Below are 110,164 nucleotides of genomic sequence, written 5' to 3'. Positions count from 1 at the left end.
CCAATCTCCAATTGATGGGAATCCACGTAGTTTCCAGTTTCTGGTCACTACAAAGAGGGCTGTCACAAACATTCTTGCACATACAGCTCCCTTTCCCTTCTTTAAGATTTCTTTGGGATACAAACCCAGTAGCAATGCTGCTGGATCAAAGGGTATGCACAGTTTGATAACTTTTTGAGCATAGTTCCAAATTGCTCTCCAGAATGGCTGGATGTATTCACAATTCCACCAACAATGTATCAGTGCCCCTGTTTTCCCACATTCCCTCCAACATTCTGCATTACCTTTCCCTGTCATTCTAGCCAATCTGACAGGTGTGTAGTGGTATCTCAGAGTTGTCTTATTTTGCATTTCTCTGATTATTAATGATTTGGAGCATCTTTTCATATGACTAGAAATAGTTTCAGTTTCTTTATCTGAGAATTGTCTGTTCATATCCTTTGACCATTTATCAATTGGAGATTGGCTTGATTTCTTATATAGTAGAGTCAATTCTCTATATATTTTAGAAATGAGGCCTTTATTTGAATCCTTGACTGTAAAAATGTTTTCCCAGTTTGTTTCCCTTCTAATCTTATCTGCATTGATTTTGTTTATACAAAAACTTTTCAATTTGATATAATCAAAGCTTTCTATTTTGTGATCAGTAATGGATCTCTAGTTCTTCTTTAGTCATGAATTCATTCCTCTTCCACAGGTCTGAGAGGTAAACTATCCTATGTTCCTCTAATTTATTTATAATTTCATTCTTTATTCCTAGGTCATAAACCCATTTTGACCTGACCTTGGTGTACAGTGTTAAGTGTGGATCAATGCCTAGTTTCTGCCATATTAATTTCTAATTTTCCCAGCAATTTTTGTCAAACATTGAGTTCTTATCCCAAAGGCTGGGGTCCTTGGGTTTGTCAAACACTCAATTGTTAGAGTTATTAATTATTTAAATTATTGACTTTTAATAGTGCTTTTTTCCCCACAGAGAATTCATTGTTAAATATTTATCAGGATGCGCCATATGATGTGTTGTTATTGTTACATTGGTAAAGAGAAAGGCAATGCAAGTTTACACAACTACACAGTGGCAGAGTCAACTCTCTAAAGAAAGGTCTTAAGACTCTAATGTAGAATAAAAAGTCTACAGACTTTATTGGGTATGCAGAGGCATCTCCAAATAGCTGTTTCTATCGTTTCTGTTTCAGAGATATAATTATATCAGATGGGCATTGAAAAAGATTTCTCACCTATTGCCTCTGCCCATATTATAAAAACTTGCAACCCTATTTACATTCTAGCTTTTAAACTAGACTTGCTTGTGACTGCTTCTGTACCAGATAAAAGAAAGCAATTTCAGTAGGTGCTAATTTAATCAGTTTGTGTTCACATTCACACTTCCTGAGCTTCATTTGAAAATTCCATCATGCAATTTGTCTGCCAAAGGCATTGCTAATGGTGACTGTATTTTTTAAAACCAAAAGTAGGGATAAGAATATAGGGATTGCAAAGGATTTTTCTGATTTGTGAATTTATTCCTATTAAAAGCCTTATAAATATCAAAAATTATATTTTTATGTTTATAGATTTCAGATTTAATAAATTTTAGTGGAAAGATAATCATGTGAAAAGAAATTCAAAGTCTGACAAAAATATCAATCATAGTATTAATGTTTTAATTTTTGTCATTCACCTACCGTTGAAATTTATTATATTATTTAATTGTGTAGTAATTTGAAAAATTCAATTCAGCAAACATTTATTAAAAACCTACTATGTGCTAGGCATTGTGCTAGGGAAATAAAAGACAAAAATAAAGTATTTTTATCAAAGAGCTTATATTCTGAGGGGGTAAAATGACATGTAGTGAATAACATGTAGTAAATTATGTCTATGTCAATACAAAGTATATATAAAGTAATTTGTACTTGGGGATGGGGTGGGAAGGAATACTAACAGCTACAAGTATTAAGAAATAGCTTGTGTGGGAGGTGGCACTTGAGCTTTGTCTTGGAGAGATAGGGACTCCCCAGAGGCAGAGTGAGGAGGGAAGAGCATTCTTAGCATAGGAATACTCTATGCAAAGTAACAGAAGTGGGAGATGGAACATGTTTATAATGAACAGCTAGCAAGTTGGTCAATTTGGTTGGAATGTAGCATATGAGGAGTAATGTGAAATCAGTTTGGAAAAATGGGTTTGGAACCAGATTGGGAAGAGCTTTAAATACCAGAGAGGTTAATATTAAAAAAACAATGAAACTTCTTTAGTTGGGAAGTGATGTAGTTAGGTTTGTGCTTTAGGAATATTAATTTTGAAACTCTTGAAGATGGTTTGGAGAGGTAGGGTTTGGAAGCAGATCCACTCAGGATACTATTGCAATAGTATAGACAAAAGATGATAAGGGCCTGAACTAATATGGTAGTCATATGAATTGAGAGAAGGGGAAAAATGTGACATATGACATATGACAGAGAAAATCTACTAGACTTGGTTAATTTTTTCATATGTAGTCATAAGGTGGCAGAATCATAGATTGTTGCTGTCAGAACCCTCAGAGATTATTTTAGCCCAATCCAGGCATTTTGCAGATGAGGAAATTTAGGCCAATGGAGGGTTAAATGACTTTTCTAAGGTCATACAGAGATAAGATTTGAACCCAGATTCTCTCATCTGTTATACCATTCCAAGTGAATATGGGGTCATTTTGATGAGGGAGAGAGTCCAGAAAGAATTCAAGGTTCTGAACCTAGGTGGCTAGAAAATTGATGATGCCATTGACAAAAATTAGGGAGTCAGAAAGAGGAAGTGGATTCAGGAAAGGTAATGACTTCAATTTTGGACATGCTAGGTTTGAACACCTTGAGTCACAAAGGTGGAGATGTTTAATAGGCAGATTGTGATTAGGATTTAGATGAGAGAAATAAGTGTAAGATATGTAGATTTTAGGGGGAATGGATTTCAGATCCTTATCTGTGATCCTAGGAGAACCCCTATAGTTTGAGGGAAAGACATGGATGATGCTCTAACAAAAGCAATTTAGGAACTATCAAACAGATGGGAGGGAAGCCAGGAGAAAGCAAGAAAACTCAGGGAAGAGAAGACTATCCATAGTGAGGGAGTGATCAAGTCTGATGGGGCAAATAATTTGATGGTAGAAAGTAATATAAAGATGAACTGGGTTAATTACAGGCTCAAAAGGAGGAAAGATGAGAACTTAAAATAGGAAAAGATGGGAATGAAGGAAATAGTAATTATAGACTTCAAATGTGCTATAAAGCAATAAAGAGCCATCAAAACTATTTGATATTGGTTTAAGAAATAAAAATATAGATCAAGCTAGATAAGAGTCACAAACAACTCATCTAGTACTTAGTGCTTAAACTAAAGAAAATAAAAGTGAAGAACTCCTATTTGACAAAAATTGCTAGGAAAACTAGAAAACAGTTTGACAGAAATTAGATTTAGACTAACATTTATACCATATACCACAATGATTCATCTGAATATTAAAAGTCATATTGATGAGAATTAGGTAAGGGGTACCTAGATGAAATTAGGGTTAATTGAGGTCTAGTGGCAGGTTCAGGAGTCAAATAGAGCTCTCCTGCAACTCCTTTGGATTTGGCGCAAGGATACAGAGTTAAATGAGATCTAATAGTGGCATAAGAGTCCCCTGTAAAGGAATTTACAGACGTGAAAACCTAGATTAATAAAAGAGGTTTATTTTGGGGTTTGGAAGTCAGATTAAATGTAGACGCCAGGGCGCCGGATGGACAGGAACCCTTGGCATAGCCAGCGAATGCTATGTTTGGGGCTCCTGCAAAGAGTCAGCTCCAGGCTTCCCCTTTTTATAATGGGGGCTTTTGGTAATCTTGAAGGTGGGTAGAGTCCCAGGTTGGCTCCTGGAGGGTTTTGGCCAGGGTTAGATTGAATAGAATTCAATGGGTTTTTAGATAAGGAACTGTTTGTGGTGAAGGTTGGAGTTGGGGAAACCTAAGCAGATCATTAGAGTGGGGGCGGGGACAGTCCAAGTTAGCTCAGATCCAGTGGGGGCTGGGAAAGCCGGGATATCTCCCATTGGGATTCATGGGGGTTGGGAATTAGAAAGGAATCTTAACCCATATCAATATGATTTAAAAAGAGGTTCAGAATAAATATTTCATAACTATTATGTGAATTTTTAATACTGGAATATAATTTTGATCATATAAACTTGAAATGATTTTTCATATGCAAAATTAGTGCAACTTGAAAAAAAATAGTTCACTTTCCTTTATATTAATTATGTATGCTGAGTATAATATGCAAGATATATAGAGAGAACACACACATACAAGAGCCATTCCCCAATATATAAGTGATCAAAGGTGATGTGAAGAAACATTTCTTCAAAAACTTCAAGCTATATGAAAGAATGCTCCAAATTATTATTATTTGGGATGAGGCAACTGGGGTTAAGTAACTTGCCCAGGTCACACAGCTAATAAATATTGTCTGAGGCCAGATTTGAACTCAGGTTCTTCTGACTCCAAGACTGGCGCTCTTATCTGTTGAGGGCGGTAGCCCCTTGGTATTCTTTGTTTGATCTCCAACTTCCTTTGGGACTTGGACCTTTGATACAAGATCTGGTCAAACTAGTTTGGGCTATCTGAGGTGTCCAGGGTTTTACAGCCCCCCATTCTAATCTGCTCAGATAGACCAAATGGCATCAGGAAATTCCTTTTTGGGAAGAGACTTCTGTCTGTCCCCAAAAGATAACAAGAGAATCCTTATCTTAATTTACATCACTCTGAGGAACCTCCTTACATCACTGCATAAAAGAGAGAACCCAAAAATCTTCTCTTTGCAAAAATGGGCCTTGTACCATGCAGCCATTTTGCCCACCGGCTTTCCAGTGTTTCCATTCTAATCAATAAAGACTATGTTTCCATACAGCATTAAGTAGCAAATTCCTTTGCTGACAAACCCGCCATTGGTTACTTTGGGGAAGGAAGGAGAGAGAGAAAAGGAACTGACCCATCTTTGTTTAGACCTCAGTTTACTACTCATCATTTAATCCTCATCATATCCATTGTGCCAAGTAGCTGCCTCCAAATTAGTAATAATAAGATAAATGTAAATCAAAATTACTCTGAGGTTTTACCATCTTAATAAAGATAACAAAAGATGAGAATAATAGTCACATATTGAAAGGGTTGTAGAAAGGTACATTAATGCATTACTAGTAGAGCTCCATGTTAGCCAATGATTTGGCTAAATTTTGATGATTTTGGCCAAATCAATGTGGAAAGAAATTTGTAATTAAAGTGACTAAAATGTCTATAATCTTTGAAATCAATATTTTACTCTAGGCATATAACTCGAAGTCAAAGATAGAATGGTTCCACATAAACCAAAATATTTTAAACATTTTTTTATAGTAGAAAAAAAAGGAAACTAAAAGTATAGATGTTCATTACTGGAAATGGTTGAACAAGTAATATGACTGTAAAAGGAATATTACTACACTATAAAAAACAATGGATGCAGAGCACTGCAAGACTTAATAGATTGATACAAAATTAGGTAAACAAACTTACCTGATTTCCATTTAAGATGACAATGTGAAAGATCTTTGAGGAGCCCAAGTCTCCCACATAAATCCAAGGAAATATTTTTAAAGAGCCCCAGATAGAGCAATGATAAAGAAAACTCAGAAGCTAACAGAATCCTGGAGAGGGCTTGCATCAAGAAAACCAATGCAAACTTTGGTAAACAATTATGAAGCCAGCTGTTACACTGAAGAGGGAGAATTAACAAGCTAGAGAAAACTGTGTAAATCAGAAGCACATATAGCTAGATCTCTGTCTTAATCTATAACAGAAGTGGGTGATATTGTCAGACTTTCATAAATCCCTGCATGGGTTGATGGCCCAGCCAAGTATTCTCTGAATCACTAGAAGCATTTCTTCGAGAAGAAAAATTATAACGACTACAAGCCTCACAGAAAAAAAAATTGACTATAAGAATTACAGAAGTGACTGCAAGAAATGAAGGCAGGAATTTAAAAAAATTCAGTAAAATAGGAGTCCCAGAGGAAAAAATGAAAGAAAAATAAAACAGACGGTATAAAACTTTAGCCAAGTAGTAAACTCTCTGAAAAGCAGAATGAATCAAACAACTTTCATGAGAAAACAAAAACTATTAGGAAATAGTCAAAAGACTGGAAAATAGAAGATAAGGGATGGCATTTATTTTAAAAATACTGAATTAGAAAAAGATCAAGGGAAAATTTAAGAATCATTGCTCTCTGAAAATAACACAAGATTATACAGCATCTTATTGAGAAAAAATCATGGAATACAATATTGTAAAAGGCAAAAGATAAAGGCATAATCAAAAATTACTCATTCTGAAAAACAGTATATAAAATAAAGTATTAAAAAAAATTTCCCCAAACCACCAACCCCAAAACAATTTAGTACAATCCCACAGGGGAAAAGCATAGCTCTTTAATATGAGATCTTTTTTGAAAGTATATGTGATAAAAAGACTGACACTAAGCACAAACTGAAATGCAAACACAAGAATCAAGGGAAATCTAGGAGGGTAAATATATTTAAGCAACTAGAATAGGCTAATGATGAAGTGCTTACATTCTAATGGGAGAAAAAAAAGTCCTTTTGGAATAATCATTAAAACAGACAAGCAAAGAGTCAGAGTGGGCTTTCTTTTTTACAAGAGAATAAAGAAAATGAATATGGGATAAAGAATAAGAATGAAAAAAGGAACTTATTGATGAGGTAATAGGGAACCTCAAAATGATGAGGTAACTTGAACCAAATCATGAGGTAAATACCTAATAATGAGGTACATACCTCAATAGGATTAAGTGTGGTCTAGTGGCGGGATTCAGTGTACAGGAAGTCACATGGAGCTCCCCTGCAACCACTTTAGGATTTGGCGCAAGGATACAAAGTCAAATCAGGTCTAGTGGCGGTGAGAGTCCCCTGTAAATGAATTTACAGGCCGAAAACCTAGATGGGTAAAAGATGTTTATTGCCAGGTTTGGAAGCAAGGTTAAGGTCTGGTTAGTAAAATAGAGGAAGATAAACGCCGAAAGCGGCGGGGACAGAGAATCTCTGATGCATCTTGGCTGGCATCTTTCAAATCTCTGAACCCCAGATGATTCTAGCTTTGCTCTTTTTATCTGCTTGAAGAAGTAATGGGCAGAGCTCAGGTTAATTCCTTGACGACGCCCAATTGGTTTGGGTTTTCAGCCCCCTTTGATATAAGATCTGGTCAGAACTAGTTTGGGCTGTACCCAGCCCCCCACTGGATCTGAGCTGGCTTGGATAAAGCCCTCCAAAAATCTGGTCGTCATTAAGGAAAATTGCCTTGCTATAGAATCTAGGAGTAAAATAGGCATTGAAAGAATCTACCAATCATCTCCTGAAAGAGACCCCAAAATTTAAACTTTTTTTTACAATATATGTGTGTAAATCCAATTTTCTTGTTGCACATTAAGTATTAGATTCCGAAGGTATAAGTAACCTGGGTAGATAGACAGTAGTGCTAACAATTTACATTCACTTCCCAGTGTTCCTTCTCTGGGTGTAGTTGTTTCTGTCCATCATTGATCAACTGGAAGTGAGTTGGATCTTCTTTATGTTGAAGATATCCACTTCTATCAGAATACGTCCTCATACAACATTGAAGTGTACAGAGATCTTCTGGTTCTATTCATTTCACTCAGCATCAGTTGATGTAATTCTCTCCAAGCCTTTCTGTATTCCTCCTGCTGGTCATTTCTTACAGAGCAATAATATTCCATAACCTTCATATACCATAATTTACCCAACCATTCTCCAATTGATGGACATGCATTCATCTTCCAGTTTCTAGCCACTACGAAAAGAGCTGCCACAAACATTTTGGCACATACAGGTCCCTTTCCCCTCCTCAGTATTTCTTTGGGATATAAGCCCAATAGCAGCAATGCTGGATCAAAGGGTATGCACAGTTTGATAATTTTTGGGGCATAGTTCCAAATTACTCTCCAGAATGGCTGGATTCTTTCACAACTCCACCAACAATGTATCAGTGTCCCAGTTTTCCCACATCCCCTCCAACATTCATCATTATTTGTTCCTGTCACCTTAGCCAATCTGACAGGTGTGTAAGTGGTATCTCAGAGTTGTCTTAATTTGTATTTCTCTGATCAGTAGTGATTTGGAACACTCTTTCATATGAGTGGATATAATTTCAATTTCATCATCTGAGAATTGTCTGTTCATATGCTTTGAAACATTATTTTTCATAAATGGAAATTGTATAAACATAAAGGAGTGCTTGAAAGTCTTTTCCGTTGAATAGCCATTTTTCACCAAAAGGATTGTGCTCAGTTTCACTGAGTAGGTGATTCTTGATTGTAATCCTAGTTCCTTTGCTTTCCAAAATACATTCCATACCCTCTGGTCCTTTAATATAGGAGGTGCTAAATCCTTTGTAAACCTTCTTCCATGTTTGAAGTGTTTCCTTCTGGTTTTTTGGAATAGTTTCTCCTTAAAATGGGTGTTCTAGAATTTGAATATGATATTCCTTAAAGTTTAAATTTTGGGGTCTCTTTCAGGAGATGATTGGTAGATTCTTTCAATGCCTATTTTACCCCTAGATTCTATAGCAAGGCAATTTTCCTTAATGATTTCTTGAAATATAATCTCCATATCCTTCTTTCGATCATGGTTTTTAGACAATCCAATTTTTTTTTTCCTGAGGCAATTGGGGTTAAGTGACTTGCCCAGAGTCACACAGCTAGGAAATATTGTGTCTGAGATCACATTTGAACTCAGGTCCTCCTGACTTCAGGGCTGGTACTATATCCACTATACCACCTAGCTGGCACCTATCCAATAATTCTCAACTTATCTCCCAATCAGTTGTTTTTTGAATGAATACCTTCATTCCCCTCCCTATTTTTTCATTCCTTTGATTTAGTTTGATCCTTGATGAGTCATGGAGTCATTAGCTTCCATTTGTTTCAGTTAGCTTTTTTTTTTTTTTTTTTTTTTTTTTTTAACTTTTTCCATTTGGCAAATTTTTCTTAGTAAATGTTTATACTTTTTTTCCTTTTTTTTTTTTTTTTTTTTTTGGTGCTTCCTTTATCAAGGTATTGTGTCTTTTTTATGATTCTCTTGGATCATTCTCATTTCTTTTCTTAATTTTTCTTCCACTTCTCAGATTTTAAAGATCCTTGTGCTTTTTTTCAGGAATTCTTTTTGGGCCTGAGACCAATTCATATTTTTTATTTGAATGTATATAGGTATTCTGACATTGTTTATCCTCTTTTGAGTTTGTGTTTTTAATTTTCCCTCTCACCATAATAACTATGATCAGATTCTTTTTTTTTAATTTTTAAAGCTTTTTATTTGCAAAACATGCATGAATAATTTTTCAACATTGACCCTTGCATAGCCTTGTATTTCAGATTTTCGCCTCCTTTCCCCCACCTCCTCCCCTAGATGGCAAGTAGACCCATACATATTAAATATGTCAAAGAATATGTTAAATATAATATCTGGAAAAACAAAATACATAGTTATTTTGCTGCACAAGAAAAATCGAACTTACAGATGCTCTGTAAGAAATGACCAGCAGGAGGAATACAGAGAGGCTAGAAGAGACTTACATCAACTATGCTGAGTGAAATGAACAGAACCAGAAGATTGCTGTACACTTCAATGCTGTATGAAGAGGTATTCTGATGGAAGTGGATATCTTCAACATAAAGAAGATCCAACTCACTTCCAGTTGATCAATGATGGACAGAAATAACTACACCCAGAGAAGGAACACTGGGAAGTGAATGTAAATTGTTAGCACTACTGTCTATCTACCCAGGTTACTTATACCTTTGGAATCTAATACTTAATGTGCAACAAGAAAATTGGATTTACACACATATATTGTATCTAGGTTATACTGTAACACATTTAACATGTATGGGATTACCTGTCATCGGGGGGAGGGAGTAGAGGGAGGGAGGGGATAATTTGGAAAAATGAATACAAGGGATAATATTATAAAAAAAATAAATAAAAGAAAATAAAAAAAAGGAAAAAAGAAAAGTCGAACTTAGATGTAAAGTAAAAATAACCTGAAATAAAAAATGCAAGTGAACAAACACAGAGGGAGTAGAAATGTTATATTGTGGTTCATACTCATTTCCCATAGTTCTTTCACTGGGTGTAGCAGGCTCTTCATTATTGAACAAATGGAACTGATTTGGTTCATCTCATTGTTGAAGAAAGCCATGTCCATCAGAATTGATCATCATATAGTGTTGTTATTGAAATATATAATGATTTCCTGGTCCTCCTCATTTCACTCAGCATCAGTTCATGTAAGTTTCTCCAGGCCTTTCTGAAATCATCCTGCTGGTCATTTCTTACAGAACAATAATATTCCATAACATTCATATGCCACAATTTATTCAGCCACTCTCCAATTGATGGGCATCTATTCAATTTCCAGTTTATAACCACTACAAAAAGGGCTGCCACAAACATTTTTGCACATACCAGGTCCCTTTCCCTTCTTTAAGATCTCTTTGGGATATTAGCCCAGTAGTGACACTGCTAGATCAAAGGGTATATACAGTTTGATAACTTTTTGAGCATAGTTCCAAATTTCTCTCCAGAATGGTTGGATTCGTTCACAATTCCATCAACAATGCATCAGTGTCCCAATTTTCCCACATCCCGTCCAACATTCAGCATTATCTTTTTCTGTCATCCTAGCTATTCTGAGAGGTGTGTAGTGGTATCTCAGAGTTGTCTTCATTTGCATTTCTCTGATTAATAATGATTTGGAACATCTTTTCCTATGGCTAGAAATAGTTTCAATTTCTCCATCAGAAAATTGTCTGTTCATATCCTTTGACCTTTTATGAATTGGAGAATGGCTTGATTTCTTAGCGTCAATTCTCCATATATTTTGGAAATGAGGCATTTATCAGAATGTTTGTAAAAATGTTTTCCCACTGAACTAGTCTATTTCTCAGCCAATACCAAATGGTTTTGGTGACCACTGCTTACCGTCATTTGATTTTTTTTTAGTTCCCTTGAAAATCTTGACCTTTTGTTCTTCCAGATGAATTTTATTATTTTTTTCTAGGTCATTAAACTAGTTTTTTGGGAGTCTGATTGGTATGGCATTAAATAAATAGATTACTTTAGGTAGTATTGTCATCTTCATTATATTCAATCAGCCTATCCAAGAGCACTTAATATTTTTCCAATTGCTTAGTTCTGACTTTGTGTGGAAAGTGTTTTGCAGTTATTTTAAATGGAATTTCTCTTTGGATCTTTTGCTGTTAGATTTTGTTAGTGATATATAAGAATGCTGATGACTTATGTAGGTTTATTTTGTATCTTGCAACTTTGCTAAAGGTGTGGATTATTTCTAATAGCTTTTTAGTAGAATCTCTGGCATTTTTTTAAGTATACCATCATATCATCTTCAAAGAGTGATAATTTGGTTTCCTCATTACCTACTCTAATTCCTTTAATCTCTTTCTCAACCTTAATGCCAAAGCTAACATTTCTAATATGATATTGAATAGTAATGGTGATAGTGGGCAATCTTGTTTTACTCTTGGGAATGGTTCCAGTTTATCCCCATTATATATGATATATATGATGCTTACTGATGGTTTTAAATAAATGCTACTGACTATTTTAAGGAAAAAGCCCATTTATTCTTATACTCTCAAAATGTGTTTTTTTTTGTTTTTTTTTTTTAATAGGAATGGATGTTGGATTTTACCAAATGCTTTTTCTACATCTATTGAGATGATCATATGGTTTTTGTTAATTTGGTTATTTATATAGTAAATTATGCTAATGGTTTTCCTAATATTGAACCAGCCCTGGATTCCTGATATAAATCCTACTTGGTTGTGGTGTATTATACTGGGGATGATTTTCTGTAATCTTTGGCTAACATTTAAGATTTTTGAATCAATATTCATTGGGGAGATTGGTCTATAATTTTCTTTCTCTATTTTCAACATAATCTGGTTTACATTCTGGAGAGCAATTTGGAACTATGCCCAAAAAGTTATCAAACTGTGCATACCCTTTGATCCAGCAGTGCTACTGCTGGGCTTACATCCCAAAGAAATACTAAAGAGGGGAAAGGGACCTGTATGTGCCAAAATGTTTGTGGCAGTCCTTTTTGTAGTGGCTAGAAACTGGATAATGAATGAATGCCCATCAACTGGAGAATGGTTGGGTAAATTATGGTATATGAATGTTATGGAATATTATTGCTCTGTAAGAAATGACCAGCAGGAGGAATACAGAGAGGCTTCGAGACACTTACATGAACTGATGCTGAGTAAAATGAGCAGAACCAGGATATCATTATACACTTCAACAACGATACTGTATGAAGATGTATTCTAACTGAAGTGGATATCTTCAACATAGAGAAGATCTAATTCAGTTCTAGTTGTTCAATGATGGACAAAATCAGCTACACCCAGATAAGGAACACTGGGAATTGAGTGTAAACTGTTTGCACTATTATCATTCTACCCAGGTTACTTTACCTTCTGAATCCAATTCTTACTGTGCAACAAGAAATTTGGTTTTGAACACATATATTGTATCTAGGATATACTGTAACACATTTAACATGTATGGGATTGCCTATCATCTAGGGGAGGGGGTAGAGGGAGGGAGGGGAAAATTTGGAAAAGAAGTGAGTACAAGGGATAATGTAAAAAAAAATTACCCATGCATATGTACTGTCAAAAATTATAATTATAAAATTAAAAAAAAATCTGCTTTAGGTATCAGTATCATATCTGTGTCATAGAAGGAATTTGGTGGGAGTCCTTCATTCCCTATTTTTAAAAATAGTTTCTATAACATTGTTCTTTAAATGTTTGGTAGAATTCACATGTAAATCCATCTAGTTCTGGAGATATTTTTTTTAGGGAGTTGATTAATAGCTTGTTCTATTTCTTTTTCTGAAATGGGACTATTTAAGCAATTTACTTCTTCCTCTGTTAATCTGGGCAGCCTATTTTTGAAGGTAGTCATCCATTTCACTTAGGTTATCAAATTTATTGGCATAAAGTTGGGCAAAGTAATGCCTAATTATTGCTCTAATTTCCTCTTCATTGGTGGCAAGTTCTCCCTTTTCATTTTTAAGACTAACAATTTAATTTTCCTCTTTCCTTTTTCTAATCAAATTTATCAAAGGTTTACCTATTTTGTTGGGTTTTTTTCATAAAACCAACTCTTCATTTTATTTAATTCAATAGTTTCTTTTAACTTTCAATTTTATTAATTTCTCCTTTTAATTTTAGAAGTTCAAGTTTAGTATTCTTGATTGGGAGGTTTTAATTTGCTCTTTTTCTAGATTTTTAAATTACAAACCCAAATTCATTGATCTTCTCTTTCTCTAGTTTATTCAAGTAAGCCTCTAGAAGTATAAAATTTCCCCTTATTACCGCTTTGGCTGCATCCCACAAATTTTGGTATGTTGTCTCATTGTCATTCTCTTGGGTGAAATTATTGTGTCTATGATTTGCTGTTTCACCCATTCATTCTTTAAGATGAGATTATTTAGTTTCTAGTTACTTTTTGGTCTATTTATCTCTAGTTTTTTGTTGAATGTAATTTTTATTGCATCGTAATCTGAAAAGAATGCATTTATTATTTCTGCCTTTCTACATTCAATTTTGAGGTCTTTATGTCCTAATATATGGTCAGTTTTTGTATAGGTTCCATGAACTGCTGGGAAGAAAGTATACTCCTTTCTGTCTCCATTCAGTTTTCTCCAAAGATCTACCATGCCTTATTTTTCTAATATTCTATTTACCTCTTTAACTTCTTTCTTATTTGTTTTGTGGTTTGATTTATCTAATTCTGAGAGTGCAAGGTTGAGAATCTCCCACTATTATAGTTTTGTTGTCTAGTTCTTCTTGGAACTCTCTTAACTTCTCCTTTAGTAATTTAGATGCTACACCACTTGGTGCATAGATGTGTTTAGTATTGATATTGCTTCACTGTCTATGCTCCCCTTTAGCAACATAAGTTTCCTTCCTCTTTTAATTGGATCAATTTTTGTTTTTGCTTGATCTGAGATAAGGATGGATACCCCTGCTTTTTTTTTTTTTTTTACTTCATCCAAAGCATAATCGATTCTGCTCCAGCCTTTTACCTTTACTCTGTATGTATCTCCCCGCTTTCAATGTGTTTCCTGCAAACAACATATTGTGGGATTCTGGCTTCTATCTGCCTCCATTTTATGGAAGAGTTCATCCCATTCACATTTACGGTTAAAACTACTAATTCTGTATTTTTTGCCATCTTATTATCCCCAGATTATACTTTTCTTTTCCTTTTCCACTTCACTCCTCTCCCCAGTATTAAATTTATGGGCACCACTTGCCTCATGTAGCTCTCCCTCTTTAGAATCCCTCCCACCCCTTTGAGTCCCTCTCCCTTTCTTATAACTTTCCTTTCTTTTTCTGTATTCCCTTCTACTTAGCCTATTCTTTTCCTTTTCCCTTTTCCTCTCCCATTTTTTAATGAGGTGAGAGAAGTTATCTCTGTAAACCAAATATGTCTAACATATTCTCGTTGAGCCAAATCTGATGATAGTAAGATTCACATCATGTTCCTCCCCCTTCCTTAATTCCCTCAGATATGATAGGTTTCCTTTGCCTCTTCGTGGGATGTCATTTCCCTCTTTTTATCTCCCCTTTTCCCTTTTTCTGATAAAATCCCTTTTCCAATTCTATTTCCTTTTTTTAATATTATAACAGTAAAATCAAATCATACACAAGCTCTTTATGAATGCCCAAATATAGTTCTCAAAAGTTCTTTTTATCTTTTATACTTCTCTTGAGTCTTACACTTGGAGGCCAAATTTTTTGTTTAGCTCTGGTTTTTTCATTAGGAATAAATGGAAGTCACCTATTTCATTGAATGTCTATCTTCTTTCCTGGAAGAAAATGCTCATCTTAACTGGGTAATTTATTCTTGGCTGCATTCCAATTTTTTTTGCCTTGTGGAATATCACATTCCAGGCCCTTCAATCCTTTAATGAGGAAGCTTCTAGATCCTGAGTGATCCTTATTGTGGCTCCTCTGTATTTGAATTTTTTTTTTTCTGGCTGCTTGTAATAATTTTTCTTAGTCTGATAGTTCTGAAATTTAGCCACAATATTCTTCAGAGTTTTTATTTTGAGGTCTCTTTCAGAAGGTGTTTGATGAATTCTTTCAATGCCTATTTTACCTTCTGATTCTATTACATCTGGGCAATTCTCTTTAATGATTTCCTGTAAAATAGTGTCTAGGCTCTTTTTTTTAATCATAATTTTCAGGAAATCCAGTAATCTTCAGATTCTCTCTCCTAGATCTATTTTCCAGGTCTATTGTTTTTCCAAGTAGATATTTAACATTTTTTCTATTTTTTTTTATTTTGGGGGGAGTTTTGCTTGACTGATTCTTGATGTCTCAATGAATCATTTATTTTTTTCAGTTCTCATTTTTATTGAGTTATTTTTTTCATTAACTTTTTTTAGTTCTTTTTATAAATGTCCAATTGAGTTTTTAAATGAGTTGTTTTGCTCTATGGAATTTTTTTCCATTTCACTAATTTTAAAAAATGAGTTATTTTCTTTTTCCAATTCACAAATCCTACTTTCCTGGGAGTTCTTTATCTTTTCCAAGTTACAAATTCTGTTTCCCTAAGAGTTCTTTACCTTTTCCATTTCATATTTCAGGAAGTTGTTTTCTTTTTCTACTTTATCAAATCTTTCTTTAATGAGTTATTTGCCTTTCCCATAATCTCTTGCAGAGCTTCTCTTTCCTTTCCCCATTTTTCTTCTAGCTCTCTTTTAAGAACTTTTCTAACTTCTTCTAGAAGAGCTTTGTGTGATGGAGACCAAGTTATATTCCCCCTTTGGGATTTTGTCTGGAGATTGTCTGCTATTAGTCTCCTCAGGGTTAGAAATTTGCTCTCTTTCTGTATGGAAGCTTTCTATAGTTAGAGCTAGCTTGGCTTTTTTACTCATTTTTTAAAAAAAATCCCTTAGGATCTGCCTTCAGGGCAAGGAAGTTCTCAGCTTCCTCAGAACAGGGATATATGGAGAGAAGCTGTCCTGCCAATAGGCTGTGAAGAGCTGCCATACTGCTGTGGAAGTGTTACTGCCCTGGGAAGAGCCCCCACTGTCCTGGAAGTCTGACTGCCCTAGGAAGAGTCCCACACAGCAGCAGTACTACTGCTCTGGGAAGAGCCACACCCAGCAGAAGTACTACTGCCCTGGAAAGAGCCCCAGAACAGAAGTGCTATTACCCTGGGCAGAACCCCGATGTGCAGAACATTGGCTGCCCTAGGAGGAGCAGCTGAGCAGTGGAAGTGTAGCTGCCCTGGGCAAAGCCCCATGCTGCAGTCTGTAGCTGTGCAGCTGCATTGTGATTGTGCTGAGTCACTCCAGGTGCTAAGTAGGTGTGGCCTGGTCCTGTTAAGCTCTGGTGTTTTGGAGTACAGTCTACCTTTGGCTTTTGTGTAACTTCTCTGCTGATCTACTGCTTTTCAACCAAAGTAGAGCAGCCAACCTGTGGTAGAGTCCTCCCTGCAAATTCTCTACCAGCAGAAACCAACCTCCCTTCCCCCCCCCACCTTAATGTGGGCTAGCCTCCCTGTTCTACCTTCCTGCCTACGCTGGCCTGCTCCCACCAATCAGGACAAACCTTTTCTGGCGATCTTCCAAGTTATATTTGGCTGGTAATTTCCAATATTTGTGAATTTCACCAGTCAAGTACTTTTTCTGAGGCTGAATTAAGTAATTGGTAAGTGAGGTTAGAAGGGAGTGAAGCGTATGCCCTCTCCGCCATTTTAGCTCTGCCTCAGAGTCAGAATATTTGGTCACAAAGTAAGCTAGACTTTGTTTTCTAGCAAAATTCTAGAAGATTTTAGTAAAAAGAAGGTAAATGAACATTTAAAGGAAGAAGTCTGTGTCACAATAAGAAACCATAACTTCATTAAGAACCAGTTAACATTACTTTTGACCTAGATACTACATTGTTACGCATATACTCCAAGGAATTTGACAAAAAAGAAAGCTCTATAATCATTAAAACTATAACACCACTTTTTATGGTACCAAAGACTTGGAATTAAAGTGTAAGCACATCAGTTGGAAAATGGCTAGAAAAATTGCAGGAAATGAATATAACAAAATATTCCTATAATGTATGAAAAGAACAATATGATGAATACAGATAAATGTAAAGATTTACATGAACTCGTGCAAAGTTAGTAAACATTGGAAGGAAAACAATATAAACAATTACATTGACAAATTGGAAAGACCCCAGAAAAGAATTGAAATTGAATATTGTAAAATTACAAAGAACAAGCTCCAAAGAAGAGATGATACTTCCATCCCACTCCTTTATAGAGGTGGAATTTACTTGGATATGGAATACCACCTGTAACATCAATTTTTTTTGTTGTTGTTGACTGCTTACTTTTTTTCTCTTTTCCATCTTTTAAAAAAGTAATGAAAATCTATAAGTATAATAGAAGACCATAACAAACTAATACCATTTTTGACAATTATTAATTTTTTACTAATATTTATTATTTTGTTATTATTTTGTTCAGACAATTGGGATTAAGTGACTTGCCCAGGGTCATGCAGCTAGTAAATGTTAAGTGTCTGAGGCCAGATTTGAACTCAGTCCTTCTGACTCCAGAGTCACTGCTCTATTCACTGTGCTATTTATCTGCCTCCAAAATTACTAATCTAGTAGGTCAGAAGAATGCTACATTTAAAGTTTACCTAGATTTACTTTATTTTTGATTTTTTTGATAATTTTTATTGATAATTTTATATCACCTTTATTTATTTATTCATTCATTCATTCATTTATTTATATATTTATCTATCTATCTATTTATTTATTTATTCATATTTATATCACCTTCCTTTCTCTCCATACAAAGAACCACGTATTAATGTAATCCTTGGCTGAAATGGGCATTTGCATATGACGGTAAGGAAAATAGTTTTTACTAGAGAAGGAAATGGCAAACTACTCGAATATCTTTGCAAGAAAACTCCAAACTGGGCTCATGAAGAGTTGAACATGACTGAATAAAAACAACAAAAATAACCCCTATATTCTTTATCACCAGACCTTTGATTTTTTTTTTTCAGGGTAGAGATATTTTGGTGAGGAACTCATTCTACTGCAGAGACAGGTCAACCCCTGCTCTTCAACACTTTTAATATTAGAATTGTAAAGGGATTTTGGGATTAAGTGACTTGCCTAAGGTCAGCAAATAAGTGTTTGAGGCAGAATTTAATCCCAAATTTTTATAACTCTGAAACCAGCTATTTATAGAAGCTAACCCTCAGCTTCCAGTTATCTTTTCCCCCCTCAATATAATTTTATTTTTCCAATTATACATAAGATGATTTTTTAAAATTTAATTTTTTTAGGTCATACATGTATATTCATTTTTTACATATTTTCATATGAGTCGTGTTGGAAGAGAAAAATCGGAACAAAAAGGAAAAACCACAAGAAAAAAAAACAGAAGGAGAAAGGGTGAAAATTGTATGTGTCAATCTACAATCTTCATAGTTCTCTCTCTATATGTGGATGGCTTTTTCCATTCCAAGTCTATTGAATTATTTTGAATCACTGAATTGTTGAAAAAAGCCAAGTTCATCACAATTGATCATCACATAATATTCTTGTTACTATGTATAATGTTCGGGCTTTGTTTACTTCAGTCATCATCAGTTAATGTAAGTCTTTCCAGGATTTTCTGATATCAGCCTACTCATCATTTCTTATAGAACCATGACATTCAATTCTATTTATATATCAGAACTTATTCAGCCATTCCCCAATTGATGGGCATCTACTCCTTTTCCAATTCTTTGCCACCACAAAAAGACTGATACAAACATTTTTACACATGTGGATTCTTTATTCTTTTTTATGATCTCTTTAGGATACAGACCCAGTAGTGACACTGCTGAATCAAAAGGTATGCACAGCTTGATAGCCCTTTGGGCATAGTTCTAAATTGCTCTCCAGAATGGCGGGATCAGAGCCAAGATGACACAGTGAAGCTAGGAAGCTGTTCAAGCTTCCTTAAGTTTCCTTGAAAACCACATGAAACCAGGCCTTTGAACAAAGTTTTATGGAATGAAACCATTCTCCAGCTCAAGATAAGATTGGAAGACTTCAAGAAAGTTCAGTCTCACTTGGGGTGAAAGGACACCATCTTAGATGGTGTGCAGGTAAGCTAGAGAAGAGGATCTTGTTTTTTTTAATTTTAAAAATTATTTTTATAATTATAATATTTTTTGACAGTACATATGCATGGGTAATTTTTTTTTTTTTACAACATTATCCCTTGTATTCACTTCTTTTCCAAATTTTCCCCTCCCTCCCTCTACTCCCTCCCCTAGATGACAGGCCATCCCATACATGTTAAATGTGTTACCGTATATCCTAGATACAATATATGTATGTAAAACCAAATTTCTTGTTGCAAGCAAAGAATTGGATTCCGAAGGTAAAAGTAACCTGAGTAGTTGACAATAGTGCAAACAGTTTACACTCAATTCCCAGTTTTCCTTCTCTGGGTGTAGTTCTTTCTGTCCATCATCAATCAACTGGAACTGAATTAGATCTTCTCTATGTTGAAGATATCTACTTCAGTCAGAATACATCTTCATACAGTATCATTGCTGAAGGTGTATAATGATCTCTTGGTTCTGCTCATTTCATTCAGTATCAGTTCATGTAAGTCTCTCCAAGCCTTAGAGAGAGGGTCTTAATCAAAGCAAATAATCAACTGAGAACTTTGGGACTGGCTTCATAGCAGAGAACAACAGTGGGACAGTCTCCAGTTCAAGTGTATAAGGCAAATTACCAGCCTAGGAAACCAGGATGTTTTCCTGGAAACAGCAGGTAAGGCTACCTCCTTGCTGGTGAGTAAGACATCAAAAACAAAGAGCCCCTGTGCTCAAAGCCAAGGCTCAAAGCTGTACAGGAAGCTTGGGATAGAGCCCCTTTTCCCTAAGAGCAGAGTTCAACCGTAAAAGGCACAAAAGAAATAAAAAAGGAAAGAAAATTAGCAAGAAACAGAACAGAATCATAACCATAGAAAGCTACTATGAAAGACCAAAACACCAACTCAGATGAGGACAAAATACCTTCATGGGAAATCTCAGAGTGTAATATGAATTGGTCTCAAGATCAAAGAGGCATCCTTTGACCACTTATCAATTGGGTAATGACTTGTATTCTTATAAATCTTAAAAATCTCTATATAATGATGATCAATTCTAATGGATATGGCCATTTTCAACAATGAGATGAACCAAATCAGTTCCAATAGAGCAGTAATGAACTGAACCAGCTACACCCAGCAAAAGAACTCTGGGAGATGACTATGAACCACTACATAGAATTCCCAATCCCTCTAATTTTGTCTGCCTGCATTTTGGATTTCCTTCATAGGCTAATTGCATACTATTTCAAAGTCCGATTCTTTTTGTATAGTAAAACAACTATTTGGACATGTATACATATATTGTATTTAATTTATACTTTAGCATATTTAACATGTATTGGTCAACCTGCCATTTTGGGTGGGGGGGAGAAGAAGGGGAAAAACTAGAACAAAAGGTTTGGCAATTGTCAATGTTGTAAAATTACCTATGCATATATCTAGTAAATAAAAACTATTAAAAAAATCTCTATATAAAATGTTCATTGTTGTAAGAGAGAAGGGTAGTTGTGCCTTCATCTGAACCCAAAAATGACATTTTCTCAGGTTTTTATGTAAGGGTGTTAATTAGTTGGATTATCCTTGACTCTGAATAGATTCAAGCATTGTCATTTCTTGTCTTTTTTCTTTCATTAATTTGTATTAAATATCTTTTTAGTTGAGAAAGAGATTAAAGGAATTAGAGAAGGTAATGAGGAATCCCAATTATCACTCTTTGCAGATGATATGATGGTGTACTTAGAGAACCCCAGAGATTCTACTAAAAAGCTATTAGAAATAATTCACACCTTTAGCAAAGTTGCAGGATACAAAATAAATCCACATAAATCCTCAGCATTTTTCCACATCACCAACAAAATCCAACAAGAAGAGATAAAAAGAGAAATTCCATTCAAAATAACTGTCAATAGCATAAAATATTTGGGAATCTATCTACCAAAGGAAAGTTAGGAATTATATGAGCAAAATTACAAAACACTTTCCACACAAATAAAGTCAGATTTAAATAACTGGGAAAATATCAAGTGTTCTTAGATAGGCTAAGGGAATATAATAAAGATGATAATACTACCTAGACTAATACATTTAATGCTATACCAATCAGACTCCCAAGAAACTATTTTAATGACCTAGAAAAAATAACAAAATTCATATGGAAGAACAAAAGGTCAAGAATTTCAAGGGAACTATTGAAAAAAAAATCAAATGAAGGCAGCCTACCTGTACCTGATCTAAAACTATATTATAAAGCAGCAGTCACCAAAACCATTTGATATTGGCTAAAAAAATAGACTAACTGATCAGTGGAATAGGTTAGGTTCATAGGACAAAATAGTCAATAACTATAGCAATCTAGTGTTTGACAAACCCAAAGATCCCAACTTTGGGGATAAGAATTCACTATTTGACAAAAACTGCTGGGAAAACTAGAAATTAGTATGGCAGAAATTAGACATGGACCCACACTTAACACCATACACCAGGATAAGGTCAAAATGGGTCCATGATAAAGAATGAGATTATAAATAAGTTAGAGGAACATAGGATAGTTTATCTCTCAGACTTGTGGAGGAAGGAATTTGTGACCAAAGAAGAACTAGAGATCATTATTGATCACAAAATAGAAAATTTTGATTATATCAAATTAAATTATTATCAAATTATTATTACTAGAGAAGGAAATGGCAAAGTACTCTAGTATCTTTGCAAGGAAACTCCAAACTGGGCTCATGAAGAGTTGAACATAACTGAATAAAAACAACAAAAATAACCCCTATATTCTTTATCACCAGAACTATGATTTTTTTTTCAGGATAGAGATATTTTGGTGAGGAATTCATTCTACTGCAGAGACAGGTCAACATCTGTTTTTCAACACTTTTAATATTAGAATTGTAAGGGGGTCTTGGGATTAAGTGACTTGCCTAAGGTCAGCAAATAAGTGTTTGAGTTATTATATTATTTGAGTTATTATATTATAAAATAAGTGTTTAATTATTATCAAATTAAAGCCTTTGTACAAACAAAACTAATGCAAAGAAAATTAGAAGGGAAGCAATAAACTGGGAAAACATTTTTACAGTTAAACATTCTGATAAAGGCCCCATTTCCAAAATATATAATTGACTCTAATTTATAAGAAACCAAACCATTCTCCAATTGATGAATGGTCAAAGGATATGAACAGAAGGGTGTTCCAAATCACTGTTGATCAGAGAAATGCAAATTAAGACAACTCTGAGATACCACTACACACCTGTCAGATTGCTAAGATGACAGGAAAAAATGATGATGAATGTTGGAGGGGATGCAGGAAAGTGGGACACTGATGCATTGTTGGTGGAATTGTGAACAAATCCAACAATTCTGGAGAGCAATTTAGAATTATGCCCAAAAAGTTATAAAACTCTGCATACTCTTTGATCCAGCAGTGTTTCTACTGGGCTTATATCCCAAAGAAATACTAAAGAAGGAAAAAAGTATGTGCCAAAATGTTTGTGGCAGCCCTTTTTGTAGTGGCTAGAAACTAGAAAATGAATGGATGCCCATCAATTGGAGAATGGTTGGGTAAATTGTGGCATGTGAATGTTATGCAGTATTTTGTTCTGTAAGAAATGACCAGCAGGAGGAATACAGAGAGGCCTGGAGAGACTTATATGAACTGATGCTAAGTGAAATGAATAGAACCAGAAGATTGCTGTACACTTCAATGTTGTATGAAGATGTATTCTGATGGAAGTGGATATCTTCAACATAAAGAAGATCCAACTCACATCCAGTTGATCAATGATGGACAGAGACAACTACACCCAAAGAAGGAACACTGGGAAGTGAATGTAAACTGTTAGCACTACTGTCTATCTACCTAGATTACTTATACCTTCGGAATCTAATACTTAATGTGCAACAAGAAAATGGTATTTACACACATATATTGTATCTAAGTTATATTGTAACACATGTAAAATATATGAGATTGCCTGTCATCAAGGGGAGGGAGTAGAGGGAGGGAGGGGATAATTTGGAAAAATGAATACAAGGGATAATGTCTAAAAAATTACTCATGCATATATACTGTCAAAAAATTATAAAATTAAAAAAAATGACCAGCAGGATGAATACAGAGGCTTGAAAAGACTTACATGAACTGTGTGAACTTACATGATGAGTGAAATGATCAGAACCAGGAGATCATTATACACTTCAACAACAATAGTGTATGAGGATGTATTCTGACAAATCTTCGACAAAGAGAAGATCTAATTCAGTTCCAACTGATCAATGATAGATAGAATCAGCTACACTCAGAGAAAGAGCACTGGAAGTGAATGTGGACTACTTGCATTTTTGTTTTTCTTCCCAGGTTATTTTTACCTTCTGAATCTAATTCTTCTTGTGCAACAAATGCACACATATATTGTATCTAGGATATATTATAACATATTTAACATGTAAAATACTGTCTGCCATCTAGGGGAGGGGGTAGAGGCAGGGAAGGGAAAAGCCAGAACATAAGTGAATGCAAGGGATAATGATGTAAAAATTTACTCATGCTTAAGTTCTGTCAATAAAAAATAATCAAAAAATTAAAATTTATTTAAAAATAGCTTTTTATTGGCATTCTGATTGAGTTCATGTTGAGTTCTTCTAATTTCTCCACTCCAAATTTGGTCACTAAAAAGTATTTGTGCATTTGTGTATTTCCCCTCCTCCCCTACAACCCTTCCAAAATGCAATCAACCTTTGTCAGTTTTGCCGATTTTAGGGAGATGAGTTTTTGGATTTGTATTTATTGCATTAGTGATTGAAAACAATCTTTCATATAATTATAAAGAGTTTGTAGTTCTTTTAAGAACTGTTTGTTCATATCATCTAACCACTTATCTATCAGGAAATATTTTATCTGAATTCAAGAAAAGCAGTTAACAAATTTTATGCTATTCCTATGGACAAAATGGAGTAATATTAACTATATGATGATACATTTTAGGTGATCTAGAATTGAATGGCTGCACAAGACAGTTATAAATAAGTTGATAAAACTCCAGTTCTTTCGTGGAAAATCTAAGGAATCTGTGTTTGACTCTACACTTTTTGATACAGGCATCAAAACATGCTTATCAAGCCATAGATGAAACAGTATTAGTGGGGCCAGCTGATATGTTGGATAATAGACTAAGGAGTCTACACCTTAGTAGATTAGAATGTTGGGCTGAATCCAAAAAGATAAAATGAAATAGGAATAAATACAAGGCTTTTCACCTATTCCATCTGCCAATTGCACTTTGATGTTATCGAGAGGAACGTTCCTTCCAAAGATGTAAATCATATGCCATCTGGACTTTTCATCTTTGGCAATTTTTGTCTATATGCTCCTACACATCCAGCATAGTTAGTCACTCTAGTGTCCTCAGAGTGTTCTTCAAAAGCCTTTCACAATGAAAGAATATCAATGGATTATGCTTTCTATCTTTCACTCAAGTTACTGCTTCATTTTTTACTAGTTATCTCCCTCTATGTGGCTTCTCTGATGCAATTTTCTTATTATGTGTTGCAGTTTGCTTGTGCTCATTCTGAACTTCTCTATTGCCTTTTAGATAAATATGTATTTCAATTATTCAAAGACTTGTCTGTAAAATAGATATTTATTTAAAAAACATATCTTTTATAAATTTCATTAAACACTCCCAATAAATTTGACATTCATTTTTTGGTAAATTTTTTAATTTTAAATTTTGGTACAAAATGAGAAAAAAAATATTACCATGAACACAGATCATAAGAGAAAATTCAATATAAAACAATACATTTCCATTTCAAGAAAACCTATATAATACATTGTTTTGAAAGCTACTCAGCTTTTCTTTGCTTCCTTGTTTTCTTTTTTTCTCTGCTATGTACTTTTTAATTTTATTTTTCCTCCCCTTCTTCTAGCCTAAAAAGCCTACAATTAAGTGTGGAGATACACTAAATATATATATCTATATCTATATAGACATATATACATATATGCACTCACATACATAAAACTTATATCTCCTATCATCTGTATTTCTAAAGATAGTATCTTCACCATTCATTTTTTAAAAATTTTGAATTCCAAATTCTTTCCCTTTCTCCCTCTCAAGAAAGCAAACAATTTGCTATCAAATTGTGCACATGAAGTCATACAAAACATATTTCCATATTAACTATATTCAAAAGAAAGCAGACAAAAACCTCCAAATATAAAGTTTAAAAAATATACTTCAATCTGTATTCAGAGTTTATTAGTTTTGGGTTGGGTTTTTTTTGGATGTAGATAGAATTTTTCATCATAGTCCGTTGGAATTATCTTGGATCATTGTCCTGATCAGAGTAGCTAAATCTTTCACAGAAGATCATCCTTACATCCTTCCAAGTTCTATTCAATTCACTTTGGATTGGTCTTTCCAGATTTTCCTAAATGCAATCCTACTCATCATTTCTCACAGCACAATAGTATTCCATTATAATCATATACTACAACTTGTTCAGCCATTCTGCAATTGATGGGCATCTCCTCGATTTCCAATTCTTTGCTACTACAAAAAAGCTGCTATAAATATTTTTATACATTCTTCTCCCCCCCTACACACATCCTGTTTTTCTCTCCTTGGGATATGGATCTAGTAGTGCTATTGCTGGGTCAAAGGGAGTACAGTTTTATAGCCCATAGGATATGGTGTCAAGTTGCTTTCCAGAATGGTTGCATCAGTTCACAATTCACAATGCATTAGAGTCTCTATTTTTCCACATCCCTTCCAGCATTTGTCATTTTCCTGTCACTTTAGGCAATCTGATGGGTATGAGTTGTTTTAATTTGCTTTCACTCATCAATAGTGACAGTGTTTTTTCATGTGACTATTCCTAGTTTTAGTATCTTTTTTTTCCCCCCCTGAACAATACTTGTTCATTTTTGGCCATTTATCAATTAAGAAATGGCTCTTATTTTTATAAATTTGGCTCAGTTCCCTATATATTTGAGAGGAGATCTTTATCAGAGAAACTTGCTGTAATAATGTATTCCGTTTCCTGTTTTGTTTTGTTTTTTCTTCCTAATTTTGGCTACATTGGCTGTTTGTGTCTTTTAAATTTCACATTATAAAAATTATCTACTTTATTTCACATAATTCTCTATGTTGTTTGGGTGGTTTGAGATGTTAAGTCTATTCCTAGTTTCTGCTAAACTGCTTTCCAATTTTTCTCAAATTGTGAGTTCTTACTCCAAGGTCTTTGGGTTTATCAGACAGTAGATTATGGTTATTCGTTACTATGTACTGTGTCTAATATCACTTGATATCCTAACTAGTATAAAATTATTTTGATGATTACTGTTTTGTAATATAGTTTAAAATGTGGTAGTTGTAAACCACATTTAGTTACCATTTTCTTTTCATTGATTTTCTTGACCTGTTTTTCTTTCAGATGAATTTGTGTTATTTTTTTCTAATTCTATAAAAATAATTCTTTGGATGTTAGAGAATTGATATTCTTTAAATTCAAAGAAAGTTTGGTGACTAATCCAACTAAGCAAAGTCACACCAAACCATAAAACTAGAAAGACAATGATAAAAACACTTCTGCATGTATTCTCCTTCCCTTATATGAAATCCTGATATTCTGCTATCAAATCTTAACTTCCTATCATTATACTTTTCCCTATGTTTTATCCCTCCCATACTTGCTCATCTACCCTCATGGAGATTTCCATTCTCTCCATTTCTTAGTATCTTGTAAGGCCATATCTTTTCTGATCTTAATCTCCTCCCTAACCTCAACCTAATAAGAAATGTTTTTAATTCTGTTCTTCTCATTCTAGAATCCCAGGCCTATCACCACTCTTTCATTGCCAAACCTCAGCTTTAGATTACTTCCACCAGCCACATTCTTTGACGATTTTTGCAACCTGCTGAATGAAATTAAAGGAAATCCTACAACCATGCTGATTTCTAAATCATTCAAAAGTAATGTTAATCCCGCCTTTTAATTGTGCCATCATAAGACAGTTTATTTTTAATTGATTCCCTATATCATTTCCCCTTAGAAACTATTTCAAACTTTCTCTTCTCCAAATCTTACTTTAAGCCGAATTTGTGTCTTACTTTACTGAAAAAACTGATGCTATTAGATGGTAGCTCTTTTATTCCATTTTCTCTATCTCAAAATTCCTTGGTAACATTTTTCACTCATTCTTTACCCACAGTTTCTGGACCTTCCAGCCAAAGCCAATTCTTCTAATATGTACCCTTGATCCTCCCCTCCTGTCTCCTCCAATAGATTTCATCTTCAGTAATTGCCCACTCCCTCACATTTCCAACCTGTATTAAATATTTCCTTCCTCATTGCCTTCAAATGTGCTCAAGGGACACTCATTCTAAAAATCATGCTCCCCCCCTTTAATCTAACTTTATCATCCTTTCAAATAATTATATATCTCACTTCCCTTTTTCATCCAAATGTCTTGAAAAAGTTTTCTACAATTGATTTTTTTTTTCTATTTTCCCTCCTTAATTCTTTGCAATTAGGTTTTTGACCTTATTATTTAAATGCAACTGCTCAAAGTCACTAATGATTCTTTTAATTGATAAATCTTATTCCTTCTGGACTTAGCTGCCACATTTGACATTGACCACTCTCCTGGATACTCTTTTCTCTCTGGGTTTTTGTCAAACTATTCTCTTCTGTTTTACCTTCCTTTTTGAACACTCCTCAGCTTTAATAACTACCTTATTATCCTCCCTCATCATACTCACTGTATTTCCCAAATTGTGTTCTGCCTATTTTTTCCTTTCATCTTATACTCTTGTAATTTTATCAGTTCCAGTTCTATTATCTTTATGTAGCTGACTCCTAGATCTATATATTTACTCCAAGTCTCTACTAACTTCTGTCTCATACTACCAATTGCCTATAGAATATTACAAACTGGATGTTTTAGAGACATTTCAAATGTAACATATCTAAAAATGAACTCATTATTCATCCCCCACTCCTATTCATTCTCTCTTCTTCCAAACTTCCTTATTTTTGTCAAAGGCTACCATCCTTTCAGGTTCTCAGGTTCATAATGTCTAAAGATTCATTAACCTCAAATCCAAATTCTCCTTCATTCTATATATCCAACTAAATCACCCAATCTGACCTTTTAATTTATACAACTACCATCTTAATTCAGGCTTTCTTACCTCTGCCATTTATTGTTGCAACTGTCTCCTTACTAGTCTCCTCTGCTGGAGTTTCTTCCACTGTCCAACCTGTTCTAAACATTTCTGAAAATTTTCCGTAACACAAATCTGACCATATGACATCCCTATTCAACCAATTATGATTTCCTATTATCTTTAGGATAAAATATAAATTCTTTTATTTAACAACATAACACCAAACTACTTTTCCAGATTTTTTGTATATTATTACTTCTCCTGTACTCTGCCAGGTCTGTTTTTATTCTGTTCCTCTCAACAGATTTCTTTTTACTATTCCTTTCCCCTATCCATCAGCCATGTCTTGGAATGCATTTCTTCTTTACTCTGATTCACTGTGTTCCTCTTTCCTTGTAAGATTCAACTCAAGTAACATTAAAAAAAATACATCTTTTCAGTGATAAAATTTGTTTTCCATCCACTTCTTCCTCCTCCCAGAACAAAATATTGTAAAAAATATGCATAGTCAAACAAAAATAATTTCTACATTGGTTATGTCCAATATTACTTTTGTTTTATTTCTCTATATGTGTGTACATAGACAAAAGTAATTCATTTATTGAATACACACACACACACACACACACACACACACACACACACACACACACACACACACACCAATTTGCATCCCAAATCCATTAGGAGCGGATAGCACGTTTCATCATAGGTTATCTTGTTGATCAGATTTCTTAAGTCTTTCAGTTGTTTGTCAGTGCAGTGTTACTGTTATGGCATAAATTGTTCTCCTGGTTTTGTTCACTTCACTCTATCAGTTCACATATGTTTTCTCAAGTTTCCTTGAAACCATCCCTTTTGTTATTTCAAATAGTACATTAGTATTCCATACATATGCCACAGTTTGTCCAATTGTTTTTTAATCGATGGGCATTCTCTTAGTTTCCAGTTCTTTGCCACTATGAAAAGAGCTGCTATCATATTTTTGAGCTTAATTCCTTTTCCTTTGCTCTCTTTGAGGGTATAGATCAAGTAGTTGTATGAATGGGTCAAATGACATACATGGCTTAGTAGTTTTTTGGGTATAGTTCCAAATTGTTTTTGCAATGGCTACATCAATTTACAACTCTATCAACAGGGCACTAGCCCTTTTAAATTTTCTTGTTTTTTTTGGTCAAATTTGCCAATCTGATGAGTGAAGCAAAACCTCAGAGCTCCTTTAATTTGCATTTCTTCAATGATATGGAACTTTAAAAAACTACCTATTTGACCTTTTGGGTTACTCTTCCCTTATGATTCTTCTCTTACTTATCAGAACACTCCTCAGTCTCCTTTGCTGGATTTTCATTTAGGTCATATCACAGGCATATTCTAGGGCATTGTGATGGACTTACTTGGTGATCTCCTTCCTTCTCATGTTTTTGATTATCATCTCTATGCTGCTGATTCTCAAACATATTCACCTTGCTTCAACCTCTCTGCTGACCTACTCTAATCTTACATCTCTAAATGTGTTTCAGAACTCTTTCACTGGATATCCAATAGACAATATCCAAATGCAACATGTCTAATACTGAACATTCATTCTCTTTCCCTCAAAAGCTGCCCACTTCCTAGCTTCCCTATTAGTGTAGAGAGCACCAACAACCTCTTAAATCTTGTAGGCTCTCAAAACTTAGGTATCATTCTCAACTCTTCACCCTCCCTCTCCCATCCAATATCTTTTCAAGGCCTGTCAAGTTCATCTTTGCAACTTTCTCTCAAATATAATCCCTTTTCTCCTTTGATACTGCTGCCATCCTGGTGCCAGGCCTTCATCTCTTCATGCTTGGATTATTGTAATAGCCTGCTGATGGGTGTCTGTCACAAGCCTCTAGACACTGTAGATCATTCTCTATTTGGATGGTCCACTTTGGTGGACTAAAGTGATTTTTCTTAAAATACCAGTCTGATCACCTTACTCCCATACTTAGTAAACTACAGTAGTTCTCCATCACCTCCAGAATAAAATATAAAATCTTCTGTTTTGTATTCAACAGAGCTCTGCTTTATAATCCAAGGACAAATTTTCAAGATATCTGAAAGAGAGCAAGGATTAAGACCAAAGTTGTAAGGGAAAAACTCTTGGATCTTTATTACTGCTTCTCAAAAAAATATGATCAAGAAACTATTAAAATTACCAACTTACACATTTACTTTCCCATCTATCTTTTCTCAAATATGAGAATAATCTACATGGATATCAAGACTGTCCTTTCCTTTGTAAAATTAGGAAATTGGACTAGATTAATGGGTCTCCATGGTTTTTTTTTTTTTTTTTGAGCTCCTTTCAACAACAACAAAATGTATTATGAACCTTCAGAGTAATTTAATATACTACTCATAACATTCTTTAAGTTTATTCATTAAATGTTTAAAATAATCACAATCTTTAAAAAATCTTTAAAGTAATTTGGCAAAAAAATTCTCCAAGTCAAATAAAAATTTAAAATATATAATTATGCAATATGAAAAATTATAAAAAATGAAAATATATGCCATTCTGTTTTACACAATATATCATGTTATATACACTAAGTATACATGTGAAAACATATTTTTAAAATATTTACATAAAACAGGAAACTTTTGACAAAAAAGCTCCAAATTATATAAAAATGTACATTTTTTCTAAAATTTTTTTTATCTTGCCAGTAATTAAAAATTCTAGATATAAATTTAAAAATATGATTTTTTAAAATAGGTAGCATTAAATAGGTAGAATTAAAAGCAACTCAACATTCATATTAAGTATTATTTACAAGATTCAATTTTTTTTTACAAATTTTGTTGACTATTTTAATGAAACAAGTAGAAATTTAGCAGATGTTTTAATGTAATAAAATAATCATAAACTTAATTTTGACATTAGACTTTTTTATGAACATAAGTTTGCAATGTTTGCTCAATATCAAATGAACAATTTTAAATATGATTCTGTATCAAATTTATTTCTGTATTTTAATTTAAAATAATAAAAGGACTGCCTTTCAAAGAAGACCCAGCTGGCATTATATGACTTAAATGTAATGGACCCAGTCAGCAAGAGTTCATGGTTTTCTCCACCTTCATTCAGCAACATATGAATAGGAATGAAAATAGTGAATGGTGGGAATAATCCAAAACTGGAATTTATGAGTACTATTTTTTTGCTAGCAAAAAGATACAAAGGAATCAAGAGGATAGTACAATTGAATTGGTTCATCATGGAAACTAAGTATAGTCAGTGTGGGAGTAACAGTTTAGTTAAGAACTGTGGGATATAGGGATTGGAAGTCTTGGTAATAATTATATGAAGTTGCTAGGTAGAGGAAGAGGTAGAAATGATAACCAATTATGATTAAGGGAATTTCAGAATTCCTGAATATGGATGTGAGACACTTGGCGGGGATAGGTCAAGGAGATCTCTGTGCATGTTGTAGTGGAGTGGAAGAGTAGATCATGAGAAATAAATTGAATTGGGAGGTTATGGTATATGATGTTGTTCAGTCATTTTTTTAGTTGCATCCAATTCTTCGTGACCCCATTTGGGATATTCTTGGCAAAGATAATGGAGTGGTTTGCCACTGGAGTATATTCTCTGTGTGTGTGTGCTATATATAGCTGCATAGAATATATAAGGGAATATATATGAGGGAATAGAGTTGAAATTCTCTTGGACAAGAGAAAGAACAATGAGGAAAGATAGCCCATGAGTTAGAAACTGAATTTGCTTAAGAGGAAGAAGAATATACCGAAGATCTGTAGATAACAGCTACTAGAACCCTGAATGGGTGATAAAAATGAATTAAATGAAGCTCAAATGAGGAAAGATTACTGGGTAATGATGGTACAGGGAAAATGTAATCATAACAGTAGAGATTGAGGAGTATTCCAACTCCCTAAGCACAACCAGTATAATGTTATACTTACACACTATAGTTTAAATCCAGCCAGTCTCTAAGTGATGATGGGCATCCTCTTAGTCTCAGTTTTTTGTAACTATAGATCATGAAGCAATAATACTTGAAAAGCAACTACTTCTCAGGGCTTTTATAAGAATTAAAGAGATAAAACATTAAAGTGCTATATGGACATAAATTTTTATTAGTATCCACAAATGATTCTTTAATATCATCTTCAAAAACCAATTTTATTAGGCATTTACTATGTATATTATTTTAGGTGGTGGGCACAGAAAAATGAATAAAAATATCACGCTTAAGGAATTTATATTTTAATTGATAAGACACAGACATGAAAAGATAACTGTATGTAAGGTAATTTATATTAAAGAGATAATATTTACACAGCATCTTATAAGGTTTGCAAAGAACAATGATTCTTACAATTTTGGAGCTGGGTGCTATCATTATCCCTATTAGACAGGAAATCCACAATACAAAAAAAGGCTAAAGATCCCTGACTCCATCCATTGTGCCACTTAGCTCACACCCTCTCCCTCATCAAACTATCAAGGGGTTGTATTATAAAGTTAGAAAAAATAACGACAGGATTTATGTGGAAGAATACAAGTTCAAAAACTAAAGAGAAATAATGGGGGGGGGGAGAAAGGAAGGAAAGGAGTCTAAAAATACAAGGGATGATCAAAACTATTTGGAACTCATTAAAAAATAGAAAGGACCATTAGTGGTATAAACTATGCCCATACCATAAAGATTCAAATAAAATAGCATAGTTTTTTAAAATAGCTTTTTATTTTCAAAATAAATGCAATGATAGTTTTCAACTTCATCCTTGCAAAATCTTGTGTTCCAATTTTTTCTCCTTTCCTTCCCCCCGGCCCCTGTCAGGAAGTAATCCAATAAATGTTAAATGTACAATTCTTCCATACATATTTCCACATTTATCATAAAAAGCAGTTTAAAAAATATATATGTATGTAATATTTCCCCTCCAATTACATATAAAAACAATTTAACATTTTAAAAAAATTTGAGTTCCAAATTCTCTCCTTTTCTCCTCATCCCTCTCATTGAGAAGGCAACTAATTTGATATAGGTTTTACATGTATAATCATGTAAAACATATTTCCATATTAACCATAGCATAGTTTTTAATAAAGCTGAAGACCCCAACTTCTGGGGCAAGAACTCAGTAGTCAACAAGAACTGGTAAGAAAACTAAAAAGCAGTATGGCAGAAATTGAATTTAGAGTATCCTACAATTAGTTCCAGATACATGACATATCTAAGCAAATGTAAATATGAAAACAAACTGATATATAAACAGATTAGAAAAGGAAAGAAACAGTAAAACTCTGAATAGGAAGGGGTTTATAACCAAGGGATAAAGAGGATCATAGAAGGTAAAATGTACCAATTCTAATTACTTAAAATTAACAAGTTTTTATACAAACAAAATTAAATGTAGTCAAAATTGGAAGGGAAATAGTTAACAGGAAAAAAATCTTTACAGGAAGTTTTCTTTCTTTCTTTTTTTTTTTTTAGGCTGGGGTTAAGTGACTTGCCCAGGGTCACACAGCTAGGAAGTGTTAAGCGTCTGAGACCAGATCTGAACTCGGGTCCTCCTGAATTCAGGGCTGGTGCTCTATCCACTGTGCCACCTAGCTGCCCCCTACAGGAAGTTTTCTTAACAAAGGTTTGACAGTAAGGAACTGGTTCAAACATAGAAGAATAAAAGCCATTTATCAATAAATGGCCAAAGGCAATTTTTAAAGAAGAAACTTAGTTTAGACTATCAGTGGTTTTTTTGTGGTGGCAAAAAATTGGAAATTGAGGGGTTGTTTAGCCATTGGAGGAATGGCTGAACAAATTATGGTATATGATTGTGATGGAAAACCATTATGCTATAAGAAATGATAAGGAAGATGGTTTCAGAAAAACTTGGGAAGACTTATATGATGCAAAGTGAGCACAGCCAGGAGAATACTGTATACTGTAACAGTATTGTTGAAAAGTAATCACTTGTGAAAGACTTGGCTACCTTAATCAAGTCACTGATCCAAGACAATTCCAAAAAACTCAGATGAAAAATGTTATCCACCTTTAGAGAAAGAACTTTAAGAATTCTAAATGTATAGTAAAGCATACATTTTTATTTTCTTTCCTTTAAGAAAAAATCCAACATATTTTGCATGACTTCACATGTATAATGGGTATCATATTGCTTGCTTTCTCAATGGGTAAGGAAGGGGCTGGAGGAAAAGAATTTGAAACTTCAAATTTAAAAAAATGAAAAACATTTTTTAAAAAAGAAAAAAAATCTACTTTATTAATAGTCATGTGAAAAAAAAATTACTTCCAATCTCTGATAAGAAAGGAAAACTAAAATAACTCCAGGGTTCTACTTCACCCTCATCAGAATGGCAAAAAATGACAGGAAAATGAAAACTTTTGGAAAAAACTGTGGGAAACAGGCCCATAAATATACTATTGAGCTATGAATCGGTCTAGCCATTTTGGAAAGCAATTTGAAACTACACACAAAAAGTCACCTAACTGTGCATTCCCTTCGACCTAGCTAATATCATATAAAGGCTATATCCAAAGAGAACATAGAGAGAAAGCATGCACATGTACAAAAACATTTATAATAATTTTTTTAAGTGGCAAGAAACTGGAAACTTTAAAAGGTATCCATCAATTGGGGAATAGCTGAACAAATTATGGTATGTGAATGTAACAGAATATTATTGTATTGTAAGAAATAACTAAGTACACAGTTTTAGAGAAACATGAAAGACATGAACTTATGCAAATGGGAACAATGAGAGAACAATTTATATGATGTAAACATTGTAAAGATAAACTTTGGAAGAACTCTGATTAATGACAATTATGATTCCAGAGAACAAAGGATTGAAAAAAATGCTATGCAAAAGTGCAGAGACACACTTTTTTAAATGTTGTCAGTTGAGAGGGGAGGAAGGAATTTGTTTTGTATGACTATGCATATCTGATAAGATGGTTTTACTTTACTTCAATTTTGTGAATGTATGCAAAAGTTTGGAGGGAAGGAAAGTAAAAGATGAGATTACTAAAATAAAAACAAAAGTCACTGAAGCATTTTTCAAATGTATAGGAGAAAACTAAAAGATCAGTAGGAATAACAAACAGGACAGCTTTAAATTTATTATAAATTTGAAGACTAAGATGTTCATAACGCAGATTCATATCTTTATATATACATTCTTCTTTTTCTGTTAGTAAAATTAATAAAAGATAAAAAGATGCGATATAGAAAATTATCCTGGCAGAATTAGAGAAGCAAAGAACTAGTGAATAAAAACAACTTACAATTTGAATAGATTATATAATTTAAAAACAAAGTCATTAACATGATTTTGTGCCACAACATGAACTAGAGAACAGCAGAATAATCTTTCTAATATCCCCAGTAGTATAGCAGGCTTTTATTATGTTTAGCTTTTATCTAAATCCAATTAATATATACCACTTACCAACTAATGCCTAACACAATTACAGGCCCTGGGTTTTATGAGGGATATATAGAAATTTAAGAGGGTCCAAAGATATATAGCAAAAATAATTAAAGGGATGGGAAATTGGACCAATTAAAGGTATAAGAATTACTTAAGGCAGAGGTTGAAATACAACTGAAAGATTTTTTTCTATTTCCACTAAATGGCAATGAATTGAAATTAGAATACAATTTAAGGTAGAGATAAGGAAAAACAATCTAATAATAAGCATGGATTAAATACTGAAATTAAACTAGAATAAGCTCAAGAAATTTATTCTTAATAGAATTTTAAGATAGATGGGTCTTATTTTCCTTTGATGTTTTGGGTAAAATTCTGACTAGATCATTGGGTCTTTCCCAGCTTTTGAATTCCTTAGCAATCTAGACAAATCTCAAGCACTATTCTAAGGAATGGAAGCACTTAGGAATAGAGAATATAGAAAAATGAAAGCCAGATTCCTAGTTAGAGAATATTGGCTTTTGTGACCATGGTCAAGTAACTTAATTCCCTTGGGTCTCTTTTTCCTCTTCTATAAAATAAGGTTGTTGAAACATGATCTCTTAAGTCCCTTCTAGCTCTAAATTCTATGGTCCTGAAGATAAGTAATTAAAGTCTTTCTTAAGTGGTGTAATTCTAGAGTTCTACAGTATTTTCCCCCTCTTTAAAATTTTTTTAAATTAAATTTTATTTGGATAATTATCAAGTATTTTTTTTTCTTCCTCTGAATTTCCTTCCTTTTCACCCCATCTCCCCAAAAAAGAAAAAAAAAAACAAGACCCATATGATAAATAAAATTTCCATGTGGCTTATGTCTAAAAGTCAGTGTCACATTCTGCGTATTTAGTCCTTCACCTTTGTCATTTTTTATTGTTGGTTCTCTGAAACCATGGTTGATCACTGAACAGGTTCTCAAGTTTTCAATACTGTCATTTCTTATAATTTATACTGGTTTTGCTCAATTCACTCTGCATTGGTTTATAAAAATTTTCTCATGTTTCTCTAAAATTTTCTCTTTCATTTCATATTCTATGATAGTGTTTCATTAGATTTATGTATCATAATTTGTTCAGCCAGTTACAATTGATGAGCACTCCTTAATTTCTAGTTTTTTTTTTTTTTTTTTTAATATTAAAGCTTTTTATTTGCAAAGCATATGCTTGGGTAATTTTTCCAAGACTGACCTTTGCATAATCTTTTGTTGCAAATTTTACCCTTCTTCCCTCCACTCCCTCCCCCAGCTGGCAGGTAGTCCAATAAATGTGGGAATATATGTTGAAATACATGTTAGATCCAATATGTATTATCTAACATATTTATACAGATATCTGGTTGTGCAAGAAAAATCAGATCAAAGAGGAAGAAAAAAGAAAAACTGAGAAAAAAAACAAAACAAAATAACAGAGTGAGAATGCTATGTTGTGTTCCACCCTTCCCACGTTTCTCTCTCTGGGTGTAGATGGTTCTCTTCATCACTGCACAAGTGGAAATGGTTTGAATTATCTCAATATTGAAGAGAGCAATGTCCATCAGAATTGATCATCATATAGTCTTGCTGTTGTGTATAATGATCTCTTGGTTCTGCTCATTTCACTTTGCATCAGTCCATGTAGATCTCTCCAAGCCTCTCTGAAATCATCCTGCTTGGTCGTTTCTTACAGAACAATAGTATTCCATAGCATTCATATACCATAATGTATTCAGCCATTCTCCGATTGATGGGTGTCCACTCAGTTTCCAATCACTTCAAAGAGGGATGCCACAAACATTTTTGCACATGTGGGTCCCTTTCCCTCTTTTAAGATCTCTTTGAAACACTGCTGGATCAAAGGGTATGAACAGTTTGATACTTAGTTTCTAGTTCTTAGCCATTACAAAATGAACTAGTATAATTTTTATACATATAAAACATTTTCTTCTTTGTCCATCTATTTCGTATACCCAGTTTAAGTATTTGTAAAGGGATTCCAAATCTTTGCTTCAAAATATGAAGTTGAGTAATACTTTGTAATAATGTAAGCCATCGATTTTTCTCCACATGTAGCTCTGGATCATTCAGATTCCAAAAGATTCTCAGCAGAGCATGGCTAATTTGTGAGCATCTGGAATTCTGGAATTCCAGAGTAGATAAAGCTATAGTTAACATACACTGAAGAATAAATGATCTTTAGGATAAGAGTCAAAATAATATACTGTGTTATCATTAGGCTCTGGAAATGCCTTCTAAAAGTCTGCTTACTACTTATTTTTATTACTTCAGTGACCATGTTTCATCATGGAGTCCAGGGTATCTTAACTTTACAAATTTAAACTGCACTATGTACATCAAGCAAAACTGAGGTTCCACTATAGTTTCTTTTCACTTTAAATTCCTAAGATTCTCTAATACTTTTGAAAATGGAATTAATTTAAGGATTTAATTCAGTTGAAAAATGAGGTTTAGTCAGCCAGTAAACAAACAATTGGTAAGTGCTAACTGTGCCAGGCACTATGCTAAGCAGTGGGGATATAAAGAACACTGACAGATAGTCCTGGCCATTAAGGAGCTCACAGCACAATAAGGAGACAATATGCAAACAATTATGTATGAATAAGACTGATATAGGAGAAACTGGGGATGGACTCTGAAGAAAGACACTAAGATTGAGGAGAACTAGGAAAGGGTTCTTGTAGAAGGTGGAACTTTATATAAGCCAGGGAATCTAGAAGGCAGGGATGAGGAGAGATAGCATCCCAGAATCGTGGGGGAGGAGAGGGGCAATTAATGAAAACACTTGCAGTCAAGAGATAAGAGTATCTTGTGTAAGAAAAAGCAAAGAGTCTAGTGTCATTGGATTGCAAAATATGTATAAAGACATAAGATTATAAGAAAATTGGCAAAGTAAGAAGAGGATAAATTATGAAAGCTTTAAAAAATAGAGAAAATTTTATATTTAATCTTGGAGGTAATAGGAGGATGTGTGATATGATCAGATCTGTGCTTTAGAAAGATCAGTTTAACAATTAGGTGAAGGATGTTCTGGAGTAGAAAGAGGCTTCAGGCAGAGAGATCCATCAACAGAAGTCCTGGCAACAGGTGGTGAAGGCCTGCAGTAAAGTGCTTGTAGTTGTTTCAAGCAAATTCTTTAAAATTATTGCAAAATATATGTACAATTGAACTTGTAATTCCACATTCATATTATACATTCTTTTATATTTATTTGTATGTGTGTCTAACCATAATACTTCATTCCTCTTGGATTTAATCGTGATGTGGTTGTGACTTGAGCTCTTGAAGTGTATATCTATCACAAACTCTGGCAGGTTCTACAAAATTGTAAAGACTTTTGAGTCTAGACTGTCAGATACCTGAGGTCATTCTAGACGAAGCTGGAGGAGGCTCATCACTATGGGTGATAAAATTTTTAGATCACAGAAAATCAAACGGTACAATGGCCATATGTGCATCTACTGTTTCAGTAATCTTCATGGGTGGAAGGAGTACTAATAATGATAGGATCATTGATTCTTAAAGTAGTGAAGTAAATTATACCTGTTTTACCCATTACTAGACTCTAAGCAACATGGTTTTTGTTTATTCACTGTAGTATCCCCAATACAGTACTTTGTAATGGCTTAGATTTTTAAGTCCCAGTCTTATCTCAATGAAGGATGCTACTGATCCAGTCTTTAAACAAAAGAATCTATGCTAAGGCCAAGAGCTTTAGATAAAAGAGCTTGATAAATACTAGTGGAATAATGCTTCAATACTTAAAAGATCTATGATACTGGCACTGGATTAGAGGCAAAGAGTGTTGGTTTGGATTCTGAGGATACCACTTATTGCCTATGTAAATATGAGCAAGTTATTTGAGTTTTTTAGGTTAATTAGACTAGACAACCTCTAAGTTCTCTTTTAGTTCTGAATTTAAGATCTTAAGCTCCTTTAATGAGGCTCATACTCATTTGATATAGCAGTTTCATGAATTGCTACTGGCAAAAATTCATCACTCAGTGCTTGCTCGCTCAACCTTTTTGGTAAAGAATCTAACCAAATGAATGAATATACTCTAAATTTTTATATATTTTTAGTTTTTTATACCTTTTATTTTTATGTCATCTTTATTGTCCAATACATCTATCTCCTATTCATCTAGGTATCCCTTAAAACAAAGGATTAAAAAAGAAAGAAAGAAAAACAGTAGTTCAGTAAATAGTCTAACATTAATGGCATTTGACTGTATTTGGAATGTTTCATACTCAAGAATCTCCAACTATGTAAAGAAGGGAGGTATGTGCCCTTTCTTTGTTCTCAGGAACATTGGCCATTATAATTATGTAGCATCCAGTTTTGTTTCTTTGTTCTTTCCATTTATATTGTTGTTGTAAGATATATATATGTGTGTATGCATATATATGTATATATAATATACACACACATACATACACATAGTTTTCTGGGATTGTTTACTTCAAAATTAATCCATATATGTATATTCCTCTGTATTCATTATATTGTTTCTTATGTCATAGTAATTTCATTTCCCTAGCACAATTTGTTCAATTATCTTCTAATCTATACTTTATATTTTAAGTACAATTTATCCATTGTACCTAAAATATATTTCAAAGAAATGAAATGTATCAACTCCATATGAGGTAGCAATAGGGTAGTTACTACTTAAACTTTTTAAAGATTAAGAAATTGAAAGTCTCCAACTGATTTGTCTAAGTTTATAATCAGTAACATTTTTTATAACTTTATATTTTAACAACTCAATTAAAACTCAATTAAAATTTCTCTTCTTGAGGGAAAGGAGTGTGAAGGATATAAAGAAATACATTGTCTCACTTGTAGAACTTTTCAGTTTAGTTGAGAGATTTTGTTTATTACAAACTCAAATCTGTTTACACTCCAAGGACTTGAAGGAAAGTACAGTAACCTCAGTGTATAAGGCTCAGTGGCTGATTTCCCCTAGGCAAAGACTACCATCTTGCCAATAGCAAGACAGGACTGTGGTTTTTCATTTAGTCTAAGGCCATTTTAGATGCAACTGTAGGCTTAATTTATTTTTTTCCTTTTTTTTTTTTTTTTTTTTTTTTTAAAGAACTTATTTCCTGCTCTGTTATCGTGCAAATGTGAGTCATTTAGGGAGGAAGCTCTACCCCTTAAGAGTTCAGAGGTAACAACTGTATTTGAAAGGATGTAGGAGGGCTGTATCCTGGACACAGTGGTAACCTGGCACTACTATCTGTAGAAGATGGCCCAAGCAGTGTTTATCCATAAATTTAAAGACTCATAAGTTAGAGATGAATGGTCCTTAGAAATTGGTTATCAAAGCTAGGGCGTTAAAGAATTGTATCCACCTTCATTTTACAGATCGGGACATTGAGGCCTAGGGAGGAAATAGGGAATTCTCAGTGTCCTTCACAATTATCTGCCCATAAAAGGTGCCTAATAACGTCTGGAGAATTGAAAACAAGTTTTCCAGTCCACTTTCGGACCTCCTGGAAAGTGGTTGGGCAGGGAACCTGGCGCCAGTAAAGCTTGTGTTTTTATCCCAGCTCCTTCAGTCCCCCTCCAAGCAGGGGGCCTGTCCCATCCCCCATTCAGGTGAGAGTTATGGAAGGCCCCGCTGTGATGGGGGGAGGGGATGGCGGGAGAGATGGCGCACTGAGGGGGAGGGCACTTCAGCGCCCCTTCCCAGCATTGCCCTCCCAGCATCCTTCAGACCCAACCCGCCCCATAATCTAGTTTCCCAATCTCGCGAGACTCCGCTCAGCTTCTTCTCCAGGTTTACCTCCCCCCTGCCCCCCACTCCTACTTCCGTTCTTTACAACCGGTGTTAGACTGAAGCGGACAGAGTCTGAGCCCTCATTACTGCTGGGGAATGTAGTTCTGGCCATTTAAAATTCGTAGGCTCTTCCGGAGCGAGAATGCCCGACAGGCAGCCAAGGACTACAACTCCCAGCAGCTCTTGAGGTTTGTTTTTGTTCAAAAAACCCCATCCCCCCTCCTGCCCGCCCCCAATTCCTTGCAGAGACACACATATACATAACAGACACATAGACACACACAGACACGCACACACACGCACACACACGCACACACACACACACACACACACACACACACACACACGGTCGCGTTCTCTCTCACACGCACACCTACTTACCAACCCATCTGGAGGAAGGAAAGCCGTTGTCCCATTCCCCCCTCACTTTCTCTCACTTGCCCCCAACGGCGGCGGTTCCGCAAGGAGGCCCAAGGCCTGAACTGGGGAAAGCGGCGCGCGACGGCGGCGGCGGGGCGGGGCGGACGCCAAAGCCGTGACCTCTGACCCCGTTGTTATGTGGGTCCGCCGCATTCCTTAGTGATCGCGGGGCCGCTGCCGCCGCTGTGGTAACGGGCGCATCCGGGGCGCGTGGAACGACCGCCTCCGTCTCCTCTGCCACCACTACCTCCACCCGAACTCTTCCTTCATCCTCTCACATCCCCTGCCCTAGGCTCGGGCCTCGCGCCGCCGCCACGCGCCCCCAGCCGCCGGCCTCAGTCCCGACGCCGCCCGGCCCCTCGTGCCCCGTGCCCACCCGGTCCGCGAGGAGGCCCCGCGTGCCGCCGCCCCCGCCAAGAAAGAGGAGGAGGAGGAGGAGGATGAAGGACAAACAGAAGAGGAAGAAGGAGCGCACGTGGGCTGAGGCCGCCCGCTTGGTAAGGAGGGGGAAGGGAAGGGGCTCTACACGGATCTCGGGGTGAGGGGGGGGCTGGTCTTGCTTTCCTATCTCCCTCAGACTTGCGGGGGCCGGGGTGGGGGGCTTCCACTGCGAGGAAGCGGAGGAGGAGGGGGAGGGGCGGGGCTGCCCCTCCCCCCCTATAACGGAACGTGCCCCACCCCTCCCCCATCTCGGTCTTGCTAGGCGCGGGGGATGGAGGGCGGCCTCTTTCGTTGACTGGAACTTCTCTCTTTTCCCCCCACCTTCTTGAACGGACCCTTCCTCGGAGTAACAGATGAAAGTGGGGAGAAACGGGAAGGTGGTGGGAAATATTTAGGCTTACTCATCCCTGTCCCCCTCCCAAAATTTTTTGGCATGAGTGAACTGTAAGGTTTTTTCCCCCCTCCCCTTTTCATCTTTGGCCATGTTGGAATTCATAGTTAGATTTTCAAGGTTTTCCTGCCACCTCCCGTCATTCTTTGGGGGAGGGTGGTGGTTATGAGAGCATAGTCTCCATTCCCGAGAAAAGATCAGCCCATATGTAGTAAGCGGGGTGGTGGGAAAGAGCTTAGTTTTAAGAAGGCAGATGGAACTCAGCTGGTATGGCAGAGTCGCCCCCAGTTTAACAGGGTGTATGGCAAGGTTTTAGTCCTGAGACTCCCTCCTTTTTGTGTTTCCCAGCCGAGTTCCTTCAAACCCCCCCTACCCTGGTCGTCCCCCTTCCCCCCACTGGATATAATTTCTCCTTCCTCAAATCTCTTTGCATTTATGGAGTTTATGTTCCATTTTGCTTTGTAAATGCTTTCCTTGCTAGATTGTAAACTCCCCGAAGACAAGGAATTATTCAAGTATTATTCTTCTGTGCATTCTTTCGTTGCCAGTTTGGGTACTCCTCTAATGATATTTAACATACATTAAGAATTGAAATGAAATTGAATTGTAGTGAAACCAGTAGGTATTTGGATAAAAAAAAAATACGGAACAGAGATAGGCACTTGGGAAAGTTTGTTTGCCAGTTTTATTCTATATATATATGTCCACTTGTGAATATCTTTATTTTTGTACTCAAGAAGCTTGACAGACCAAAGAAGTGTTTCAGTTAAGAAATCCTTTTATCTAGGATTTAGTAACGTAGGAAGTTTCACTTTAGAATCTAAAGTTTTTTGTTGACTGTTGTACATCTGTTTTTGTTCAGTGAAATATCAGTGCAAATTCCAGGTCTTCAGAGCAAGGTCTAATGAAATATATGATGGAAAAACTTATAAAATTGTTCTGGTTGCAGTAGTAACAGGTGGTTACTCTTATCACAGAACTGTTTCAATAGCTAAATCAAAATTCTTTTTTCACTTTTCCATGTTGACACTGTAGAGTGTAAAGAGGTATAATTTACTTTTAATGATAAATGAATAAATTTCTAACTTTTACTCTTACATTTTATTATGAAGTGAGATTCATACCTCTGAAGTCTTATATAAAAGGCAGGTAATAGATGTGAATGGAGTTGATCTTTGTATATGGGTGTAGGGGGCGTTTTTCTTTTTTATATCCTGGATACTTCAGTGGACTCCTTGATTACTGATTTACAGGAAATTGAATATTTGTTCTTTAGAAATTTCTACTAGCATTTACTGGTCAAGTTTACTGAGGACATTTGTTGGCTAAGAACTGACAGTTGTTATAGCTTTTTATTGCTGTTTTGTCTTGGTTTGAGATTGAGTATACCAGAATGTGAGAAGTAGAAAGATATTAGAGATATTCTAGTCTTTCTCCTCTTCATTCTACACAAGAGAAATCTGAGCTCTACAGAAGTTAATGGTTTTTCCCAAGGCCATTAGGTAGTTTAGTGTCTGAGGCAGAACTGGAACTGCTGTCTCCTGATTCTCTGTGCATTGTTGTTGTTTTTGTTGTTGTTGTTTTTGTTGTTGTTGTTGTTGTTGAGGCCTCTCTGTTATTCTGAAGTTTTTCTCTGATTAAAAAATGAGTATTTATGCCTGTTAGTCAGATCCTCCAGGATAATTCAGATTTCCTCTGTGTTTTAGAATTTCTTCACCTGGGAAAAGATTGGAACTGAGAAAGAGCTGCATTAGAGAATTTATATTACTCATTTTCCCCCCTCCTAGAAGTAAGTAGAGCTTTAGGGTTTTCAACTGAAACACTTTTCTGAAGTTCTTGTGATGATAATGTATTGCCTTGGTATTTATAGGATTTTAGCTATGGTAGCCACCAAAAAAGGATTGATTTGCTTTTATATATTTTAATACTAATTGAAGCTTCCCTGAAATTTGTGTTGATTGTATTTTAATAAAAATTTAAAAATCTGTTGATTTTGGTTCCCTTTGCTTTTTGTTTTTTAAGAATTGAGGATTGACATTTTGTTAGAATTTTGGGGATATTTGAATTTTCAATGATCTGGTCTCTTAACATAAATGTCATTCTGTTTCTGGTTTGACAGCACAACTTCATGTCAGATTGTCTACATAAAGACCAAGTAGGCCCTTACTAATTTTTCTTACAAAGCATTCTTTTCAGTCTCATCTTAAATCCAAGAAAAATGGACTCTTTTTTTGGAAACCTGACTTTTACATATACATTTAGATGTGTTGTAGGGTATAATTTTGTGGTTTTTATGTGTTTTGTGTTTTTAAATTTTCCATCCTTTTTTGATTTTTTTGAGAAGGAAGGGAGCATGGACAGAAGAATTACTTTATATAACATACACAAATATTAAAAGGCATTGCAGCTACTAAAGATTGAAAACTTATTAGATTTTTTTTTTGTTAATGTTATAAATGAATATAGTTCTGAAGGAAGGATAAGACTGATCTAACAAATTTGATTTGAAAGGAGATAGACTAAGATAAGATAACTAGATTAGTTATCTTGATCAGAGTTCTAATACCCTTTTAGCCTGTCTTAAATTGATGTATGCCATCAAATCAGATGTTGTACTAAATCGCCTCACATTATCCCTAATCCTGCTCTCTTGTCAGTTTAGTATTGGTAATCTTTAAGAGAAAAACATTTCTTTTTTGTTGATAAGGGAATAGATGGGAGCAGAGATTCATGTAGTGTCAGCCATAGATTATTATATTTTTAGAGAAAAACTGTTGTAGCATAAGGAATGATACTCTAGTTTAACTCAGTTGTTCCTTAAGTTTGTTACTGAGGAGAAAAGTTTTTCATTCAAATATTGTATACTGTTTTTAGTTGTCAAAACTAGATGTGGATAGGAAATGGGTAGTTAGTGAAGGTGTTAGTTTTGGTACATTTCTAATTCTTTTTTGTTTGAAAGATGAATGCTTTCCAAATTATCTTTAAATGAGTCTTTATCTGAATTGAAAAACTTCATCACATGTACAGTCTTTCACTTTGATTTGTGATTTCTTTCATACTTTCTTCTTGATGTAAAAAAGAAAAAATTTGAATACTTAATTACTAAAATAGAAAACACACCAGGCAAGGTGAAATTAGGAATAGAAAGAATACTGTAGAATTGTCTTAAGGTAAACACTTTAAAAAAAAAAAATTTATAATTATAATTTTTTTTGACAGAATATATGCATGGGTAATTTTTTTTTTTAACATTATCCCTTGTATTCACTTCTTTTCCAAATTTTCCCCTCCCTCCCTCTACTCCCTTCCCTAGATGACAGGCAATCCCATACATGTTAAAGGTGTTACCGCATATCCTAGATACAATATATGTGTGTAAAACCAAATTCCTTGTTGCACGCTGAGAATTGGATTCCGAAAGTAAAATTAATCTGGGTAGAATGACAATAGTGCAAACAGTTTACACTCAATTCCCAGTGTTCCTTCTCTGGGTGTAGCTCTTTCTGTCCATCATCGATCAATTGGAACTGAATTAGATCTTCTCAATCCACTTCAGTCAGAATACATCTTCATACAGTATCGTTGTTGAAGTGTATAATGATATCCTGGTTCTGCTCATTTCACTCAGCATCAGTTCATGTAAGTCTTTCCAAGCCTCTCTGTAGTCATCCTGCTGGTCATTTCTTACAGAACAATAATATTCTATAATATTCAGATACCATAACTTATTTAGCCATTCTCCAATGGATAGGCACCCATTCATTTTCCAGTTTTTAGCCACTACAAAAAGGGCTGCCACAAACATTTTGGCACATACAGGTCCTTTTCCCCTCTTTAGTATTTCTTTGGGATATAAGCCCAGTAGTAGCACTGCTGGATCAAAGGGCATGCACATTTTGATAACTTTTTGGGCATAATTCCAAATTGATCTCCAGAATGGTTGGATTCATTCACAACTCCACCAACTTACCAACTCCACATCAGTGTCCCAGTTTTCCCACATCCCCTCCAACATTCATCATTATTTTTTCCTGTCATTTTAGCCAATTTGACAGGTATGTAGTGGTATCTCAAGAGTTGTCTTAATTTGTATTTCTCTGATCAGTAGTGATTTGGAACACTCTTTCATATGAGTGGAAATAGTTTCAATTTCATCATCTGAAAATTGTTCATATTCTTTGAAGGTCAACATCTTTTAATAAAAGTGAATACTTTATATCTTTTGTAGCAACTTCCTTTCCAAGTTTTTCTTTCTAATGACTTTGGTTCCCAAGCTTATGTTTGTGTAATTGGAAGGTACTTTTTTCAGAAGTCTTTCAAAGAGTCAGTTTTCAAAATTTTCACCTAACTAAATAGGCAGGTTTAGTTCTTAGTTGTAGGGATGAGGGGAGTGAAAAGGAGTGGGGCAAATGGGCCTGAGTTTAAATCTCAGTTTGTTCAACTCAGGGCAAGTTGCTTAATATCTCTGTACCATCCTTTTTCCAATTTGTAAAACAGTTAATTCTTTTTTTTTTGAGGCGGCAATTCATTTTAATGGGTTAAGCTTTGAGAACCTAGTGTCACTTTTCTACCATGATTGAAGCATTCATTGGATTTGGAGAGGGTCATCAACAAGTTGGGTACAGTTGGTTTTAAAGACCAACTTGTATATTGTAAGTGGTTGTGATTTGTCTCAGCAGAAGCATCTACTCCAGTCCAAATGAATGAATATAGGGTATTGTGGTTATATCCTTGTCTTTTAAAAAGTCATAGCCATTAAGGTTGTGATTATTTGCCTTTTTCTTTTTTCTTCCTTTAGAAGAGCAATATTGCTAATATTACTCAACTTCTTAAAGTGAGATAGCAGCTGTAGCTCACTAAGAAAATACTGCAGTGACTCAGTTATAGATGATTCTGACATAAAAGGGATATTCAATTAATTTTATCCTTTTTTTTTTTTGGCACTATTCACACTGAATTGTAGCATCATATTGCCAAATTGTAAAAAAAAAAAAAAAAAAAAAAAAAAAAAAAAGCACTGGATAGCTAAAATCAGAATTTCACAACACACTGACAAAAGGCACAGTTTAAAATGAGGGTCCTAATCAAACTTCCTGAGGAAAGAAAACCTTACATTTTTTCTGTCTTGTAATTTATGTAGTGTAACTGAATGTAATCTTATGGTTTAGCCACATTTAACACCTTCTTTTTATACTAAATAGTAACCAGGGTTTCAAAGACTTTGTGCTGCATAAAAGGCATGCTAAGAAAGATGATTACTCATTTAGGGTTGAAAGTCAGAAATTTAGCTAATTGCCGGTATTCCAGTACTACATATAATTTTTTTTTTTTTGCTTGTAATTTGTCTTAACTAACTTTATTTTAATGTGGAAATATGTTATGATTAGCAACTCTGAGTTGAATCATAATTCATATAGGTTCATCAATGTAAGTGGGAATTGTTGACTGAAATGTGGATATTTTGTATTTCTTTAGGTATTAGAAAACTACTCTGATGCTCCAATGACCCCAAAACAGATTCTGCAAGTCATCGAAGCCGAGGGATTAAAGGAAATGAGGTTTGTATTTACTTTTTTCCCTAAAAGGAACATATGTCCCTCTGTAATGATTGTGTTTTGGTTCTTATGGGAGTATATACATATGTATGTATGGACAGCTAGGTAATGTAATGAATAGAGTTCAGTCCTGGAGGCAGGAAAACCTGAATTTAGACACCAGTTATGTGATCATGCTCATTTCACTTAACCCTGTTTACCTTAGTTTCCTCATCTATAAAATGAGCTGGAGAAGGAAATGGCAAACCACTCTACTATCTTTGTTAAGAAAACCTCAAAAAGGATCAAAAGATTTGGACGTGACTGCAAATGACTAAAAAATAATGTATTTATATATCTATTCATATTCCTGCGTAGTAGTCTGTGTAAAATTTCCTTTTTTTAAATTGGGAAAGGGAGTTTGAACATCCACATTTCCCTTAAGAGATGGCAATGTTCTGGGATTTTTTTTTTTGGTTGTTGTTTGTTTAAACCTGAATTTAAAACAGCTGCAGTTTGGGGCTTGCATATTTATGTAGAGTCAAATTGCATGTTCTCTTATATTTCTTTTTACTTCAGTCATCAAAAAGGTTGTATATCTGGACTGTATAGCATTCTGTTGTGCTTTACTCTTTATACTTCTAAAATTCTTTAGTGACAGAGAACTTTTCAGAGCATATTTGGCAATTTTTATTTACTCTAGTATTAACAGTTAACATCTATAAATTGCTTTGTGGTTCTGATAAAATGTATCTCATTTGATCTTTATGGTTTATCTTTACAGTTATCCTTGATGGTATAGGCAAAGCACATGTCCTTTTCATTTTGTGGATAAGGAAATTGAGATTTAGAAATGAAACAATGTATCCAGAATCTAACAAGCTAATATGTAGAAAATCAGGGACTCTAGCATAGGTCTTTTGTCTACAAATCCATTGTTCTTTCTCACTTAAACTATGTTATCAATAGCAATTCATACTATGAATTCATGATAAGTGTGTTTTGGCATAACTTTTATCATTTATCCTACTATCTTTTTGTATTTTCCAAAAGAACAGAAGCAAAAAGAATTGTGATGATTGGAAAATCAAAAATCAGTGGTTGTCTTTAGTTTTTTTTTTTGTTTTTTTTTTTAATGAAGTATATAGCCTTTTCATGAATCTTAGGACCAAAAACTTGGGACACATTTTAAGATTGAAAAAGTGTTCATCTACATTTCTAGTTCTCTTGGCTGAAGAAATTCAATCCATCCAGAGTGGAGGGCATTAAGATAATGTTCTTTATTGGTTGTATCTTATTTAGATAAAGGCCGTTTACTATTTGATGTCATAGTTATGCTTCCTTTTTATTTTTATGAGTTATTTCCCATCATGCTGCAGTGTATATTGCTGTTGAACCACTGTATCAATAATAGGCAAATAATCCCTTTGGGAGAGATGAAATTTGGAATGTTAACTTGTTTCTGCTTCTTAATCTTGTAGAAATTATGAAACACTCATGATGGTTTGTGATTAGTGAACAGCTTTGTAATTTATAGACAGAGGTATAGTGTGTAGGAGTCATATTGTTCAGAGAGGGACTTTGCCAACATGCATTACTCCCTTGTAGCAGAACTGTTAGAACACCCACTCATTACTCCAGATTTTGAAAAAAGTAAGGATTTAACTTGGTGAGAGATTTATAGCATCTAGTATAACCAAAGCAGTATAAGTAATTGACTTAGTTATTTAGAGATTTTAAGAATCAAAGTTTATTTTGATATACTGATTAAGTCAGATCCTTTTGCTTTGGGAGGATGCTAAGTGATTATATTCCAGGCCTATTCTTGGAGTACTCTTTTTGCTATGCCATGTTGCAATGGGAAACCAGAAGGACAAGGGCAAGTGGCAAACCAATAGTACACTTAGATTTAAATGTGCATCTGGCAGTGTTTTTGACAGTTATCAGTTTTCAATAAATAAGTATTTCTCCCACAATGTTTACATTTTGAGTAGCCTGCTGTGGAGACAAAAGAAATCGAACTGCTGGTGTTTTAACATTTGAATATTGCCAGAGTGCTAAATTTATTTGACTGCTTTCATTTTGGGGCATTCTAGCTAAATTTACTTGTCCTACTTACTTCCAGGTATATATAAATTTAAAAAAAATTACAAAATCATAATAGAGAAAAAAATAGTTAAAAGAAATTCTAATATATTATACATATTAGAAAATATTTCCTTATTTTTCTGATTGAGAAAAACAACTTTCCTCTTGGTAAGTAACTTTTTTCTAAAACACAGAGCCTTTTTTATTTTTTTCAGTTCCAAATTTTGTCCCCATCCATTCTGTCCCTGTCCCATGTCTCCTCCTCCCCCTATCCTCCCACCCACCTATCAAGAAGGCAAGAAAGACAAAGTACATTACAAAGATATATAGTCATGTAAAACATTTCTTCATTAACCATATGGGGGGGAAAGGCAAGAAAGAAGAAAATATGCTTCTATCTGTTCCCTATTTCCATACAGTCCCTGTAACTAAAAGTAGGAAGCATAATTCATCCTAAGTCCTATGGAATTGTAGTGGGTTATTATGTTGACCAGAGTTATTGAGTTTCAATGTTGATTATTCTTATAATATTGCTATTACTGTGTAACTTGTTTTGGTTCTGCTCACTTCACTTCATCAATACATACATGTCTTCCTAGTTTTTTTCTGAAACCATTTCCTTTATACTTTTTTAGAACATAGTGTTCTTTTGTATTCAAAACTTATTTGGCTATTCTATTGATAGGCATCCTTTAGTTTTTAATTTTTTGCCATGACAAAAAGAGATACTATAAATATTTTTGTATATATGAGCCCTTTTCTTTCTTGAATCTCTTTGAAATGTAGACCTAGTAATAGTATTGTTGGATTAAAGGATATATATGGATTAAAATAATTTTGATTATGATTCTAAATTGCTTTTCAGAATGATTGGAAGAGTTCACAATCTCATTAGAAATATATTGGTGAACCTCTTTAGCTGTCAACATTTGTAATTTTCTTTTATTGTTTTGTTAGGTAAAGAGTGGGTGCAAGATGGTATGTTAGAGTTGTTTTAAGTGGCTATTGATATCTTTGGTTTCTTCCTCTGAAAACTACCTATTCATATGCTTTAATCACCATAATTTGTAAATTTCCCCCCATTTTTTGGACTTATTACTAAAATATATAGAGAACTAAGACCATTATCAAAGAAAGTTTCTGCAAAGATTTTCCTCCAAGTTTCCTCTTCTCTTTTAATTTTAACATTGGTTTAATTTATGTAGAAACTTGTAAGTTTTATATAATCAAAATTATCCATTTTTCCTTTTAAACTTTTCTAGTTTGGTAGTTTGCTTATAAACATGTCCCCTTTTCCATGCTAGATCTGACTGGTTATTCCTTCCTTATTCTACCAATTTGCTTATGATAGTTTTTATCCCACACCCATTTTGAACTTATTTTGATATATGGAGTAAGATGTTAGTCTGTGCCTAATTTATTATCCCAGCTTATTTTACAGTTTTCCCAACAATTTTTGCCAAATAGTGAGTTTTTGCTCTAGAACAGGGGTTCTCAAACTATGGCCCACGGGCCAAATGGAGCCAGCTGAGGATGTTTATGAGGCCCACCGGGTTATGGCAATTGGGCTGAGGGGCGGAGACAGAGTGTGAGTTTTTGTTTTTACTATAGTCGGGCCCTCTAACAGTCTGAGGGACAGTGAATTGGCTCCCTATTTTAAAAGTTTGAAGACTACTGCTCTAGAAGTTGGGCTCTTTATTTAGGTTTATCATACATTACAATGTTTTACTATGTTTATTTGCTTTTGTGTGTTGTGTACCTAATTGTTCCGCTAATCACCCTATTTCTTACCTTCTATTTCTCTATTACTACCAAATTTTTGATGTTTATAGTTTTGTAGTATAGTTTGAAATCTGATACTACTAATCCCCTTACTTGACTTTTTTCTCTTGGATATTTTTGATCTTTTCTTCTTTCAGATAAATTTTGTTAGGATTTGCTAGAAAGTAATTCTTTGGTAGTTTAATTGGTATGGTATTGAATAAGTAAATTAATTAAAATAGTATCATTTTTATAATATTTCCATAGTCTGCCTGTGAGCAATTACTATTTCTCCAGTTATTTAGATCTGTTTTGATTTGTGTGACAGGTGTTTTGTAATTGTGTTCATATAGTTCCTGTGTGTATCTTGGCATGTAGATTATCAGGTATTTTATACTGTCTAGTTATTTTAAATGGAGTTCCTCTTTCTGTATTTTTCTGCTGAGTTTTGTTGGTAATTCAGAATGTTGATGGTATTCAGAAATGCAGTTGATTTATGTTTTTTTTTTTTTAAATTCTCAACTTTGTTGAAGCTGTTGTTTCTGTTATCGTTTTTTATTTGACTCCTTGGGGTTCTCTTAAGTTGATCATCATGTTATCTGCAAAGAGTGATTGTGATAGTTTTCTTTCCTCATTGGGCTATGTGTATTCCTTTCATTGTCTTTTTTTGGGGGGAGAGGGGATGTGTCTTACTGTGATAGCAAAGATTTGTGGTAAAATATTGAATTGTAATGTCTGATCATGGACACTTCTGTTTCATCCAAACTTATTGGAAAAGCTTTTAGTTTATCCCTATTGCAGTGATTTTTTGATAGATTCTACTTACTATTTAAAGGAAAAATCCATTTATTCCTGTACTTTCTAATAACTTATATTTTGTCTAAAGCTTTTCTTGCATCTACTGAAGTAGGGATGATTTTTTTGTTGGTTTTGTTATTAATAGTCAACTTTTCTTACTGATTTCCTAAAATTGAATTACCTTGCCTTCCTTTTATAAATCCATCCTGAACAGAATATATACTTTTGTGATTCGATATAATATCCTTGCTAATATTTTATTTAAATTTTTTACATTACTATTGATAAGGGAAATTGTCTATAGTTTTCTTTCTGTTTTTTACTCTCCCTGGTTTAGGTATCATGATTATAGTTGCATAAAAGAAAGAATTCCAATAAATTTACCTATTTTTTTCAGTTATTTAGTATTGGAATGAATTGTTTAAATGTTTGATAGAATTTGCTTGTAGATACATCTGATTCTGGAGTTTTTTCTTTAGGGAGCTTATTTAAGGTTTGCTGAATTTCTTTTTCTAAGACAGGATTGCTTAAGTATTCTATTTCCTGTATTGTTAACTTGAAAAATTCAGATTTTACAAATATCTATTTTATTTAGATTGTATTTTTTTTTTTGGCATATAGTTGGATAAAATGGCTTCTAATAAATTGCTTTTATTTCCTCTTCATTGTTTGTGAATTTACTTTTTTTATATTAATAATTTGATTTTTTCCCCTCAGTTTAGCCATGATCTGTCCATTTTATTGGTTTTTTTTAAACAAAGCCACTTTATTATAAAATTTTTTGACAGTATATATGCATGAGTAATTTTTTAAATAACATTATCCCTTGTAATCATTTTTCCAAATTATCCCCTCCCTCCCTCCACTCCCTCCACTAGATGACAGGAAATCCCATACATTTTACATTTGTTTTATTGTTTTGTTTTATAAAACAAACAAACAAACCCAAATCCAGCTTCTAGTTTTATTTATTAATTCAATTGTTTTTTACTTTCAGTTTTGTTCACCTCTTTTAATTTTCAGGATTTCTGTTGTCATGTTTAATGGAGGGTTTTAATGTGTTTTTCTATTATAGTTCATACCCAATTTCTTGATCTCTTTCTCTCTTATTCATGTGAGCATTTAGAAATTAATTTACTTTTAATTATTAATTTGACTGCATCCCACAAATTTTGGAATGTTGTCTCATTTTTGTCATTAACTTTAATGAAATTATTGTTTCAGTGATTTGTTTTTTGATTCACTGATTTAAAAAAATTAAATTCTTTAGATTTCCAATTAATTTTTATTTTATACTTCAAAAATCCTTTATTAGTTGTAATTTTATTGCGTTATGATCAGAAAGAGATGAATTTAATTTTTCTATATTTGTAAAGTTTTTATGCTCAAATAGATGGTCAATTTTTGTGAAGGTGTTATACATAACTGAATCGGTATACTTTCTGTTCCTATTCATTATTTTCCAGAGATCTGTGTCTAACTTTTCTAAAACTCTATTTATCCCCTAAATTCTTTAATTTGATTTATCTAGTTCTGAGGTAACTAATAGAACATCTCCAGTCTCACATCTTCATCTGCTATTAAGACATATCAAACTGAGTATTCAGTAGACATCTTAAGCTCAGTATGTCTAACTCATTATTTTCCCTATAACTTTCATTCCCCATCTCTCAGTCCTTATGGTTTAAAATCTAGATGTTGTCCTTAGCTCCTCACTATTTCCTTATCCAATTTGTTGTCAAGGCCTGTCAATTTCACCTTTGCAACATCATTAATATATACTCTTCTCTGACAGTGCTACCACTCTAGTGCAGGCCTTCATCACCTCATGTCTTGACTGTTGCATGCTATAATATTACCTGCTGGTGGGTTTCCTTGCTGCAAGTCTCCCTCTATTCCAATCCATCTTTCATCCATTCATAAAAGTAATGTCATTTGCTATCCCTATCCCCTATCTCTTCCCCCCTCCCCCCACTCAACAAACTCTAGTTAGTTTGCTCTATTGCCTCTAGGATCAAAATACAAAATACTTTATTTGACATTCAAAGTTCTTCATAACTTAAGTCCCTTTTCCTATTTTCTAGTTTTCTTTATTCTTAACTCACCGTCTCATATTCTTTTAATCCAATGATGAACTGGCATGCTGGATGTTCTACAAACAAGACATTCCATCTCTAGGCATTTTCTCTGGTTGTTTCCCATTCTTGACATGTTTCCCTCTTCTGTGTTGATTTCTGACCTCTACTTCTTTTAAATCCCAACTGAAATATCATCTTTTACTGGCAGCTTTCTCCAATCCCTCTTGATTCTAATGCCTTTCCTCTCTTAATTTTTCTATGTATCTCATATATATATATATATATATATATATATATATATATATATATATATATATATATATATGAGACATATTGTCTAAGATTGTAAGGTTTTTGAGGGCAACGACTGTTTTTTGCTTTTTTTAAAAATCTGTTTATGTAGTATAATGCCTGGGCACATAGAATCATACTTGATTAATTAAACTTCTAAGAGTCCTAAGTGATAATAAAATTGCATCCTCTCTCCATAGAAGAATGTAAACAACTTATCCCTTATGATTTCTCTCCAATTTTTACTTTTTTATGCTGCTGGTTTACATATATTTTCTATTTAGCTGTTTTTTTTCATCAGAAATATTCAAAAGTCTTCTATTTCAGTAAATGTTCATTTGTTGGCTTTATGGGTTTATACTGTTTTGCTGGATAGGTTATTCTTATCTGTGATGCTATTCTCTTTTGCCTTCAAGAACACCATATTTCAAGTCTCCCATTCCTTTTTAGAGGTGGTTGCTAAATCTTGTGTAATCTTGACTTTGGCTTTTCAGTGCTTGAATTTTTTTCTTTCTGCCTGCTTACAATTATTTGGGTTTTGGAGGGTTTTTTGTTTTTAATTTAGGAGCTCTGGATTTTGGTTATAATATTCCCAAGAGTTTCATTTTGGTATTTCTTCCAGGAGGTAACTGACAACTTTGAATTTCTGCTCTCCCCTCTGTTCTAGATAATATGGTCAATTTTCCTTTTTTAATTTTTTGAAACAAGGTCTAAGCTCTTTTTTTTTTTTTTTTTTTTTTTTTTTCATCCTGGCTTTTAGTGGTTCAGTGATTCTTAAATTATTTCTCCTTGAAACATGTTTTCCAGGTTAGTTGGTTTTCTCTGAGATGCTTCATATTCTTTTACGAGTTTTTTTTTTTTAACCTTTTAACTTATTTTATTTTTTCTTGGTGTCTATTATTATCATTGGCTTCCATTTGAGTAATTCAAATTTTCAAGGAGTTATTTTTCCAGTAATGTTAGTTACTCTTTTTTCATTGCTTTCTTTCATAATTCTTAATTCTTTTCCTATTTTCTTTTACTATTCTTATTTGGTTTTCAAAATTTTTATTTTGATTTTTTTATGACTTTATTTAGCTCCTCTAAGAATTCTTAATAATTCTAAAAACTAGAGACCAAATTGCCAACATTTGCTAGATTATGGAGAAAGCAAGAGAGTTCCAGAAAAACATCTACTTTTGCTTCGTTGACTACATTAAAACCTTTGTGTGAATTACAACCTGTGACAACTCCTCAAAGAGATGGGAATACTGATCATCTTGTATCCTGAGGAACCTGTAATGGGCCAAGAAGCAAAAGTTTGGAACGATTGATTGGTTTGGATTGGTAAAGGAATATGACAAGGCCATATATTGTCATCTATTCATTTAATTTATATGTAGAGTACATCATGCAAAATGCTAGGTTGGATGAATCAAAAGCTGAAATTACGGTTGCTGAGAGAAATAACAATCTCAGCTATGTCAAGAATACCACTCTGATGATAGAAAGTAAAGAGGAATTAAGAAGTCTTTTGATGAAGGTAAAAGAGGAGAGTGTAAAAGCTGATTTGAAGCTTAACATCAGAAAAACTAAGATCTAGAAAAACTAACTAATCCTGTCATTTCCTGGTAAATAGAGGGCAAAGAAATGGAAACTTAAGCCAGATTTTTATATTCTTGGGCTTCAAGATCACTGCAGATGGTAACTGCAACCATAAAATTAAAAGACATTCCTTTCTTAGAAGGTATATCTGGACAGCAAACTAAAAAGTAGAGAACATCACATTTACTACAAAAGTGTGTATAGTCAAAGTTTTGTTTTTTTCAATAGGAATGTACAGCTGTGAGAGTTGGACTATAAGGAAAGCTGAGTACCGCAGAATCGACATTTTCAAATTGTGTTGCTGGGGAAGACTTTTGAGAGTCCCTTGGACAGTAAGGAAATCAAATCAGTCTGTTTTTAAAGAAATTAATTCAGAGTACTCATTGATCACATACTGAAGCAGAAGTTTAAAATTTTTGGCTACTAATTAAAAATTGGACCTCATTGGAAAAGATCCTGATGTTGAGAAAGATTGCAGGCAAAAGTGATGGGGGATGGCAGTGAATGATATGAGTAGTATCATGAAAACAGCAAACATGAACTTGGACAGATTTTGAGAGATAGTGGAGGATAGAAAGGCCCAATGTGCTATGTAGGTCAAAAAAAGTTGGGCACAGTTGAACAATTAAAACAATAAAAACAATAATTCTTATTGGAATTGTATCTAATTTCTTTAAGGCTTTGTAGATGCTGTTAAGTCACTGTCTTCTGTATTTGTATCTTGAGTTTCCTTTCCTGTTATCATTAGTATGATAATTCTATATGATTGTGGTTTTTTTTTGTTTGTTTGCTCATCCTTCCAACAGATTTTTTTGAATTTGAACTATATTTTAGTGTTGGTTTCTCTCCTTACTTCTGAGAGTGAATTCTGAACTGAGCATTTGTCTTTTATGTTCTTCTGTCCTACTCAGTGTTATAATCCAGGATGATCAAGGGAAAAATCTACTCATTCTCAGTTTTGGATCTGTTGGCTTTTGCCTAGATAAGTTTCAGTAGACTGTTGCTGGATTTAGTCATTATTAGGCAGTTGAGAGATTATGTGAGTTCAGAGGGACTGAGCTGCTGGCTTCTCTTTGGTCTTTATTTTCTGGCCTAATTATTCCACTGCAGTCTGTTATGCAGGGCTAAAGTTCAGAACCAAATCCCTTACTTGGCTTTTAGACTCAGGGCCACACAGCCAAATTTTTTTGGAAATTGTTTTTTTACTTTGTATTTTATTTAGCTTAGGTCCTTTTCACTCAAGAATGCCCCCCTTCACCCTAGGATTGTGAGTTGTAACTGTGTGTAAATGAGTGACAAAGCTACTATCTTTCACCTGTTCCTACTCCCAGTGCTGGTTCAGTGATTCTCTGGGATCTTCTCTTTGTTGTTTCCTGCCCTGGTGTTCCTACTTTTTTTTTTAGTATTCTTATATGCTGGATGGTGCCCATAGCTGTGCTCTTTCTCAGTCCCATCCCAATGTCTGAATACTTTTTCTATCTCTCCAAGCTGCTCTAGGTGAGAAAATGACTCATGGTGACTTTATCTTAGCTTTTCCTGATCAAAATTCATGCTGGTATGAATTTTCTAGGTTGTTGTGGAAAATGTATTGAATTGGAAAAAAGGCTTATTCTAAACTTGGTGATCATTAACAAAAAAGAAATAGGAAACAAATGCACAAACAAAAATATTTTTAAATTTCTTGTTTTAAATTTGTGGGTCCAAAAGAAAAAAATTGAAAAAAGGTGAAATTCATGTTTTCAAATTGACTCCTCTTTTTATGGTGTGCTGCATACATGAAGATTTTTTTGTGTCTTTTTGTTTTTAAGTTAAAAAAGAAGAAAAATATTGTGGAGCTGCTTTTTAGTTTTACTTTCAGTCAAATTTTTGAACTTAAAATCGTTATGACTTTCAGGATACCTGATTTTTATTATCTAATGCCAACAAACATTAAAAGCCTACAGTACACAGGTGTTATTGAAAATATTGACTAATGTTGGATAGCAGTGTAGTGGGGGAAAAACATACTAGGAGTTCCATTTGATAATTATAAGATCATAGATCTAGAACTGGAAGGGACCTCATATCATCTATTCCAATGCTTTCACTTTACAGATATGGAAATTAGGTCTAGGGTAATTAAGTGGCTTGACTAGCACCACAGAGTTTTTAAAGGTGAGATCTGAATCCAAGTCTTCTGATAACAGCAAGTGGTTTTTTTCCCCCTGTGCCAAACAGAAAATTCTGGGTTTTAATGCTAGCTCTCAAATGTTAGCTCTCCTGCTCATTCATTTATAAAATCTCAAGTGGATTGCTTAACTTCTCAGACTTCAATTTTGCTCATATTTAACTTACTATAGTTTAAATTAAATTACATGGCATAAATGTTTCCTCATGTAACATTTGTCAGTACATTGAGAAATACAATCCATTGAACTTCCTCCCCACCCCCCGGGCTGGGGTTAAGTGACTTGCCCAGGGTCACACAGCTAGGAAGTGTTAAGTGTCTGAGACCAGATTTTGAACTCAGGTCCTCCTGAATTCAAGGCTGGTGCTCTATCCACTGTGCCACCTAGCTGCCCCCAATCCATTGAACTAATTTTCATTTGATCCTGCTGAATTTCTTTGATGGGGAGTAATTATCTTGAGATTCTTCCATATCTTATTTCTTTCCTACCTGACTTGATAAGGTCTTATAGGGTCTGGTCTTAGTGAATAAAATGTATGTGGATTATATTCCTTTTCATTCTTGTCTGTTGCAGTGGGACATCCCCCTTGGCTTGCCTCAATGCTATGCTTCATTCCAATTCTCGAGGTGGTGAGGGACTCTTTTACAAACTTCCTGGACGAATAAGCCTTTTCACACTTAAGGTAAGTTGTTGCCTTTGGTCCTTGTGAATAGATTGTAGAATTTAATTATATCAAATACAGAAAGTTCTCACTTATTGTAAGTGGACTGGTCCACAGACCTCTCTGTAAAGGGATTTTTATGTAATGCAAATTTACCCACCCACTTTACTTAGTCTAAGTAACAAAAGCATACACAAAATAATACCGTTATATAAGTCATAAAATTTACTAAAATCCATACATATTAAATACTGTACCATGATGATAAACACTTATGAAAAGAAAGAGAAAGCTAATAATAAAGAATTAAAGACAGTACTGTACAATAAAGTTAACAAAGTATCCTGTACCTTGTCTTTATCACCAGTGGTTGGCTGAATAACTTTTTTCATGAAGCCATCCAGAGATAGCTTTTTTCCCTCCTCATATATCTGACAAAAGCAAACAATATTATCCTCAACTAATCTTTGAACTTTTAAAAATCTGGAACTATTTGGATTCATCTTTTTAGTATAAGAAAAAAATTCACTCAAATGATGAAATGCTTCTGTCAACCATTTTGTGGTGAATCTTTGGTTCAACCTCAGTTCTAAAGCTTCCCTTTCTTTTGAAGCTTTGCAGCTAAGCAGCTCAATCAGATCCTCATTCAGATTTCTTTCAGAATTCTTCACAAAATTTAATTTGCATAATGTGAATTTTACATAAAATTATAAAGTAAGAACTGTCCATACTATCTTTAATGCATATATTTATACTTTTGTTTGCTATAGAAATGTCAATTTGATAAGGGCTAGAGTAATGAGGAATACTTATATAAAGTAAGAGCCTACACCTTGGAAAACAGTCATTGGCAATAGCTATTTCAAATATATGAAATTTAAACATGACTTTAGGAGTTTTTAAATAGTAAGGGGTATGTAGATATTTACTTATTTAACTTATTTACTGATTGATACTAATTATCCAAATTAGCTTTGTGATGTTCTTGAGGTCATTTGATCTCTCCATTTCCTTATTTGGAGGACTAGAGATTTCTTAGGTTCCATCCAATTTTACTATTGTTCGATGTACCATTGTTTATATATCAAAAGCAGAAGAACTTTATTCATTCACATAAATGGTTATACTTGATAAACATAAGTGACCCTAATTAATGAATATGGTCATTATCTTTCTAAATTACTTCACTTTTGTGATAGTTGATAGATAATGGATAGAGTGGATGACCAGTAATTAGAAAATGAGTTTTGCATCCTACTTTAATAGCACACTTAGTAGCACTTATGACCCTAGACAAATCATTTGATGTCTCAGGTTCTTCATTTGTAAAATAGGGATATCAACACCTACTTCAAAAGGTTTTTGTTTTACCTTTGTAAAGCTTTAGGTATTATATAAATACTGCGTATTATTATTATTTATGAAAGGTAAAAATGGGCTTAAAGGCATAACACTCAAAAACTTTGTTGACATATAAAAAAATTGAAATGTAATAAAAATGATGGCACAGCCTTTTACATGTTGCATGTTTACATGATTAAAAATACATGTAAATACTGTTGTTACTGGGTCTTTACCTCCTCTAGGCTGAGCAAGCTACAGACCTCAGAGTGGAGGCCATGGGGCAATGCAGTGATCCTTTTCTGATCACATCTCCTACTGTACCAGAAGATACACAATATATAAGACATTTTACCTTGACAAATTTTGCTTGTGGAAAAGGTTTTCATCTTATGAGCTATTGTGAAACGGTACAATTTTTTGAGTTCTCTGGCTGTTTGCTCATGAAAAAATTTTGCAGAAGTAGTGTTGTACTTAAAGTATTCATTCTAATACTGTATATTAGTCATGTTGGAAAAATTTTGAGCTTTAAAGTAAAACTGACTTTGCATCAGTTCATACAAGTCTTCCTAGGTTTTTTCTCCTACATCATCTTTTACATTACAATAACATTTCATTCCATTCACATATCTTATTTTAAAAATTTACTTATTCTTGATATTTATTTTTAAAGCATGTGTTTAGATAATTTTCATCATTCACCCTTGCAAAACCTTGGGTCCCAGGTTTTTTCCCTCCCTTCCCCTCACTGCCCTAGATGGCAAGTAATTAAAAATGTTCAACATGTGCAATTCTTTTATACATATTTCCACAATTATGCTGCATAAGAAAAATCATATCAAAAAGGGGAAAAATGAGAAAGAAAACAGAATGTAGCAAATGTCATCAAAAAGAGTGAAAATACTATGTTGTGATCCATACTGAGTCCCATAGTCCCCTCTCTGGATGTAGATGGCTTTCTTCATTACAAGACCATTAGAACTGGTCTGAATCATCTCATTGTTGAAAAGAGCCATTTGACATTTATTTTTTATAAGATTTTGATTTCCATTTTTTTCTCCTTCCCTTCCGTTGTCCCTCCCAAGATGATAATCAGTCTGATATAGGTTATATACATCCAGTCATATTAAACATTTTCACATTAGATTGTATTCATATACTTTACATGTAAAACTTTTTCTTATTTTTGTAAATTAATAAAACTGGATATTTCATATACAAAAAAACAACAGGAAAGGATTGTATAGTATATAACATTGTGAATCTCTGTTACATGACACTTGCTTTTTAAAAGTATATTATATGGCAGTTGTAATACTACCATGCTTTTTTTTTTTTTTAAATATATACTCTACTCTCTTCTATTCATCTTAAAACTCATTGATGTTGTTTCTTTTTTAATATGATTTTCACTACTCTTCTCCATAAACATCTCATCCTTACAAAAAGCTCTCTTTTTTAAAAGATAAGAACAATTAAGCAAAACAAATCCACACGTAGCCTTTCAGAAAATGTATGTCTCATTTTTCATCTGTAGATCATTGCCTTTGCAAAGAATTGGAAAGCATGATTCATTATCAGATTTCTAGAATCTTAGTTGGTTATTACATTAATCAAATTCATAATTCTTTTACAATTTTACATGTGGTAATCATTTTATAAATTGTTCTTCTGGTTCTGTGTTCGTAGAAATCTTTCTAAATTTCTCTGAATCCATCATACTCCTAGTCCCACCTACTTAAGACATATGTGAGTAATTATGACAAAATCACTTCACTTACAATTTCAGTTGTAAAATTGGGATGAACTCTACCCTGCCAACCTTTAAAGAGCTATGTTACAAGGATTTCCATCATCTTTTTATGGTTTAGTAATATACTGTTATATGTGTTCTACATGTGTTATGTTATATGTGTTCCTATTGGTGAGCACACACTTTGTTTCTGTTTCTTTGGTACAACAAAAAATACTGCTACAGATTTTTTTTACATATGGGTCATATCCCTTTTTGGCATCTTGGAGGAGATGAAATGCCATGGTTTGGCAGTGCCGAAGAGTATATGTATTTTTGTGATTTTTTTTTTTTTTTTTTTTTTAATTGCTTTCAGAATCATTGGATCAATTCACCCATGACTCCATCACATATATATATTAGACATACTTATCTTTCCATATTCCCTCCGACAACTGTCGTTTCTCTTTTTGGTCGTCTTTGCCAAAATAATGGAAATGAGATGAAACCTCAGAATTTTAAAAATTTTCATTTTCTTTTAATAACTTGTACCAATTCATTGTGGTTGTTAATAGCTCGGATTTCTTCATTTGCAGGCTGTCTGTTAAAATCCTTTGACCATTTATCTATTGGGTATGACTCATGTGGTTCACTGAATCTAAATTTTTACGATCCTGCTTTTATGCCAAGTATTGTACTAATTTCTGGGGATACAAAGAAAGGGAAAAGTCCCCAGTCTTACAGTCTAATAATAGAGTTGTAGATATAAATTCTTTATGTATTTTGAATATCAGATTATTTTTATAAGAGAAATTTGCTGCAAAAAAATCCTCTCACCATTTCCCTCTTCTAATTCTAATTGCAATGAGTTTGCTACAAACCTTTCAATTTTATGTAATCAGTCTTGTTCATTTTATCTTTTTTTTTTTTTTTTTTTTTTTTGACTGAGGCAGTTGGGGTTAAGTGACTTGCCCAGGGTTACATAGCTAGTTGCATCAGGTTTGAGACCAGATTTGAACTTGAACCCTTTGGACTCTGGCCCAATGCTCTCTATTCACTGAGCTACCTATATGCCCTAAAATCTAAGTAGTGTTTCAGGTCCCCTCTTCCCCCCCAAAAAATTGGGTTTAAGTGACTTGCCCAAGGTCATACAGCCAGGAAGTGTTAAGTGTCTGAGACCCGATTTGAATTCACGTCCTCCTGACGTAGGGGCTGGCCATCTAGCTGTCCCAGTAGTGTTTCAGTTTTATGGTTGAAACTGCTAAGTGAAATTACTTTGCTCAGGCCTCAGTCTAGAATTCTGATCTTTTAGTTCTTAAAACCTACTGTTTTACTATCTTTCTTCCTAGTTTTGCATAATTTGTGGTGTTATTTTGGCATTTATTGGCTCATAGTTGGGATAACAGCATTTATGAGATGGAAGGTGAGGGAGTGTGGCTGCTTGGGCCAGGAGTCAGGAATACCTGAGATCAACTCCAGCTCCAGAAACTTAACTGTGTGACCTTGGAAATCACATAACCTCTTGTCTCTAATTCCTCACCTGTAAAATGAGATAATAATAGCTTCTGTGTTTCAGGAATTTTGTCAGTATCAAATCAAATGATATTTGTAAAAAACAGTTTTTATACTGTGCCTGGCACAAATATTTAACTTTTCTTGTTTATTTTAGTGACAAGTATATATCTTTTCTTAAAATTAGTTCATTGTGAGGCTGCTGTCTCTTCATCTCTATTACATCTATAACCTGTAATTCTGATTATGAATATGTTAAAAAAGCAAAGATTTGGCATATAGATAAGTTATCCATGGGGAAAATTGGCTTCCCATTTCTCATAAATCTCATAAATTGAGGAGAGTAAGACAGCAAATAGTTAATTGTGGGAGTTGAATGAACCACAGTGACTCCATCTTATGACTCAATTCTGGAACTAGCTTAGTTCCCTTTCTATTCAATTGTGGGAATTGGGCGAAATCCTTTTTGCATTGCTTGAACCTATTCCTGTGTTTCTGGGAAGCTGGACCATCTCTACCACTGTTTAGAGACCCTTAACTAAAGATCTGGGTTAGGATTACCAGAAACCAGGTCAGATCCAAAGACTGATGCGAGGAAATTTCTCACAGTTATACATCTCAAGCAACCTATATGTCTTATCTGAAAACTGGAACTGTATTGATCATTCAGTTATTGTTTCCCTATTTCTTTGATTATTTAGAGACATTTGGGGGGGAGTGGGACAGCTCTTTTTCTGAATTTAGAGAATGGTATATGTTTACTTTTATTTCTTAGCTTAGAAAATTTCTGATCTTTTTTTCTATTAGAAATCAGGTTACTTAATGTTATAACTTAGTTAATTGTGTCCTTTTAATTAGTTGGCCTTACTTGATTAATTGTTTTTAATATTAAAAAAGTATGTCTCCCCCTGTATACAGGGTCCAAACTTAAGCTGAGGAGGCCTGGTCCTGTTTTGTTGGGCATTTGTCACACATTGCTTAATAAATCAATCTGCTTAGAGGATTGAACCTTTGTTTTTCTTTGGTCTTTTTATCTTTCACCCGCTACAGTGCTAGATAAATGTTTAAATTCCATTCCCTATCTTGACATTACATCTACCTTCGTCTCATAACTATAATAATTAGTAGCTCTCTTCTGTTAAAAGTTGTGTCTTAATTCAAATTTGAATGATACATTAAAACTATACTCTCTCCAATGCAGTGATTTATTCTATTATCGATGGGAGATGGATATGACAGAACCCAATTAATTTTAGTTTAATTGGGCATACTATCATGGTGTAATTTATATAGTTTTTGTAATCTAGGCATCCAAGTCTTGACTAGTTCTGTTCAAAGTCCTAGCCAATTAATGATGTCAGATACTGTTTGAAAATTTGACTGTAGTATAGGACACTAAATTTCACTTGTAGTAAGATCAGATTTGTTTTTATAAATATAGTCTATCTGAAATAAATTCGTTTTCATAAGTGTGTATGATTAACTATATTGCACAGTAGTCTAAAATTGAAATCTTAAAGTATTTACCTCAGATTTCTCATCTTTTCATTGTGATATAATAATGGTAGCTTGTTTAAAATTGTATGGAATTTTCAGTGTTCAGTGTAACTGGGGGAAAACCTATACAGATGGCTTGGCAGCTCCTTAACTTCCTATTTGGAAATTTCTTGCTGTGTTATTGAGTTCAGAGTTTTCTTTCTTCTTTCTTCCTTCCTGATGGCCTTTTCTTTCCAAATTGGAATTGTCTAATTATGTCAGATTTTGTAGACAGTTAAGGCCATTGACAAATATTGACTTGTTAGAAATTCAGTGATAGTGCTTAAAGTTTAATAAGCTTCATGGTTTTCATTCTGAATGATGGGGTTGGTCTATGTTGGTAATGTGTGATTCCATGAAATCTTCACTATCTAGTTTTGTATCATCTTTCACAACTGTAGATCTTTGTGCCTTAGGATCTGTTTTTTTGGTTGGAGCATATTATTTCATCTGTATACTGTGATAAGGGCATTTTTCATTGTTTGTGGTGTTTGTGCCAGCAGTTTTAAAAATACAGGGTGCATTTTATGCTTATATTAAAACTTTTTTAAAAATCAGACTTGTTTCTATAAAACTAAGAAATCAGCTAACTATGACTAACTAGGCAAAATTATAGATCATTCATGTTGATATAACTGACTCCTGTAAGCTATAATGATTAACATGACAAGTATTTGTTATTTTCTAAAACTTGTCTTGCTGAATGAGAAAGTTGGACTGGAAGATTTCTGAATTCTCATCTAGTTCTAAAATTGTATGTTTATCTTGGTGACTTTCTTGATATGTATTCTCTAAGAACTTGATGTTGAACTGGTAAGAACTTTTATTATAGGCTGGTCATGTCACTAGTGAAAGGATAAATTTCATTAGTTGATGTTTAGTTCAAAGTTCATTATCAAAATCTAGAAGTCTTAATATGATTATCCTTCAAATCCTTTTGAAAAATAATCAAATTAATAATGTTATTGTTCATCATGTTAATATATTTTTTCTGTCTAAAGTGGTGATATAAAATTGCAAGATTTTTTTCCAATTAGACTCAACCACTTTTTAGAATAGAAGAACAGCACAGAATCAAAATGGAATAAAAATAGAATTGTAAAAGGGACCCTAGAATACAGAATGTTAGAAGTAAAAGGTATATTAGAGTTGATTTAGTCTAACATTCTTATAGTACTGACAAGAACTGGGGCTCAGAGAGGAGAAACCTAGTAAGTGGCAAAGAAGAGACAAGCCACCAAATTTTGTGATTCCTATTGCTGAGGTTTTTGTTTTTTTTGTTTTTTTGGTTTTTTTGTTTGTTTTGTTTTGTTTTGGCTATACCTCTCTTAATAATCTCTCCAGAAGTATTTAAGGCTACAATTGAAGTGTGTCACCCATAACACTATAATTTACAAATAAATATGAGGAATAAAACAGAAAAAGAGAGGGAGGAGATAATGCTGTTGTCTTTTTGTTAATATTTACATAACCACAATCTTGCTATTCTGGGTGCATTTCCACACCTATAGCACTTTCTAAGCTATTGATGTTGCCACAAAATACTAAAATGGAAGAAGAGAAGAAGGAATAGAGTTAAAGTATAAGATTGAAATCTACATCATTTGAAAGTCATAAGGAAGAAGTGTGATAGAAAGAGGGTTGAGTCCTAAGTGTACTATATATAGGCTTTCTGACAACTGGTAAGTTACTTTATCTTGCTGAGCATCTCAGTTTATTTATGTATAAAATGGTGCTGATAATTAAATATGTATTACCTTGGGGGAGTCAGGACTGGATAAAGGAGATAAGGATATAAAAAATTAAATAGTTATTTTATTATTGAATACAATATCAGAAGTCATGTGGCTTGGTGTTTTGTTCTGTTTTTTCTTTTCCCCCAAAATCTTAAATTTAGCTAACCTCTATGCTATTCTTTTGCACCAGTTTTTTTTTTTTTTTTTTTTTTTTTTTTTATGGAGAGGGGTAGGGAAGGAGGTGTATACTCTTTTTTTTTTTTCCCTGTCCTCTTTCCCATATCTTCCCCTTTGTCTTTTTTTCCCCCCCAAAGGAAAAAAAAAATCTTTTGCTCTTATTTGGATTAACTTGCTCAAAATCTGCTGACACACTAGAAGAACCATCTTCTCACCCTTTCCTTCTGAAGCTGTAATGTGGTTTTTCTTAGTTGCTAAAGAAAGACAAATTAAGCCATTAGAAACAATTTTAAAATATGAAGTTTTTTTAGTTACCAACCAGTGTTTTCCCACTGAAAAAAAACAACATCGTGATTGCTTCTTCAAAATGGGAATTTCTATTTGAATATAAAGTAGGAATATTGCACTTTAGTCCTACATTTAACATGGTATGTTTTATGCTCTGCTGTAAAATGCTAATAAGCATTTTAATTTTTGATATGTGGTAGGAAGACTTTTTTTTTTCTATAGTATAACAAAAATTGTGTGTTATCATATTTTCTTAAGAGGAAAAAAATTTAAGACAAGGTTGATCAATTATCTGACAATATATGCAATATTCCATATTTATGAACCTCCTGCTCCTTTCCCTCTTCACTTGTTAGAGGAGGAAGTGGCATCTTCTCAGATCCTTCTAAGGCCTTTGAGTCTAAAATAATGGTAATAGGTTAATTAATGGTCAGGCACTTGATCATAAAGTGGTTTGAAAGTTGCTACCTCTGTATACTTTTTAAATTGTATTAGCAGTAGGAGTGAATCTAGTAAGTTGATATCGTTTTTCACCTTCAGGATCATTAAGTGATTTAAGCCAGAGTGCCATTGGTAGGACGATGTTAAAATGTGTGTGTGTGTGTGTGTGTGTGTGTGTGTGTGTGTGTGTGATTTGTATTTTTCCGGAATTGTGCTAGTAGTAATGTTTTAGTTAGGATCAGCTATTGTGAAGAATTGGATTTGACTTCTCTTTTTGAATACTTGGGAGAAAGTATTCTCTTTGTGACTTTTTTCTAAAAAAAATTGTCTCCAATTATATTAAGTTAAAAAGTTTTTGTACAAACAAAACTAATGCAGACAAGATTAGAAGGGAAGCAATAAACTGGGAAAACATTTTTACATTCAAAGGTTCCGATAAAGGCCTCATTTCTCAAATTTATAAGAATTCAAGCCATTCTTAAATTGATAAATGGTCAAAGGATATGAACAATTTTCAGATGAAGATAATGAAACTGTTTCTAGCCATATAAATAGGTGCTCTAAATCACTATTGATCACAGAAATGCAAATTAAGACAACTGTGAGATACCACTAAACACCTCTCAGATTGGCTAAGATGACAGAAAAAGATAATGACAAATGTTGGAAGGAATGTGGGAAAACTGGGACACTGATACATTGTTGGTGGAGTTGTGAACTGATCTAACCATTCTGGAGAACAATTTGGAACTATGCCCAAAGGGCTATCAAACTGTGCAAACCCTTTGATTTGATACTGGGCTTATATCCCAAAGAGATCTTAAAGGAAGGAGACAGACCCACATGGGCAAAAAATATTTGTGGCAGCCCTTTTTGTAGTGGCTAGAAGCTGGAAACTGAATGGATGCCCATCAGTTGGAGAATGGCTGAATTAGTTGTGGTATATGAATGTTATGGAATATTATTGTTCTGTAAGAAACGACTAGCAGGATGATTTCAGAAAGGCCTGAAGAGGCTTACATGAACTGATGCTGAGTGAAATGAGCAGAAGCAGGAGATTATTATATACAGCAATAAGATTATACAATGATCATTTCTGATGGACATGGCTCTCTTCAACATGAGATGATTCAAACCACTTCCAATTGTTTACTGATGAAGAGAGCCATTTGCACCTAGAGAGAGGACTGTGGGGAACTGAGTTTGGTTCACAACAGCATTTTCACTCTTTTTGTTGTTTGCTTGCATTTTATTTTGCTTCTCATTTTCTTTTCTGGTTTAATTTGATTTTTCTTGTGTGGCAAGATGATTGTATAAATATGTATGCATTTGCATATATTGGATTTAACATAAATTTCTACCATGTTTAACATATATTAGATTACTTGTCATGGGGAAGTGGGGGAAGGGGGAAAAATTGGAATACAAGGTTTTGCAAGGGCTAATGTTGAATAATTGTTCACGGATATGTTTTGAAAAATAAAAAGCTTTAATAAAGGGAAAAAATCTTTTAAAAATTGTCTCCACTTGATTACATTTTAACAAGTGGAGATTTTTGAGCTAAAATTAGAGATTTTTTGGTGGTGAAATGTCTTAATTTCATGTTCAGCTTTTTGAGAGTGGCTTGAATTCTCCCCCAGATCCTGGAGGAAAGAAATAAGAATCAAAAAGTGATATATTTTTTCTTTCTATCCACCTCTTATGGGTTAACACACTTTGAAATGTGCACCTGGAATTAAGGAGTGCCAGGTAAAGCTTTTGTCTGAGTATTCATTATGTTAGGAGACTGCATGAATTCCTGCCAGTTTTTGTTAATTGTGTCAAACTGTTTACCTGAGAAAAGGGTGTAGAAAGAGAATTTATTTTAACCCTGGATGGACTGTGATCAGTTTCACCTGCATGGGTATGTAATTGTTTAATGTAGTGTGAAAATTTAAGAGGGAGGTGTTAGAAAGATAAGGTAGTGAGAGGACTCAGAAACCTCAAAGTTTTGAATATTACTTGATCTGCAAAAAAAGAAATATTTGATAGTATAGTGAAATCTGATTGCTTTGAAATACAATGAAAAATGTCTTTGAATTAGAGTTGCATTTTTCTGTGTTTTTTTTTTTTTTCCCCAAGACTAATAAGATGACTAATCAATTGGGGAATAACTGTTGTATTTGAATTTTGAAAAGAATATCTGCTTAATAAGATTTAATTATATTTATGTTCTTGATAAAGTGATAACGAAATAATAAATTTTCCTCCCCTAAAGTGCCAATGAAATGGATTGTGGGAGGAGTGGGAAATAAGATTTGGGGCTAAGTGAATTGGTCACTAAACATTTATTAAGTTTATTAAGAGCTTGGGCCTGACATCTTCCTGAATTCAAATCTGGTCTTGGATACTTGGATATTTATGAAGTGTGTGATCCTGTACAAGTAATTAACTTTGCCTCAGTTTCCTAATCTTTAAAATGAGCTGGAGAAGGAAATGGCAAACCATTCTAATACTGTCAAGAAAATCTCAGATGGGGCCATAAAGAGTCAGACACTACTGAAAACAACTGAGCAAAACCAAAAATGTTACAAGCATTGTGCCAAGTAAGTGCTGGAGATAAAGAAAAAGACTAAAGTTAGGTCAAAAGACATGAAAAGGCAGTTTTAAGATAAAGAAATCAAAGCTATCTCTAGTCATATTGAAATGCTCTAAATCGCCAATGATTAGAGAAGTGCAAATCCAAACATGAGGTTCCACCTCACACTTATCAGATTGGCTAATATGACAAAAAAGGGAAAATGATAAATATTGAAGGGATTGTGAGTAAATTGGGTCATTAATACACTCTAGATGGAGTAGTGAAATGATCTAACCCCTTCTGGAGAGCAATTTGGAACTATGTCCAAAGAGCTAGGTCTATATCACAAAGACATAAAAATCGGGGGGGGGGGGGAAACGGGACATATTTGTACAAAAGTATTTATAGCAGCTCTTTTTGTGATAGCTAAGAATTGGAAATGGAGCAGTTAAGGAATAGCTAAAAAAGCTGTGGTATATAATTGTGATGCAATATTATTGTGCTGTGAGAAATGACAAGCAGGATAATGTCACTAAGACCTGTAAAGACTTACATGAACTAATGCAAAGTGAAGTGAACAGGAGCAGAACATCGTTCAGTGAAAAATTATGGATGACTTAGCTATTCTCAGCAATACAGTGATCTAAAACAATTCCAAAGGACTAAAGATGAAATATATTAACTGTCTCTAGTGAAAGAACTGGCACTATTTGCCTATAGACAAGCAGTGGTCCTCAAACTTTTTAAATAGGGGGCCAGTTCACTGTCCCTTAGACTGTTGGAGGGCTGGACTATCGTAAAAACTAAAACTCACACTCTTAACTCCACCCCTCAGCCCATTTACCATAATCCGGAAGGTGCATAAACGTCCTTGGAGGCCACATCTGGCCCGCGGGCCACCGTAGTTTGAGAACCCCTGGACTTTAGCATGCTACTTTTCATTTTTCCCCCTTTTTTAAAAATCTGAGTTTTCTTGTGCAAAGTAACTAATATAGGAATGTTTTATATGATTGCACAATTAATAAACTATATCTGATTGCTTACTGTCCTAGGGGTGGAAGCAAGAGAGAGAGGGAGGAATAAAATTTAGAACTCAAACCTTTTTTTTTTAAGTTTAAAAAATTTTTTTAATATGTAATTGGAAAATACATACTTTTAAAGATAGTCCTTAGCACTCAAGGAACTCATACTCTTAATAAGGGAAATGCGGAACTTAAAGATGTCAGGGTAGACAAAAAAGGAGCAAACTTGGACCTTGAGTTGTTATTGGGATAGAAATGATGAGACTTGCTGGAGTTGCTCTCCCCTTTCTATTCTTCACCTTCTCCAGTACTGAGTAGGTTAGTGTTAAGAGTTGATGGGAACTTGAAGGAAGATGAGTTTCTGGAAACAGTGATAAAATCCAGAAATATGGCCAGATTGGGAATAGCTTTTGTTTGTATTGTACTTAATGATTTACAAAAATTATTTTCTCATAATCCCGGGGGAGAGTAAGTTGGGTAAGTACTATTTCAGTTTTTCAGGTGAAGAAACTTAAGGTTCAGAAAAGATGAATTATTGACCCACAATTAGAGAATTAGAAGGTGTCTGAGTCAAGAACCAAGGACTTCTGATTCTTTTCTGATAGAAGGACTTTTTAAAAGTATTCACTATCTAGTTAACATGTTATTTATACGTTAGTTACCTTTTCATTTTAAAAGACACATAAGAATAGTAAGTAGTAAGATACAAAATCTTGTTCAAGAGCTGGAGTTCAGTCCAGGTTTATCATTTATTGTTTTCATGATTATAGGCAACTCACCCTCTCTGACTTCAGTTTCCTTTACTGTAAAATGGAGACATAAATGTATATATCCTGACTCACAGGACTGAGAGGATAAAATGAAAGGATGAAAAAGAACTTCATGACTACACAGTACTTGAACATAAGTCATTGCATTCTTGGTGTGATATACTGGATTGGCAGTTGTTCATCAGGTTTGTGTGGTAGGATTATTTAGGCCTGAAGTATTGGGCCCTACCTCATGATGAATGTTTGGGAATAATCTTAAAGATTAAATAAAGTGTAATTGAAATATTAAACAAAATAATTAAAAATACAATAAGACATAGATAAAAATAATATATGGTTTTCTAAGTCAGTTTGTGCAAGCAGATATTTATGTATGGTTTAGTTTGGGTTTGATACTTTTTATTTTGATTATATGCTCTAGTAACTTTATAATATATTTTCACATTTCTAGTATTTTTAGGACTAAAAATATGAGTCTCCTAATAGGTTTTCATACTAATTATTATTAACAAAGTATGAATGTCACTCAGACCTGTTTACTCTTTACTCATCAGGAGTCCTTTGAAATTTTCTTGCTTTGTTATATTGAACAGAATAGCTAAGTCTTTCACAGTTGTTTATTGTGATGATATTGCTGTTATCATGTACTGTGTCCTGTTTCTGCTTACTTCACTTTGCATCTGTTTATATGTCTTCCCATATTTTTCTGAAACCATTGTTTTCATCATTTCTTATATCAGAGTAGTATTCTATCACAATTATATACCCTAGCTTGTTTGTGTTCAGGTATTCCCCAGTTGATAAGCATCTCTTAAATTTCTATTCTTTACCACTCCAAAAAGAAGTGCATTTTTTAACTTAAAGGTCCTATCTATAATGTTGTCTTCCTTATTCCACCAATTTGCTTATATCACTCTTTACATCTAAATCATATACCCATTTTGAGCTCACTTTGATTTTTGCCCCAAAATCACCCCACTATCAATTCTTGCCCCAATAGTTGAGCTTTTTTAGTATATCAAACAATAAATTACCATGCTTATTTGCATATATGTGTGTATGTGTGTGTGTGTATATATATATTGTGCATCTAATCTGTTCCACTGTCAAAGTTTACATTTCTTACCCAGGATCAAGTTGTTTTGATAAGTAAAGGTCTGTAGTATAGTTTGAGATATGTTGCTGCTGAGCTCCTTTGCTTTTCATTTTTCTCCCCACTGATTCCTTTGATATTCTTGATATTTTGTTGCTCCAGATGACTTTTATGATTTTTTTCCTGTATCTATAAAGTAATTGTTTGGTATGATAGTAAATAGGTAAATTCACTTAGTGTTGTCATTTTTATTATATTGGTTCAGCCTCTCCATAAACAATATTTATCCATTTATATAAATCTGTTTTTAATTTGTGTGATTAATATTTTAGAATTGTGTTCATATAGTTTTGATGTGTATATCTTGCCAGGTAGAATCCCAAGGATTTGATATTGCTTGTAATTATTTTAATTAGTATTTTTTATGTTTTCTCACTGAATATTGTTGGCATTATACAGAAACACTGGTGATTTGTGTGGGCTCATTTTATATCTTGTAAGTTTGTTGAAGTTTGTTTCCATTATTTCTTTTTAGTTCTTTTCTTGAGGATTCACTGGTGGTCTTATGTCATCTACAAAGAATGACAATTTTGTTTTCCTCACATAGTCTTTGCTTATTCCTTCAGTGCCTAGGATTTCTGGTACCATAAGGAATAATAAAGGTGATGATGAACATTATTTCTTTTCTTTTCTTTTTGGCTGAGGCATTTGGGGTTAAGTAACTTGCCTAGGTCACACAGCTATTAAGTATTAAATGTCTGAGGCCACATTTGAATTCAGGTCTTCCTGACTTCAGGGCTGGTCTACTGCACCATCTAGCTTCCCCTGAACATCCTTTCTTTATCCCAGTTCTTCACCTGTTCTTATTGGAAAAGCTTATTCCCAATAATAGCAATAATAATGTGTGTTTAGCAATAATGTTATTGGTATGATCACTTATACTGATATGTTTCCTAATATTGAAACTGCCTTTCATTTGTGGTATAAAACTATCCTAGTTACAGTTTGTGATTATTGTGATATATTGCTCTAGTGACCTGGATAATATTTTATTTAAACTTTTTGTAGCAATGTTGATTAGAGAAATTGGTCCATAGTTTTTCTGTGTTTTGATCCCTAGTCTAGGTATCAAGACTACAGTCATGGAAGGAATTTGGAAGGATTCTTTTTTGTAAACTTATTTTTTCCAGTTAGTTCATGTAGTATTACAATTAATTTTTCTTTTAATTCTTGGTGGAATTCACTTGTAAATTCATATAGTCTTGGGATTTTTTTGTTCCTTTGGGAGCTCATTTATATCTTGTCCAACTTCTTTTTCTTTTCTTTTTTTTTTTTTCCCCTGAGGCTGGAGTTAAGTGACTTGCCCAGGGTCACACAGCTAGGAAATGAGACCAGATTTGAACTCGAGTCCTCCTGAATTCAAGGCTGGTGCTCTATCCACTGCGCCACCTAGCTGCCCCCAACTTCTTTTTCTAAGATTGAAATAAAAGATTAAATATTCTCTGTTTTCCTGTTTTGTGATTAACAAAACATTTATATTTATACATTTATTTAGTTTATATTTTTAATTTATATTTTTGTAAGTATTTATCCATGCAGTCCAGATTATCAATTTTGTTGGCATATGTGGGCAAAATAGCTCCCTATAGTTGCTTTTATTTCTTCTTCATTGATTGTGAATTCACCTTTTGCATTTTTAATACCAGTAATTTTTTTTCCTTTCTTTTTCATGGTCAAATTAACTAATGGTTTATTTATTATATTTCTCCCCTCTGCTCCCCAAAAAGTAGCTTAATGTTTATTAATCCAATGATTACTTTCAATTTTGTTAGTTTTATCTTTTGGTTTTGTAGGATATCTGTTTTGGTACCTAATTGGAGATTGTCATCTACTCTCTTGCACTGTCTTCTCTATTGAATGACCTCTACTCTGTGTGCCCCATTCTTTTGTTTCCTTCCCACATTTTGTAGTGCATTTTTGAGATCATCCAAATATAATAAGAACATGTTTAATCTCTTTCTCTAATTAGACTTCTGTAATCCCTAGTGATAAAGTTCTGAAAGATTACACAGATAATCTCTCTGTGTAAGAAGGTAACCAATTTAACTTAGTTCCTTAGGCTTTCTTATTCATGTTTACTTTTGTATGATTCTCTCGGCTCTTATTTTTTTATGTTAGCTTTTCTACTCAGCTCTGTTTTTTTCATCAGGAATGATTAGGAGTTCTCTATTTTGTGAAACATTCTTTTAACTCCTCTAGGATTATACTTAGTTTTTCTGGATTGGTTATTCTTGTTTATAAACCTGGATCTTTTCCTTTTTCATATTCCAAGCTCTCTTCTTCTTTTTAGTGGTAGCTGGTAAGTCTTATGTGATCCAAACTGTGACTCCTCAATAGACAATTCTTATTGTGCAAATTTGATTCTTAGATAGGGAAAATGCAAAACCTCAAGCAGCTAGGACTCCTGGCAGGTGGCATTGGTGGGACGGTCCCATACCAGGGGTCATTTACTCCATGAACTGAAGTCCCTCTGTAGAAAGAGGGTGTCATACTCTTCAAAGAAAGACACTTTCATTGTGAAAACTGATTACACTTGAATTTTTTCTTTTTGGCTCTTATAGAAATTTTTACCTTGAATTGGGAGCTCAGAACCTTGGTTATAATATTCCTAAGAGTTTTTATTGTGGAGTTTCTTTCTGGAGGTGCTTGGTGGCTCCATTCATTTTTTTACTTTGCCCTTTGATTCTAAGTTATCTGGAGAGCTTTAGTTTTTGAGTTTTTTTTTAAGAGCATTTATTTTTAAAACTTTGAGTTCCAATTTCTTTCTTCTCTTTCCTCTCTGTCGCCAAGGCAAAACACTAATCTGCTGTTAACTTTCAAAATCCTTCATATTCTGCTTCTTGGTTAGCCTTCCAGAGTTTTTGCACATTACTCCCTAAGTACTCTCTACTCTAGCCTAAGTGGCCTGCTTAATGTGATCCTCATATGTCTATCTTAAGTCTGTGCATTTGCAAAATGTCCACCGTATTTGGAATATTAGCCTTCTTCATCATGTCATTGTTGAATTCTTCCCTTCTTTCAAAGCCTAGCTCTGATTGCTATCTTGTAATAAAGTTCTGCTCTTCTCCCCATTTGAAGGTGCATTCCCACTAGAAATTGTTCAGTCATTTCAGGAGTGTCTGACTCTTCATGATCCGATTTGGGGTTTTCTTGGCTAAGATACTAGAGTGGTTTGCCATTTCCTTTTGCAATTCATTTTGCAGAGAAATCATAAAGGACTTAATGAATTTAGTCTGATTACATTCCTACATGGGAAGATATTTGTAACTTTCTTATTATGACAGGAGTATATATAGGTAGAGGGTACAGGTATAAGTTGAATATGAAGGGATGCTATCTAAAAAAAAAAGACAGAATAATGTATTGTCAGAAAGGGAAAGGGAGAAGTGGGATGATGTAAATTATCTGCCATAAAAGAGGGAAGAAAAAGCTTTTACAATGGAGGGGTGGGGCAGGGAGGGAAACTGAGAACCTTACTCTCCTCAGAATTGTCTCAAAGAAAAAAGTACACATTCATTATGGGTATAGAGATCTGTCACCCTTCAGGAAATTAGTAGGGGAAAGAGATACAGGAAAGGTGAATGGTGATAGGAGGGAATGGAAAGGAATGGTCAGAAGCAAACACTTGAGGAGGGAGGGACAGGATGAAAGGAGAGACGGAATAGAATAAACAGGAGGGAGGAGTACAGTTAGCAATAGTAATTGTGAAAAGAATTTTGAAACAAGTTTCTCTGATGAAGACCACTTTTTTCATTGTATAGGGAACTGAGTCAAATTTATTAAAAAGAGCCATTCCCTAACAGATAAATGAAGAAAAGATATAAACTATGCCCAAAGGGATATGAAATCATGCTTATTAAGGACCAACTTGTGTACATTGTACACAATAACAGCAAGAATGTGTGATGATCAACTATGAAGACTTAGTTCTTTTCAATGGTTCAGTGATCCAAAGCAATCCCAATAGACTTTGGACAGAAAATGCCATCTGTATCCAGAAAAAGAATTAAGGAGACTGAATATAAATCAACACATGCTATGTTCACTTGTGTGTGTGTGTGTGTGTGTGTGTGTGTGTGTGTGTGTGTGTGTGTGTGTGTGTTAACTCTCCCATAATTTTTCCCTTTTGGTCCATTTTTTTTTCTCCCAACATTATTCATAAAGCAATGTGTGTTAAAAATAAATTTTTAAAAATCAATCATGCTTGTTCTTTGACCTAACAATATCACTACTAGGCATAAATCCCAAAATAATTAAAAAAAAAAAAGGAAAAGGATTTACGCATATAAAAATATTTATAGCAGCTTTTTTCTCAGGATAAAGAATTGGAAATTGAAGGGATGCCCATCAAGTGGGAAATGGCTGAATAAATTGCAGTATGTGATTATGATAGTATACTACTGTTCTGTAAGAAATGGTGATCAGGATGCTTTCAGGAAAACCTAGAAAATCTTACATGAGCTCATGCAAAATGAAATGTACTATGTACAAAATAATAGCAGTATCATGGGATGATCTGCTATGAATGATTGCTATTCTCAATAATGCAATGATATAATACTACTATGAAGGATTTGTGATGAAAAATGCTATCCATACCCAGAGAAAGAACTGCTTGTATCTGAATACAAATTGAAACATCCTTTTTTTTTTTTCCATCTTTATTTTTCTTAATTTTTTTTTTGAGGGGGACTGAAGATTGATATTTTCTTTTGCAACATGAACTTATGGGAATGATTCACATGTGCCTTCTCAGTGGGGGTTGAGATAGGGAGGGAAGAAGGGAGAGAATCTGGAATTCAGAGTTTTAAAAAAAATGCTAAAAAATTGTTAACATATAAGTATAAAAATAGATATATATTAAAAGAAAACATAATTTTTTTTTAAAATTCAAGCTGTTTTTTCTTTTAAAAAATGTTTGAAGAACTCCAGTGAATGGAACTTAATGCTTTCCAAGGCAGCCCCATTGCATTTTTGGATAACTAATTGTTAGAAAAATGTTTCTTTCTCTATCAAGTATAAATTTCTATTTTAGTGAATCTTTTATTTCTTACTCCTAGTTTTACTTTCTGAAGCTAAGAAAAATAAGTAATACGTTTTCTACATGACAGTACTTCAGATACTTTTAGATAGGTTTTGTGTCTTTAATGGATCATCTCCTCTCTACACTGTCCATTAGATCTTTCAATTAAATTCCATATGGCATGATCTCTAGGAGGCTCTTCGATATATCATTGCCCTTCTACATGGCACCAGAACTGAACATAGAACTCAGTCTGACCAGGACAGAACAGGTTGAGATTAATTCCCAGTTGTGATTATACTTTGAGTATCTTAATGCAAATTAAGATTGTGCTTAAATTTTCTGTTTTGTTTTTTTTTTTTGATTGCCATATCACTTATTATTTCTATGTAGTCTTCTATCCATTACAATCTAAAAAATGTATTTCACCAAACCGAATTATCAGGAAAGCCAAGAAAAGGTATAATAGAGGAGGTTGTTTAGGGAGCAAGCATTATTTGAACCTCACTCATCTGAACTGGTTCAGGAGGGAAGAAACAAAACACATGTGCATGCACACACCTGGACAGAAATTCATTTTATCACATAAGAGAAAAAAGAGGGAAAGGGGCTAAGAAGGAGGGGGCTGGATGAAGAGGGGTGAATAAATCAAAAAAGACAGTGATTAGAAACAAAACAGACTTTTAAGGTTAAATATAAGAGAATAGAATGGAGGGAAATATGTAACAATCATAATTGGGAATGGGGTGACTTCAATATTATTAAATTAAGGGAAGTATTCAGCATATTTTTATTAGATCTTTATGCTGTTCATATATCTATGTTCACTACTAGGGAAAATGCAAAATTAAAGTAAAAACTAGGACTATATATAGACTTTTGGATTGGACAGTAAATGATGACTGCAGTAAAAAAGAAAGGGCATAACTGCTTGGACAAGAATTAGGGAATTTTACTAGTCAAGTTATAAAAATGAGGAAAGACATTGATCCAGACTGAGTTGATCCAACAAGGAAAGAAATTTTGATTTAGTTATTGGGAATTGATAGTATTTAAATATTAATTTTATTTAAAAGGGCAGGTACCAGTTTGTTAATTATCTGTAAAGAACACATTTTTTTCCTTTCCCTCCATTCTAAGGTCACATAGTGAAGAGTAAATCCAAGATTAACACATAATTTTGAAAAATAATGGTTGGAGATTATGTAGAAACTAATAATCATAATTGACATTTGTACAGCTTCCTTTGGGAGGAGGTAGTGTATAAGAAAATTAGGATACAAAGAGATCAAGTGATTTGCCTAGAGCTAGGATTTGGATTCAGATTTACTAAATGTTCAGTAAGCCATGAACTTACCCACTTCTTCATTCCTTACCCAGTTCTAGAAAAAGGATTCTGAGAAAATATAGAATATTCTCCATAATGGGTTTTTCCCTTAATTTGTTTCTCATCTTCAATTCTAAGTTGTTGTTCTATAGTTATATTAAGTTTTTCTATGACTTTTATTTCCATGTTAAATTGTATGTTCTGTGAATACGAAGACCTTAATTATTCTTGTAACTTACTGGGGCCCGCAGATTACTTTAGCACATAACAAGTATTTCAGTGTTGTTAAATGAATGAATTATGAATTAGAAATCTTCCACTGTGGGTAAAAGGAAAAGAAATAAAAAGAAATTTTAAAAATTCCCCTCAAAAGTAAATGTTAACATGGTGATTTTTACTTATAATGATGGTTAAGCCCATAATATCAGGGATGCATATCTGAAAAACTTAGTGATTAGGTCAGCTGGAAACATATCACATATTGACATAATAAATTGTCCCAGAAGCAGTAAGAAACTAGGAATTAGAACACATCTTTTGTATTTAAGGATTGCTACTTGTCTTTGGTTGTATTGGTTGTGGTATGATTTTTATAGAAGGATGCCCTGCAGTGGTCGAGAAATCCATCTGTGCCTGAGGGAGAAGAGCTGGAGGATACAGCAGATGTAGAAAGCTGTGGATCCAATGAAACCAGCACTGTGAGTGGTGATAATGATGGTAAGTAGCTACAGCAAAATTATTATAAAGCTATAAAGAGCCTCTTTAGGGGCTGAAGTTCTACTTTTTCTTCTCCAGTATCTCTTGATGAAACCTCTTCCAATGCCTCCTGTTCTACAGAATCTCAAGGTAGAACTATCTCTACTCCCAGGGAGACATACAGAGCTGCTTCACAGGTAGGAATGATTGGAGAATGGGGAGAAAATATACAGTTGCAAGTCAAGGTTCCTAAGTATAGATTGAAGATTTTTGTACGCTTTATTGAAAAAAATAAAATAAAATTTTGTCTACTGATCTACAAATACTATGTTAAAAGGCAGGTTGGTATAGTGAAAAGATCATTGGACTTAGAAAATCTGGGTTTAGATTCTAATACTGACTTGGGCTGTGTGATCTACGGCAAGGCAATTGAATTTCTTCAAGTCTTGATTTCCTGATCTTTCAAAAAAAAAGATACTATTTAGATCATCTATGTCAGAAGTTAGTGGGATGATCAAGGGATATATAGATAGCAACTATATAAATATATGTCATTATTATAAGAGCATATAGAATAATGTAGCTACAGACTAGAAAACAGGTATTTTATATTTTTTCCTGGGTAGATATTTTAGTATCTGGTTCCAGGAAATAATGAGAATCTGATTATTCTGATTGAAAAATCCCTGAGGATCTGTGGAAGTAAAAAGGAGGACAGTTCTTTAGGGTTTGTCATAGTAATTTTTATTTCTCTTGGAATATAGACAAGCAAACCGAAGAAAAAGACTGGGGTGATGCTACCTCGAGTTGTCCTGACCCCTCTGAAAGTAAATGGTGCACATATGGAATCTGCATCAGGTATGTGCTTATTTCTTGCTTGGATAAAAGTCTTTCTAAACATCATCTATAATGTGGTGGGGGAAATGCTGGATTTGTCATCATTATAACCTAGAGGTATTGGACAAGTCACTTAATTATTGTGGGTTTCAGATTCCTCATTTGTAACATATAGAGGTAGGTCTAGATGGTTTCCATTTGTCTCTGATCCGGTAATCTATGGTCTATTCCTGTCTTTGTGAAGCTTTAGGACGTGGTTGAAACTTGAATCCATGCCATGTAAAAATCATTTGAAGGACCTGGCAGTCTTTAGACTGAAGAAAAGGCTTATTAATGGCATTGACTGTTGTCTTTTGCTAATTAGACTATAGTTAGGAATTAAATATATTAGACTTGTCCCCAGAGGGTAGATCTAGGATTGTAGTTTAGAGAGGGGCAGATTTCTAATCTGTATGAGGAAAAAAAATTTAATGATTAGAACTATTTCAGAGTATCATGGGCTACTTTAGGATGTGGTGAGTTCCTCATCTTTGGTGGCATTGAAGCAGAGAATGGATATCTACTTGACATTTTTACTCATTTTTATAATCTGTTTAGAAGCACAGTAGTATAGTCATCCTTTTCATACTTTTGCAAGAAGCATTCAACAAGGCCACAGACAAGATTGTAGAGCATTTTAGCTCCTCCTTAATACATTTTGACCAGTGATCTGATTTGCTCTTAGGATTTTCTGGACGACATGCTGATGGAGAGAGCGGCAGTACATCTAGCAGCAGTTGTAGCTCCCTGGCTCTGTGTAGCACTGCCATTCGAAATCGGGTGGAAATAACCCGTGACCCTCCCCAGATCTTGCGAGGTATCAGGAAACCAGCAACAGGTAATTTGTTAGAGATAGATGTATTTGCCTAAAAAAAATGTGTAATTGTACTTGAGAGCGTATAAGTCTTAATTATTTACACCTGTAGGCCATGTATCTTTCTACGGTGTTATTGTCATAATGTCCATGCTGGATAAAACCTTTGAATTTATATTTTACAACTTTCTCATTTTTTTTTTTAATAGAAGAAAAAACTGAGGCCCAAAGGTTAAACGTTGATTTTTTTTTTTTTCAAAACTGAAATGAGAATATGAATCTTTTAACTCCCCCCTCATCCAGTGATCTTCCTACTGTATTTTGCCTTCAGTGACGAATTGCAGCATTGACTTTTTTTTTTTTTTTTTTTTTTGGTCAGTAACCACTTTTTAAAAAGTTCTTATTCTTTGTTGAGTTTGCTTACCTTCTCAAGCTAATCAGCCAATCAATCTAATCAATAGAATAACATAAAGGAAATACTGTATAAATGTAAGGTATAGTGGTATTACTGGTTTTTAGTGATTATGTTGGATAGAAGGTTTTGTGATTTGTTTAGTGTCTTGTCATCAAGCATAATGTATTTTATCAACAAGGCTATTGGATAGTAAGTTTGACTCTTTAATTTTAGGATAAAAATATCTCACATTTTGAAACGAAAATCCAGTTGTCCCCTTGGCCCATTCTCTCCATCACTCAAAACAAGTCCAGATACAAAAAGAAATGCTGCTTTGCTGCTGAATTGAGCCAGCATCATGTTAATTGAACCTGGTGTTCATTCCTGGCTCTTCCATTTACTAGCTATGGTAAATTACTTCCTTTTTAAAAATTTAACATTTACTTTCTCATCTATAAAATGGGAATAATACTTGTGCCACCCATCGCATTGGTTATAAAAGGATCTCTCTTTCACATTCTCTCTTTTTCTCCCCCACTTCTCTCTCTACCTCCTTTTTTCCCTTCTGCCTTTCTTTTTTCCTCTCCTCCCCTATTCTCCCCTTTCTTTTAAAAGGAGAGAGAGAGCTTTGTAAGAGTTATTTACTTTTAGAATCAGTCAACAAAAATTTATTAAGCACTTGCTAGGTTTCAGATATTGAGCACAAAATTTGAAAGGTTCTTGACTTTAAGGAATTTATACTCACTTGGGTTCATTATGAAGAAACTCTCTCAGGCACAAGTCTTATAAGACCACCAGCCCTGGAGTCAGGCAGACCTGAGTTAAAATTTGCCCTAGCTGTGTGACCCTAGGCAAGTCACTTAATTCCATTTGCCTCACACACACACACAAAAAGAAGAAGGAGCTGTCTCTAACTTCAAACTTTCTTTACAACTCTGGCAGTAATGGGGTCACAGTGGTTGTAAGGTTGAAAAAGTAACCCTTTTTTTTTACAGGGTTTGCCTGTATGTAGCCCAACCCCCTTACTGTTGTGATCTGAGAGCTATAAAACACTCTTCCTCTACCTCCATAGCTGTCGAATTGTTCCTTAATTAGCTGAATTGCCTCACACAAATCCATCGCTATGGACTTTATTTCCCCCACATCCATAAACTTGAGGGGGGTTTCTGAGGTCTCTTTCGGTTTTAATTCTGTGCTTTGACACATGCATAGGAAGAGTTTTCTCTAGGTATATCTGTAGCATCTTGTCTAATTGCAACCTAAAAAACCCCCACCTTTCATTTCTTATAATACAAATTGTGTTCTGAATTCCACTTGTGCTGCTTGACCACTGTGGGTTTTTCTCATTGTAAAATGAGGAAAGATGATGAAATATTCTGGGATTTTTTGTAGCTGTGATCCTCCTGCAAGGTTTATTCCTAAACTTCTCTTTCCTCAAATGTGGTCTAATCTAGTGAGCATTGTCTAATGACTGACCATAGACTTAGTTATTATCCTGTGAAATGGAGTTCTCCTTTGGTGGTGTTGGCCCAACACAATCTAGAACATATATATGGTTTTGTCTTTAGTATTAATGTAGAACAAACTCAAGTATCCTGCCCAGAAACAACCGGGAAGAGATCTAGTGAGACAGAAGATCATTTATAGTGTAAATATAAGCTGGGCAGCTTACTTAACACTGAACATAAATTCTCTATTTTTTAGTTGAAATACGATTTTTCTGTGGAAAAAGTGAAACATACATCATACCTTGTTTTCTTACTTGCTTCAAACATTGCAGGGCAAATGAAACGCAACAGAGGGGAGGAGATAGATTTTGAGACACCCGGTTCTATCCTTGTCAACACAAATCTTCGTGCCCTGATAAATTCTCGAACCTTCAATGCCCTTCCTTCACATTTCCAGCAACAACTTCTCTTCCTCCTGCCTGAGGTGGACAGACAGGTAGAGATGAATGACCCCTCCTTTCTCTCTCTCTCTGAGACTCTCTTCTTAGTTCTTATAAGTATCTTTTTCTGCATTGTTCCCTCTAGGTTGGGACAGATGGCCTAATGCGACTCAGCAGCAGTGCTCTGAATAACGAGTTTTTCACCCATGCGGCTCAGAGTTGGCGGGAACGCTTGGCTGATGGTGGGTAGATACCACCATCTTAAGTAGCTTAAGAAGTATTTCTTAGAGGCTTCTTTTAATTTGAAGCCCAGATATTAATTTTTCTCCATTTCTTTCAATAGTAATCTTTCTCTAGTAATCTTTACTCATAATACAAATGGTTTGGTGGGTGTTGATGTGTTGCAAAGAATATAAAATTATGCTTGGTTTAAAATTGTCTCTTGCTTTATCAAGTATGTCATTATGTAACTTTTGTGTACATCTCTTATTCTTTCTGATTACTAATCATCTTATTCCAATCATTGTTAAATAATAGAATTAAGTTATATAAAAGACATAGTGTTGTGTGGAAAATAAGACCTACTGATTCTGACCCATATACTTTAGTATAATCTGTTTTCTTAAATTATTAAACACTTTGATTCTGTATGATCATTAGGTCCTTTTCATTTATTGTTGTGGAGGAGGAGTAAAAGTTCTTGCTTTTATTTGACAAAATATACTGCTTGCAATTGAATGGATGATTTCTCTGGGGAGGAGTGAGTTTCTCGTGAAGCTGAACCTCCTCTCTAGAGGAGATTAGAAGAACATGAAGACTACAGAAGGGATGAAGAACAGGCGTTTCCCCTCCCCCCCACTTGCCTGAGGGTATAGGCTTTCCGGGCTCAAAACATTTGAGTACCAGGAGAACAGGCAAGTGATGATGATGATGATAGCTCATTCATTAGGAGAATTTTGTCCCTCTACAGGTGAATTCACTCATGAGATGCAAGTCAGAATACGACAGGAAATGGAGAAAGAAAAGAAGGTAGAACAATGGAAAGAAAAATTCTTTGAAGATTACTATGGACAAAAGTAAGCTCTTGGAGTTATTTACTTACTATCTTGACTCAAAGGAGAGCAAATTGGATCTTAAAAATGGCTTGCCTACACAAGTGTGCATATGCCCTTGTACATCTACACACATATCCACAAGTAATATGAAGTACTTGAGTGGGCTAGGCTAATAAATATCACAAATTCAGTCTTAAGAAAACTTATAGTATATAGGAACCACCTGGATTTGGGGTACATATAGAGTATTCCATGTTGTTTCTCTGTAGTAGACACTGTACACATTCCCCACTTTACTTTGACAGCTTTTACTATCTTGGCACTTGAGATTTGTCTTTTGACCTTCTGAGCTAGTAAAGATTTTTCATAATGTGATCCATTTCAAAGATAGTTTGATTTATCTATGCTCAGAAAAGTTACAAACTAAAAAAGACCTTTTTGATCTATAACTTCCTTTAAAATGGTTTTCATTTGTAGGTTGGGTTTGACCAGAGAAGAGTCACTGCAGCAGAATTCTAGCCAAGAGGAAGCTGAACTCAAGGATGGCATGTGCGTTCCAGGGGAAGCAGTGCGACCACAACGTAGTCCCGCTACACGTCAGCGGGATGGCCACTTCAAGAAACGTTCTAGGCCAGACCTTCGCTGCAGAGCCAGAAGAAGTCTGTATAAGAAACACGAACCTGAACAAACAGAAACCACTAAAGAGACAACACCTGTGGTAGCAGATTCCTCCCTTTATAAAGAAGAAAAGGCTGAAACAGATTTGACAGAAGGAAGCGGTTCATGTCTGCCTGGTGTGTCCTCCGTGGAATTAAAACCAGATGCCCCAGAAACACCAATTGTGACCATGACTGCCAGGATCCAAAACAGTTCAGAGGTCCTGGCCTTAGCCTCCACTTCTCTCAGCAGAATTCCTAGCTTGCCCCAGGAGAATACTGATCAGGAGGCAAAGGATCAGAAACGGAAGTCCTTCGAGCAGGCAGCTGCTTCCTCCTTTCCCGAAAAGAAGCCCCGGCTTGAAGATCGTCAGTCCTTTCGTAACACAATTGAAAGTGTTCACCCCGAAAAGCCGCAGCCTACTAAAGAAGAGCCCAAAGTCCCGCCCATCCGGGTAAAGAGCTGTTTAGTAACTACTTAACTTCTGAGGGTTCTTAATCAAGTTGACTTTGACGGATGTGAGATGTGTAGGGTATCATTTATAGGAAGTTAAGAGTTTGAGTACTATACATCAGATAGATATATTAGATAATTTTGGGGTCAAGAATTTCTTTAAGCTGAATGTTGACCTTCTGCAGTATAACTAAATCCTTGTTTTCTGCATTTTCTTGCCGTCCCTCTTGTCAGTTAAGCAAACGTCCTTATATCCATCCCTATATTTTGGGGCCCTTATATATAAGGGACAAATAAGGTTCATTTCTTTATCAACTTGGACCATTCTTTCCAAATTATCTTGATGTTTATTGGTATTTCATCATCTTAATATTAGATTAGTTGTTTTATAACTCAATCCCATTAGAAATTTGAGTTATTTATCTTCTAGGACTGGAAATTGAACATGAGGTGGGAGATAAATGTGGATCTGACATATAAGGAATTAAAAATATTTTCTGGTTCTTTTCATTTCAGATTCAACTTTCACGTATCAAACCGCCCTGGGTGGTTAAAGGTCAGCCCGCTTACCAGATATGCCCCCGGATTGTCCCCAACACAGAACACACCAGCCGGGGCAGAACTGGTGCCAGAACCCTCGCAGACATTAAGGCCCGCGCTCTGCAAGCCCGAGCCCAGAGAGAAGCTGCCACAGCCTCCATCGGAGGTGGGGGTGGGCCAGGGGGAGGTGGTGGAGGGAACACCGATGAAGGAGGCGGTGGAGGTGAGGCTAGTGACCGTCCCGAGCACAGGGGAGCCAAGAGGACTCACGGAAGGTGTGCGCCAAATATACAACGAACACAACTATTGCCGTCTGGTCATGTCATAGATGGGGAACAAGCCTTGTTAGAGATTCCTGAAGGTGACTGGCTGCTATCTGGGAAAGATGACTTGGCCTCTCCTCCCATGGGAGAGGAAGGCTGCATGATTCAGAGAGTTGCTGGCATTCTCACAAGTGAGTCAGAAGAGGCTCTGCAACCTCTCATTGTTCCTCATGACCAGCCAAATGATGCTGTGGTCCAGCCATCTTCTGACACCCTAGTTCATGACAGGTTGAATGAGAAGCCTGATTTGCCTACTGATGTAAGGACTGAACATGAGTCTTGTACCACTTCTCAGAAAGGGAAGAGTGAAGGACAGGGACAGACAGTTCTCTCAGAGAATAATTCTGTTCAGTCTCAGGTAGGAGAAGATGTCTTAGAAAAAGCTCACCAGGCCCAAAGTTTGGACTCTAATTCCACTGTGAAGGACTCTATACATTCATTGGTACCCAGTCTAATTCCTGATTTGTTATTGGATGAAAGGCAGCAAAATGGACTGTTGAATGAAGTAGGACTCAATGACCCAAATCCACTCACAGAGGAAAGCAGCGCTAGCCAAGAGAACTTGAAAGATGAAGAAGCTCTTGTTGCTGACAGTGTAACTTCTTGGTTATCTGACTCATCTGATGTCCAGACAGTACAACAGCAAGAGGTGGACTCTAGGGAAAGCACCTCATCTATTGAACTACACAATGGAAGTGACCCAGAGAAAAAGGTTACTTCTCAAACATTGGATTTACTCAGTTGCCACCCTGCTACCCGAGATAGCATTAATCCTTCTGATAATCTTCCTCAGCTTTGGGAACTCTCCACACAAGGAGATATGGATAATGTATGTAAACAGATTGAAGAAGTTCAAACACTTAAAATTAATGGAGATTGTGAAGCACTGAGTACTCACAGTGAGTCAACAGACACAGCCTCTGACTTGGAAGCTGAGCTAACTGAAGACAGTGCAGAGACAGATCCAGATCCGGGCCTCCAACCCAGTGCTGGGCAGGCTGTTGTTGGACAAGAATCTTCGTTTGTGAGCATGGCTGAAAAATGTGATTGGAATCAATCTGACTCTTCTTTAAAAACTAATGGAGAGCCATGCAAGGCAGACTTGCTTTCAATAACTGCAGTGGACAAAGGGCTTGAGCTTCAAAGCTGGGTGTCTCATGTATCTGTTCCTCTGAAGCCCACTAAGTCTTTACCACAAGTCAGTTCTGAAGAACAACCAGGGTCTCCATGCCTTGCCCATGTGATGTCATCAGCTAAGGCCAATAATCCATTGGTGATGCAGTTGCTACAGGGCAACTTGACCTTGGAGAAGGTACTGCCAGCAGCACATGATACTACCAAGTTGGAAGCTACACAGCCATTATCTGAAAACGTGGAGCAGAGTAGCAATGGTTCTTTTGGAGAATCTGCTCATGATCCTGAGACAGATGGAAATGTTGCTGGAAAAAATAGCTCTAGCTCTAGTTCCCCAAGGGCTTTAAGGGATCTGCTTCCACAGGAATGCCATAATCCTGGGGCAGTGTTTCCTAAGCCCAAGGGTATGCAGGCTGTCCCTAACACTCCCCCAAAGATCTCCAAGGTTGTCCTTAATGCAGGCTCCCCACAGCCTTCAGCAAACCTGGTAGGATCTTCTGGGAAAGTGGAGGAAGTGGAGTCCAAAGAAAAATTCTCTTCCTGCAGTTTTGAAGAGCAAAAAGAGTTGAGTGTCTCCCCCAGCCTGCCACAACACAATAATGTAGATTCGGCCCTGGGTAAAAGTCCAGGAAAGCAAACCACCCCAAGGATACCTCGCTTCTTGTCTCCAAATGTGATCTCCATTGGTCCCAATCAAATCTGTGGGGCCCCAGTGGATAAAACCTATGTTGGTGGACAAGGGAAAAAGCTTTTTGGCTCTGGATTCCTTGGGAACACAGCTGTAGCCCTGAATCATTCCAGGTCAGTGGAACCACTGCCTCCCAATATCCCTAATGTGGAGCCAGTTTTTCCTAGTAAGAAACCAGGACTAACCAAAAGCACAGTATCTGGAGGAGGAGGAGGAGAAGGAGGAGGAGGAATAGTCCAGACATCAAGAGCAGAATGGTCTTCAAAGCAACCCCCCAGCTCTTTTAACAGCATCAAGAATGAGAACATGCTGGCCTGTGGGGGTGGCCCTCCCAAGAGTAATGCAGAGAACAGGAAAGCCATTGGCCACAAACCTTTTGAACTCATGGAGCATTTTCAAGGAATGCCCCTTGTTGTGGATTTGCCATTCTTCAAGCTCCCCAGAGAACCTGGAAAAGGGCTCAATCAGCCATTAGAGCCTTCTTCCATCCCCTCCCAGCTCAATATCAAGCAGGCATTTTATGGGAAGCTTTCTAAGCTGCAGTTGAATTCTACCAGTTTTAATTATTCATCTAGCACACCGGCCTTTCCCAGAAGCCTGGCTGGGAGTGTGATGCAGCTTAGCCACAAAGCAAACTTTGCTGCAAACCACAGTGCATCACTCTCTGTGCAAATGTTCACTGATAGCAGCAACATGGAAGAAATCTCACTCAAATGCTCCTGTAGCCTAAAAGCTATGATTATGTGTAAAGGATGCGGGGCATTTTGTCACGATGACTGTATAGGACCCTCAAAGCTTTGTGTATTGTGCCTTGTGGTGAGATAATAAATTATGGCCATGGGAAAAAATGTATATTTAGTGTGTGTATTTTGATAATGATCTGAAATCTGTACACAAGAAAATATTATTTGTTATAATAGAGACAATATTACACTGAGCAGGAATCACTCCTGCTTCCTCTCCCCCCAAATCTACAACACTCAAGTCTTCTGTTCACTGAGCTTCTCGGGTTTGCAGAAGATACTGAAGGGGTTTTTCTAACTCGACACCATTATAGAGACTTTGTTGCATCTCCCAAGTCTAACCCCTGAATCTGAGAGGCTGCCTGCCTTCCAGTGGGTCCTGTGTAGGACCCACTCGACCTTCAACAGAACTGGTAAGAGGAGCTAGAAGGCTGAGTTCTCTATGAGGGGCTGAGTTAGTTTAGGAGCTTCCTTGCTTAAACAAAACAATTTCAGTCTTCCACTTGATTCTTCTTGCCACCTGTTTTTCTGCTACTTTGCAACAAGTCAGCATTTTCCTCCCCTACTGACTGCCCTCCTGGCCTCTCTCCCGCTCTCCTAAGTGAAGGGAGAATCTTTGAACTCCTCAGAGATGAGTGAGATTACAGTAGCTCAGCCCTGCCAAGCAGGGCTATTGACCCACATTTAGGTGATTGCTTAGATGGAGTCATTTTGACCCTGCGGAATTTCAACACCAGTAGTTCCTGCCTTGACATCTCTCACCGGATTGAAAAGATCCTAGACCTGTCGGAACTGTGGGTTCAGAATTGGGAGGGAAGGGAGCCAGTTTTGTTAAAAGACCACACACTGCTGCTGTCTCAAGACCCTGCAACTCAGGAGTTCAGGAGTGGGGCAAGTGACTTTCCACCTCAGAGACCTTCTCCAGACCATTTTGGACTCGCTGTGAGTCGGCAGCTGTGTACGTGAAAGTCATTTTACAGTTCAAAGCAGTGTGTGTTTCTTATTTTTATATTTTTAACTATTCTTGGATGTATAAAGTGAAATATTTGGCTCTTGTAAGTATACTCTATGCATCTCTAATGTTTTATCATGTATTTATATGTTGTACACAGTACTGGCCAATTCTGTAAATGGATGTATTGTACATAGAACATAAAGGTCTGTTCCCTTATTTTCAGTCTTCAGCAGTATTGCATTCAAATGGTGTTAGTTACTAATTTACATCTGTAGTCAGAGCCACTGTATTCTGGTCCCCATCCCATGTGAGGGTGGGCTCAAGGAGGTATTTCCTGTCAGATCCACCAGGCTCTCTCTCACAGAGGTAATTGTGGGTAGGCTGACTGCAGGTGCAATTTCAAGGTCAACCTGCCTACACCTTGCCGAACAAATACATTTTGCTCCTTTGCGCCTTCTTTTTAAAAGTCTAAATTCTGCAATTGTGGCTTTTTGCTGCCACATTGTAGCAGATCTCCAGGAACATTTACAAGGAGGCGCCCTTTGTCACGGACAGTATTAATTGCTGTGGGGCCCCCTCCCATGTTCCTCGGCAACACGAGGAGTGTCCACACAGGTTTGAATTGAGTGTAGCGAGCTAACTGTAAGGGAGCCCAGTAAGCCTGATCGTCTTGGAAAATGTGGTGGTGTGGGTGGTTTGGCCTGACTTTGGATGGTAGAATTGGGAAGATAAAAGAGAGTATAATGTTGGTTTTCCTCCCCAGCCAATTTTTAAGTGAGTAGGCTCATCTGTCTTCATGCTTTATCCCCTCTTCTTCCCTCTTGCTCCCTTTCTTGTTACATACTTGACTCTCCTGTTTAATTTCAATTTCCCCACGTGAGTGCTTCTATAAGAAGTGTACAATTTATATGGCAACAGTGCATTTCATTGAATTGAGTCAGGATCATTCACTTGTCCCTTCCTCTCTGGCCGCTCCTCACCCTCACCCACTTCTTCCCTTTAAATTCATTGTGGCAACTTTGTGATATGAAGTATGAGAGAGAACAAAGTAGTGATTTGAAATGCGGTATTGGCAAGTCGGTGACAATTTCAAAAGCCTGTTTACCAAAGATAGGGAGCAGAGAGCCCAAGCCGTTGTGAGCCTCTTCTTCCTTCTTCGCTGTGTCCTTTGGGGCCACTATAGTGTACAGTTTGAAACTGGTCTGGTCTGCAGAGCTGTCCAGAGAAAGCACTGCTCTTGTATGTCCCTTGTGGTATTGGAAAAAATAAACTTTCTGTAAAATCTGCATTTGTGGTTTCAATTATCTTACCAAGTAGTCTGTTATTTGGAGTATGCACATTTCACTGATTTGGGGATAGTAGGTACAGGATAGGGAGAAGACTTCATTTCCTTCTGGATATTTTCCATGAAAAACATCATGTGATATTGGTTCAATTGTAGTGATCCCTTTGCTTCATTGAATTTATGAAGGGGTGGTATGTGTGTGCTTGCTTGTGTGGGTAAGAGAGAGAGAGAGAGAAGGGGAGAGGGTGAGAGAAAACTATGAGTAAGGACAAGGTAAGCTTTCTGTTGTCTAATCTTTCCTTGCCCTGAGTCGAAAACTGTAAAGGCCTTTCTCCTGAATTTTGTCTTTAAAATTGCAAGCAAAAACTGACTCGCATTATACTCCTGGGCTTCTTTCAGGTAGTGATGAAAGAGATGGTCAGCAGGCCCATCACAATTAGGGAGCTGTTAATACTTTTGAAATGGTTTATATGCACTAACTAAAATTATGTTGAACAGAAGAACAGTGGAAGAACTTGAACCTTAGTTTTAGGTGTGGTGATTGAAACTGAGCTAACCTCAGACATTGCTTATGTAGTCTATCTACTTGGAACTGATTGAACTACCTTTTCAACTGCTTTGCAAGTTAATTTTTTGTTAGACCTAACTTGTGCTAATGTATCACAAAATCAATCACCAAGCATTTATTAAATGTCCAGTATGTACCAGTAATACTCTGGGTATGTGGGATACAGAGCAACTGAAACAACCCCTGCATCTAGGAAACTTATATTTCAAGTTAAATGATAGATTAGTCTGGATAGTCTGGAGTTGGGACTGCTTGGTAATCTAGACATCCAGTCCACAAGAGGTGACTGTATTGAGTTGTCCCAAATTCTTCTGACTCCAGCTTTAGCTTTGTTGAACAGTCATAAGGATTAGAATAGGATAGGAAGATATTAATGGATAGAGAGAATTAATCTGGCTCCTTAGCACAGGAGAATGTTTTGTTTAAAGTGTGGAAAGAACATGATACTAATTGGAACTTCTTTTTTAATTTAACTTGCCTATTAAAATAAGCCCTTTAAAAAATTGTGGAGGAAGAAAATTTTGGAAAGGTAAATGTTGAAAACTATCTTTTGCATGTATTTGGAAAAATAAAATATTAATAAAAATTGCTAAGACAACTAGTATATGTGAACAAAAATATGATTAGGAAACTCCTGTAAGATAAGGGCTTTTTCCTTGGTTCTTAAGCAGCTAGCTTATAAATGAGAGATTGATGGAGTATGGAAAGAGTACTGTACTCAATAGTAACTAGCTGGCTGACCACTGGTAAGTCAGTCTGTTACATGTTGGAGGGGGGATGGACACTTGGTTAAAACTCAAAATGCCTCAGAAATGTGAGTTGTTAGTAAAAGGAGCTAATTGGATTTTCCCAGTAGCAGTAAGTTGCACTACTATTGGAAAATTTTCACCAGAATGAAACATTTAGTGTTAGGTCCCCTTGCTAACTGTACTAGGGGTTAGAGATGGAATCTACGCTTGGGAGAGAAAGGAAAAGGAATACTCCCCTTGACCTCCTTTCTCCCAAAAAGAAAGCGCATAAGATTTTAGATTGCAATCAGATACTAATTATTACTAACTAGGAAGAGAGGCCTTATTAGGCCAAGGAATCCTATCCCCATTACAGAGGAAAGTGAGAAGGAAAATAATCCAGCGGTAATCACATTTAATGGCAGACAGAACTAGGACTAGAACTCAGATCTGCCAACTCAATGCACAGTTCTTCCTACTTCATTAAGTCACTTTAAAACAACATGGGAAAGGTACCTTAGTTAAGGTAGTGGAACATGGTGGGATTGGATTCTTGACAAAAGCATTCCCTTCAGGACTCACCTTGAACTTGTGAATCAGAAATTGATTTTCCAAAATTCAATTCATATTTGAAATCTACCTATTCTCTAATTGAATGTTTAAAACTCTCTGGAAGTCACTTCTAGCTCTAGATTTATAAACTCCTATGATCCCCTTCCCCCCCCTCAATTAACTTAAAAAATAACATTTAAAACCACTTTCTGGGAATCATTTCAAGAAAACCCATAGAAAGTAATCAACACTAGTGACAGATCAGAATGCCAAGGGAGCAGCTTATCATGAATTAAGTGCTGTTCTTCAAATTGGAACAGCACAGGTACCCTTATTGATGATCTTGGCTTGTGCTTCTTTGGTATAGCTTCCTCAGAAATGAAAATTTTTCTGATGGATTGCCTTTGGAGAATAATTAGTTGAAGCAATGTATTCTATAAGTTTCTCAGACTATCTTTCCGGGTGGCTACTGTAGGGGCTTGATGCATGATTATTTAAAGAGAAACAAGTCTTATTTTCTGTTTTAGTCAGATCACATGTGGAGCATTTAGCTTTCTGATGTCCATCAAGCATTAAGTGCTTATGTTCTAGGCATTGCAAAGTGCTGGGGTTACAAAGAAAATAAACATGATTCCTGCCTTCAAGGAACTCGTGCTCTAATGGAGGTAACATACAAAAAATTGGACAGGATTTTTGCAGTAGAAGATAATCTTGGAAGAAAGCAATTGTGTGTGTGTGTGTGTGTGTAAATCGCAGAGGAAAAACATTTGCTCTGTGGCTTACTTGGGCATGCAGAGGTGTTGTTCACATGAGTTAACTGGAAAAGTCACGCGTACTGTGGGATTTGTTTGCAAGGAAACCAGGAAGCATTCCAGGCATGAAGGACAGCCAGTGAAAAGAGAGAGCCACAAGATAGTGTCTTGAGGAAGGAATAACAAGAAGGTTATTAGAATGGATTGTAGAGTTATGCGGAAGGGAGTGAAGTACTTGATGGGAAGACTGGAAGTAAGATTAAGGGCTTGGAGACAATAAGGAATCACTGTAGCTTATTAAGTAGGTTAGTGATAGAGTGAGACCTATACTTTGAAGAGATCCCTGACTGTCATCTGGGGATAGATTAAAGTAAGAAGAGACTTGAGATGGGGAAAGCCATCAGAAGTCTTTTGCAGTATTCTTGAGCAATAAGGCTAAGGTGAAGAGAACCTGCAGTAATGTGGTGGAGAAAATAGATTTAAAAGTGAGCTGGGAAATCTGGTCTCAGATACTTAACACTTCCTAGCTGTGTGACCCTGGGCAAGTCACTTAACCCCAGCCTCAGGAAAAAGAAAAAAAAAAAAGTGAGCTGGGAAAGTAAAAATAAAGCTTGGCAACAGATTGGGTATGTGGGATGAGGGCGAATTAATAGAATCTCGGGTGCTAGATCTAATGGCAATTTTTTTCAGACTTTAGACTTAGACTTCCTGACCTCTCTGTAGTCCAGCACTGTTGATTACCTTTTTTCCTAGATTTTTTTTTTTTTTTTTTTTTTTTTTTTTTTTTGGTGACACTGATCTCTTAGTTCTACTAGTCTCCTCTGCTGGTTCTTTGTCCAAATCATGTACATTTTAGAAAAGTCATTGGCAACCTGAAGTGGACTGGGGCAATGAGGAATCAAGATGGGATGAAGATTGTGACTGTGTTATAAATGAATCAGGTGAAGGAATTGAGAATGTTTAACCTACAGGAATTGAGAGGTGAGAATTTAGTGCAGTCTTTGCATATTTGAAGCATCCTTGTTTATGAGAGAAAATAGAACTTGTCCTACGCCTATTTGGGGACTGTTCCAGAGAGTTGCTTTTAGCTCATCCTAAGAAAGCACTCAAAACTTGTCAAATGGAGGAATGGGCTGCTTGAGGAGGCTGTAAACTGTCTTTTGAGATCTTTATGTAGAAACTAGATGATAGGGATGTTGTAGACTGATTGCTATTTTGTTTACTGGACTCGAGGATCTCAAGTTCCTTCTAGCTCTGAGATTCATTTATTGCTTACTTGTGCTGCAGGCTGAGGTTGCACTCGTAGTTTTCCTTGGGTACTGAAAGCTTGCTTAAAAAGAGATGGATGTTCACTTTGGCCATCAGAGGCAGAGAACTTAGCAGTACATTTGTTATACAGTGTGTTTATTAAGTAGATTCAGTCTTATATATGATATACAGATTCCAAAGAAAAAGGATTCCACGTACTTATGAAATCAGTGCATTTAGCAAGTAATACCATGGAGAGAACAGCTTGATTAACAGCTCATTGGTCTTTTGTTAAGTGAGGGGGGAGGGCGTTGGCCTGTGCTAATCATTCCACAAACAAAACAGAATTCAGTTGCATCACATAGAATAGACACACATTCTAAGAATTAAAATATTAAGCCACATTTACTGGAAAAAACCCACTATATAGAACACAAATAATTTTTATAGAGAGCATTGAGGAGGAAGTCCTCACCTGCTTAAAAAAGCCACATTAAGTTGCATAGGTGCATCTCTGTAAAAATATAATTTAGAGGTGATATAATTGATTAAGCATTAAAGTGTCACCTTTAGAAGTTGGAGTCCTTCCATTGTCTTAAGTGCTTGCTGTCTGAACCTCTCCCAAAAGGTGGTTATTCCCTCCTGGGTCCCTAAGTGTCCTAGGTGAGTACTGAAGACACATTTGAAAGTGTCAGATTGATACTTTCCTAATAACCTGCAGTTGTGCCAGAGGGCCTACTGGGCTTGTCCCTTGATAGCCATTTGGACCCAAAGGCTAGAATAATTCTGCTTTTCTGAACTGTTATCATGAGGAGAATTGGATCCAGTTAGGTGATGACAATTCTCCATCTATGCCGCTTACCAACTGAAGAAATCCAGTGGTGCCCTTACTTTGACTATCACTGCTAGACCAATCACAAGACAAAGGACTGTGGGGCCATCCATGCAAAAAGGAAAGGATTTGCTAGTTGCAGAAGTATGTTGTAGCAAATCCTAGATCTGTTGTGGTGAGGTTAAAAAATTGTTTCTTTTTTCTCTCTTAGGTGGAAACATAGTAAAAGAGAAGAGAGATTTGTGGCTTTGCTAAGCAGATGAGTTGAGTGAGGCGCATCTTCCTCCTCAACAGCGAGTCTTGCAGACCACACAGGGATGGGGGGATCTGTACATGTAAACAGTACACTTTCACTGAGTCCAAAATTAGGAGCCAAAAGACAAAGGTTCACATTGGTCTTAGGTAGATACAGGCAAAGAATTGAGCTCTTGAGCTCGGAACCAACAAAAACCAAAAATTTCTAAAGCACCACTAAATTATATAAAAATCAGACCATGGACGGATTGAAACTGGTATTCTGGTGAGATACTACACTACCTTGTAAAAAGTTTTACAAAAAATTACAAATTAAAAGTATATTAACCCTCTGAGTTCAAAGCAGCATTTTGAAAATGGACTGGTAGTTAATCCGCCAGCCACCCCTGGAATGGTGAGTGGCCCTTTGGACTGGGGATAGACAGGGTCTCACCTGTTTGGAAATCCTCTGAACATTTTCCCCCTCATTACAACACTGTCCTCAGGAATTGAATAATCCACGTATACAAGGTATGAAGGAAAAGATGAATTTCAGATGGGCTAAACACAATCATGGGTTTCTCCCATGGGTTTGATCTACAGAGTCTCAAGTCCCTTTCATTAATGCTTGCCTTCCCTAATCTTCTAAACCCTATCCCAAGCATTTCTTGTTGAGTGTGTTCTGCTTCCATTCTTTCCTTTTTCTCTTAGAATCCAAAATGGAGTTTAGCCCTTAGGCCCTTCAACAAGAATTTAGGACAGTTGGGACCTGGCTTTTGAAGCAGCCTTAGGGAGCACAGCTGCAGTTGGAATGGAGGCCAGGGCAGACATGAACATGTTCTTCAAACCTATAGCCAGAACAAGCATGCTGGTACTTGGGAGACAGTGAGGAGTATGGAGTGGGGAGTGGGGGAGAGGAGAGAGAAGCTGCATCTTTAAGTGAGGAAAAAAAAGGCAAACCAAGAACCCAGACTTCTGTGACTATACTAGAAAATGGGGTCCTGTTTCCACTTAATAACCTGCTCCAGATTCTGCCATTCATCATTAGGGTTTCAAAACTAACTGACCCACCAGGTGCAGGTTAAACCAATGAGATGATGTTAACATGATGGGGAATCTATTGTCCTTCAGCTACACCTGAGAGTCCCGTCTTCTCCCAGTGGCGTGTTTTACATTAAACCTACACTCTTACCACAATACTAAGGCAGGGCCGAAAGTGATCTGTTAAGACGGCTTGAACTCAGAAAAATCCAACTTCAAATTGTAGCAAATGCTGCTCTTTATACAGTCCCTTGGGAGGGGAACCTCTCCCGGTGTCTTATGTCAGTGTGTCAAGAGACTGATAGCTCTGGGATTAGCCTGGTTGCTGCCTCAAGTAGATGAAACGTAAGCAATTGATAACAAGAATTCTAAGGCGGCGATTGTCTCAGCCATTTTTTTTTTTTAAACATTAAGACTTTCACAAATTGCTTGGGGTAACATTTTGCAAAAGGTCTGTTGGTTACTTTGTAGTATTGTTCACACACAAAAATAAATATTTACACAAATTCAAATGCTGAGTGTGTGTGTTGGGGCGAGGGTGAGGGAGGGGCATTAGGGGCTACTGTAATCGGAATGGTGCATGGTGTGGGAAGTCTAAGGGGAGAGGCTCTGGGCACTGAAGTATGTGCTGTGATGTGGATCTGTCTTGGCTGTTTCAACCCTGATGAGACCTAGGCTGCCCAAAAATCAGTCAAGGAGAAGGCTTGTTTTGACAGAACTGGTGTGATTAAAATGGCGTGTGGGAGCCCTACTGTCCCTGGGAACAGTATATGCAAAAGATAAGACCGGACCACCTTTGGTGGGGGGCGGGGTTGAAAGGCAGAGTTGTGGCTTCCTCATCTTTTGGTTGCCCCTTGCCCTTTGCCACTCAACCAGGGGCCTTCCTGGCTGGAGCCAGGTCATGGGTTTGTGCCTGGAAGGAGGAATAGTCTGATCTAGTTTCCTCCCTCCCTTCCTGAGGGAAGCCTGCCACCATCTTGAATGCTATAAGAGGGAGAGTGACCAAGGCTAGAGAGGAGCTGGTTTGAGAGAGAGGGGTCTTGTTAACGATAGCCAAGGTGGTTTGCTGGGAACTGTCTGCTCCACTCAGCCAGTCACCTCAGGTTCCGGTCTGCTTCAGCTGGGTGAGGGTGGCCATCGCTGAGATAAAGGAGCTAGAAGTCTCACAGGTCATTAGGCAGCGTTTGCTGCACTTATGGCTACTGCACATGTTGCATTGAGGGGCCTTAACGGGGCCCTCTGAGGTCTAAGCTAAGTCCCTGGCTTTAGCAGCACTGGTAGGTATTGCACTGAGCAAAAGGAAGTGCCTATAGGAAGGGAAGAAACCAGGCCAGCTTTTTTTCCTTCACACTCTAGGGACTCTGGGTTTCTTCCAGGACCATTCACACCCAAGGGAAGCCAGTCCCAGGAGATTCTGTGGCATCTGCTCCCCTTAGCCTTTTACCATCTGCCGGTCAGCTGGGCAGAGGGAGAGGAACGTAGCTGCCGGGTACCTTGTCTAGAGGAGCATGGCTTTCTCCTCATATGCCTAAAGCGCTCTCCTTGTGAGGAGCGGCCTTGAGTTATTTCCCTTTCCATATCCCCAGGGAAAGGTCTGTCTTCACTCACCAAGGAGCACGGTGAGAGGGGAGGTCTGTAAAGGAGCCGGCAGCTAGCTGTGTAAGGCCTCCGCCGTTAGAGGGGCTGGAGCTCCGGTGTCTGGCATTTGCTGGTTTGGACTCGGGGGAAGCTCACTGCCCATCATTTCTCAGATACCCAATTTGGATTCACTTCATAGTCAAGTTACTGGGGGCGGGGGAAAGTTGGGGAACAGCCATTCTGAGCAGGCTCAGGGCATGTCTGTTCTGGGAAAAGCCCACGCTGGAGTGTGAGGTAGAAGACAGATGGTGACCGTGTGAGGGGGTTTGCAGAACTGGGACTGCCACGGCAGTGGGTCTGGGATGGAGTTGGGTTTGTCTGCAGGATGTTAAATGTGTGTGAGGTCCTTCCACTTGGCGCTGCCCATGCTGAGGTTACTGACTGGAGGAGACTGTGTTCCTGTAGCAGCAGTGGGGTCTGATTGAGAGCATATCTGAGTCTAAACACGACAGCTAGTGTGTGCAGTTCAGTCTCCTGGCGGCTGACTGCGGGGGAGGTGGGCTGCAAGCTCCAGGTCCAGGTCATAAGGAACCTCTGCCCTGGGCCACGAGGCCTGCCCTGGGAGAAGCCGGCCTTGTTCTGCCTCTCCGCCCTGCTGCCCACCCCTCATCACTGTAGTGATATGGAATGTTAGTTCGTAGGAATAAATTCCTTCTGATCAGACAGACACAAACTAGCAATCTGTACAAACACAAAAGAATCCATTTTCAGAAAAATAAATTACTAAGGGTAGAGGAGGAGGAAGAGGGTCCATTTTGTTTTTTCTCAATAAATATGCAATTCTGCTCACCTAAGACTTGAAAGGTAATTATCTGGGGATGGGATTCTAACGTCAGGGTCCACGAAGGTTACTCTAAATACGGCCACAGCTCCCAAGCTCCCTGTCAAGAAAGTTCAAACCCCCTCCAAAGCTGCCCGTTTGGCTTCTTCCAAGCAGGTAAGTGCACCTGTGTGGTGAGATTCAAAACAAATAAAAAGTGTCCTTGTGCCCAAAGTCCCAGGTGCTTGGAGTGTGTGTAGAAACAGCTCTTTTAGGTTCCACCCATTTTTTTTTCTTTAAATAAAATGTACCAGCTAGAGGGGAAAGAGGACACCAGGTCCTCAGCTGGGGCAGCCCCTTTCTCTAGGGTGGAAATTGTCATGTGACACAGGAGCTCTCCGGGCGCTGGGGCGTCAGTTTTGCTGCAATATGAGGTTTTCCAGTTCGTCCGCAGACCTCAGGAGAAAGGCGGCAGACTCTCGGTAGCCAGCGATGAGCTGCCGCACTGCGCTGATCTCCGTGGGGCTGAGCTGGGCAGTGGCCATGCCCCGGCTGGTGCTGTTGCTGGAAGAGGAGGAGGAGGAGGAGGTGGTGGTGGTGGTAGTGGTGGTGGTGGTGGTGGTGGAGGCAGCCCCGCCTTTCATGCTGAGATCTGTAGGACCTGGGGGACAGGACAAGCCAGAATTAAAAAGGGGCCGATGCCGGTCTGTCTGCACGCCAGTGCTTGGTGCCCCCAGCCCAGGCTTTATGGGGTGGAGGGTACCCGCCTATGGTCCTGCTTAGCCCTGGGATCAACCTTTTGTGGATCACCAATTCACAGAAAGAGTCCTGGATTTAGTCCTTGGAGACCTGGGTTCCAATCACATCCCTTGCATATTGGTGGAACTGTAATCCTTACATTAGTGATAATGAGGCTCCCTGACTGCAGCAAACAAGGTAGAATTAGGGCAAAAACAATGATCATGGTAGGTGGTGAGAACATCCTGGAGGAGATCAGTTCTGAACAGGGGCGTTCAGAATTAGATCAACACGTGCCCAGGGAGAGGCTGCCAAAGGCAAGATGGAAAGTCTGTGCGTTATTTCCCTGTGTCCTACAAAATGAGGCAGCTGGACTAACTAAGATTCTTCTCAAGTCTAATACTGAAAGTCTTAAGCTGGTCTGCCCCCATCAGAGAAAATGAGATGTGAAAAAATACATGGAGTGCTGGAAACTGAAGTTGATGGGACCTTACATGTCATTTTATAGATGAGGTAACTGAGGTATAGCGAAGCTAACTTGCCTGATATCATGCAGGTGGAAAATGGCACCTCAGAATTCAAACTCTAATTCTGAATGTTGTATTTGAGTTGTTGGGAAAGACATCCAACAAGCAGAACAATTTACTGACCTCTGCACCATTCCCCTGACCCCACTTCCTGCCAAATGTTTGTGGATGCAACTGTTCAGACCTAGGGTAACAATGGTCCCCCATATGGGGGATACCAATGGAACAATGCTCCTAGAATAGGGGACGGGGCACAAGTCGAAAGAACTTGACCAACAAAACTCTTGTCTCATCATAGAAAAGAAGAGGTAGAGAATTCAAATATTATTACTCAGATATTATCAGTGAAGATGACACTTGGATATGAAATGACCTGTGTGTATAAAGTCACTGCTTGATCCAAGTCTGGGACTCTCACCAGAACAAAGGAAGTGGACAGTGACCAGAACTGGCACTCTCTGAAGGACAGAGGAATTGCAGCCTCCAGGTGAAATAGTAGAGAGAAAGCGGATGTCCGGACGGGGCAGATTTAAATGCCCTAAACCTGTGCTAAGCATAATAAGCATAAGCCAGCCTCTCCTCCCCCATGTTACAAATGTTACCCAGTGAGGTCCACTGAGGATGGCAAGGGCAAGATGAAACTTGACTGTGTTATTTCTGACTCTCTACACAAAATTTGTTGTGGCCCTCAGCTCTTGTGCTTTCATCATAAATTTCTGAGGGATGTAGTGTAAGTAAGTAGGGTTCCCCTTCACCCGCTCCTTTTTCAGATGATGAAAATGAAACCCAGGGAGAAGAAGCAACTTGCCAATAGTTGCACAAATAGGAAGCTGATGAGCTGGGACACACACAGGCTTTCTGACTCTGAAGCCAGGCTAATGCTACCACTATACACTTGTCCCCTCAAAACCTAATCATGTAGTCTTTGAAGCAGCTGGGTGGTATAGTAGTTAAGTTCTGGGCTTAGAGTCCAGAAGCCCCTGAGTTTAATTCTTGCTTAGATACTTCATTTATCCCCTCACCAGTAAAGCAATCCTTATTGAATTGTTATTATGGTGACAAAGAAAGAGATTCAGAAACTACTGGTTAGGAAGCTTTTCCTCAAAACTCTTATTCATTGTTTAAATCTGGAGAGGGCTTTTTAAGTTCAAAGAAGTCTAAGTTCTCTCCCATGGGGTTGAATTGCATGGATTTTTTTTTGCTGAGAAAATTGGGGTCAAGTGACTTGCCCAGGGTCATACAGGTAGAAAGTATTAAGTGTCTAAGGCCAGATTTGAACTCGGGTCCTCCTGACTTCAGGGCTGGTGCTTTATCCACTGCACTACCTAGCTGCTCCATTGCATGGATTCTTAAGAAATGAACCAAAATCTGTCTCATCCAAGACCTTTTGGTTGTGGTTTTACAGGGAGAATGAATTCTGTAATCTCATGATGTCAGTTAAATAATCTCTCTATAAGACTGTACATTCCATGAGAATAGAGACTGGATCTTCTTCCCTAAATTTTAGATCTCTTTTTGGTCATACAAAAGATGCTTAAGAAATATTTATTGATTTCGTAAGTGATCTTCTGAGTGACCAGTGTTTTTGAGTAACAATGACCCTAGGAAATGACTTTTTTTTTGATGTCTTCATAGGATGTTGAATTGCTATTAAGCTGTAAGAGTTCTGGAGTTTCTAGTGGAAAGCAGGAGGATTTAGGTATATGCTAGTTTTATTGCCTTATATTATTCTTCAGCTTAAAAATATAGAACTATGTTTTGAGTAACTTATTTTGGCTATAAAATGATAGTATTTGGTACTTATAAAGTAGAAAGACCACAAGATTTGGAGTCACTAGCATCATAAACAAAGCTTTTCTGAGCATCAGTTTCTGCCTCTGTAAAGTGGAGCTGACACAATTTGTATTATTTGCATCATGGAAGGGTATAAAGAAACTGGCAAAACTTAAGGAAATGTGAATTATTAATTTAAACTCCCCTAATACTTGGGAGACTTAGAGCAGGGATAGAATTTTTTGAGGGAGAGAGTAAAACACAAAAAGTCCTCGAAAGAATTTTTTTAGATTGCATACACTTCTCTTTTTGGGGAAGGCAATGAGGATGGGGGGCTTAGGGAGAGAACAGAATAGGAAACTAACTGGAACATGTCCAAAAGAAGGTTATGAGTTGGATGAGATCACTGGAAACCAGACCAAACAAGGAACTGGCAAGGTCTCTGCTGAAGAAGATTTAGGGAAGATAAAGCATGAGGAATTAACATTGTTCTTCATGGCTAGAAGGGACAGAGCTAGGATACAGAATTCACAAAAACAGATTTCACCTCAATGGAAAAAAGGATCCCTAAAGCCAGCCCAGATTAAGTAGCAAGTCTCCTGTTATTGCAAAACAATTTGATAGGTATGATGACTATCAAATGAATTCTTGTTCAGGTACAGGTTGGACTTGATGGGATTCTGAGGTTTGTTTTTGTTTTTGTTTTTTGTTTTTTTTTCAATAGAAATGGTCTAACAGCCTGACAACAGGGCATATCACAGTTAGCCACTGAATGCTGAGAAATGACATGAGTAAGATTAGTTCCTTATCTAAGGGCATGGTGCTGACCTGTTAGGCTAATGTTAGAGAAAGCTCCGCTCACATCTTATTTTCAGGGGATGCTTGCCTAGAGGAATCAGAGGTCAGATTTGGGGATGAGAGGGAAATAACTGAGATAACTTTTACATCTTTATGGAGTAGACTGACTGGCTTGGATGTTGGTTATCATGTCACATTCCAAGCTAGGGGAAAGCACCTTTATAGAGGAATCTAAATGATTCCTTGAGGGTAGTTGAAGCTTCATTCTTCATACATCCGAAAGAAGCAGAATATATAGATGGGAGATAAAAGCTTATCTAAGGCATCTCAAGGTATCGTCCTACTTGTACTTTCTCTCTAGCAGAAGAATGCAAGGGGTGGAGAAGTAGTCAGCGGGAGTCCTTCTAAAAGACTTCCGAAGGACGATTCTAATAGCCAGAATCCCAATTTACAAAAGTAAAATTGGTTTTACAAATGGTGAATTGAATGAACAGTTGGGGAGAGGAAGACTACTCACAAACTTCTATCAGAACCTTAGCTCTGAACTGGTCAGCAATTCCAGAAAGCAGTTCGAAACTCTGCTTCACAAAGTTACCAAGGTATGTAGCTATACTACAGTTTGGCCTACAACCCAGAGAGGAAAAAGTCCTATGTGTAGGACACAATTTTAAGCATGTCTTTTTATGGAAGCAAAGAACTGGAAACTAAGGGAGCATTCATCCATTTGTTAATTGGGGAATGGCTGAACAAATTATGATATATTACTTTAATAGAAGTCACAGTGCATAGAAGTCAGGAATTCGGTCTGAGACTTTATATAAATATAAATATATATATGTATTTATATACGACTTTTGGCAAGTCACTTACCCCTGTTTGTCTCAATTTCCTCATCCACAAATTAGGCCAGAGAATGAAATGGCGAACCACTATTTTATCTTAGCCAAGAAAGCCCAAAGTGGGTCAGAAAGAGTCAGTTACTGAAATGACTAAAGGACAAGAATCACACCAAAAGAAGAAAAGAGTTTCAGAGAAACCTGGGAAGACTTATATAAACTTATGTACAATGAAGCGAGTAGAACCAGAAGAAAAATTGATGCAATGCTCAAGCACAATTCCAGAAATCCAATGTTGAAGCTCCCGTATCCTGACAGGTAATAGACTCAAGAAGCAAAATGAAAGATGCATTGGATATGGCATTTTGGTTACTATGCAGATTTTACAAGGGTTTTGTGGAGTTTTTTTCAGTTGGGGGGGGTGGGAGAGAAAGAAAATAAAGGCTTTTTAATTGGAAAAATCTAAATAAGGGGTCCTTTATAAAAAGGCTATTGCAATAGTCCAGTAGTGAAGGGATGAAGGAGTCTGTACCAGAGTAATGGCTGAGAGTGAATAGAAAAGGACGTAGGTGAGAGCTATTGTGAAGGTAGTAATGAACAAATGAGATATATGGAGTGAGAGCCTCCTGTTCCCCTGGGGTCTCTGCCAATGGGATCCTGCTGCTCTTTTTTTCCCTTCTGAAACACTTTGAAATCTTCTCCTTAAAGTCTAGTCTATTTAGAACATTTTGTTTTACATTTACAATTTACATTGATGTCATTTCTCTATCCTTTTCAGATTCTCTATAACCCAAGTCCTTGCATTCAACAAATGTTTAAGAAATGAGTGAATGAATGAGGGCAAAGGTGAGAGAGAGTAGGGCTTCTCTAATGCCTGTATGACACAAGAGGAAAGGTTTAGAAAACCTCACAATTTTAGTAAGAAAATAAGTGAGGAGGATGATAACCTCTGAAAAGAATTCACAGCCAGAAAACCAGAGGAGAGAACTCATAAAAACCATGAGTGAGGAAATAACAGAAGATCCAAATGAATAAATCCTACTTTAATCAATTAGAATATATAGTAATAGTAATAGTTTACATTGTCATAGTACTTTAAAGTTTATAAGAACTGTTATTTACATTATCCAATTTCATCCTCACAACAACCCTGACCTAAGTAGGCTTGGGAATGTTCCCATTTTGCAGACAAGGATAGAAAGACTCAGAGAGAATAGTCAGACCCAAGTCTACTAATTCCAGTGTTCTTTGAAAAAATGATGGATAATTCAGCACATTCTAGAAAAGAAAAAAAAATCAATATACCTCTCTTCAAAAAGAGCAAGTTAGATCCTAAAAGTGAATCTCTTCTCATTTCTTCTTGGAGAAATAACTGGTGAGAGGCATTCTTGGGGTAAAAGTCCTAGCCTGCATTACATCCAAACTCTTTGAATAAGGACATTTCACCTTTCTAAGCTGAGCCATAAAGCAGGGTTGTGGGAAGAACAAAATGAATGTTGGCTTTTCTCCCTTTCTCTCTCATTGAGTGTAATTGAGAGTTTTAAGTAGGCTCTAAGCTAGAGAGCTGGCTGGGTTTGAGTTAAAACCAGACTTCCATATTGAAAGGCAAATCTCTAAACTGCAGCAGCAGAGTGGAAGGCAGTTCTGATGTACACAATGGAAAGAAGAACCATTGTTCCATCTAGAAGAGGGAGTGTGTGTGTGTGTGTGTGTGTGTGTGTGTGTGTGTGTGTGTGTGTGTGTGTGTGAGTGATGGACCCCTTTTGGAAGATTAATAAAGCCTACCGTCCCCTACACAGAATTTTTTTTTCCTGAGGCATTTGGGGTTAAGAGACTTGTCCAGGGTCACACACCTAGGAAGTGTTAAGTATCTGAGGCCAGATCTGAACCGAGGTCATCCTGACATCAGGGCTGGTGCTCTATCCACTTCACCACCTAGCTGCCTCCAGAATAATTTTTAAATAATCAAAGGAAATATTAAATTTCAAATAGAGACCAGTACATATAAATAAGCAATTTTATTCCCATTCAAGTTCCCAAACAATCTAGAATCTTTCCATAGACCAACAACTTCTGAATTTGTAGATCTAGGTTAAAAGCCTTTAATTTAGAAGTATTTTCTCCAAACAGAAGTCAATAACTCTAAGCCATTGGTCTCAATAGCCAAACCAAATCCCCTCATGGAGCTTAAACTCTAATGAGAGACATATACAAAAATAGGTACATACAAGACACAAAGTAAATATAAGGTAGCATTCGAGAGGAGTTTGGGAACCAGAAAAAGCACCCTGGAAAAGATAGAGATTGAGCTAAATCTTGAAACTTAAGGGGTACGGGGACTTAAGAGGTAGAGCTAAAGATAAGATATTTCAGGCACTAAGTTCAGCCAGGATAAAGGTACTGAGATGGGACATGAAACATCACATGGGAAGAACAGCAAGTAGGAAAATATGGCTAGAGTTGCTCTATGGGGAATAAAGTGTAGGAAAACTGTAATGATAAGAAAGTGCCATATTGTGAAGAATTTTAAAAGGCTCCTAGGAATAAAAGGGAGCCATTGGTGTTAATGATTAAGAGTGAGTGGGCAAGAAGATCACATAAACTGATGCCTTAGAAAATCACTTCAATAGTAATGTAGCTGATGGATTGGTGAGAGCGAGGGACAAAGAGGAAGAGGGAGACAGAGAGAGAGGGGAGAGAAGGAAGGAGGGAGAGAGGAGGGGAGACTGACAGATTTCAGAGAGAATTTGAGAATCTGAGTAGTGGCTGAGTGTGTGGAGAAAAGACAAAAACTATGTAGAAAGGAAGAGGATTTTGGCAACTGACCGACAATGTGGTATGAGAATAAAGAGTTGAGGTTTGTAAATCTCTGTGACTGGAAGGACAGCACTGCCCTTGATCGTAATGGGAAAGTACATAAGAGAAGAAGGCTTGAAGGAAAAGATGATGAGTTCTGTTCTGGACATGGTGAGTTTGAGATGCTGACAGAACACATTCATTTTAAAATGTTCAAAAGGCAATTGAAGATGAGAAAATCAGGAAAAAGATTAGGGCTAAATCAAGGGAATCATGTACAGAGTTAAACATTAAATAAGATGGGGGGGGAAGATCTAGAATAGAGCTTTGGGAAATTCAGCAAAAGAGATGGAAGTAAGGTCAGACAGAATAAAAGCCAAGAAAAGTTATTGTTCGATTGCTGTTCAGTCATGTCTGATTCTTTGAGACCCCATATGGGTTTTCTCAGCAGAGATACTGGCGTGGTTTGCCATTTCCTTCTCCAGCTCATTTTACAGATGAGGAAACTGAGGCAAATAAACTGAAGTGACTTATCTGGGATAACTCAAACAAAGCGAGTGTCTGAGGCTGGATTTGATTCAGGAAGATGAGCTGGGAAGAGGCGCAGCACTCTGCACTATGGCACCACCTAGCGGCCATCGAGAGAATTTCTCTCCGAGAAAGGTGGAGTGAAGGGATGGGTAGTGTCAAAGGCTGCTGAGAAATTAAGGATATCTAAAGATCAGATTTGGCCATTAAGAGGTCATTGAGAACTTTGGAGAGAGCAGTTTTGTAGCATGATGAAGAGAGGGGCCACACTGCAGAGGCTTAGCAGACAAAGAAGGAGTTTAGGTGGAAAGGGGAAGAAAGATACAGAAAGACAGCATCTAAAGACGGTTTTTTGTTTTTGTTTTTGTTTTAAGGATACAAGAAATGTAGGGTGTTTGTAAACAACGGGGAATGAAATTATAGTGAGACTAAAGATTGGAGAAGGAATGTTAAGGGAGAGTAATTTCCTGGAAAGATGTGAGGGGACAGTACCAAGGGCTCACGGAAAAGGCAGGACCATCTCCTCATCTAAATTAGCGTGCAGGAGGAGACATTGGGGGATGGCAACAAGGCAAGGAGAGATAAAGAGGAGGGAAGACAAGTGGAAGCTTGACATGAATGGCTTCATTTTTAAAAAATGAAGTATAAAATGAGATGCAAAAGGAAGGAGGTGCTTTGAGTTACCCATATACAATTATATAGGTCTGCCCTCAAACCCATTCCTTTATCCT

The 110,164-nt window shown here is 36.0% G+C and overlaps 2 protein-coding genes and 1 long non-coding RNA gene across 10 annotated transcripts in view; 1 reads left to right on the top strand and 2 right to left on the bottom strand.

The window, feature by feature from the left end:
- Nucleotides 1-29,027: 29,027 nt before the first annotated feature.
- Nucleotides 29,028-42,460, bottom strand: LOC141557296 (uncharacterized). Its single transcript, XR_012486757.1, has 2 exons — nt 42,132-42,460; nt 29,028-30,571 (listed from the first exon to the last, which is right to left on the bottom strand). It is a non-coding gene; the product is annotated as an uncharacterized LOC141557296 (long non-coding RNA).
- On the top strand, nt 41,809-93,085 carry ASXL1 (ASXL transcriptional regulator 1). 6 transcript variants are annotated; one of them, XM_074292751.1, is made up of 13 exons: nt 41,809-41,938; nt 42,463-42,667; nt 48,478-48,560; nt 59,878-59,986; nt 81,180-81,300; nt 81,379-81,476; nt 82,044-82,137; nt 82,841-82,993; nt 85,144-85,307; nt 85,397-85,493; nt 86,222-86,327; nt 86,784-87,417; nt 87,933-93,085. In XM_074292751.1, exons 2-13 carry the CDS (start codon nt 42,611-42,613, stop codon nt 90,924-90,926), a joined length of 4,710 nt encoding a protein of 1,569 aa, XP_074148852.1. In that variant the 5' UTR covers nt 41,809-41,938; nt 42,463-42,610; the 3' UTR covers nt 90,927-93,085. The 6 variants fall into 6 exon arrangements, with proteins under 6 accessions (XP_074148852.1, XP_074148854.1, XP_074148851.1 ...); XM_074292753.1 differs by lacking the exon at nt 41,809-41,938 and having other exon boundaries at nt 42,424-42,667; nt 81,421-81,476; XM_074292750.1 differs by lacking the exon at nt 41,809-41,938 and having other exon boundaries at nt 42,424-42,667.
- A 3,986-nt stretch (nt 93,086-97,071) lies between these two features.
- NOL4L (nucleolar protein 4 like) overlaps nt 97,072-110,164 on the bottom strand; it is a 199,764-nt gene continuing 186,671 nt past the window's right edge. For all 3 annotated transcript variants that reach the window (XM_074292756.1, XM_074292759.1, XM_074292758.1), the window contains one exon: nt 97,072-102,098. In XM_074292756.1, coding sequence (XP_074148857.1) covers nt 101,851-102,098 — 248 coding nt within the window. In that variant the 3' untranslated portion in view covers nt 97,072-101,850. The remainder of the gene's footprint in view (nt 102,099-110,164) is intronic.

This window comes from Sminthopsis crassicaudata, chromosome 2 (assembly GCF_048593235.1).
Source record: "Sminthopsis crassicaudata isolate SCR6 chromosome 2, ASM4859323v1, whole genome shotgun sequence".
In the NCBI taxonomy this organism is placed as follows: domain Eukaryota; kingdom Metazoa; phylum Chordata; class Mammalia; order Dasyuromorphia; family Dasyuridae; genus Sminthopsis; species Sminthopsis crassicaudata.
This window is presented reverse-complemented; position numbering and strand designations above follow the sequence as displayed.

Bases quoted from the DNA above. Each gene is read 5' to 3' on its own strand.
- ASXL1 (XM_074292751.1), top strand. From the start codon at position 42,611: ATGAAGGACAAACAGAAGAGGAAGAAGGAGCGCACGTGGGCTGAGGCC. The intron at 48,561-59,877 runs GTTTGTATTTAC...TGTCTGTTGCAG, and splicing joins GAGGGATTAAAGGAAATGAG to TGGGACATCCCCCTTGGCTT. The intron at 82,994-85,143 runs GTAATTTGTTAG...CAAACATTGCAG, and splicing joins TATCAGGAAACCAGCAACAG to GGCAAATGAAACGCAACAGA.